The following is a 144,179-nucleotide window of genomic DNA, read 5'->3' on the forward strand; positions in this document are numbered from 1 at the left end:
ACAGAAACTGCACCAAATCAATGTGATCTTTAGACCTTAAATTTCAGGAGATGGACTGTGACGGACACTGTCCTTGTGTGTGTTACTACTAAATTGATAATGAATTAAGTATTTACAACGAAATCAACAATGCAGTACAGAGAAAACCTCCTTTCTGAAGTGTGTGAGCCTCATTGTTTGTGTAATAAATGGCAAATAATGTAAGACAGACTTGTGTATTAACAACAACTTGTGTAGAAAAACATCTCAAGGCGCTTCACAGGAGTGTAATCAGATAAAAATTAACACTGAGCCAAAGAAACATATATTAAGATGGTCGATTGGTGAAAGGTATATATTAAGGAGGGTCTTAAAGGAAGAGAGAGAGGTGGAGAGGTGGAGAGGTTTATGGAGGGAATTCCAGAGCTTAGGGCCTAGATAGCTGAAGGCATGGCTGCCAAACACAATGGCCCAGAAATTCGGGTCGGGGGTTTCCCGCGGGTGCAAGCCCCCGACCTGCACATACCTAGCGCGCCAGCCGTTGAGCTGTGGGCCTGCGTGGGATTCCGATCCTGGGCCTCCTCCAACTGCCGGCGCGCAGTGCTTGCGTATCCCAGGGGCGCAGTTAGTTCGATGCGTCCCCTGAGATCACGTGGGCCATGGAGAGCCAATGGTAGCAGGGAAATGCCCATTCATAAAATTGACAGGAAGAGCTGTCAAAACCATAAATACTACAAGCCCCAAAACATCACGAAAACTTCAAATAATTTTTTTTTTAAATCACATTTTTAAAATAACTATAAATTATATAAAATAACTATTTTAAACAATAATTTAAATTTCTGAAAAAATTAATTACATTTTCTAACGGGGCTAAAAATAAACTTACCTTTCTTTAAATAATAAACCTGTGGAAAAAATGTTTTAATTTTAATTAATTCACCACTTACCTTGTTAAAAGCAGGCCTTGTGACTGCTTTTTACATGTCTAACTTCTGGAGACTTACCTTCCCGGAGAAACCTGGAAAAAAAACGTAAGTTCGATGCGCGCGCGCTGCCTCTCCGGCGCACGCGTTCCACCTCTTAACCCCTTCTTTCAGGGGAACGGAAGTGCCGGTTTCCCGTGCATGCGCAATGCATGCACGAAACCGGCACTTTCGTTGGGCCTACATGTGAGTACCCAGCACGCACTCACACGTTGGGACCCGAATTTCTGGGCCAATGGCTTGAGCTCACCTGATGGCTGTGTGAGTGAATGTGCAGCCTGGTGTAAGACTGAGCCACACAGGTCACGAGAGTGCCAAACTCAAGGGGGGTCATTTCGACTTTGGGGTTTAGTGTAAAACGAGTGATATCGGATCAGCCGCCTGTTATACGCCTCTCCAATTTTCATTTCCAAATCTTTCAAGTATGTCTGTGTTCTGCAAAGTGAGGTACAGTAGCATTCACTTCATTGACTTACATATAACTTGTCCATTCCAGTGTAAGTAAATTTTAAATGTGGTAAGTCTTAATTACTGCCAAACAATCTCTCTGGTGCTGAAAATTAACTTTTACAAGTGTGGAGTCTCTTTCCTTCAGATTTTAATTATTGTTGGAGATTTTTTTTTAAATATTTTTTTTTAATGTTTACTTTTGTCTCTTTTATCTTTCTCTCTTAATCCCATCTTTATTTCCCTCTCTTTATTTTGCTTTTTCTACATAATTTGGCATTGAATTAAATATTCTAATTTACACTTCCTGGTTCAGACACTGCATGCCTCAGTAAGAATTCTTCAAGCTGATTGGTTAAGGAGATGCACAGTTGTTTGCCCTGTCCGCACAGGCCCCAGATCCCCTGTAGAGGGCGCTGTGCTGTTTCGGCTCTCGAATCACCACAAGTTCCAGTGCAAAAGTCCGTGGGAAATCTGTGGGCAAGTGTGAGTGCAATGAACGGCTGGCGCCATTGGTTCGATGCTGACCGCAAAATCTGGGCCATTATCCCCTGGTGGCTTCATTGCTAATGGAAACATGCTTGCTCTTTCCATTTGCTCTTTCAGTGCCCTTGAGAAAGAAGATGTGCCAGTGCCAAATGACGAGTATTTAACTGATGGCAAACATGTGGAAAGCCTCTTAATACACAATGTGTCATGCCAACTATTTATCCTTGGCTGCCTTTCAGTTGGCTTAAAGATCTCCATGCCTACGCATCAGCTCAGTTATAATCGACAGGAGCGTAAAGATACAGGAGGAGAGATGCCGCAGTTTCCTGTTTGTACGGTTCACTCTTTTTTATTTTCAACACAATAAGAACCATATGGCTGTTGGCAGTAGCTGTGTGTGATTTTTACACACAATATTGTTGCAATGTCGCACAAACTCTCCCACAAGGAGGTGAAAGTAACATTATGTGGGCTCGGGGCCATGTGAGCAAAAATGAAGAATAGGTTGTTGATTCCCCTGCACCTCGTGGCGAGAGGAAATCATCATCCTATGACTTTAATGCAACATATTGGTCCATCAATAAAAATAAACAAGTTAACACCTCTGTTAAAATATTGGCAAAGTAATTTGATGCAAGTGCATTAAAGTCACAGAAAGGGGCGATCTGCTACCGTCTGTTTTACGTCCGTTTTCCTCAGTTAGTGGATTATACCAATATATCATCTGTCTTACAAGAAGTGACCAATGGGAACTTTCATTGCTCCCTGTCTGTGATAGGTGTATCTGTTGACTCTCTCTCTCCTTCGCTCTGTCACTTCCCCTTCTCTCTCTCTCTCTCTCTCTCTCAGTTTATTCCAACCTGACTGAAATACCCATCATCCTTCAGTCTTCGGTTCGGGGTTACGCAGCTGAACGATCAACTTTGTCGTTTCTCTTTGCGGAAGCGGACTGTAGATTTCAGATATTTGCAGTATTTTTATTTCTATTAGTCCGATCTGGTCATCGATATTCCCGCCTGATCTACCACACTTCTACCTGCCTTGAAGCATTACCGTGCAGCTAGGGTGCCACTGTAACTAAGCTGAACCGTTTCCAGGCTGTGCCAATGGTTGGGCCAAATCTCCAAGACAAAAGGGCCTTTACGAGAACAGTGACAGCGTTCTAAAAAGGGTGAACAGCCCTTCTGTCCACTTGTGTGGTTAAGTCAATAGGGAACTTGCAAAGGGGAAGCTTCATGTCATGCCAAAACTATTCATGAATTTTATCTTTAACCTAACGGTCAGTGACGGCTGCAAGCCAGCAGTTTCACACAGATACAGGGATTGTGGCAGATTCCGTGCAAACCGACTTAGCGGTGTGTCAACTCATGAACACATATTCCCTGTGATAAACAGAGGACACCATGCGGTCCTCTGTGGTATTATATTGGTGCCTTTCTTCGCAAGTAGGCATCATATGGCAACAGTATATTTGACACTTTATCATATTGAGGGATATGAGAGTATTGTATGGCATTTTTTGAATGTTGTGGTAGGACAGCTGAAAGGCAATGGCCTTTTCCAATCCTGCGTCTTCTATAAGCCTCTAAAACATCTCCATCTACAGATTCTGCCACATACTACACTTGCAGCCTGCCATCAGGAATGGAGACGGACTGGTAGGATGTTGGACTCATCACCCACTGTAATTTCCATTTACCCATATCCAGTTCCCCCCAGCTTACTGCATGGTGCAAGAGGCAGGCACACAGGGCTTCTCAGCAATAGAAGTGGGGACCACAAGAACGATTCAGGCTGGTTCCACATGCTAGAACACTGATCAAAACCGGGATTTGCCACTGTGAAGCTGGCCTTCTTATTAAGGAGCTGATTTTCAGTTTCCACTAAAATCTTCATCCAGTTCTGTCCCCAAAGGACTGGTCATCGCCACAGTTTCTGGACACTCCCCCCACCCCCCCGCCACCCCTCGCCCTCCATCCACCTAAAAGCACCCTAGCTGCACCAATACTGTCACGGGCACCTGTCAACAATATGCAAGTTGCCTGATCGTGGAAAATCGATGGGACAGACACTTTGGTCTCATTGTACTTTGATCCATCATTGTACAGTACCAGAGCAGGTTTCGGTATCAACTTATCGGCAAGAAGAAACATTAAAGCGAGCCCAACCATGAAACAATGAAAATCTGAAATGTTGTCTTCTTACTGCACTCCCAATCCAGGACTTGAGCAGCCTGGGCTGACACTTCGGTGCAGTACTGAGGGAGTGCTGCACTGTCTAAGGTGCTGCCTTCTGATTGAGAGGTGAAACCGAGGATCTGTCTGATTGTGCCGGTGGTCAGGTGGACTTAAAATATCCCATGACACTGATCGAAGGTGGGGAGTTCTCCCGGACTCCTGGTCAACATTCCTCCCTCAACCAATACAAACACAAACAAAGAAACAATGAATTGGTCGTTCAATTCTTTCAACGTGAACATATTGAACGCTGCTTTTGCTTACGTAACAAAAATGATTACACTTCAAAGAAAGAAAGACTTGCATTTCTATAGCGCCTTTCACAACCACCAGACGTCCCAAAGCGCTTTACAGCCAATGAAGTGCTTTTTGAAGTGTAGCCACTGTTGTAATGTAGGAATCGCGGCAGCCAGCTCCTACAAACAGCAATGTGATAATGACCAGATAATCTGTTTTTTTTTAGTGATGCTGATTAAAATTTAGTGGCCCAAACGGGGCTATAATGAATCTCTCCCCCTATGATTCTAACTGTGGCTCAATAAGCAGCAAAGAAATTCGTTCCGGGGGGAATTTTGTTTAAGGCGTACGGTCTGCTTAATTTGGAATTTCTTCTTTAACACAAGTTGATTGTAGTAGGCCCTTGAGCTAGAATCTGAATGAAAATGTCACATTTCTTCCAGAGGGTCACATTAAAATGGCACAAAGAAAGAAAGGCTTGCATTTAATAAATGCCTAATCACATCTCTCAGAAACATCCCAATGCACTTCACACCAATTACAAGTTTTCACAGTGCAGTATTCTGTATAACCTTTCTTATGTACAATAAAGTGATTATCGGGAGATACAGTAAAATACGAATGATTCTGTTGCCTGTGATGATGTGTGCCATGTGCCCTCGCCCAATGCAGCTTTAGATTACAAATTATCATTTGTCCCTGCGACCCTCAGGGTTTCAGTCACATTGACCTGTAATTTCCGATAGGAGGCTTCCTGCGTGCGGCTGCCTCCTGTCGGAAAAAAATCTACGCCCTTATCTGAGGGCTCCCGAGGTCCGGACTCTTCCGATCCTGGGTCTCTCCTGGTGCGCGTGCACAAAGGCCCACGTATCCCAGGGGTGCAGGCGGTTCACAAGCGTCCCTGGGATCATGTGGGCCAGGCCAGCCAATAGGATTTCTAAGGGTTTTCTGCGGGCGGAGGTTCTGCAGAAAGTGGAACTCTCCACCCGCAGAGGCCCTTCTCCAGGGCAGGCGTCCGATCTGTCAAGAGGATTCTTGACAGATTGGAAATGCTGGTTTTCAGTTCATGCGCTTGGCATGCCTGAAGCCGACATTTCCGATGTCCCTACGGGTGTGTACACAGCTCGTACCCACCCGTAGGGATCGGAAAATATGGGCCAATAAATTCTCTCACACACACTGTTGTGTGTAATTTTTTCTCTTCCTCTTGTAAGACGTGTAAATTTTTACTCCAGTCTAACAGTACTTAGAGTTCGGACCCATATTGCAACAGACAGCTCGAGACAAAGATTTCAGGGTAACTATTCTTTACTTAAAATCAACAACGATTACAAGCAAGTATAAGCATACACACGTACTAACACCAGCGAGTGATCAGTTCGGCGGTGACTAGTAGATTCTCTTCTCTGTGCGACCGACCAAGTCGCCCGACTCACTACAGCAGCCCCGAGTGTTTTCCGACTGCACTTTTTATACCCCAAAACCTAGCAGCCCGCCCAATGCGTACGTGTCCCAGACCACGATAACAATGGCCAGCAGTTGTTTTTCTTTCTCCTCTCTTTATCTGTGGGCCTCAAGGCCGGTTACGCCATTGTCTGAAGAAGTTCCTGTTAACAATGGCTGGAAGGTTTGTTTTACAGAACTCTCAAGGCCCACTTCCTTATCTGTGATTTTTATGGAATTTGCCCAGTAACACGGCCCTCAGTCTCTCAAGGTATGCCGGTCCATTAAATTTGGTCAACTTTGAGTTTAGTCAAGTTGCGTTACAGCGATGATGCATTCTTACACTTTTCGGAGATACCCTATACTGCCAGGAGCAGCCAAACAGCTGGCAGCCAAGGGCAACACAATGAATCACTTGGCACTGGGTTGAATGCAGGCATACCACAACCTCATTGGGAGGCTTCGAGGGAGGAAATAAGTTGTTACTCTTAAAACTTTGCAGATGCAGTATCAACAAATTGCTGTTGTGTATTCTATTTTCTAATTCCTTTAAAAATGACTGCATCTGCTACAACCAAGTAAAAAACATGCAACATTACATAGGATATACGGCACAGAAACAGGCCATTCGGCCCAACCAGTCCATGCCAGTGTTAATGCTCCACTCGAGCCTCCTCCAGTCTTTCCTCATCTAACTCTATCAGCGTAACCCTCTATTCCCTTCTCCCTCATATGCTTGTCCAACCGCCCCTTAAATGCATCTATACTATTCGCTTCAGCCACTCCCTGTGGTAGCGAGTTCCACATTCTCACCACTCTTTGGGTAAAGAAGTTTCTTCTGAATTCCCTATTGGATTTCTTGGTGACTATCTTATATTGATGGCCTTTAGTTATACTCTGCCCCACAAGTGGAAACATTCTCTCTGTATCCACTCTATCAAAACCTTTCATGATTTTAAAGACCTCTATTAGGCCACCCCTCAGCCTTCTCTTTTCAAGAGAAAAGAGACCCAGCCTGTTCATCCTTTCCTGATATGTTTACCCTCGCATTTCTGGTATCATCCTTGTAAATCTTTTTGGAATGCTCTCCAGTGCCTCTATATCCTTTTTATAATATGGCGACCAGACTTGTACACAGTACTCTAAGTGTGGTCTAACCAAGGTTTGATACAGGTTTAGCATAACTTCCCTACTTTTCAATTCTATCCCTCTAGAAATAAACCCTAGTGCTTGGTTTGCTTTTTTATGGCCTTATTAACCTACTTTTAGTGATTTGTGTATCTGTACTCTGAGATCCCTTTGCTCTTCTACCTCATTTAGATTCTTATTTTCCAAGTAATATTTTTCATACTAAAAGGTAGCACCTCACATTTATCTGTGTTGAAATTAATTTGCCAATTATATGCCCATTCTGCAAGTTTATTAATGTCTTCTTGTAATTTGTTGCAGTCCTCCTCAGTATTGACTACCTCTCCCAATTTGGTGTTGTCTGCAATATAGATATGATGATTGTGTACACTCATTTCTAAACCTGGAAATGTTTCTCACAGTACTCCCCACAAATGTCCCGTTAAAATGAGGCCAGTCTGGCTAGCAGAGAGGACAGCTTTAGCCCCAGTGGTATTCTCTGGTGCTGCTACGTTCAATCCTCACAAATCTGCTGACACTCAAAAGGCAATTTCACCCTTTGTAGGGGTTCACGTTCCAGCAGAATACCCTCCATGTGATGCGTCTCATGTTTACGCAGTGAGCTTATTCTGGCCTCCGTGCAGGCTGTCTCAGAAGACGTTTCCATGCGCTGTTTCTGTACTGCACGTGTGTGAACGTTCATTGCGCCAACACCTGGCCCTGACCTGGTACTTTCATCATGACTCTATTTGGTGTCATGCTATGGGCGCACTGACATGTTGAGCGGAGCATGTTTGCAAGGGCTACCAGGGAGGTCAGAGTTCAGGCAGCAGATTGGAAGACCCACGATAAAGTGAATATCCACTGCTGTCTACTTTGTCGAGGACAATAAATTTATATTTGCTGCAGTTGTTGAACGTGCGAAAGCTGTGCGTCGGGATCGGTAGTTTACAGTAATGTAAAAACACTTAAAATTAACCCAGTCACAAACTCATACTTGCTTTCGGGAAAAATCTACTGTTTTTGCATTTTACAACTTCTGGTGTTTTTACACTCTTGAACCAGTTTACGGAGCAGTCCTGAAAAATCCATTACTTCAGCAGGAGCAGCTTATATAGCGCTGCCGGTATTTTCCTGTAAAATACGGGCAACTAAACTAGTAACGTAACGTTTTTATTTCAGATTTCCAGCCCCCCGCAGTATTTTGCTTTAGTTTTAGGAACATATTTTGCGTGGATTACTCATTATAAAACGTAAGTCTCAAATACTTTTCTAGATGAAAGGAGTAAAGAACATGGAAACTATTATTTGCCAAAGGCACAATGTTATATGTTACTGCTTAAAAAAAGAATCTATTCAGGTATCAGATTTTAATGATCTGGAAAGCTACACTGCAGTAGTGCCTGTGAGCACTTCCCAACTTGTGGAAAGTACAGATCTGCAGTAATTAAGTAAATGGCAATTCATCGCAGAAAAATACATTTCAGCTGACTGCCATAAGGTTTGCATAGAAGCCGGTCTCTTTCCGTCAGACTAACGCTATTTTTAACTTTTTTTCCCCTTATATCAGTTCTCCCCTGGGTGCCTACTTCTGCTTATACAGTTCTATGAGAACCAGATGCCCACTGGGATCGCTGCCCCGTCACCCTTAAAGGTGAATGGTGCTTGGCTGCTGAACTGCATGGGGCATCATAGCTGAGCCTGCATCTTATCCTCAGGTGACATCTACACGGAGGCAGGGATAGACCTCGGGGCAGGAACCCTGAACAATTTTCCCCTCTCTAACCCGAGGGGCATTGCAATTAAATGTAGCAACTGTGTGTTAGCCGTGGCTCAGTGGGTAGCACCCTCACCTCTGACTCAGCAGGTTGTGGGTTCAAGTCCCACTCCAGAGACTTGAGCACCAAAATCTAGGCTGACACTCCCAGTGCAGTGCTGAGGGAGTGCGGCACTGTCGGAGGTGCCGTCTTTCGGATGAGACGTTAAACCGAGGCCCCGTCTGCTCTCTCAGGTGGACGTAAAAGATCCTCAAGGCACTATTTCAAAGAAGAGCAGGGGATTTATCCCCGGTGTCCTGGCCAATATTTATCCCTCAACCAACATCACTAAAACAGATTATCTGGTCATTATCACATTGCTGTTTGTGGGAGCGTGCTGTGCGCAAATTGGCTGCTGTGGGTCCTACAGTGACTACACTTCAAAAAGTACTTCATTGGCTGTAAAGCGCGTTGGGACGTCCGGTGGCCGTGAAAGGCGCTATAGAAATTTCTTATCACCTTAGTTTAACTACTCACTGGACAGACACACTGAGCCATTAGGGTGGGTGGGCAACTTAAAAAAAACTGAATATATTTTATTATATTAAAATGTGAGTTTTTAATCAAAATCACTAAAGTTTTATCTTGCAGATCTTTTCATGAGATCCAATAGTATCTGAGGTAGTCCAGCTCATGCAATGCGCAGTTGACAAATTGTACAGAGTGATTCACAGCATATCACGAAAAATAAGCCTTTTAAGGCAGCACGGTGGCATAGTGGTTAGCACTGTTGCCTCACAGCGCCAGGGACCCGGGTTCGAATCCGGCCTCGGGCGACTGTCTGTGTGGAGTTTGCACATTCTCCCCGTGTTTGCGTGGGTTTCCTCCGGGTGCTCCGGTTTCCTCCCACAGTCCAAAGATGTGCGGGTTAGGTTGATTGGCTATGATAAAATTGACCCTTAGTGTTAGGGGGATTAAATACGTGGGGCTACAGGGATAGGGTGGGATATGTGTTGGTGTAGGGGTTACGGGGATCGGGTGGGATATGTGTCGGTGCAGGCTCGATGGGCCGAAATGGCCTCTATCTGCACTGTGGGGTTTCTGTGATTTCTGTGATTCTGTGATAAGGGACACCTTGCGGAAGCAGATGTGCCAATTCCACCAGCATGTGGCCACATTGCTAGCTGTGAGGCAAGGGATGCACTAATCCATGCCAGATTCGCGTAACTTTATGCATCAATCACATGGCTGGCACCTGGAAATGAATGTCTGGCCTACCTTCTTATTGCACCATACAGCATCTGTACAATAAACTGTGGTTTCCTATCACTCTCACCACCATCATTACAGATCAAAGGCACCCTGACCCTCTCTCTGCAACTTCCATTTCTGAGCACACCTAGGCCAACTCTTTGAATCTTTGCCATCGCATTTCTTTAATGCATTTAAAATCTCGATGACAAACGTTACTTTGTATGAGATCAAAACACCCAAGTGACTACCCGTGTGACTATTTCTGTGTTAACTTTCTCTTACGCGTGCTTCTACGTGGTGCTTCCCCTGTGGCTTCAGCAGATGTTGAGGCACCTTGCTCACTTTCATGCTGCTCCTGCTTAGACACCTTTGGCGGGCGTCCTCTGGGTTTGGGAGCCTGGGAGGGTTCATCAACGGTCTGCTCCTCCTGCGGCTGTGCAGGGGCTGAGACGGCCATCTCAGTTGGGTGAGGAATCTGGGGCTCTGACTAAGGGCTCCGCAGTGGCATGGGAGTGTGAGCGCTTGGAGAGGAGCCCACACTTCCTTGTTGTCGACCACCAACATCCCTCTCATGGGTCGCCTGCACTTCACTGCTAGCAAGTAGCTGGAGAGGACCTTGCTGCACATTAGTGGGGCCATGAGGACCCGTCTCTGTACTGACATTCCTCATAACGGGGACGTCCATGAACCTCTGATTCCTCACCTCAATAGATGCCCATCTATCCTCCATAGCAGACCATCTATTTAGAAGAGTCACTATGCTCTGTTGAGTCTGGCGATTTATGTCCTCCAAGGAGGTTGCCATCCTTTCTATGGCAGCACCTACATTTGCCATTGCGTGCACCACGGCATTGCTCATGTTTGAGATGGACTCCTCCATTCTCTGCACACTCGCAGTTACCGTGAATGCAAACCCTGTCAGAGCCTCCTGCACCTGTTCCTGAAGTTCCAGCACCGCTCTCTTTCTGGATGGCCCCAGAGGCACAGCGTCTACATGCAGCTGAGTAGAGCTAGGAGCATCTTGTGGCTTCCGATGAGGACTCTCCTCTGCTGTCCCTGTCTCCACCATCTGCTGATGCTCACTTGTGAGCTGTGATACACCAAGTAACAACACTACTCTATGTCGCGAAGGACCCACCGAGATGTGCGTCTCTGCGCTGCAGCTGTGTGTGCTGATTTCTGGTGACGCTGCTCCCTCAGAGGCTCCAGGTTCCGTTGAGGAGTCGTCCGGCTCTTCCTCCTGGACAGTGGGGAGGGGGGCTCTCGATGGTCCTGTGGGCGAAGGAAACTTCATAAAAGTTCCCGGCCTAGAAATTCGGTAGGCTTAGCGCCGCATTTGAGGCGCTAGAGGGCCTAGCGCCGGAGTTATGGCCAGTTGAGAAATTCCCTGGGGCCCTAAATCGGCGTTGCACCGGTAGCGCTGCGCCGGAACCGATGACGTCATCGGTGTGCGCAGCGTCCCGGTTGCCGTGGTAACCCGGCCCCAAGCCGAAATTCAGTTGCGCCCGCCTCGCCCGTGGCAGGCGCAACTAAGACTCTGGCAACAGAGTCTTCCCCCAGTGTGCGCCGGCGCATAAAGGTGGAGCGGCGGCCGGCCGCGTTCCCGGCAGCCGCCTGCCCGCACCTCCCTTCCCGGACTCCTGCATTCCCCCCCCGCGGCCCTGATCAGTGTCTCATGCGAGCCCGGCACTTCCCCGAGGTGCCGGGCTCAGATGTCGGGTCAATCCGCCGGACAGTTGTCGGCTGCAGGCAGCTCCTCCTTAACAGGAGGAGGAGGCCTGCAGTTCCCCCGCCTGCTGCACCGCATCGGGTGCCGCAGCGGGGGATTAGCGCCGGGAAACCCAAGTTCACGCCCGTTTTGAGGCGCTAAAGGAGGGTTTTAGCGCCCGCCGCCGTCTGGTCCCGGCGCACCCGAATTTTCGTCGGGCACTGCCGCATTACCGCTGGCGCAAACTTTCTGGCGCTACAGCCCTGGCAAGACCAGAACCCAATTTCTAGGCCCCCATGTTTTAAGGGGGAAAAGCCCTTGGGGGAGAAATTCGGTTGCTTTGCGCCTCCCGTTAGCACCCTAAGCAAAGCAACTAGCGCCCAGGCGCGGCGCTGCCAACGCCTCCCGCGAAATTTAGTGGGAGGTTAGCGGCGGTGGTAACCGTTAGCATCCCGTGGTGCTGCGCCATCAGCGATGACGTCATCGCCGTGCGCAGTGCCCCGCTTGCGCCCCGGCCGCGATCTTCGGTAGCGGCCCCTGAATTACCGGCGAACGCTATGTCCAACGGGGTCAGAGGGGGCCTACCTGTGGCCGGGGCGGTGCTAATTAAAGGCGAGGTGCCGGGTGGCCATTTTTGTTGCTGGCCGCCTGCCAGCGCCTGCCTCCTCTGCCGTCCCCGGCCTCCTGACCCACCCCCCCCGCGGAGTGCCGGCTGCGCTCCATGAGCCCAGCACTTCTCTTGAGTGCCGGGCTCTTTTGCCGGCAGTCCAATCCCTGGTGGCCCAGCTGGGCCACGTGGTGCTGCGGCACGCCGCGCCACGATATTCCCTCGCAGCGCCCCATGAGAGAGGCAGGGCGCTTCCAGTAACGCCCCACTTCCCTCGTGGGGCGATACCTCTCAATTTTGGCTGCGGGGAAGCTAATTCTTTCGGGGCGCTACTTTTAGCGCCCCGGCGAAGTTAGCGCCCCAAGGGGGGGGCGGCACTCAATTTGTCCCCCCTTATACCCAACAAGCCTGTTACTTTTTCATGAATCATCTCAGAACAGCGCATACACTTCTTAACAGTTCTAGACTGTGCAGCGGGAGAAGGAGATCACACTGATTGATAGTTTGTAATAAGAGAAAAAAACTACGGAATGAAGAAAGAGTTTACTTCTGGAGAACTTTGCGGTTTTAAGCGTACGGAGCCAAGTTGCTTTCTTCTGATGCGGTTATACTAGTCATTCAAGCAGATGTTGCAGCCAACCTGCAGCTCTCTGCAAGGGAACGAAATGCTTTCTCTTTTAAAGTCTCCCACAATACTAATATGTAACAGAGGCGATCTCAGAGTTGACCTGCTGAAAGAATGTAGCTTTCCAGCCAGAGCTCAGTGAGGCACAGTTGTATGGATCAAGACAGACAAATGGTGTGTGTAGTAACAGGGCAAGGAAAGATATGCTCTGGTCGCTGTGCAGAGGGACATTATAATTTCATGGGAAATAAAAACCGTTCGCAATTTCACTACATGTAGCAAGTCCAATTCTACCCCTCCCGCCACCCCATCAAAACTGGCTACACCAGTGCTGACTAAATGAATAACAATGAGGTTTACTTGGGAGTTTATTTGTGTCGCTATCATGTGATCTAAACCGAAAGTGCCAAGGTACCCTGCACGATCTTAATTACAGTGACATCAGACGTTATTTCATTGCTTGTCATCGGGAGTATCACATATTGGATAGAACATATACAGGGTGGAAAAGAGATGCTCAAATCACCATTATCAACACTTGCAACTCAGAGGCAAAGTTAAAGGAAAAAAAGAAAGACTTGCATTTATATAGCGCCTTTCACGACACCGGACGTCTCAAAGCGCTTTACAGTCAATGAAGTACTTTTTGGAGTGTAGTCGCTGTTGTAATGTAAGAAACACGGCAGCCAAATTGTGCACAGCAAGCTCCCATAAACAGCAATGTGATAATGACCAGATAATCTTGTTTTTGTTATGTTGATTGAGGGATGAATATTGGCCAGGACACTGGGGATAACTCCCCCGCTCTTCTTCGAAATAGTGCCTTGGGATCTTTTACGTCCACCTGAGAGAGCAGACCTATTTTATATATACTGTATGAGCAGTTACACTGTAGTTATTGATCTGCTGGTGCAGACTGGATGAGCTGAATGGCCTCCTTCTGTGCTGTACTCGTCTATGATTCAGTAGCTGCAGTTCGGGTTCCAGGTAGAACCCTGCTTACACGACTGGAACATTAACAGCGTTGTTTAGGAGAGAGCTCTGCACATTCCTGGATACGCCTGTGGGCAGATCTCCCTGCCAACCATTAGAAATGTCAATGTTTGGAGAGCAGGAACAAGAGAATCCCTGCTCGCTAAACACTTACATTAAGGTCAGGTAGGTTTTAAAAAAAAGTGTGCTCAAGGGGCCCAAACAAGAATCCTGAGAACTTTACAAACCAGGTTGGACTGGGTTTACACTCCGTGCAGAGATAAACCGAAGGGTGTGAGGCTGCTCCCTCCAAAATGTCTCGTTCCATCTTGCTTTGGAGTCAGGTGAAGCCCCGACTCCTAACTTACACTGCCCATTTAGTGTTGTGGCAAAGTTGAAATCACTTCACACCCACGTTAAACTTGTAGTGTAAGTACACCCAGGAAACTCTTGCAACTCATGGGATTCATGAATGGATTGCAAATGTTAAAGAATTATACAGTACAGAAGGAGGCCATTTGGCCCATCATGCCTGTGCCATCTCTTTGAAATATCTATCTCGTTAGTCCCATAGCCCTGCAATTTTTCATTTTTCAAGTATTTATCCAATTCGCTTTTGAAAGTTACATTTACATCTGCTTCCACCGTCCTTTCAGGCAGTGCATTCCAGAGCAAATCTCGCTACGCAAAAAGAATTCTTCTCAACTCCCCCCTGGCTCTATCAGCAATGTTAAGGTGTCCACCACTAACTCAGAAACAACAGGATTGTTTCAAGTCTCGCTGTTAGAGACAGGTGAAAGGAGGTTAGATGTTCAAGATATTTGCAAGCCTCACCTGCAGAGATATTTGGGGTATTTTGGAGCTAGCTGCACTGTTTGATTCCAAGTACAATTTGCATAAAATATCCACACAGTTTTCAAACTATCTCCAGCTGTAAGAAGAATGAAAGCTGTATTATAAAAATGGATTGATTTAAGAGGAAGCTAGATAATGGTGTGGAGCATAAACACCGGCATGGACCTATTGGGCCCAATGCCTGTTTCTGTGCTGTACATTCTATAATTCTATGTAATTCTATGCGATTTATAAAAATACACGTGGAACACTATAATGGGTATAAGTTTCAATAAATATAACAGATTAACATGGTTAACTGGTTAGCTACTAGTCAATGAATGAAGTGCTAATGGATTTGTTAGGATGAGAATTGAGGTAATTAATCACTTGCCCCATATACATAAACAGTCTGCAAAACTAGTGTTCAATAAAAATTACCCTTCCTATTCTATCTGCCATCATCACCTCCAGACTCAATTATTCCAATGCTCTCCTTACTGGGATCTCATTCTCCACCCATCATAAACTCCAACTTATCCAAAGCTCTGCTCCCTAAATCCTGTTCCATATTAAGTCCCACTGATCCAGAACTGGCCGGCTTTGGCTCCCTGCCCCCCCTCTTGTCCTTGTCTTTAAATGCCTCCATGGCCCCCCCCCCCCCCGCCCCCCCATTGTTAGCTCCTCCAGCACTATATTTCCCCAGCCCCTCAAGCATTCTGTTCAGCTGACTCTGTCCTTTTTTGCTCTCCCTTCCCTTCTGCCCACCATTGCTGGAAGTGCCTTCAGCCGCCTGGGTCTTCCTCGCTGGAATTTCCTCCATAAAGAGCTCCATCTCTTTGCATCTTTAATAACCTCAAAATCCAGGTCTTCAACCAAGGTTTTAAGGTGCTATATAAATGCATATTGGTTGTTGTAGTCGTGACTATACCTATCAGCAGACTTGCTGTTCCGTGTGTTTCTGCCAGCACCAACCAAGGTCATACTAAACCAGCTTCCATAGAGCAAGTGAAAAGGTTCTATTATAAACGAACAATTAGGCCTATAGATGAGCTTTGCTCTCCAGGTGGGTAAGAGCCTAAGAACATAAGAATTAGGAGCAGGAGTCGGCCATTCGGCCCCTCGAACCTGCGCCGCCATTCAATAAGATCATGGCTGACCTTCGACCTCAGCGCCACCTTCCCGCCCGATCTCCACATCCCTTGATTCCCCTAGAGTCCAAAAATCAATCTATCTCATCCTTGAAAATACTCAAAGACTCAGCATTCACAGCCCTCTGGGGCAGAGAATTCCGAAGATTCACAACCCTGTGAGTGAAGAAATTCCTCCTCATCTCGGTCTTAAATGGCCGACCCCTTATCCTGAGACTATGCCCCCTAGTTCTAGACTCTCCAGCCAGGGGAAACAACCGCTCAGCATCTACCCTGTCAATCCCCTTCGGAACCTTGTATGTTTCAATGAGATCACTCCTCATTCTTCTAAACTCCAGAGAGTATCGGCTGGTGTCCATTTGGTAATTGCTTACTGTTGTATGATTGAAATCAAGAGTTCACCGTGTGGACAATCCCAGACATAGAGCCACACCCAATCACTACATGGTGCAGCATTCCTGAAAGTAACCCCAAGCAAGATATCAGATGGGCTGTGATCTTGATTTTTTAAAAATAAATGAGTAACACTGTTGTATGGAGACCTGTAAATTGTGCTTGGGTCCTGAAATACATCTGGCACCTGTTTAATATGTCACCCAACGTTAGATAAAGTCTGTGTGAATGTACCTTGTAATGTCATCTGGAGCCCCACATGAATCGCATTCCTGTACCTCGTTTAATACAGAAAGCAGATGTTAGGTTGAGCTGACTTTTTATATGAATCAATGGTCTGTTTTCCCGCTGATACATGACACCGTGCATCAGACACCAGCAGTAGGAGGAGGCGTGGCCACTGCTATCGTGAGCGCTCCCACTTTTCCCGCAGTTGACTCAGCCACCCAACAAGGTAACTCCGCCTTTCTCCTGTTGTGAATCAGCAGGAAGGGGGAAAGGAAAATGTGGGTGGGGTTCTGCAGTAGAGCTGGGATTAGCTGTCCACGCCACACAAACCCCAAATTGTCCTCAATCTCAGGCCAAGTGCGGAGATGGATTTGAACCAAAGCAGAGGTTGGAGGTTGAAATGGGCGCCCGATCCATGCAAATTTGCATCCAAATCTGATGGCCTGCTTTGCATATCAAATACGGTAATTATGTCGATGCTGGTATCTCACTATTGAGGCATTCAGAAGAACAAGTTAATGAGCAGTTGGCTGGGCAGTCAATTCAGAGCAAGGGTTTCCAGGGAAAATAGGCAAAGTGTAGGATCTGAGTGGAGCTGAGAATTAGAGCATGCCCAGGGATGAATCATTACCACCCATTTCTTCTGAGTATGGTTATTGAATCTCTCCCAATCTAAACAGAAAGACATTTGGCTTGAAAAATTGAAATAGAACACACCATGGATTCATCTCCCAGACTGGGTGAGGTGAGGGTAATAAAGGATAACAAGCACAGATTGTTTCACCACTCCCAGGAGATCGTGTGGTTTTGGTTGGGGTGGGGTGTATGGGGTTAAATTGGAAAGCCCCCGAAAATGGGCGTGGGGATCGCAATGTGCGATTAACTGGCGCCCCTTCAGTGGAATGCACTCAGCATGCCAATTTTGTGCTGCCTGCCAATTATAATGATTTCTGCGTGTAGTCAGCACTACCCGCACTGTTCATTGGTTGCACACATCAGCAGTGGGCCCTATATGGTTACTTCCTAGCACTACTTGACTTCGATGGGCTAGGCTACAGAAGAGGTCTGATGGGTGTACACACCCAAATGCTTGGTACACTGGGAACCCTGCTGGAAAGCCTGCCCTCGATGTCAAGGAGCATTGAGGAGCACAGCGCCAATTTGGCACAGGGCTTTGTGCAGAGCTTGGAGCCTATCCTTTCCAACATGGAATGGGTGGGTATCTCCAGCAGCACACCTATGGAATCAACCATGATGCAGCCTCTGATCGCCGATGTTTTAGCTTCCATTGCAGCACAAGCAGCATCCACCCAACGTCTTGAGATCGCTGTCATGGAAGCTCAGACTGCTGCCATCATGGCTCTGGATACCAGTGTGCAAAGCAGCTTCTAGGGCATCACAGCACTCTAGCAATCCGTTCTCCAACAGATCGGCTCCCTAAAGACCCTTTGTAGATATGGCCTCCTGCTGAGAGCCCTTCTCCCCTTCCTCCTCCTCCCTCTTCTAATAGCTTGTCCTGCTCCGCGTGGCCTCTGCTCATTCTCCCAGTCATGCTCAATGTCAAGAGGAAGATCTACTGGTCCACCAATATCTGGGAGCAACTGGTCTGTGTACATCCTTTAAGTCAGCAAAAAAGTACTTCAGCACCTGCCACACCACCCCCTGTAGACTATTGAAACTTTAACCAGCTATAGAAAGCACCCAAAACTTGTAGAATTACATCAACAGCCATAAGAGATAAACCAGCAACTAACCTGTAAGTAGTTGATGGTCCCTTTAAATAGCACTGCTGGGGGTTCCTTCATGCTGTTGAATGCATGTTCAGCTGTGCGAGGTTAAGAGAGGGCAGAGGCTGGAGCGTGGAGCTCCAAAATGGCAGGACTGGTGTCAAACCAGCGTGGATGCCATGATCTGCCTGCTCTGCATACTTCCGGCGGATGTTAAGTGCGCGCGAGCTAACCCCTTTACCGTCTGCGCACATCACGTTAGAAGTGCGTGCGCGCGCCGCAGACACCAAATTGGAACCCAAAAAATGGGGGCTACCCAGCCCAATTTCACCTCCTATTTATTGTGATACACAAAGTATCGCAATTGTGTGGGACTGGCTGCATGGACCAGAGGGTCTTTCCCTGTTGTTCGCAATCCAGTCAAAATTTCCAGGAGATTTTTCTTTACAAAAACAAAAATTAAAAATACATTTCGGTTCTATCCAGTGGTTGAGTATCTGAGGCCAAGCAGACTGGGTTTGTTCCTAGCCTGTGTCGATTCAAGCTGGGGCAGAGGTAGGAGTGCTTTGGTAGGCCTTCCCGCTCCTGGATTAGGAAGAGGTAACTCAACCATGGCTTCTGCTCTTCATAGTCATCCAGCGACCCCTGGTGGAAGGTTTAGGTGTGAATATTGGGTCAGGACAGGATCGGGATCAGCTGTAACGCCCTTTGCAGTTCAATAGCCTGTCAACATCCACTGTCAAGGTTCACTCAAGAACAATAGTCACTTGGGCAAGGCACTGGACGCTGAATGATTCCAGGAATGAGTTAACACCTTCAGGAGATGGGATTGGGGGGGGGGGGGGTGGGAGGGGCACAAAACTGAATATAAAAGCATTAAAATGAGAAATGGATGAAGCATTTCTTTGCAATGCTTTGAAAGATGTTCCTCATTCAGACTGTTTAAAGAAACCTGAACATGTAAAGCCAAAAAATCATACTGGGGCTCAGGTGCAATTCACACTATGAAACATGTGATGGACAAATTATTCTCTGGTTAGACTAAACACCCTCATTGTGGACGCAGTCAACTTCAGGGGCAGCAGTTTATAAGGCAGCAAGAATGGGCCTAGATATAATGCCAATCTAGGCCTGGCCAGATGGACAAAGCAAAGACTTTGACCACTGCATAAAAGACACAAGGTCACAAAATAAACTGTGTTAGGTCTTTTAAAGTTGGTAAAAGATCTATTGGAGCTGCTCTTTTGAAAAATTGAGCTCTTTGTGGGTTTGGGAATTAGTAAACCTATTTGTCTTTAAGAACATAAGAATTAGCAGCAGGAGTAGGTCACATGACCCCTCGAGCCTGCTCCACCATTCAATAAGATCATGGCTGATCTTCGACCTCAACTCCTCTTTCCCGCCCGATCTCCATATCCTTTGATTTCCCTAGAGTCCAAAAATCTATCAATCTCAGCCTTGAATATACTCAACGACTGAGCATCCACAGCCCTCTGGGGTAGAGAATTCCAAAGTTTCACAACCCTATGAGTGAAGAAATTCCTCCTCATCTCAGTCTTAAAAGGCCGGCCCCTTATCCTGAGACTATGGCCGAGAAATTCGGTGGCGCCGCCTGGGCGCCGGAAGTTCCGCCCCGGAAGGAGCCGATTGCGCCAGCGCGATATTCAGTTTCAGCGCCCCAAACGGAAGCCGGGCGCTGCTCGAGGCGCCCCGTGTCCCTCTTGGGGCGCTGAAACTGAATATCGCAGCGCAACATGCCGCAGCGCCACACGCTGTACTGCAGGCCTTCCTCCGCTTCTTAAAGGGGAGGGGCCTGCACCAGCGCGATCAGAGATCGCGAGTGCCGGCAAAAGAGCCCGGCACCAAGGAGAGGTGCCGGGCTCTTGGGACACAGCCGGCACTGCCCGGGGGGGGGGGGCTCAGGAGGCTGGGGACGGCGGCGCGAGGAGGTGCTGGCAGGCGGCCAGCAAAAAAAATGGCCGCCCCACACCTCCCCTTTAATTAGCGCCACTACCGCTGCAGGTCGGCCCCCCTGAACCGGTCGCCGATTGCGACCGGCATTACAGCGGGGGGCGCGACCCAATATCGCGATCGGGGCGGTAGCGGGGTGCTGCGCACACCGATGACGTCATCGGTGGTGGCGCAGCGCTACAGGCTAACGCCGCCATTAGCGCCCTGCTAAATTTCACGGGAGGCGTGGCCAGTGGCGCTAAAGCCACTAAGTGCCCTCTTTGGGCGCTAACTGGTGGCGCAGCCCACCGAATTTCTAGGCCAGAGTCCCCTAGTTCTAGACTCTCCAGCCAGGGGAAACAACCTCTCAGCATCTACCCTGTGAATCCCCCTCAGAATCTTATATGTTTCAATGAGATCACCTCTCATTCTTCTAAACTCCAGAGAGTATCGGCCCAATCTACTCAATCTCTCCTCATGGGACAACCCTCTCATCCCAGGAATCAATCTAGTGAACCTTCGTTGCACCGCCTCTAAGGCAAGTATATCCTTCCTTAAACAAGGTGACCAAAACTGTGCACAGTACTCCAGGTGTGGTCTCACCAGAGCCCTGTATAATTGTAGCAAGACTTCCTTACTCTTGTACTTCAACCCTCCAGCAATAAAGGCCAACATACCATCTGCCTTCCTAATTGCTTGCTGTACATGCATGCTAGCTTTCTGTGTTTCTTGTACTAGGACACTTAAATCTCTCTGAACACCAACGTTTAATCGTTTTTCACCATTTAAAAAATATTCTGCTTTTCTATTCTTCCTACCAAAGGGAATAACCTCACATTTCCCCACATTATACTCCATCTGCCACCTTATTGCCCACTCACTTAACCTACCTATATCCCTTTTCAGGCTCTTTGCATCCTCCTCACATCTTACTTTTCCACCTAGCTTTGTATCGTCAGCAAACTTGGATGCATTGCACTCGGTCCCTTCATCTAAGTCATTAATATAGATTGTAAATAGCTGAGGCTCAATCTATCATTCTACACCTTCCAGCTGCCATTCCCCTCACTTAAGCATCCACCCAACGCCTGAGATTGCTGTCATGCAATCTCAGCTTGCTACCATGGAAGCTCGGACTGCTGCCATCGTGGCTCTGGATACCAGTGTGGACAGCACTCCAGCAAGTTTGGGCTCTCCCGCTCTACCTGACATGGTTCATGCTGACACCGGAGGCCCCCAAGTGGAAAAGTGTTCCGTGCCCAGTACTGACATCTCTCACCGCAGTGAAGACAAAAGGAAAAGTGATACATCACATGATGTGGAATACTCAACAGAATCGTGATGCCGCCTGTTCACTTGACACACCTTGGGCATGTTCTCAAGGCTGGCTACATCAGGCCACACTTTGGTAGAAGTGTCTTAATAGCTTATGCACAACTACATCCAATCCAATGGTGTGCTGGTGATCAATTGGAACTCATCATCATACCATCGTTACCAGTTCCATCCGCATTTGGTTACATACACCTGCGCCTCATGCTTGCCGATGCTCTTCTACCTTGGGAAAGATCCCCTACACAACCCCCCACAGGAACAGGAGCACGTCATTCAGCCCCTCGAGCCTGTTCTGCCATTCAATTCGACAATGGCTGGTCGATATCTTAACTCCATATATCCGCCAATGCTCCATATCCCTTGATACCCTTAGCCAACAAAAAAGCTACCTATCCCAGTCTTGAAAATTTCAACTGATCCAGCATCCGCAGCCTTTTGGAGGAGAGAGTTCCAGATTTCAGGCATCAAGGGGTATGGGGAAGAGAACGGGAATATGGTATTGAGATAGAGGATCAGCCATGATCATATTGAATGGCGGAGCAGGCTCCGAACGGCTGAATGGCCTACTCCTGCTCCTGTTTTTCTATGTTTTGTATTTCCACTAGCCTTTGTGTGAAAAAGTGCTTCCTGACTTCACTCCTAAACGGACTAGCTCTAATTTTGAGATTATTAACCCTTGTTCCGGATTCCCCCACCAGAGGAAATAGTTTCTTTCTAGCTACCCTATCGAATCCCTTTATCATCTTAAACGTCTCAATTAGAGCACTCCTCAACCCTCTAAACTCAAGGGATTACAAGCCGAGTTTATGCTACCTGTCCTCATAATTTAACGTTTGAAGCCCTGGTACCATCCCGGTGAATCTGCACTGCAACTACTAGGTTCACGGGGCCATATATGCAGCTCATATGTGAGCATCTCTTCATAACCAAATGGACAGGCCGTCATCTCTCACAGTGCTACCTCTCAACAGGTTGGTCAAAGCACTCTTTTCCTCTTACAAGGCACATAGAGAACCAATTAGCATTTCAAACACATCCCCTGCAGAAATAGCTCTGCACTCGCCGCCTTCTGTTACCTCCAAAGCTTCTCCCTTACTGTTCAGCCGTGGAGCACTGAGGGAGTGCTGCACAGTCAGAGGTGCTGTCTTTCAGATGAGATGTTAATCCGAGGCCCCGTCTGCCCCCTCAGGTGGATGTAAAAGATTCGAAGAAGAGCAGGACAGTTCTCCCGACGCCCTGGCCAATATTTATTCCTCAACCAACACCTATACAGATTATCTGGTCATTTATTTCATTGCTGTTTGTGGGATCTTGCTGCGCACAAATTGCCTGCTGCCTTCCCTACACTACAACAGTGACTTCACTTGAAAAAGTATTTAATTGGCTGTAAGGCATTTTGGGATGTCCTGAGGTCGTGAAAGGCGCTATAGAAATGCAAATTATTTTTCTTTCTTATCTTTCCTTCCTTCTCGTTTTTTCCTTTTCTTTCATGATTCATTTCAGTTGCTTCTGGGAAACCCTGTTCTCCTAAGAGTAACTCTGCCCCTCCGCAGCCGAGGTACAAGCTGGTCTTCCGATTGCACAGTGCCACCTACTGTTGGATATGAACAGGTGCAGTCTTTCTGTGCCTGATGTTCTTTTGCCCGGACTACTGGTTTACAGGGTCTGAATCGGTCAAGTCCTGTATTATTATTATTTGGGATTCCAGAATTATTATCAGTGTTTTGACGATCGCATTTTGCAATACTGTCAATATTTTCTGTGAAAGCTGTGGACCTCTAAGAACGAAAGATCACTACGCCCCACGAGTATTGACGCACATTGTATCCTCCTTAACTCAATGAGGGAGTTTAGAGTCAGTTCTTACTAGTCTGGAGTGGGATTTTGATCCTAACACGTTTTCCTGCTTATATTGAAATAAAGGAATGATTGATTGTGAATTTGCTTTAATACCTGATCTTTTCTCAGCATCAGTAATTCTTCTGAGAACTTTTCTACAGTAATTTTCCAGGTGTATTAACCCCAGTAATGTAATGAGATCAATGTGTGCACGATGACATTTCCACATTGGAAGGGGACGTATCACTTGCCTCATAAACTGCCTGTAGCGGGATGAACGATAACCTACATTCTAAACCCATTTGATTCTGGACTCCAGAGCTATTAAAATGTGGATCATAATTGTGTATTAACAAACCTTGTGCTGAATGTTACACCAAACGCTTTTCAGACATTTCAGGATTTTCATTTCTCTGTGAGAGATGATTAGCTCTTTGCATTCAATTCACGTTAGCGCAATTTTAGTGTTCCTATTTAATGATTGTGCTAAAGTAGTGCAGATAAGAAGTTAATGTAACTAATAATAACACACACAAGAATCATAGAATGGTTACAGCACAGAAGGAGGCCATTCAGCCCGTCGAGCCTGTGCCAGCTCTCTGCATGAGCACTTCAGCTAGTCCAACTACCCCGCCCTTTCCCCGTAGCGCCGCAAATTTAATTCCTTCAGCTATTTATCCAATTCCCTTTTGAAAGCCACGATTGAATCTGCCTCCACCACCCTTTCAGACAGTGCATTCCAGATCCTAACCACTCGCTGAGTAAAAAAGTTTTTCCTCATGTCGCCTTTGGTTCTTCTGCCAATCACCTTAAACCTGTGTCCTCTGGTTCGCCAATGGGAACAGTTCCTTGCTATCTACTCTGTCTAGACCCCTAAAGCCAACCTCTAAAGGTTGGCTTTTGGATTACGTTCTCCAAATCCTAAGGTTTATTCCAGCAGCACGAATCCACAGGACTGTAATAATCCATTTTTATTAATATAAGACAATACAAAGGACAGATTGATGGATTACAAAGAAAAGCAACAAGTGAACTGGGCTGTATAACACAAGCAGTGCTGTTCATGCAAGAGAATTCTGGCACTTATTGTTTTTTGTAATTCTCAATCCTTTAATTCCCCGTCGTACATTCCTTTTATTCACTGCCCTTCTCTGCAACATTGTCTAAGTTTCCACCACTTCAGATATGGAATCATACAGCACAGAAGGAGGCCATTCGGCCCATCGTGCCTGTGCCGGCTCTTTGAACGAGCTCTCCAATTAGTCCCACTCCATCCTGCTAAAAGAAAGTTTTGCATTTACGTAGCGCCTTTCATAACCTCAGGACGCCCCAAAGTGCTTTACAGGCAATGGTGTAGTTCTGAAGAGTAGAACTGTTCTAATGAAAGGTAATCGACCTGAAACGTTGGGCTGAATTTTGCCGGCACTCAGAGGGCGGGTTCAGAGGCGGGTCCGCTGTCAAAATCCAAAAGATTGACAGCGGGGCGGTATCCCGCTCTAAACCCGCCTCCTTGTCAGTTTCCCCAGTGCCGGCTCTGCCTGTGCTTTGCAGACACGACACTAAGCAGCGGGTCAGGCAATTGTGTTTAAAGCAATGTAATCACCATTTTACCAGGTACAAAGCATTTTCCAAGTTTTCCACGAAGTTCCTGTCGCTCGGGGATCACGCCAGGTAAGTATGTCGGGTTCTGAATAACTCTCCATTTCTTTCAACAGGTGACAGCTGCAAAAGTGGTTTAAAACCTGCCATTTTACAGCTGGTCACTTTCCAATCTCAGAGGCTTCAGCCTTCAGTATTTAGAACCCACTTTTGAGCTTTATGCACTTTTGAAGTGTTTGCAGTAATCTCTCTATCCACTGTCACCTCCTTGGAACAACCTATCTCAACATTGACAGATTACTTCTGTCGTCTCAACCTCACCTGCCATCTATTTCATCAGCATCGGTGCCCTTGAAAAAACCTCAACTTGGTCCTCAGAATCCCAACACAATCAGCCCCAACACCAGCATCACCGGGTACAGCAGTAGCACCAACACCCACACCAACCTTCTCCGCAATCAACTGATGCTGCCCTGGACACAGGGCATCATCACCCATGCACATTGTTGCCTGGGACACCAGCGATGGCCTCACCATGGCCAGATTTGCTTCACTTGACGCTGTACACCCTGGCTGCCACATGATGTACCAGGTTGGCACCACCCCACACCAGCACCATACAGCATCCCTACAATGTCCAAGTCATTCCTTTCACACTCATCACCATTGGTGGCGGTCCGGGGGGGACGTTGGCCTAGAAATTCAGTGCCCTTAGCACCGATTTTGCGGCGCTAGAGGGCCTAGCGCTGCAATTGGCGCCGGTTCCTAAATTGCCTGGGGCCCTTCCGCGGCGGTAGACCGGTAGCGCTGCGCCGGCACCGATGACGTCATCGGTGTGCGCAGCGTCCCGGTTGCCGTGGTAACCCGGCCCCAAGCCGAAATTCAGTTGCGGCCGCCTCGCCAGTGGCAGCCGCAACTAAGACTCCGGCAAACGAGTGTTGCCGGAGTCTGCGCCGGCGCTTTAAGGAGGCGCGGCGGCCGGCCGCTTTCCCGCCGGCCGCCTGCCCGCAGCTCCCTCCCCGGACTTCTCCCCCCCCCCCCCCCCGGAACAGATGCAAGCCCGGCACTTGTCCGAGGTGCCGGGCTCATTTTTGAAGAGATTTGCGCGGGCCGCGGCCGGGTGCAGGCAGCTCCTCCTTAATGGAAGGAGGAGGCCTGCACTTCCCGAGCCTGCCGCACCGCAGCAGGCGCCGCAGCGCCGGAATAGCGCCGCAATGCGGCACGTTGTGCCAGTTTTCAGGCGCTAAAACCCTTCAGTAGCGCCGGCAGCCATTTGGGCGCGGCGCTACTGAATTTTTGGTGCGCGCAAAGGGACTTAGCGCCGGTGCTAACTTCCGGCGCTAAAGCCCTGGCGCAGCGCAAACTCAATTTCTAGGCTGTTATGTCTCACCATTCACTGGAACTCACTAAGACACTTTCAAAGGTGCACACAAATCTGTCCAAGAAGGCAATGTGGTGACAATAAGGATTTCAATGCTTAACGACACATTAACAGAAAGTTTACACAAACATTGGCTAAAACATCCTTGTGTGTTGTTAGTTGGTATGATTGCACTAGGATGAGGGTGAGTGTGAGGGGTGGCTAGTGAGATGGGGAAGTGATAATGTAGATAGAGATAGATGGGTGGAGGTGCAAGGTAAGTTGGTGTGAGTAAAGCTGTGCAGGAGTAGGGTAGGGGAGGCAGGGTGATGGGGATGTGATGAGTGGCACAGGAGGATGAGGTTGAGTGTGGCTTTGCAGTAACGTTTCGTGATCTACTGAGATCATTGAAAGGTTTGTGCCACTGCAGCCTGGTCCTCCTGATGACATCCCTGCTTGTGCCCTCCTGTGCAATGTGCAACCAGGCTGCGTTGGTGTCCTGGGGAGGTCTCTTCTGCCCTTGGAAGGGAAGAGAACCTCCCTGCGTGCTGTGACTCCCTCCATAAGCATGTGGAGGGAGTCATAGGAGAGCCTGGGTGCAGCCGTGCACCTCTGTGCAGTGCTTGTCAGTGTTTGCAGCACCTCAGTGCTGTAGAACACTGACAACACAACTGTCAAAATCAATTTGGACATGGTCCCTTTAAGGAAACCGGCTGATGACGCGTCATCAAATGATGTCATCAGACCTGCTTCCTATTAATTGGCTGGGAACCTCGCAAGGCGGGGTTTAACAAGCCCCATCATCGTAAAATCTTGTTGGAGACTGGGATCGAGACAAATGCAGGGTCCCCACACGCCACGGACGTCGCCCGCCCCCAGACCAGCCCGTTAACTCTGTTTCTCCCTCCACAGATGCTCCTTGACCTGCCGAGTGTTTCCAGCATTTCCAGCTTAAAATTAAAGCTCTCTGGCCTAGAAATTGGATTAAGCCTGAAAACGGGCACAGAGATCTGCCCATGCCCGTTGCAAGTGGTGCAGGCAGTGCGCAAAATTCGTGCTTGCTGTTAATTCTAATGATTGGAGCGCTGAGTTCAGCACTAAACATTCTGCTGCTTGGCTCAGCGCTCAACAAGGGTGCCAATATGACAGGTGCACCCCTCCCTGTCACCTCACCAACTTCAAATAACTGTAGAAAGCTCCAAACAGTTGCACTAACTTACACAGAGCCTGTAGAAATCAAAAAGCAAGTCACCTGCAAGTTGTTGATGATCCCTTTTAATACCGCTGGTGGGGGGTCCTTCCTGCTGCTGAACACACAGACAACCTTGGAAGGTGTCATCGACAGTGCTATCAAGCGGCACTTACTCACCAATAACCTGCTCACTGATGCCCAGTTTGGGTTCCGCCAGGAACACTTGGCTCTCGAACTCATTACAGCCTTGGTCCAAACATGGACAAAGGAGCTGAATTCCAGAGGTGAGGTGAGAGTGACTGCCCTTGACATCAAGGCAACATTTGACCGAGTGTGGCATCAAGGAGCCCTAGTAAAACTGAAGTCAATGGGAATCAGGGGAAAATACTCCACTGGCTGGAGTCATACCTAGCACAAAGGAAGATGGTTGTGGTGGTTGAAGGTCAATCATCACAGCCCCAGGACATCGCTGCAGAAGTTCCTCCGGGCAGTGTTCTAGGCCCAACCATCTTCAGCTGCTTCATCAATGACCTTCCCTCCAACATAATGTCAGAAATGGGGATGTTCGCCAATGATTGCACAGTGTTCAGCGCTATTCACAACTCCTCAGATAATGAAGCAGTCCATGCCCACATGCAACAAGACCTGGACGATGTTCAGGCTTGGGCTGATAAGTGGCAGGTAACATTCGCGCCACAGAAGTGCCAGGCAATGACTATCTCCAACAAGCGAGCGTTTAACCATCTCCCCTTGACATTCAACGGCATTACCATTGCCGAATCCCCCACCATCAACATCCTGGGGGTTACCATTGACCAGAAACTTAACTGGACCAGCCACACACATACTGTGGCAACTAGAGCGGGCCAGAGGCTGGGTATTCTGCGGCGAGTGTCTCACCTCCTGACTCCCCAAAGCCTTTCCACCATCTACAAGGCACAAGTAAGGAGTGTGATGGAATACTCGCCACTTGCCTGGATGAGTGCAGCTCCAACAACACTTAAGAAGCTCGACACCATCCAGGACAAAGCAGCCCGTTTGACTGGCACCCCATCCACCACCTTAAACATTCACTCCCTCCACCACCGTGTGTACCGTGGCTGCAGTGTGTACCATCTACAAGATGCACTGCAGCAACTCACCAAGGCTTCTTTGGCAGCACCTCCCAAACCCGCAACCTCTTCTGCCTAGGACAAAGGCAGCAGGCGCATGGGAACACCACCACCTCCAAGTTCCCCTCCAAGTCACACACATCCTGACTTAGAAGTATATCGCCGATCCTTCATCGTCGCTGGGTCAAAATCCTGGAACTCCCTCCCTAACAGCACTGTGGGAGTACCTTCACTTTGCGGACTGCAGCGGTTCAAGAAGGCGGCTCACCACCACCTTCTCAAAGGCAACTAGGGATGGGCAATAAATGCTGGCCTTGCCAGCGACGCCCAGATCCCATTAACGAATAAAAAAAAGTTAAAATTCAGCCCTGTATTTTGGGATATAAATGCCTTTCACTGGAAAAAGAGAGGCACTTTATTACAAAATCACTGATCTTTGAAAATAGAGGTCAGAGTTTTTCCAAAAGAACTTTAATTTACTCCACCATTGGTGGCCGTGCCTTCAGCTGCCAAGGCCCTAAGCTCTGGAATTCCCTCCCTAAACCTCTCCGCCTCTCTACCTCTCTTTCGTCCTTTAAGAGGCTCCTTAAAGCCTACCTCTCATGTGTCCTAATGTCTCCTTATGTGGCTCGGTGTGAAATTTTGTCTGATAACGAACTTGTGAAGCACCTTGGGACATTTCATTAAATGCAAGTTGTTTACCTGTGGAAGCAGCTGTTTGTGGGAGCTTGCTGTGCGCAAATTGGCTGCCGCGTATCCCACATTACAACAGTGACTACACTCCAAAAAGTACTTCATTGGCTGTAAAGCGCTTTGAGACGTCTGGTGGTCGTGAAAGGCGCGACAGAAATGCAAGTCTTTCTTCTTTCTTAATGTGGCCACAGGATGGCGCCCTTGTTTCAGCAATGATGGACTTTAACAGAATCTGTTGCTGATTGAGATGTGTTGTTACAAAGGGGAGCTGTAGGTGGCGCATAGAATGAACGGCCAGTCTTGGGCTGAGTGTTTTACTTTATGGTCAGTTCCGAGCTAACTGAATAGTTTTTAAAGTGAATGCAGATGTTGGGTCCATTGTCAGCACCTGGGGGTTCAAACAGATTTTCAAAATCCTGCAAAAAATACACTTTCAATGAAACTGGACTGAAAACCTGTTGCAACCTAAACTCTGCAAATATTATGGTGCATCTTGGCATCAGGGTACAAAGTTTATTCCTAAATTTAAGATTAGAATGCTGCCTGCTCTGTTACTTCTGGTCTGGTAAGTGGGATGTTGAATGATTCAGTCTTTTCTCTGATGGCTGGGATGGAGGGGAGGGGAATTGCTGGTTGCCTAGTGACCCAGTTCTTTCCAGTGCCCCTGGCAAGCTGACCTTCCGGAGGCGGGTAATGTGTATCTGATCCGTGCAAATGTAGGGTAGAGATGGCCTCGAAATTATACTACGCAAACATTAGCGCGCAACTGCTTCAGTATAAAAGCAAAATACTGCGGATGCTGGAAATCTGAAATAGAAACAGAAAATGCTGGAAATACTCAGGTAGGTCAGGCAGCGTCTGTGGAGAGAGAAACAGAGTTAGTGGGGTCGATTTTCATTGACCCGTGGAGTCGGGATTGGAGGCGTGCGGAGGGTTAAAGTCCCGAATTTGGGCGTCCGGACCCCATCCCGCCTCCGTGTAAGTTTCAAAGGAGGCGGGTACCCGCCCCGCACTGGGACCCGCCTACCCGAGGCGGGAAGGGATTAGTGCCAATTAACTGCCTGTTAACAGGTAGTTAACAGGCAGTTTTTAGCCTAATCCCTATTTTAAAGCTTGAACTGTGGGATTCCTGACGGCTCCAAACCACGCCAAGTTAGAGGAGTCGGGCCGTCGGGTTGAAGGACTTGGAGGGATCGCGATGTCGGTGTTCAGGTGAGTGATGGGTGCATGAGTGCAAAGGTAAGTGTGTTTGGTGTGTCTAAAGTGATTAAAGAATTTTAAATGACCTTTTCTTACCTTTTCAGCCTTCCTTCCTCTAGGTTTCGAGAGTCCATCATCTAACCGGCACAGAAAGCAGAATGGCTGCGAACTGTCAAAAGTGACAGCCTGCAGCTTTCTGTGCCGGTGAGATTTCTAACTGAGTCTGTGTAGAAGGACTCAGGTTAGAAGTAAGACTGTCAGTGTTTGACAGCTTCAAACAGCTGTGAAACACTGATATTTCATCTGTCAAAACGTCTTGACAGATGAAATTTCAGTCTGTGACATCACCTGTTGCCGGGTGGCCCTTAATTGGCCTGCTGGGCGGGCTCAACAAGGTCAATCAAGTTAAAATCGCATGGATTGGCCGCATCTCGATGGAGGCGGGTCTACAACCCCGAAAGTTGTAGTCCTGCCTCCTTCCCGACTTCTGAATGAAAATCACCCCCAATATTTCAGGTAGATGACCCTTCGTCAGAACTGGAAAAAGTTGGAGATGGAACAGGTTTTTAAGCAAGTGTAGGGGCAGGGAGAGGGGGGAGGGGAGGAAAGAACAAAAGGGAAGGTCTGTGATAGGCTGGAAGGCAGGAGAGATTAAAAGACAAAGGGATGATGGAGCTGCTTAAGTATGCCTTTTTCATGCATTTAAACTGCAAAGTTTATTTTTGACAGGTTTTACCTCGGTGAAAGAGCAGGCAAAGGAATTTACACTGATATCCTCACAGTGTTATTTGAAGGCCATTGTTCCTGCAGTTGTACGTCCAGATTCCCTGACTTTCCAGGCAGGCTGTGTTAAGACTTCAGGATTACTCACATTTCGGACTGCACAAGCTGAATTGTAATTAAACCTACATGAAAAGCAAAGTCAAAGTTGCCTGCAGCCAAACATTTAATCAAAGGCTGAGTATAGCGGGAGCGCCCCCCCTCTCCCTTGCATTGACCCAGAGCCGGGAGCGTGCAGCTCCTGTGGGTGGGAGCTGCTCTTTCCACGCAGGGCTATGACGTCCCAGCGATGTCGGTAGCCGTTTAGCAGCTGGGTCCCACTTATAGTGATCTCCCGCTCAAAGGGATTACCTGTGAGGGCATCCAAATCTGGGATTCCAGTGACCTCTTGGTTGAAAATCTAACCCTAATCTCCAGACTGCAAAGTGTGTCCCACCATGTTTACAGGAGTTTCTCATTCGATTTCGGACACGTTGGTGTTGGGAAATACGCGGGCCTGTGCAACGGGATTTTAAAGTATTTTTTCCTCCCATGGAATGAGATATACGCCAGTGAGGGGAGCTTGACCCTTCTGCTGGAGTACTGCACAGTGCTGAATGGGGACTCGCGCTGTCAGCCCTGTGCATTTGAACCTGTAACTGGCTAACGGTGGACAAAAGCCAGAATTTAACCCTGATTTAGGTTAAAAAAAACAAAATGTAATGACAATCCGTCCTTATTAAAAAGGACTTTAATCTGAATCATTGACTCTGATTGTTAACTTCTGTGAGATTTGGATTTGGGGATTTGGATTCGCCATCGCCTGTTTTAGACTATCGCGCCAAAATCAAAATTGCATCCACTGGCTTCGAAATTCGCGGCCGCCACGAAAGCTGCCGGTGTCACTGCAGCCTCGGGTTAACGGCCGCTGAAAATGGTCGCGGCGGTAGGAGAGAAAAGTTTGCGCTAGGGACTAAGGGCTAGAAATTCAGTTAGGGGCGCCCAGCTCGCCTGGGCGCTGGAATTACCGCTGCGCGCGGAGCCACTTGCGCCAGCGGGAAATTCAGTTTCAGCGCCCCAAGTGGAAGCTGGCCGCTAAACAAGGGTTTCGGCGCCCCGCTTGGGGCGCTGAAACTGAATATCGGCGTGTAAAGTGCCGCAGCGCCACCCGCTGCGGCACGGCAGCCTGCGGTACTGCAGGCCTTCCTCTCATTCTTAAGGGGGAGGTGCCTGCAACAGCGCGATCCCCGCTCGCGAGTGCCGGCAAATGAGCCCGGCACCAAGGAGAAGTGCCGGGCTCTCTGGAAACAGCCGGCAATGCCACGGTGGGGGGGGTGTAGGAGGCCGGGGAAGGAGGTGCGGGCAGGCGGCCGCCGAAAAAGCGGCCGGCCGCACCTCCGCCTTAACTCGCCCCACTACCGGCACAGGTAGGCCCCGTGTACCGGTCGCTGTTTGCGGCCGGCGCGGGGGAGGCGGCAGCAACCAAATATGGCCAGCAGGGCGATAGCAGGGCGCTGCGCACACCGATGACGTCATCGGTGGCGGCGCAGCGCTAATGGCTAACGCCGCCATTAGCGCCCCGCTAAATATCGCGGTAGATTTGCACAGTGGTGCAAAAGCCCTCTTTGGGCGCAAACTGGTGGCGCAGGCCACTGAATTTCTAGGCCTAAAGATTTTTAGCCCAGCGCTAACTTAGCGTGTAACGCCCTCCTGGTGGTGTTAGTGCTGGCATCAGTCGCAAAGTTGGCGTCCAGAAGCGGCGTTCCATCTTCCAACAGCCTCTGGAAGCGAGGCAATGGGGGAAAATTCAGTATCACCCCATTTGGGGCGCCATTATCGGCGGTGTGCAAAGTTTAGCGCCTGATGCTAATTATCGCTTCCAAGGGCAAACTTGGCTTTTATCGCCCTTGGAGGTGATTGGAGCGCTAAATCAGGCGCTTCACACCTGTCTTAAGGCACAAAGTCCGAGCAGCGAGGCGCTACCTCAGAACGCTGGCGAAGCAAGGAAGGGCAAATCAAAATGAACCTGCAAAGTGCTGCTCAGTACCCAAAACTCCTTCACACAGCGTTGAATCTCTCCAGAAGTCTCTCTCTCTCTCTCTCAGAGTGCGTGGTGCAAAAATGTCACCGACAAAAAAAGGCAGGAAGCGGTCGCCTTTAAATAGCGCTCCCCCAGTCCCTTCCTGACTGCAAAACGCTCCCCTCAACCTAGAGGCAGGAGGTAAGGCAGGGGGCGCCACTCAATATCCGGCCTGGGGTGCTACCGGGGCGTTGCGCACTCGACTGACGTCACGATCTGCCAACGCAGGAGATCGTGGCGGTAGTGTTTAGCGCCACCGCAAAATGTCTAGTTAATTTCGCGAGCGGCACAAATATCGCCGCGCCCGGGCGCTAGTTGCTTTGCGCCCCATTAGCGCCCTCTTAAGGCGCTAACGGGAGGCGCAAACAACTGAATTTTTCCCCCAATGAGTTCGTTAGGCATTGTGGGACATTAAAAGGGCAATGCATTAAAAGGGAAATACCTTCTGAACTGATAAAAATAAAAATGAAGTAAAAAAATGCAGTTTTCAGCCTTACTGCATTAAAAAAAAAATGAACATTAAAAAGAATTCCCGAATGGGATTCTTCAATTCCCTTCCGCACCTCAAAAAATAGGAAAAGTGCTTCAGCACTAACACAAATGGCTCAGCAAACCAGGGAAGAGGCGCCCAGGGTCTCGCACAAAGCACTCCAGCTTTGTGCAGGGGGTCAACACTGCAAGAGAGGTCGTCTACTCACAGGGGCCAGGAGGCCCTCCAGAAAGAATGACATGGGACCACATCATCGAGGTCGTCACTGCTAGGAGTGTCGCCCCCACCATCTGGCTCCAGTGCCCAAAGAAGCTTCATGACCTCAGACCACCAGTCAAGGTCAGTGAATGCATCTTCAAAAGCCATCTCCTACCAACTGTATCACTACTCTCACACACTGCTCAAAGCACAACCCCCAATCACTCACCTACCAACAATCTGCACCAAACACAAGGCACAGCTCCCATTCCTAGCCTCACCTCACCCCCTTGGAGAAGACGGTGCAAGCCATTCTTGGCAGGGACATGGCTGAGCCATTGGCCAGCGGCAGGGCAGAAAGGACATAAGATGCTGGTATCCTCATATGTTATCCTCCTTCTGGCATGCAGCTCTTGCTTTCCCGCCCTCCCCTCACCACAACGCCACCCTTGTGTCTTCCTCATTTCACACACCAAAGAAATCCAGCCTGCCCAGCCAATGGTTGACCAAGAAGAGGGAGAGGAGAATGAAGAAGAAAAAGAAGAAACACCGTCACTCGATTTCACACTCCCAGCCACCAGCTCCTCAAGGTCGACCAGCAAGGCCATTTGCAGTGTCCCCCATTGAAAGTCAGCAGCCTTCCACCAGCCATGCTGCAGCCACTGGAGTAGCACTGTGTGACACCAATAGGATAGGCAAAGGCACACACAAAACAGTCACTAAGGGAATGGATAAGGGTGATGAGTTGATTTCTTGGGGCTGGATTTTCATTCAGAAGTCGGGAAGGGGGCGGGACTACAACTTTCGAGGTTGTAGTCCCGCCTCCATCGAGATGCGGCCAATCCACGCGATTTTAACTTGATTGACCTTGTTGAGCCCGCCCAGCGGGCTCAGCAGGCCAATTAAGGGCCACCCGGCAACAGGTGACGTCACAGATTCAAATTTCATCTGTCAAGACGTTTTGATAGATGAAATATCAGTGTTTCACAGCTGCTTGAAGCTGTCAAACACTGACAGTCTTACTTCTAACCTGTGTCCTTCTACACAGACTCAGTTAGAAATCTCGCCGGCACTGAAAGCTGTAGAATGTCACTTTTGACAGATCGCAGCCATTCTGCTTTCTGTGCCGGCTGAATGATGGACTCCCGAAGCCTAGAGGAAGGAAGGCTGTAAAGGTAAGTACAGGTAATTTAAACTTCTTTACACACTTTAGACACACCAAACACACTTACCTTTGCACTCATGCACCCATCACTCACCTGAACACCGACATCTCGACCCCTCCAAGTCCTTCAACCCGACGGCCCGACTTCCCTAACTTGGCATGGTTTGGAGCCGTCGGGAATCCCACACGACAACCTTCAAAATAGGGATTAGGCTAAAAACTGCCTGTTAACTACCTGTTAACAGGCAGTTAATTGGCACTAATCCCTTCCCGCCTTGGGTCGGCGGGTCCCAGTGCGGGGCGGGTACCCGCCTCCTTTGAAACTTACGTGGAGGCGGGTTTTGGGTGGGATGGTGTCGGGACCCCCGAATTCGGGATTTTAGCCCTCCACACGCCTAAAAGCCCGCCTCACAGCACACTGAAAATCAACCCCTTGGTCTCCTATTGGATGGATAGATGTATAAAGTTGGATTGGAAAGTTTGCTTTGTGGTGGCTTTTATTTCAGCATCGTGGCCAAGAGGACATTGTGATGGTCAGTAACAGAGGGAAGGTAAAGTGAGAGACAAATGTTGAAAGGGGAATTGGGGTTGTGGTCACTGGGCCTGCAGGCGGATGATTCCATCCTGGATATCCCAGCCAGAAAGGGGCTGTCTGGGTTGCATCCTTCCTTCTGCTTCCTCCTCTTCTGTGTCTTCCTCTTCTACGTCTTCCTCTTCCCTTTGCGAGTGGACGCTGTAAATCTGAAATAACAGCATGAAATACTCAGCAGGTCAGGCAGCATCTCGACCTGAGACGTGAACTCTGTTTCTCTCTCCACAGATGTTGCCTGTCCTGCTGAGTATTTGCAGCACTTTTTTTGTCTTCTCAGAGGCCTTCCTTTACCATCTGAGGCCTTGCAAGCATCCAGCAGCACTCCCTACACACCTAACAAACTTTAACATGTATTGCAGCAAGCCACTAATTCAAGTCAATAAATCCTCATGAGTCAAACTCCCATTGAACATGAACTGAAGGTTTGAAGATTCACGCTGTTTCTCACCAATGGAGGTTTCCTGAAAGCACATGAGCTGCTGCATCAGTGAGGCAAAGGGTTGTCCCAGTTGCCACTTAAGAGCACCCTCCGCAAACAAGCCATCCAATACACCTGGCAAGAGACAGCTGGCAGAATGCTTGCTCTGTACGACGCCCCTTTGGGCTTGGCTCTAAATGTGGAAGATAGCAGAGCCACCCAGCAGATTCCTATAGCAAGTATCTGCGGGAAGTATGTATGGCGCAAAATGTGCCTCCGATCCTGTGACTCACTTACCGCTCGTCCTTCCAAAACTGTCATGCAACCTTACAGTTCTTTGAATGTTTAGCAAGCAAGACCTTGGAGCAGCACGGCACATATACAAGATGCAATTTACAGCTGAAACAGTTGTTTCACTGAAACCCCCATGTGCATCGCACAGCAAATCTTTCTAAAACACTCGAGGTGTATGATGCTTTTCCAGTTACTGACACAGGCTGTAGGATGGCCTCATGGATGCCATCAATACCCCCCTTGCTCTTTGTTTCATGTGGAAGAGAGGTGAAATTGGGAAGCCATGTCATGCTGCTGTTGCTATTCAGAAACGAAGGAAATAAAAGTACTGGCCTTACGGAACAATGCATCAGGCACTTGCTTGATACATCAGTGTGCAGCAAATTGACTGATAATGAAGATGATCCCTATGCTAACTTGCAAGGAGGTGGTGGCAAAACAGTTGAGGGAAGAGGTAACATTGACTGGCGATGCTGTCTCTGGAGTGGAGTTTGACTTTAGGGACCCTTGCAGCAGATGGTACAGCTCTGCCACTGCGGTGACCCAGAGCCGATTGATTCAGTGCCCCTTTGGTCATTGCCAAGTTGATGCACCCATGAAAGCGTACACCAGCAAGAACAGTGAGACCAGAGGAGAAAAAGCACCAGTCTGAAAATGACTGCAACGGCTGCAATGAACAGCCGTGCATTTGTGTTAAAGAACAGTAACATCAGGAATGTAGAGCAGCGCCCAGTTAATGCATAGTTTCCAAACACTGCCAAATTGCTGACTGGAGGGAGTGGCTTGTCAGTGCGATCATGATGCAAATATGCACTAGGTTTTCTAAGGTAATTATTGCTGGCATCATTGAACTTTGAACCCAAATTGCCCCCATTTCCATGGCTCTCACTTTGCAGGTGCGGTGTGCCTTGGCCTCATCTGAAACTGGCCATACAGCAGAAGATCCAGATTACTTCACAGTACTGAAAGGTGAGCCGATATATAGGTGAGCTACTGGTCTTAGTATTTTGTGCACAATGGGTTTTGGAGTCAGTTTTCCACTAGCACTGCAATTGGCTGAGAAGGATCAACAAGAGAAGGAAACGGCCACACAAGGTGCACTGTGAGGTCCCGCTGGTACATAACAAAGCGCCTACTGCCCCAGGCACGGCTCTGAGAATGACTGATGAACAGTATCTTAGGAGGCTAAGACTAAGCAACAAGTCTGACGAGCAAAGCCACCTCACTAATGAAGAACACAAGACACAATTAGATGGCTCAGTGGTAGCACTCTCACCTCTGGCTCAAAGTCATGCGTTCAAGCCCCATTCCCAAGAGACTAGGGCACATCATCTAGGCTGTCTCTTCAGTGCAGTATTGAATGAGTGCTCCCTGTGTCCTGGTCAATGTTTATCCCTCAACCAACATCACTAAAACAGATTATCATAGAATTATAGAAACTTACAGCACAGAAGGAGGCCCATCGGCCATTTGGTCATTTATCTCATTGGTGAACATGGGATCTTGCTGTGTGCAGATTAGCTGCAGCATTTCTCTACATTACAACAGTGACTACACTTCAAAAGTAATTGATCGGCTGTGAAGCGCTTTGGAACGTCCTGAGATGGTGAAATGCGCTATATAAATGAAAGTTCTTCCTTTAAGCCTTCATTGCCCTGGTCCTCATGCCAAGCTCCTCTTATTGCTTCAAATCATGCAGCAGGAAAGGATTGGACTTTTCTCAGGGTGGACTTCCTTGCGTGTGTGCTCGTGCCAGGCTCGCGCCATGCAGACTAAGATCTGTTGGTTCACCTTCAGAGCCTGACATCTTCCGCACCTGCTGCCAGGTGCCGTGAGGCTGAGAGACGGCGCTGACTCTTCCGGTGAGTGCTTCCCTTGCCCACCGCACCGGGTGCTTCTAGGAGTGGATTGGCCAGTGGGCCATGAACTCGTTCCTTCCTGTCGCTCGCTCCCTCAAGAAGCACTTGCAGCAGCTTGTCATCAAGCCTGCATTTGCTCTGCCTCGGCACCTCTGCTGACAGCTCATGTTTTTTTTATTCGTTTATGGGATCAGGGCATCGCTGGCAAGGCCAGCATTTATTGCCCATCCCTAGTTGCCCTTGAGAAGGTGGTGGTGAGCCACCATCTTGAACCGCTGCAGTCCGTGTGGCGATGGTACTCCCACAGTGCTGTTAAGGAGGGAGTTCCAGGATTTTGACCCAGCGACGATGAAGGATCGGCGATATACTTCTAAGTCAGGATGGTATGTGACTTGGAGGGGAACTTGGAGGTGGTGGTGTTTCCATGCGCCTGCTGCCCTTGTCCTTCTAGGTGCAAGAGGTCGCGGGTTTGGGAGGTGCTGCCGAAGAAGCCTTGGCAAGTTGCTGCAGTGCATCTTGTAGATGGGACACACTGCAGCTACGGCACACCAGTGGTGGAGGGAGTGAATGTTTAAGGTGGTGGATGGGGTGCCAATCAAGCGGGCTACTTTGTCCTGGATGGTGTCGAGCTTCTTATGTGTTGTTGGAGCTGCACTCATCCAGGCAAGTGGAGAGTATTCCATCACACTCCTTACTTGTGCCTTGTAGATGGTGGAAAGGCTTTGGGGAGTCAGGAGGTGAGACATTCACTGCAGAATTCCCAGCCTCTGACCTGCTCTTGTTGCCACAGTGTTTATGTGGCTGGTCCAGTTAAGTTTCTGGTCAATGGTGACCCCCAGGATGTTGATAGTGGGGAATTCGGTGATGGTAATGCCATTGAATGTCAAGGGGTAGTGGCTAGACTCTTGCTTGTTGGAGAGTCTAACCACAGAGTAAACATGCAGATTAAACGCGGCCCTGGACTCCAGTGCACTACCACTGGGGCTTAACTGGCTGCCGAAATGCAGTTAATGGGTGTTGGCCATGCCGACTGATCCCGTCACCGTGAAAAAATACTTTTTCTCACAGCTCTTGAAACTTAGGATGTCAGCCATGGCTCAGTGGGTAGCACTCTCTCACCTCTGAGTCAGAAGGATTGTGGGTTCACAGTCCCACTCCAGAAACTTGAGCAGAAACTCTAGGCTGACACCCCAGTGCAGTGCTGATTGAGCGCTGCACTGTCGGAGGTGCCATCTTCCAGATGAGACATTAAACCAAGGCCCCATCTGCCCTCTCAGGCGAATGTAAAAAATCCTGTGGCACTATTGAAAGAAAGAAAGACTTGCAGTTATATAGCGCCTTTCACGACCACCGGACGTCCCAAAGTGCTTTACAGCCAATGAAGTACTTTTTTTGAAGTGTAGTCACTTTTGTAATGTAGGAAGAAGAGCGGGGGAGTTCTCCCCGGTGTCCTGGCCAATATTTATCCCTCAACCAGCATCACTAAAACAGATTATCCGGTCATTATCACATTACTGTTTGTGGGAGCTTGCTGTGCTCAAATTGGCTGCCGCATTTCCTACATTACAGCAGTGACTACACTCCCAAAAGTGCTTCATTGGCTGTAAAGCGCTTTGGGATATCCTGAGGTTGTGAAAGGCGCTGTGGAAAGTCTTTCTTTTTTTCTTTTTAGGGGCGCCATGCATGCTTGAGAAGCTTAAAGATGCTCAGTTAACCATTTCATAGCTCAGATTGCAATTTTAGGCTACAGTTACAATTCAATAGTGGTAAGGGGTCAGGACCAGTCAGCCTGCCATTAAACTCATGGGGTGGAGCTCGAATGCATGCATAGGGATTACACAGGATATACAGCACAGAAACAGGCCATTCGGCCCAACCAGTCCATGCCGGCGTTTATGCTCCACTCGAGCCTCCTCCCGTCTTTCCTCATCTAAATCTATCAGCATAACCCTCTATTCCCTGCTCCCTCATATGCCTATCTAGCCTCCCCTTAAATGCATCGATACTATGAGGAGACTTCACTCAGAGGGTGGTGAATCTTTGGAATTCTCTACCCCAGAGGGCTGTGGAGGCTCAGTCATTGAGTATATTCAAGACAGAGATCGATAGATTTTTGAATATTAAGGGAATCAAGGGGTATGGGGATAGTGCAGGAAAGTGGAGATGAGGTAGAAGATCAGCCATGATCTTATTGAATGGCGGAGCAGGCTCGAAGGGCCGAATGGCCAACTCCAGCTCCTATTTGTTATGTTCTTATTTGCTTCAACCACTCCCTGTGGGAGCGAGTTTCACATTCTCACCACTCTCTGAATTCCCCATTTGATTTCTTGGTGACTGACGTAAGAAAACTACTAGGCACTTGGTCTAAGCATTAAACAAAGCTTTAATCAACTGTTTTACAACATGGAGGTCTAGTTGTGTCCTTCACTAGTTCCTGTTAAGAATGTCCTGCACAAGCTGGGCCCATGCCTGAGTATTTATACTCTCCCTGGACAGCGCCACCCGCAGGCTGCTCAGTATTATTTCATAAGTCTTTCATGAATGACTGATTCATGTCAGTGACTATCTGATATTGATAGCCTCTAGTTTTACTCTTCCCCACAAGTGAAAATAGTCTCTCTGTATCTACTCTACCAAAACATTGCATAATTTTAAAGACCTCTATCAGGTCACCCCTTCAGCCACCTAGCCTGTTCATCCTTTCCTGATAGGCATGCGATGTAATCGTTTCAAGCCACACAGTAAACTTTCTCCTTTTCCCCTGTTCCCAGTCCAGCTTTGTTCCAGCTCCATGGCTTCTTCAAACCAAGTGATCCCGATCGACGACACATCCCACTGCCTTCCCGCTCAAGTGTCCGTGACACCCACACACCCCCTCCCCTCCCCCGCGACTTGAAAATCAAAGTCTGAATATTTACATTAAAACAGATTCGCTGGCCCCTCTGAAACGAAAGGAGAATAAACTTGCCGGGAAGCAGCCTGTTGCTTTGACAGCTGGAGTGCACGCGACCTGTGGGTGAGGAGAGTTGTAAGGGTCGCCTGCCTGCTTTTTTTTGATAAAAAAACCAAAACATTTCATGGTTCAACTGTTGTTGAGAACTTTATCAGGAAATCAACAAAAAATCCTCAGCAAATGCGGTATCCTGAGAACTTCATTTCCACCCCCAGCTAGGGTCCCCCGGGGACACTAACGTAAGGCGCAAAGGCATCCAATTTCATCCCCATAGATTGTAACTGGCTGAAAACCAGCTTTAAAGACTGATTCTTTCCCCCTCTATGTTATTTGTTCCTGTGGGCAATGCTGGTAAGACCATGTTTATTGCCCATCCTCAGTTGCCCTGAGAGGATGGCACTGGTCTGCCTTCTTATCCATCGCAAGTTTTTAGCAACCTTCATCGTCGCTGGGTCAAAATCCTGGTACTCCTTACCTACCAGCACTGTGGGAGTACCTTCACCACACGGACTGCAGCGGTTCAAGAGGGCGGCCCACCACCACCTTCTATGGGAAATTAGTGATGGGCAATAAATACAGGCCTTGCCAGCGACGCCCACATCCCAAAAATGAATAATAAAAGTGTTTTAAGTCTTTTTACGATTGCGTGACTTACTACTTCAGCGGTATTAGAGTTAATTCTGTAAAGTGAGACGACAGTCACATGTAGACCAGACCAGATAGGAATGGTGGGTTCCCATCCTAAACAACATTAGTGAAAAAGTGTAACATCCCCACCGACACCTGGGAATCCCTGGCCCAAGACCGCACAAAGTGCAGGAGAAGCATCCGGGAAGGCGCTGAACACCTCGAGTCTCTTCGCCGGGAGCAAGCGGAAGCCAAGCGCAGGCAGCGCAAGGAGTGCATGGCGCATTTCACACTTCATCTAGAGCCATCCTTTGTCTCTTTACTTGTCCTATTACCATCTCGTCTCGCCTTGAATATCTCTTAATGTCTCCTCACCCCTCCCAGACCTTCCCTTTTGTTCTTTCATTCCCCTCCCCCACTTCCCAGCCCCCTACTTGCTTCTTAATCTGTTTCATTTCCTGCTTTTTTTTCTCTGTCCTGGCGAAGGGTCTTCGACCTGAAACGTTGACTCCGTTTCTCTCTCCATGGATGTTGCCTGGCCTGCTGAGTTTTTCCAACATTTTCTGTTGTTATTTCGGATTTCCAGCATCCGCAGTATTTGGCTATCGTATTAGTGAACTCGTTGGAGTTTTAATCCAACAGTTTTAATGCTCATTTCTCTGATGTTAAACCTAAAATTACCAGATTTATTAAACTCAATTTCACAACATGGTGGGCTTTCAACTCGTAACCACTAGACTACCACACCCAACCTTGATGAAAAGCCTAGAGTGTGAAAATTGTCATAATCTCCATAACCAGACAACACCTGGGTAAGCCAACTGATCTGTGTGGCTCAGAGGTTAAACTGAGTGGAAGTTAAACACTTGTAATATATGTAATGGGTCATTTCCCTCTAATCTGATGATTCATTCCTGATGTCACAAGAATAACCCTTCACCAAGGTGCCATAAATAATGTGGAAATGTTATTACTAACACTGCTTTTTGTCATAATCAAATAATAACGGGCAAGTGGGAATAATTAAAGTGAAAATAATCTTGTCCCAGGGTCCAATGACTTGCAATGAAATATTTTTACAGATGCATTGAAAATATGGAACAGACCTAGTTAATGATCGGGGGGAATTGGGAATTATTATCACGTATGGATAATACAATAGTTCTTCTTTTCTTTCTCTATCATTCATAATGTGTGTTCCACACTTTCAATGCATCTGTAAAAATATTTTATTCGAAGTCAAGACTCATTCCTTCTGATTAATCTTCATTCGTGTCTCATTCCTAACTCTCAGTTTGGATGTTTTGCAGTTCCTGCAAAAAAAAAACTCTCTTGTATTTTCATCTTGAGGTTCAGATGACAAAATGCAAAATCTTCCGATGTTACGTGAATCCCTCCGAGAGTATTTCCTATAATCACTCCCACCATCCACTGCTCTCTGTGCAACGCTAAGGTTTCTGGAGGTGACAGGCAGCTGGGCAGTGGTCCCAGGTCTGAATCTAGCAAGTGTAGGTGTGGAAGGCATAGCATGTGCACAATGGTTGGCTGCACTGCATCTGGAACGCGCTGCCTGAAAGGGCGGTGGAAGCAGATTCGACAGTAACTTTCAAAAGGGAATTAGCTAAATACTTGGGGAAAGATCAGAGGAGCGAGAATAATTGGTTAGCTCTTTCAAAGAGCTGGCACAGGCACAATGGGCTGAATGGCCTCCTTTCTGCGCTGCATGATTCTATTATTGTAACCTGGCCTGGGAATGGAAAGCATGCCGAATAAGAGGGGAGCTTTGACTATAGAAGTTCCACAGGGGCTATTCTCTGTTCCTTGCTCTTCCCACCATTGATAAAAGATATAGAGGAGGGTACTGCCGATCTAATACTACAAAATTTACTGAAGGCACCAAGTTATTTGACGGTTCAATGAATATAAAGACGCTTTTCCACCATGCGTACCCCCCACAAAAGGAAAGCTAAATTCAGTCACTGCTTTCCTTGTATTGTATCATTCATCTTCTACCCTCCATAAACTTCAGCTCGTCCAAAACTCTGCTGCCTGTATCCTGTCTCTCACCAAGTTCTGCTCACATATCACTCCCACCCTCATTGGCTTACATTGGCTCCCAGTCACCCAACTCCTCAAATCTAGAATGTTTAAATTCCTCTATGCCCTTGCCTCTTCTCTATCTCTGTAATCTCCTCCAGTGCTACAATCTGCCCCCCGTGCTCTCCGTTCCTCCGACTCCGGCCTCTTGCGCATCCACCCCCTTCCATTTGCCCCACTATTGGCGGCCATGCCTTCAGCCACTGAGGTCCCACACTCTGACATTCCCTCCCCAAATCACTCTGCCTCTCCAGCTCCCTCACCTTCTTTAAGGCCCTCCTCAAGCCCATCTCTTTTTGACAAAGCTTTTGGTCACTCCTCCTTTGACTCAGCACTTCTTCCTCTGTGAAATGCCTTGGGTTTGTTTTTTCCACATTAAAGCCACTATTGAAATGCAGGTTACTGGTTCCTTTTGTATGCTACTTACGGTGATGTTAATCAAGTTGATTATGTGTCCATGAGCCAAAGTCATACATTTGTGCATTTATTGTTGTGTTGCAGGGATTCGATGTGGATGGGGGCGGGGGCATTAAAAAAAGACAGACATGCATTTATATAGAACCTTTCATGACCTCAGGATGTCCCAAAGCACTTTACAGACAATGAAGTACTTTTGAAGTGTAGTCACTGTTGTAATGTAGGAAACGCGGCAGCTACTTTGGACACAGCGAGCTCCCACAAACAGCAATGTGATAATAACCAGATAATCTGTTTTAATGATGTTAGTTGAGGGATAAATATTGGCCAGGATACCGGGGAGAACTCCCCTGCTCTTCTTCGAAATAGTGCCATGGGATCATAATAGTCCACCTGAGAGGGCAGACGGGGCCTCTAATTTTAATTTCTCATCCGACCAACGGCGCTTCTGACAGTGCAGCACTCCCTCAGTCCCGCACTGGAGTGTCAGCCTAGATTATGTGCACAAGTGGAGTGGGGCTTGAACCTATGACCTGCTGACTCAGAGGTGAGAGGGGGAACTCGTGTGCAATGTCCCAGTGTTATGGAGATCCAATGGCTGTTTGCCATGCAAGTCGATGGGGAAAACGCTGAGTGTGATATGCTGGACTAACGTGATCATTGGCACGCACGCCTGACAGGTGATTCATTCCGTGAACACCTCCCCTTGTTTAGGATTGAACTATTGCTGACAAAAATCATAGGCCGTGATCCCTAAACTCAGTGATATTTGTTACGTGTGTGCTGAATGTGGCTCTGGTGTCTGATGATAGTCTGATAGTGTCACAGGTATAGAGGCAGCCGGCTGACTAAACCACAAGTCAAACACTGCGGGCGTGAATCATCTTACGGTCCCCTATTCTGTGACTTACACCTGCATGCCCAGGCTCCACGGCCCTTATCAGACAAGCCAGAACGCAGGGGTGGTCTCTTTGAATTTGTAATGAGTTCCCAAAACCTGTGCTGGCTGCCACCTCCAGTGATAAACATTCTGACAGACATTCCTGGGAACTGGTGCCTGATGGCTTCCCATTGAGATAATTGGGTTGTGATAAAGAGTATCTGTGCATCTGTCGTATCACAAATCAAGAAGAAACTATTTTAGACCTTATTTCAAAGCCTTGCCTACCCCATGTAGGTAACTGTAGTGAGGAATGTCACTGTAGGAACCGTGTCTAATGTACACAGTGACGGTGACGCTTCCCGTGCTAGCAGCAAGGTAGTTACTCTTATCAGTGGCCCTTTGTGTCATGTGACATAGACCTGCGAACCGCGATCATAAGTGTTGTTGTACTCCCATCCTGTCATGTGACACAACAGGCGCCATTGCTCCTCTAAAGACCACCATGACGGACTTTAATGGACGATGGAGGACCCTGAAACATAGAAGATAGGAGCAGAAGTAGGCCATTTGGCTCCTCGAGCCTGCTCATAGTATCATAGTGTCAGCTGTGGCTCAATGGGCAGCACCCTTGCCTCTGAGTCATGAAGGTTGTGGGTTCAAGTCCCACTCCAGAGACTTCAGCACAAAAATCTAGGCTGACACGTCCAGTGCAGTGCTGAGGGAGTGCTGCACTGTCGGAGGTGCTGTCTTTCAGATGAGACGTTAAACCGAGACCCTGTCTGCTCTCTCAGGTGGACGTAAAAGATCCCACGACACTATTTTGAAGAAGGGCAGGGGAGTTATCCCCGGTGTCTTGGCCAATATTTATCCCTCAACCAACATCACTAAAACAGATTATCTGGTCATTATCACATTGCTGTTTGTGGGAGCTTGCTGTGCACAAATTGGCTGCCGTGTTTCCTACATTACAACAGTGACTACACTCCAAAAAGTACTTCATTGGCTGTAGAGCGCTTTGGGACGTCTGGTGGTCATGAAAGGTGCTATATAAATGCAAGTCCGTCTTATAGTTATTAGGTGAAAAAGCAAGATGCAGGTGTTACAGTGTATCAGGTCGGACAACCACTGGATTGGAGTGAGTTACTAAACCTACATAACGTCAGGGTTCAAATGGCACAAACATCTCCTGCTTTGCTGCCATGTCATCATTAATTGTGTCACAATCCCAAAGGGACTGCCATTCCAGGTAAACCAGCACAGTGTGCACATGTATTTGCCATTTTAATTTTTGTGGGCCCATAAGGGGCAGAAACGGTGCCCGCAACTGGCTGGCAGCGTGCGAATGAAGCCTGGGCCTCAACATGGGCAGGCGATGACACACTGCACCTGCCCTGCCTGCTGTTCACCGGACATTAAAATCCACCCCATTGAGTCTAATCTTAACAGATCAGCCAGCTCGGCACAGAACAAGTGTTGATTCTGGGATCCTGCCGGTCAGTGCGACTCAGTACCTTCTCACGCAGTGCACTCGCTCACTGAGCTGTCTGGGGAGGTACGAACAGCTTCAGCACATAGTATTCTCACCAGGGTCTTCACTTATTCTTGAGGACAATCGATGGATGAGTGCCTCAGTCTTGAATAAAACGCTTCCCTGCAACACCACTCACGTCCATTCGGTGTCACTGCTGCACTGATTTTCTGCCGAGCTCGCACTCACCCGATTCTTACAGTAAATAGTGGAATATGTAACAAAACGTGCGTCTAAAAAAATCACAGCCTAATGTTCACCAAAGTTGAGCACTTGACAATCAATGAAGTTCTTTAAAGGGGCTTTGTCTTCAAGGTAAATTGTCTTGACAAGAGTTTTAAGAAGGTACCAGGCTGGAGTAGCAGCAAAACTCAGCAGGCTAGGCAACATCCGTGGAGAGAGAAATAGAGTCAACGTTTCGGGTCGAAACCTTCCTTCCTTCCTTCCTTCCCTTTCCTTTCCTTTCCTTCCCTTCCCTTTCCCCTTTCCCCTTCCTTACAGAACTGTCCAAAGTATGATAGCAAAATACTGCAGATGTTGGAAATCTGAAATAGCAACAGAAAATGCTGGAAAAACTCAGCAGGTCAGGCAACATCCGTGGAGAGAAATTTGAGTTGACGTTTTGGGTCGAACCCTTCTTCAAAACTGGAAAGAAAAGAAAATAGATCGAGGGCAGGGCTGCGATCGGACAAAAGAAGTAAAAGAAACAAAAGCAGTAAAAGAGACAATAAAAGGTATTCGAAGCTAGACGAGATGGTAATAGGCTGAGATTAGGTGTGAAGTGTACTGGCAGGGCAAGAGATAGCTGCCAGGTGTGAGAGAGAAACAAAAGGAAAGTGGGGGGGGGGAAAGGAGTGGAAAAATTACAAGTAAAAATGTAATAGGGGCCGAGGTTATGATCTGAAATTGTTAAACTCGATATTGAGTCCGGAAGGCTGCAGAGTGCCTAATCGGAAGATGAGGTGCTGTAATGGGGATCACCTAAAAAATACACCAACACATTAAATACATTTTTTTAAAACATTACATATTTAAAATTAATTAAAATGCCAGTTAATTAAATATTTTTAAACAAAAATTAAATGTTTTGAAAAAAAAAATTTAGAGGGAAAAATTGAGTCGCGCCCCCTTTGGGGCGCTAACTTCACCTTTAGCGCCCCGAAAAAATTAGCACCACCGTGGCCGAAACTGAGTGGTAGCGCCCCGCCTCCCTCTTGGGCCGCTGCGAGGGAATATCGCAGCGCTACGTGCCGCAGTACTGTAGGCCTTCTTTCCCCTTCTTAAAGGGGAGGGGCCTTGCGCAGTGCGACCCGGGGCCCAGCTGGGCCACAGGTATCGGAGTGCCGGCAAAAGAGCCCGGCACTCAAGAGAAGTGCCGGGCTCATGGAGCGCAGCCGGCACTCTGCAGGGGGGCTTCATAGGAGGCCGGGGACAGGAGAGGAGGCAGGTGCTGGCAGGCGGCCCCGCACCTCGCCTTTAATTAGCGCCGCCCTGGCCACAGGTAGGCCTCCCTGACCCCGTCAGACATAGCGTCCGGCGGTAAGTCAGGGGGCCGAAGATCGCGGCCGGGGCGCAAGTGGGGCGCTGCGCACGGCGATGACGTCATCGCCAGCGGTGCAGAGCCACGGGGCGCTAACGGTTACCGCCGCCGCTAACCCCCCGCTGAATTTCACGGGAGGCGTTGGCGGCGCCGCGCCCGGGCGCTAGTTGTTCTTAGGGCGCTAACGGGAGGCGCAAAGCAACCAAATTTTTCCCCCTAAATGTTTTTACGGGGTTAAAAATAAACTTACCTTTTTGAAGAGTATTTTAAATTTATAAATGAGTTATCAAATTTCATTTATCTATCTTTTAAAACTCTTAAGCTGGTAAGAGCAGGCCTTACGGTCATTCAGCGGGCGGAAGTTGTGCAAAAAGTGCAACTCTCCATCCGCGGAGGTACTTTTCCCGGCATACGGAGGATCTGTTAGGAGAATTCTTGACAGGTCACAAGTGCCGGTTTTCAGCACAGCACTTGCGCGGCCCCTACGGGTGCGTACGCACCTCGTATGCACCCATAGGGGTCGCAAAATCCGGCCCACTATATTTAATGGTCCGGAATTTGCGGTGGGCAATGTTGGCAAACTGACAGCGTTTGCTGTCATTACAACTCTGACACTGTCCGCAACTTCAAGATTTAGCACGTGCGCATCTAAACGCGGAAATCCTGAAGTTGCGGACAGTCATTCACTGCTCCGACACTGGCTGCGCTGTGACACCCCCCCACCCCCCCGCCCCGTATAACCGGTAATCAGTGTAATCAGTGAAATCAGTGAAACTGATGAAAACTTGGGGGGAAATTCAGTGATGCCCCCTTTAGGCGACCCGAAGAGTTAGCGCCCCTGCGCCATATATTCAGTGGTGCGCGCCAAGCAGGAGGCTACTGGAAGTGCACCCTCTCCCTCTTGGGGTGCTACCAGTCAATTTCACAGTGCTACGTGCAACAGTGCCACGCGCGCTGGCACGTAGCATCACGGTACTACAGGTCCCCTTCCACTGATTAAAGGGGAGGGGCCTCACACTGCGCGCACCGGGGCCCTGCTGGACCACCGGGGAGCAGGGTGCCCAGAAAACAGCCCATCACTCAAGAGGAGTCCCGGGCCGAGCGATCGCAGCCGGCACCCCGAAGAAAAAGGGGGAAGGGGGCAGCTACTGGCAGTCGCTCACAACAGTGTCCGGGAGATGAATATTTAATTCCTGGAGAATCCAGGACAATCCTGGGGGGCGGGGGGTCAGCAACCCTAGATCAGCTCCATCTCAAATGATGTGATTTTCACTTCTCGATTCTGAATGAGCTGCAGGAAGAAGTTTAATTGACACTTGTGCACAGAGCGCGAGACTTGCTTGCTGTTCGAGAGTTTCAGAGCGCTGCATCTGAATCCTGAGTTCAGAGGACAAGTTACCAACTGGTCTTTCTCACAGTTGGGTCCAATAATAACAAGATATTTCCCAGTTTCCCATCCAGCTCAGAAAAGTTCAGGGCCCTTCCCCTTCTTTTCCGTGTGTGTGTTCTTCTTATACATATCTCACTCCCCAAACCTCCCAAGCCCATCGCCATCACTAGTTTTTGAAATGAAGCAGGGATGAGGCTGCTGTCTCTCAGGGTGATGACATGTCTGACCCTTTCGGCTCCCTTCTCGCCCGCCCTCAAATGACAGAACACGCGGCAGAAAGCGGCAGCAGACACGGCTCAGGGACATTTTACGAGCCAGCACAGAGAGGTACTGAGCCACTTCAAGCTGAAGAGGTTCCCACTCAGACCCGGGAGCCAGCCACCTCACTAAATCCCAAGTGCTGGAAGAGCGCCTAGAAGGAGCACCAGATTAGGAACTCGAACACATAAAGACATACACTGGCATCAAGGGGAAGCACTGGGTTAAAACACACTGGGGGCTATTTTGACTTTGGTTGATGATGTAAAATGGACACTATCGGATCCACCGCCTGTTAGACATAGAAGATAGAAACATAGAAGATAGGAGCAGGAGTGGGCTATTCGTCCCCTCAAGCCTGTTCTGCCATTCAATGAGATCATGGCTGATCATCCAAACTCAGTACACTGTCCCTGCTTTCTCCCCATATCCCTTGATCCCCTTAGCCTTAAGAAATATATCTAACTCCTTCTTGAATATATTTAATGAATTGGCCTCAACGGCCTTCTGTGGTAGAGAATTCCACAGGTTCACCACTCTCTGGGTGAAGAAATTCCTCCTCATCTCAGTCCTAAATGGCTTACCCCTTATCCTTAGACTGTGACCTCTGGTTCTGGACTCCCCCGCCATCAGGAACAGCCTTCCTGCATCTAGTCTGTCCAGTCCTGTTAGAATTTTATAAGTTTCAATGAGATCCCCTCTCATTCTTCTAAACTCTAGCGAATATAAGCCTAATCGACCCAATCTCTCCTCATAGGTCATTCCTGCCATGAAGCATTCTCTTCATACGTCATTCTTTCCATTGAAGTCAATGGAAATAAAAGTCAGAAGAAATGCCAATTTAGATTATCACCAACGTTCCCTCTAAGCCGCCTGGCTGCGTGGTCCTCTGCTGGTTCCGCGCAGCCCGGGACAGGCTTTGCCAATGTTAAATTTCACGTGACCACACGCAAAACTGTGAATGGGCTAAACAGCGCCTTAAAGGGACCGTGCACACCCCCCCCACAAAAAAAAATTAGCGGGGACGTTGATTATCACCTGAAGTCAAAATTACCCCCAACATGCACTGAACATTTGGAAGGGAATAAATTTGGTTGCAACTTATCACAACAGTTTGTGGAGATGTTCTTAGGATGGTCATGTAGAAAGGTTTAGCAGATGAAAGGATCGAGATTTGCGTAATTGAGTTAGTGCAGGGGCCAATGTTATGTCCAGAACTGTACAGAGTGCTCCAGGTACAGTCTAACCAGGGCTTTGTATAGCTGCAGCAAAACCTCCTCCCATTTATATTCTAGCCCTCTAGATGTAAAGGCTAACATTCCATTAGCCTTTTTGATTATTTTTTCTACCTGGCCGCTACATCTTAGCGATCTGTGTACACGGACCCCTAAATCTCTTTGGGCCCCCACTGTTCCCAGCTTATCGCCATTTTATAAAATACTCGGATCGGCCCTTTTCTGGTCCAAAATGGATGACCTCACACTTAACCTGTGTTGAAATCGATCTGCCATAGGTTTGCCGAGCAGCCAACTCGAATAATCCTAGCACCATGGGCATCCTTTAAAATAAAGGAATTGTGACTGCGGCCTAGGAATCGGTCATTCACTTATATGATCCATAGCATCAAAGAAGCTTACAGCACAGGAGGAGGCCATTCAGCCCATTCTAATGCTGACAGACAACCTGCATGTCAAAGTTTATCAAGACAAAAATAACTGGCCATACAGCCACTGCAGCAAAGGACATGGCACAGCTAGTTACAACGCAGAGAGGTCAAGATCTATGTCATTCTGAAGGGGCTCCTACTTAGACCCAGCAGCCAGCCACTTCACCCAAGTGATTCTGCAAGAGCCTGTAGGGTCACTTGGACGTGATCGATGACATCTGTATTTTGAGGGAATCCTGATATCTGGAATGGCAATGCCACTCCCAGTCTGCTGCAGGTTGTCCATGGGAAAAGTACTGAAATTACACAACATGAAGGGCAACACATCAGTCAACGACTTGATACATTTATGAAGCTCAGATTGAGCGATGTTGCTGATGTCTCCAGTGTCCGAACCATTAAGACTTAAGGGCTGTGTTGATCTTGAGAGCTACTGTTAATGCTGTCCCTGTGATGGAGGTCAATTGGAGTTCTCTCACTGGAAATTCTTTGGAAATTCTTTGGCCCATTATTTTAACCAGTCCATTAATTGGTCTAGCAAAAGCCCGTTAATGCCATCATTAAAATAGCGGACAAAGGAATTTCCTACTAAAGCATTAACATGTGCTTTACTAATAGCAGCTAGCATAATCCCCAAGCCCTGCTGTAACCAGAACACTGCCCACTTGATGCTTCCAGCCCCTGCGCCATTATTACCTTCATTAGTGTCAGCCAGTGGGTAGCACCCTCGCCTCTAAGTCATTAGAAGGTTGGGGGTTCAAGTCCCACTCCAGAGACTCAAGCACAAAAATCTAGGCTGACACTCCAGTGCAGTACTGAGGGAGCGCTGCATTGTCGGAGGTGCCGTCTTTTGTTAAACTGAGGGCTTGTCTGCTCTCTCGGGTGGACGTAAAAGGTCCCATGACACGATTGCGAAGAAGAGCTGGGGAGTTATCCCCGGTGTCCTGGGGCCAATATTTATCCCTCAATCAACATCACTAAAAAAAAAACAGATTATCTGGTCATTATCACATTGCTGTTTGTGGGAGCTTGCTGTGCGCAAATTGGATGCTGCGTTTCCTACATTACAGCAGTGACAACACTTCAAAAAGTACTCAATTGGCTGTAAAGCTTCAGGACATCAGGCGGTCGTGAAAGATGCTTCATAAATGTAAAAGTCTTTCTTTTGTTAATTATTTGTTTGTGCCATGTGACTCCCAGTCAGATCAGGCCTCTTACCGTGCAGTATGTTGAAAGGGTAGAACTCGAGACAATGCTTGGGTTCTCTACGCATCTCAAACTGTCCAATTTTGCTGGCTCGGCACTTCACGGATGTTTTTCCTTAGCAAAGCCGCTTAAAATCAGATGCCCAATTAAAACAGGACAGCTGAGAGGAATGCTGCGGATAGCAGTGTAAAACAAAACCTTAAACATTTTAAAGATACTTTGGAAAAATAAACTATGGGGTGGGTGAATTATGAAGAATAATCAGTAAATGTCCAGCCAATCTCTTTATGGCAGGAATTCAATCTCTGGGCGGGGGGAGGGGTAAATCTCGTTGAGGTTCGTGAACCATGAGACTGAGCTGCTCGATTGAATTACAGCCTCGTAACTTGCTGCCATTTGTCCGTTATCCTATATATCTCAATTCTGTTCATAAACCTTGATGTAAACATGTCTGTTATCTGCACTGGTCCCCACAGGGTCTTCATTAGAAGCTCTTTTTTTGCAAATTCATGCCAAAGAATTCTTCTCAGAGTGGGAGCTGGTTCCAAATCCTGGCTTCTGCCGAGGTTCACTGTTCATATTGCTAAATATTTATAGAAACATTAATATCTGTGTGTCTTGGCACCGGCCTGTACTATCAGTACTTTCAATTTCATCTGCACTTACAATTTGTAACTTGATGTGAAAGCGGCCCTGTCTCTGTCCCACATTAATAAAAATGCCTTCCTCAGCTCCTTGTCTCCCTGGCTGTAATCACTGTGGTGCTTGATCTCATTTCTTTCCCACTCACACAAGACAGCTGGGACCACTGACTAGGGTAGGGGGTGGGGTGGGGGATAACCTCCTCTCTTCTGACTTTGGTCCGCAATGTACCTGACCCCGCTACAGCACTGACCGGGTCACTCAAGGTCAAGACAGTCCCGAAGTCTTATGGCTCTGACTCTGGCGATGTCAGCAACATCAGTCCATCTGAGGTACATACATGCATCAAGTCGTTGACTGATGTGTTTTCTTTCAGGACAAACAATTTTAGTACTTTCCCTGTGGACAATGGCACCAAACTGGAAGGGCATGGGCATTTCAGATAGCAGGATTCCTCGCTACCCAGGACTTCTGTGATGCTAAATTTAGCCATCGCGTCCCTGTGCTATGTAATTTCCTTCCTACGCCTCACCACCTCTCTCCCCATCTTCTTCAAAAACCTTGGCAAAACCTACCTCTTTGACCGTGCCTTTGGTCACTTCCCATAACCTCTTTCTCCCTTCCTGCTTGGTGTCCTCCAATCTCCTTTGTTGGTTATATGAAAGGTGCTATATAAGTGCGAGTTATTGGCACTGAGCCACGTAGACTAGGGAGGTCCCAGACTCAATCTAGAGGCTGTGCTGAGTTCCCAATCTCAGTCATGCAACAGTGGAGGTCCTAGAAACATAGAACCATAGAAGATAGGAGCAGGAGTAGGCCATTCGGCCCCTCGAGCCCATGGCTGATCATCCAGATTCAATACCCTGTCCTATAGTTGGCCTTGGCCTGGGGATGGGAAAAATCTGGCATGGTTTTCTTTCTATGGACGAGGAATCCCTAACCAGCGACCCCTACTGGAAGGTATATATGTGTGTAAATCAGAGAGGGACAGACCAAGCTCAGCTATGATGTCCCACAGCTAAATAGCCTTCCAATATTCACTGTCTAGGCTCACACATGAAGAACAGTGCTTGAGTAAAGTACCAGAGGGGAACCATTGTTGTTTTTATATATATTAATGATCTGTAGGAAGGGTAGGTCGCAAAGCGCTCCAAATATGCCAATGATACATAGAAACATAGAAGATAGGAGCAGGAGTAGGCCATTCGGCCCCTCGAGCCTGCTCCGCCATTCAATGAGATCATGGCTGATCATCCAAACTCAGTTCCCTGTCCCAGCCTTCTCCCCATATCCCTTGATCCCTTTAGCCTTAAGAAATATATCTAACTCCTTCTTGAATATGTTTAATGAATTGGCCTCAACTGCCTTCTGTGGTAGAGAATTCCACAGGTCACCACTCTCTGGGTGAAGAAATTCCTCCTCATCTCTGTCCTAAATGGCTTACCCCTTATCCTTAGACTGTGACCCCTGGTTCTGGACTCCCCGGTCATCGGGATCATCCTTCCTGCATCTAGTCTGTCTAGTCCTACAAAATTGTGAGGGGTTATAACTAGTAGGGGTCAAGCAGTCCAGTTGCCGAAGATTCTAGGTAAGCCGGGGATTGATTCAAAAAGTGAAAGATGTTATTTACTGTAGAGAAATGTTCTGGGGGTTTTAGTGGAAAACAGCCTTAAACTGTCCACACAATGTGCAACGGTGGTGAAAAAGGCAAATAACGGCCCAGTAATTCGGGTCCGGGGCTTGCCGCGCGTGCAAGCCCCGTATATGCACTTACCCGACGCGCTGACATTTCACCTCCAGGGACGCCTGCAATTCGAGTTTGAAAAAGAAGAATCCCGGGCAGCGTCTGACGTCACGCCGCCCAGGAGTGCAGCCAGCCCGAAGCCTGGAGCGCGCTGTGCAAGTGAGACACGCCCCTTGAGGTCTCAGTTTAATAGGACACGCCCCCAATGTTTCTCACAAGCTGCTAAGCATTTGTACATGCAAAGCAGCATTTTAAATAGGTTTTTGGTATTTTTATGAAGCTTTTGGTAACTTTTATAAACTTTTAAAAACGTTTACATTATTTTGAAGAATCTGAAGTAGTTTTAAACAGATTTAAAGCAAATTAAAGACTTTTAAAAGCCATAAAATAATGTTTTTTATTCCATTTATTTATTTACCAATGTCGTCGTCATACGTGTCTTCACACTGTTCCCTTTGGCGAACTGTATGAAGTGGTGGAAGGATTTATGGCCGTGATTAACACTCATTCCGTGACCGTAACCATCTTTGAACCAGCCATTGGGGTGGTTAGTCCTATGGCGGGAGGGTTTTACGGGCTCCCACAAGCTATACAAGGAGGGGGGGCCACCCACACCCACGGACGCAAATATCCCACTGGATGTCAACCCAGAATTTAGAGCCGGAGCTCCGACTCCACTTGCCGGGACTGTCTGGAGCGGGGTTCGAAACTCTACCCCGTCTGGCCCAGCGGCGGGGATCCTACCGCTACGCCAAAGGCCCAATCCGATTAGCAACATGAAATGGCTGGAATGAGCACAATTCACGGCATTAAAAGAACTCACAATTGAACTGATGATGACCTCAGCAATCTCCTCAACGAGGTGGAGGCGCAGTGCCTGCTCATCATTGGTAATGAGAAGTCAAAGGCGCCGCAAAAAGGACAGATGATAGCTTGGTCTTTCAAGTGGCAGCATAGGGCTCCAGTCACGGGGGAGGGAAAAGGCGCAGGAAACGTATGGGTGTCACCTTTTGCGCGGAGTGGGCCTTTTGCGTAGCAGTAAGCATCCCCGCCGCTGGGCCAGAAGGAGTAGGGTTTCGAACCCCGCTCCAGACAGTCCCGGCAAGTGGAGTCGGAGCTCCAACTATAAATTCTGGGTGGACATCCAGCGGGATACTTGCGTCCGCGGGTGTGGGTGGCCCCCCCCCTCAGATGGGTTGTGGGAGCCCGTAAAACCCTCACGCCATAGGACTAACCACCCTAATGGCTGGTATGAAGATGGTTATGGTCACGGAAGGAGTGTTAACGTGGCCAGAAATCCTTCCACCACTTCATACAGTTCCCGAAAGGGAACAGTGTGATGATACGCACGACGATGACCTGTTGCGCAATGCACCTCCTTGGACCCTCAGTCGCAGATGCGAGGGGGCAAATCGTGCAATTGTTAAATTTTTCATTTTATTGACATGTAAAATGTTGGCCCAGTAATTCCCTTCCAAACGCGCGAGTACGGTCGGGGTACCTACGTGTCTGTCCGGAGGAAATGCCGGTTTTCAGCATGCACAGCGCATGCGGGGAAAACCGGCATTTCCTGTCCTCTGAACGAAGGGGTTCAGAGGCAGAACGCGTGCAACTGTACAGGCAGCGCGTGCGCAGTAAAATTCGCCGCTTTCATTCATGCTTTCAGTGAGGTCAAGTCCTTACAACTTACACATGAAAAAAGCATGAGTACAGTTGCTCCAGAGGCTGCGGTTGTTTGGGAAAGGGATGAAAGTTATTTTAAGAAATGCTGAGGTAAGTTTTAAAGTTTATTTTTGTTTTTTAAAACGGGTTTTCAGTACTGTAGGTAGAAGGATCAATTGTGGCTATGTGAATTGAATTTGCTGTGTTTGTTAAATGTGAAAATGACTCCAACATTTTTAAGAAAGAAACTTTTCATCAGTAATATATTCTTTTAAGTAATTATGTATGTATGTCTGTATATATTCCTTTGTGTATATGTATATATTCCTTTACTTATGTGTATGAATGTATGTATTTAATTATGACTTTCAGAGAAAGTAACTTATTGGAAAATCATAATTAAAAACATACATTCATACACATAAGTAAAGGAATATAAAACATACATACATATACGTAAAGGAATATATGCGGACATACATACATAATTACTTATTACTGATGAAAAGTTTCTTTCTTAAAAGTGTTGGAAATGTTACATTACTCATTTTAGAACACTCATTCTCACATTCAATTCACACAGCCACAATTGCTCCTTCTACCTACCGTACTGAAAACCCATTTAAAAAAAAAATTTAAACTTTAAAACTAACCTCAGCATTTCTTAAAATAACCTTCCTCACTTTCCCAAACAAAAATATTGCCTTTCAAAAGCTCCACGATAAAATATATCTTCCTCTGCAGCCTTGAAACAACTTTACACATGCTTTTTTCAAGTGTAACTTTTAAGGACTTACCCTCACTGAATCCATGAATGAAATCGACGAAGTTCACTGCGCACGCGCTGCCTGTGCAGTCGCACGCGCTGTGCCTCTGAACCCCTTCGTTCAGAGGACCGGAAATGCCGGCGTTCTCCGCATGCACGGTGTTTCCTGAACGCCGGCATTTCATCCGGCCAGATGCGTGAGTACCCAGACCGTACTCACGCATTTGGACCCGAATTACTGGGCCAACATCTTGGAATGTATAGCTCAAAAGAAAAAATACAAGTCCTAGGAAATAATAATAATAACCCGCCCTCCCACCCCCAAATTACACACTTGGTGCATGATGGTTGGAGATCCGGTAGTTGGGTCTTCAACCCAATTCCCAACTCACTCATTTCCACATCACTGCCATCAACCTTATCAGACAAGGTTTCACTCCTGTAGTGTGTGGGGATTACTATCATTTGAAGATTTCAAAAGCTCCTACAAGAAAGCCAACCTGTTCATTCTTCCAGGATAACTTAATTCGTAAGTGTTGTGTCGGTACCTTTCTACCTAGGCACAATTTAGGACTCAGAACTCAGAGATTCAAACATGAAGTGCTTTATTGGAAGGAAAGGAAGTTCTGGAAAGTTCCGAACAAAGAGAGCTAAACTTAACCGAGAGAATACCCAACCATTTATCTCCTGTGACAGCGCCACCACAGGTGGGAGGAGAACACACAATAGAACACACAATACATAACATTTCCTCCCCTCTTAAATGGAAGGTCCACATTATTCCTCAACAGGTAAGTTACTTTCAATACACTCAACTAACCTAGGGTAGAGGTAGACTGCCTCAAACCCTGACTTTACCCTGGGGTTTATTCTGCCCCAGTCTTGTGGGTAAGTCACTAAGCCTACAGATCCAAGCGTCTTAGAGGCCGCCGCTCTCTGACAGGATACCGGCGGTCATCGCTGGCTTCCACAGCAGTAGGCATTGACACAGGCCTAGATAGAGAAGGTGCCTGTGTCAGTTGAAAGTCAGGAGTTTGCACAGTTGGAACAGTCTCTTTGACTTCCTGTGTTGGAGAAGAGCACTGTGGCGAAGGATGCTGGTTTGCGGTATCATTCGGAAACAGTTCAGGGCAACCAGCCGTTGGAGCCTCTGTGGCTGTCTCTGCTCCTAGCAACAGTTGATCTGTGTGTCTACTCCAGACGACGTCCTCAGCAGTCTCAACCGTGTAAGACACAGGGCCCGTCTGCACGATCACCGTAGCAGGAACCCATTTCGGTCCAGTGTTGTAGTTTCGAGCTAGGACGTGCTCTCCCGGATGAAACCGTCTCTCCTTGGCTCTTTTCTCTCTCTTTTCAACTTGAGCTTGTTGTTGACGATGGACAACCTGCTCTGCCCTTGGAGGTTTGAGTAAGTCAAAACTTGTCCGCAACTGCCTCTTCATCATGAGCGAAGCGGGGGAAGTTTTGGTTGTGGCATGCGGCTCGTTCCTGTAGGACAACAGGAAGCTGTTCAGACGTTGGTGGATTGAGCCCTGACCTTGCGATACCTTCAAGGTGTGCTTCAAAGTTTGCACGAACCTTTCTGCCTGGCCGTTAGTAGAGGAATGATAGGGCGCAGACCTGATGTGTTGGACACCATTCACATGCAGGAAGGTTGCAAACTCCTGTGATACAAATTGTGGACCATTGTCACTTACGAGTTGTTCCGGTGAGCCATAACGGCTGAACATCTCACCAAGTTTCTCAATTGTTTTCTCTGCCGTGGTAGACCTCATCACAGCGACCTCTGGCCACTTGCTACGAGCGTCTACAACCACCATAAACATCTTCTCTTCGAAAGGACCGACGAAGTCCACATGTACTCACTGCCACACTTCTGCAGGCCAATCCCAGGGGTGTAGGGTTGCCAGCTGTGGAACATTCCGGACCCTTTGACATGGGGAACATGTTTTGGCTTTCTCCTCAATATTCCCATCGAGACCTGGCCACCAGAAGTAGCTTCTTGCCATTTCCTTCATCCGAACCATCCCACTGTGGCCTGTATGAAGTTGTTGCAGTATAGGTTCCCTCAGAGGTGGCGGAATGATGACACGGCGTCCCCAAAGAAGACAACATGCCTGGACGGAGAGCTCATTTCTTTTTGAAACGTAAGGTTTCAAACTAGGAGAATCTCCTATAGCTCTCCCTCGAATGACATTGTCCATTACCTCAGACAGGACTGGATCGTTGCGGGTGTACCTTCGCACCTGAACTGCCATGACAGGTGCTCCCTCCACTTGTCTAAAGTAGAAGATGTCTATCTGACGAGGCTCTGGGGGAGTAACAGGCAAGGGTAGCCTCAAGAGACCGTCTGCGTTGCCGTGCAAGTCTGATTTGCGATATTTGATGTCGTATGTGTGTCCTGACAACAGTAAAGCCCACCTTTGCATCCTGCTTGCAGCGAGAGATGGAATTCCGGTGTGGGGCCCGAAGATTGAAGTCAATGGACGGTGGTCCGTCAGGAGTGTGAACCTTCTCCCATACAGGTACTGATGAAATTTTCGAATTCCAAAAACGATTCCCAAGGCCTCGCGCTCGATCTGCGCATAGTTACTCTCGGCCTTGTTCAAGGTGCGTGATGCGAAGGCGATAGGTTTCTCTTCACCCGAAGGCATGATGTGGGATATGACTGCTCCCACACCATATGGCGATGCATCACATGCTAGCTGCACGGGTAGCTTTGGGTCGAAGTGTGTCAGGACCTCCGATTTCAGCAATGCTTTCTTTGCTTGGGCGAAAGCTTCGTTGCACAGTTCAGTCCATTTCCATGTTTTGCCTTGACATAGCAACTGATGTATCGGCTTCAGCAATGTTGCTAAGTCTGGAATAAACTTCCCATAGTAGTTAAGTAGCCCCAGAAATGAACGTAACTGGCTCACATTCTGGGGTGCTGGGGCCTCCACGATCGCCTTGACCTTTGACGGCGCCTTATGCAGGCCAGTAGCGTCAATCACATGCCCCAGGTACTCAACTGAAGACTGAAAGAATTCACATTTGTCTTTACGAACTCTGAGTCCGTACTCTTTCAGTCGTTGTAGTGTCGCATCCAAGTTCAGAAGATGATCCTCCTCATTTGTCCCAGTGACAAGGATGTCGTCCAGGTAGCACTGGACTCCTGGCAGTCCACTCAAAATCTGATCCATTGCCCTTTGGAATAGAGCAGGGGTCGACGTAATTCCAAACGGAAGGCGGCAGTACCTGTATAGCCCCTTGTGTGTCACAATTGTCAGCAGCTCCTTTGATTTGTCATCGACATGCATTTGTAGATAAGCCTGGCATAAGTCTATTTTGCTGAACTTTTGCCCTCCGGCCAGGCCCGTAAAAAAAGATCATCAATGAGGGGAAGAGGGTACTGTTCCACAGACAGCACCGGGTTAATAGTCACTTTAAAATCCCCGCAGATTCGAACAGATCCATCCTTTTTCAGGACAGGAACAATGGGTGTGGCCCATTTGCTCACGCTCACAGGCTCCAGGACTCCATTCTCGACTAAGGCCTCCAAGTTAGCCTCAACTTTTGGCCTAATTGCATAGGGTACAGGTCGGGCTTTGTGAAACTTCGGCTTGCTGTCAGGTTTAATGTCCAGTCTCACGCTGATCTTTTTCATGCTCCCAAGTTCCCCATTGAAGAGTTATGCATGTTTGTTTAACACTGCAGTCAGACCTGACTCTCCTTTTGACATCATGCGGACTGCAGGCCAGTCCAGCGTGATTTTCTCTAGCCACACACGTCCCAGTAGCGATGGGTAATTTCCCTTTACCACATATAGTGGCAGTTTTGCAGTCTGTCCGTTCGATTTAACTGTCACCTCAATGACGCCTCTCATGGCCACAGGTTCGCCGGTATACATCTTTAGCAGAATGTTTGTTGGCTGAAGGGTAAGATGCTTTAGCATTTTGTTATAGACAGTGTCTGAAACAAGGGACACAGCCGCGCCTGTGTCCACCTCCATCCGCACTGATTGTCCCTCCACCAGTGGTGACACCCAGTAGCCATTTGAATCACCTGCAACCGTCAGTATGTGCACCTCTTCCTCCTCAGAGGTGTCGCTCCCCTCTTTTTTGCTTGTTCCATCATACTGCACTGAATGAACACTCTTTTTCCTCTCTTTTTCCTCTCTTGTCCAAATACAGACATTTTGCTTCCATGCTTCCCAGCTCTGTCTGTTCTTTTTTTACCTCTACAGGCGCGTTCAATGTGACCCTTTTTGCCACAATTTCGGCATTCCAGCTCCGTACACCAGCAGTCATTAGTGTGATGGCCCGTTTTCCCACAACGGTAACATGTGCCGTTCCACGCACCTTTAGGCTCAGACGACACCTTGTGAACTCTCCCTGTTGAACTCAACTGGTGAGCCTCCTTTTCCGCCATCTCCATGGGGACACTAACTTCAATGGCCTTTTCAAGAGTAAGGTTGTCCTTAGTAAGAAGGCGCTTCTGTGTGGCTGCATTTTGCAGACCACACACAAGTCTGTCTCTAATGGTGTCATTCAGCACCTCCTTGAACTGGCAGTGTTCCGACAACCTTTTTAAAGCAGCAATAAACATCGTCACTGATTCCCCCTCCTCTTGATTCCATTTATGAAATCTAAATCTCTCAGCAATAACCAGAGGTTTTGGTGAAAAATGTGCTCCAAGAATTTCCACTAGTTGCTTATATGTTTTAGTTCCTGGCTTATCTGGTTGCACGAGGCTGCGAAGTAAATTGAATGTCTTCGGCCGGATTACACTCAAAAAGGTAGGCATGACTTTTTCATTTGCCATCGCATTCGCCAATACAAAATAGTCAAAACGTTCTGTATAAGCGCTCCATTGCTCCACATTTTCATCAAAATCACCGATGTTTCCTAATATAGTAGCCATCTCATGTTTCAAATTAAATTTTCTGTTTACTCACTGCACCCGTAACGTACGCAGATTCATCCGCTCCTCGTCACCACTTGTTGTGTCGGTACCTTTCTACCTAGACACAATTTAGGACTCAGAACTCAGAGATTCAAACATGAAGTGCTTTATTGGAAGGAAAGGAAGTTCTGGAAAGTTCCGAACAAAGAGAGCTAAACTTAACCGAGAGAATACCCAACCATTTATCTCCTGTGACAGCACCACCACAGGTGGGAGGAGAACACACAATACATAACAGTAAGTGTTCAGAGAATCAGGAAATCCCGTTCCAAGCTGACAAAACTTCAATTTTCCTCAAAACCCCTTCCTTTAAGGCAATAAATTCATTTCCACAATTGGTATAATCATAATTATCCAGCAAAAACTCGACAGCTAGGATATGTTTCTAGAGGTAAGGGAATGACTGGGTAATACAGTGCAGTCAATGTTACTGTAGGTTTGTCTTGGGTTAAGTAGGAAACACAGTCACAATATTTTGTTGCCAAGATCTAATGTTACTGGTCTTTAAAGACTACCTGAATAGCGATAACAGACAGTGTACGAGCTACTGATTTTAAAAATGTGTAAAAAAAAATTCAAAAGAGCCTTTTATTTAAAACTCAGTGCAGCATGTAAACGTGGTCAACAGACTACTCTGTCGGCCTAGTTCCTCAAAGCCCATCTTTGTCCTAAAACAGGTACTTGGCTCAAGTCTCACTATACAAAAAGGTCCATTTTTCTTTCTGTGGGATTCCTTTTTGAGGTTCAGTGAATTGTTTGCACAGAATAATATTCCCTTTGTTCACTGAACAAACAGACCAGAAGAAAGTGAAAACTGCTTGTTGGCTGAAGGATCATAAATTGTTGGCTCTAGTTCTCAGCCCAGGGCTCAGGATACCCAATGAATGTCCTCACTCTATTATGAAAGTTCGTTGCAATCTAAGTAATTAAATGGACCTATCTCAAAGCACAATCTTCTTTGTCTTATAAAAATTTCCTTTTAATACAGTGATAAAAACAGAAGACAGATTTCCATTCAACAATTCCTTTCTTCTCCAGCTTGTTTAATTGCCCTGCACTTCGAAGCTGTCAGCATTTTGAAATCACAGGCAAACCCTCCGGTAGCCCAGCCAAGTGTAGGGCAGTCACATTGTCACTCTTGACCTGAAAGTGTGAAAAAGTTTTTTTTTTGCAGCCGGTAGCTCCTTCTTCTTAGGCAGTCCCTCGGAACCGAGGATGACTTGCTTCCACACTAAAAATGAGTTCACAGGTGACTGATGAGTCCAATGCGGGACGACCTACAGTCTCTGTCGCTGTTGGGGTTGTCCATGAGGGCCCTGACGTTCCAGGTCCCGAACTTCATTTTAAAGGGTGGAAGATGCCTGTGCGTGAATTCTTTTAACGTGGGGTGGCCGTTGCACACCAGCTACCACACGGGCTTGACAGAGCAAGGTCTTGGTCCAATGGTAAGGGGATCCAAGACGATTGGAGACCAGGCTCTGCTACATCGGCCTAGCACACACAAACATACTCCTACTGTCCTCATCCCTCCTTTTTTACCAACAATCTAGCTGAACTGATACTAACTGCACATCGAAAAGCTGCTGCTATGAATTGACTATTATGCCGTAATTAGATGATTGCCTCTTCTAATGAGCCCCATTCCACTTTGGGTTCGTTCCAGGGGCTGGTTGGGTTCATGCCTGCCAGATAGGGCAAGGATGCCACATTCGAGCAACTAATTCTACTGAATTAGATTAGCATTCTTTTCAGAAACTGCGCTGCTACTGGAAACGTGGGCTGCAGCAAGCTGCACGGTGTTGCTTGTTACCGAGTTACAGAGCTCCAGGTGTTGCTCAGCCCGTTCGCTCCTCTGAACACTATTTTGGGGGGGAATATGTAACTTTGGATTCTCACCCAGGATTCAGCAGCCCATGTTTGATGTTACTCTTTTTGACCTATAGTCTCTGCCCGCGCCTGTTATGTGGACTAACTCCTCACCCCGATGGAAAGTGTTTGTGTAGACATCAGCTGACGGTAGGATTAGGTTCAGCTGCGATGCCCTCTGTGGTAAACCACTGTTAACCTGTACATGCCTGTGTGGTAAACCACTGTTAACCCTGTACAAGTCCAGGCATGTCTCAGCCCCTGGCTCCACCCCTAAGCCCGGGTATAAAGGTGACTCACCACCCTTCCCCCGGGAGCTCTTAGGATGGATTCACTAGCAGAGGCATGCTCTAGTTCTTAGTCATATAAGTCCATTTCGTAGTCTTTGGTATTGTTGATAGCGCATCAATTTTATTGACTAATTTTCAACATGGAGCAAATCTTGAAGCCGGAACGTTTAGACCTGGATCCTCAAGCAGCAGATGCAGCCAATAACTTTGAACACTGGCTGAGCTGTTTCGAAGCCTTCCTGGAGGCCTCCAGCACTACTGTCACTACAGATGACGCGAAACGGCTTGTCTTGAACTCACGGGTGAGCCACCGAGTCTACTCGATCATCCGAGATGCCACTACTTACGCGGCCGCTATCGCGACGCTAAAGGAACAATACGTGAGGCCTGTTAACGAGGTCTACGCCAGACACCTCCTGGCTACCCGAAAACAGCGCCCCGGGGAATCGGGTGCTGAATATTTACTGGCACTGAGAGTCCTCGGCCGGGACTGTAATTGCAAAGCGGTGACGGCCAAGGAATGCACGGAAGACCTGATCCGAGACGCCTACGTAGCCGGCATCAGGTCCAACTATACTCGGCAGAGGCTGCTGGAACAGAGGGGGCTCGACCTGCAGAAGACGGTGGCCCTCGCTAACTCGTTAGACGTGGCCCTCCAGAACATGGACACCTACCCCCCTGACCGGATGGCCACGTGGATGCCACGGGAGCAGCCATCTTGGGACCCGGTAAGGCCACAAGCCGCCAGCAGCCCAAATACAGCTGCAATGACCAGAGGCCAGAAATGCTACTTCTGCGGCCAGGCCAAGCACCCCAGACAGCAATGCCCAGCAAAGGACGCGCCCTGCTCCAAATGCGGCAAGAAAGGCCACTACACGAGAGTGTGCAAGGCGAAATCGACCCCCAATTCCAGCAGCGCCATGTGTGAACCGTACAGGCCGCCATTTTGGACCCCACCAACCACGTGTGAGCCGTGCGGGCCGCCATTTTGGACACCACCAGCCAAGGGGGAGCCGCCATCTTGGACACCATCTCGGGACCAGGCCCTCGGCGCGGGCGAATACTACAGCGACCCACCGACCTCGACGATGGCCTCCATCACCCTGGACCAATCTAGGCCCCATCAACTAGCCAGGTCCATGATGAACGTAAAGGTAAATGGCCATGCCACAAATTGCCTTTTCGACTGCGGAAGCATGGAGAGCTTCATCCACCCCGACACGGTGCGACGCTACTCCCTATCGGTTATGCGCACACGCCACCAGGTCTTTATGGCCTCAAAGTCCCATACGGCGGACGTCGGCGGCTACTGTGTAGCGACTCTGACAGTGAACGGCGTGGAGTACAGAGAGTTTAAATTCCTCGTCCTGCCACAGCTCTGCGCTCCCGTACTGCTAGGATTAGACTTCCAGTGCCATCTGGAGAGCATCACGATGGCATATGGCGGGCCCCTGCCCCCACTTACAGTCTGCAGCCAGCAGAATTTAAACACGGCGCCGCGCAAAGTATGCAGCCTGTCCACCCTGAAGGTCAAACCTCCCCCGTTGTTCGCTAACCTCGCCAAAGACTGCAAGCTAATTGCTACTAAAAGCAGGCGGTACAGTGCCGGGGATAGGAGCTTTATTAAATCAAAAGTACAAAGAATCCTGAGGGAAGGGATTATCGAGGGCAGCACCAGCCCATGGCGAGCCCAAGTGGTGGTAGTAAAGACCGGCGAAAAACAGCGCCTGGTTATTGATTACAGCCAGACGATCAATCGATACACGCAATTAGACGCATACCCACTTCCCCACATATCTGACATGGTCAACCAGATAGCACAATACTGGGTATTCTCGATGATTGATCTGAAGTCGGCATACCACCAGCTCCCCATCAGGCCTGAGGACCGCCAGTACACGGCCTTCGAGGCTGACGGTCGCCTCTACCACTTCCTCCGAGTCCCCTTCGGCGTCACCAACGGGGTCTCGGTCTTCCAAAGGGAGATGGACCGGATGGTTGACCAGAACGCGCTGCAGGCCACCTTCCCCTATCTAGACAACGTCACCATCTGCGGCCATGACCGGCAGGACCACGATGCCAACCTAGAAAAATTCCTCCGTACGGCCCAACGGCTGAATCTGACATACAACAGAGAAAAATGTATGTTCCGCACCGCGCGCCTCGCTATTCTTGGCTGCGTGGTGGAAAACGGAGTCATCGGCCCCGACCCCGACCGAATGCGCCCCCTCCTGGAACTACCCCCCCCCACTGCCTAAAAGCCCTGAAGAGATGCCTAGGGTTCTTCTCTTACTACGCCCAGTGGGTGCCCAACTATGCGGACAAAGCCCGGCCCCTCATCAAGTCAACCTCCTTCCCCCTGACGGCGGAGGCCCGTGCGGCCTTCACCCTCATAAAAGAGGACATTGCGAAGGCCACAATGCACGCAGTGGATGAGTCCATCCCTTTCCAAGTGGAGAGCGATGCATCCGACTTCGCCCTAGCCGCAACCCTTAACCAGGCGGGGAGACCCGTGGCCTTCTTTTCACGGACCCTCCAGGGCCCCGAAATTTGACACTCCTCAGTCGAGAAGGAGGCCCAGGCGATAGTGGAGGCTGTACGGCACCAGAGGCATTACCTGGCCGGTAAACGTTTCACCCTGCTCACTGACCAACGGTCAGTAGCATTTATGTTTAACAACAGACAAAGGGGGAAAATCAAAAATGATAAGATATTGCGGTGGAGGATCGAGTTATCCACCTACAACTACGATATCTTATACCAGCCCGGGAAACTTAATGAGCCCCCAGACGCCCTATCCCGTGGGACATGTGCCAACGCACAAGTCGATAGGCTACGGACCCTCCACAATGATCTCTGCCACCCGGGGGTCACCAGGTTCTTCCACTTTATTAAAGCTCGCAACCTGCCTTACTCCATCGAGGAGGTCAGGACCATGACCAGGAACTGCCAGGTCTGCGCCGAATGCAAACCGCATTTTTATAGGCCAGACAGGGCACACCTGATTAAAGCCACCCGCCCCTTCGAACGTCTCAGCGTCGATTTCAAGGGGCCCCTTCCCTCCTCTGACCGCAACACGTACTTCCTCAATATTATTGACGAGTACTCCCGTTTCCCCTTCGCCATCCCCTGCCCGGACATGACCAGCGCCACAGTCATCAGGTGCCTCCACGACCTGTTCGCCATATTTGGCTTCCCCAATTACATCCACAGCGACAGGGGCTCGTCGTTCATGAGCGACGAGCTGTGCCAGTACCTGTTCGAGAAGGGCATAGCCACGAGCAGGACTACCAGCTACAACCCCCGGGGTAACGGACAGGTAGAGAGGGAGAACGCAACGGTGTGGAAGACCGCCATGCTCGCCCTAAAATCCAAGGGCCTCCCAATCTCCCGCTGGCAAGATGTCCTCCCCGATGCGCTCCACTCCATACGATCACTGCTCTGTACTGCCACAAACGCCACCCCTCACGAGAAGATGTTCGTCTTCCCCAGGAAATCCACCTCGGGGACATCACTACCGCCATGGCTGACGTCTCCGGGACCCGTCCTGCTCAGGAAACACGTGAGGAGCCATAAGACGGACCCCCTGGTCGAAAAGGTTCACCTCCTCCACGCCAACCCACAGTACGCCTACGTGGCGTATCCTGACGGGCGGGAGGACACAGTCTCAATTCGAGACCTCGCACCCTCAGGTACCACCCGAAACACCATCGATCACCATCCACTACCTCCACCCACCACCACTACCCACGACGCACCACCGGGGTGTCTACCACGAACTGACGACATGCCGGTGCCATCCCTACCCCGAGAGGACGACACGCCAGTGCTCCGTCCCACGCGAGAAGCGGCCGCGGGCAAAGAACCGCCGCAACCGGCACCACGAAGATCATTACGGCAGACAAGACCCCCGGAGAGACTTTCGTATACGAACTTTTGAAACACTTCACCCCGCCGGACTCTTTTTTAAACGAGGGGTGAATGTGGTAAACCACTGTTAACCTGTACATGCCTGTGTGGTAAACCACTGTTAACCCTGTACAAGTCCAGGCATGTCTCAGCCCCTGGCTCCACCCCTAAGCCCGGGTATAAAGGTGACTCACCACCCTTCCCCCGGGAGCTCTTAGGATGGATTCACTAGCAGAGGCATGCTCTAGTTCTTAGTCAATAAAAGCCTACTTCATATAAGTCCATTTCGTAGTCTTTGGTATTGTTGATAGCGCATCACCCTCCACAGTCGAATAACCGGCCAGTACTACAGTACTAGCTGTCCAGGCTCACTTAGGTGAAGTATCTATGGAGCCATACCTCAGGAAAAGGCAGTGCCTTCAGGAGGGTGGAAGAGAAGGGGCCAAAAGATTAATCCCTGATGTGCGTGAGTTTTCCCAATTCACAATTCACAATTCAAGTCGCTTTATTGGCATGATAAGGTACATCTTATGTTGCCAAAGCATCAAAATACATTTATGGTTGAACACATAAACGCGGTTCTATTCATACAGTTTATAAATATACATTCGCCTTGTTTGTATATATTCTTGTCTTAGTTTACTGGTTGTCCCTCTGTTCATGGCAAGCTGTAACATAGTGTGCCGCCAGTGTTACACAGCTTCTCCCCTCCCCCAGTAGGAATGGGAGTTTTTGGTTGTCATTCAGATTTCTGAATTCAGGGCATATTTGGGAGAATTTTTGGTAGAAATTCTCCCTGATGCCCTGATATTTTCCACAGGCTGTGAGGAAGTGCATCTCTGTCTCAACTACACCCAGACTGCAGTGAGAGCATATCCTGTCTTCTCTTGGCAGCCTGGTTTGCCTGTGTCTGCCTTTTTCGATCGCTAGGCTATGTTCGCTAAGTCTGTACCTTGTCAAGGTACCTGTTAACAGGCAGTTAATTGGCACTAATCCCTTCCCGCCTCGGGTCGGCGGGTCCCAGTGCGGGGCGGGTACCCACCTCCCCTGAAACTTACGTGGAGGCGGGTTTTCAGCGGGATGGTGTCGGGACCCCCGAATTCAGGATTTCCCCCCCCCACCACACACCTGAAACCCCGCCTGACACTCCAGGAAAATCTACCCCTAGTGTGAGGACCTGACCTACTGACTGACATGATTCTATTGTTAACACCCAAATTTCGACCTTTCCAACCTATGGAGAGGGAGTCGGTCATAAACAAGGGTTTCATACAACAGCGAAACTGATCCTCTCGCGAGAAACCAAAGATTTTGCTTAATCTTCATTTCCAATTTGTTGGTCCTCTTAGCGGCTTTAGTTTTATTTGTTCTTCAGCGGTAGGCAATGCTGGCGAGGCAGTATTTATTGCCCATCTCTGGTCGCCCTGAGAGCATTAAGCACAGAGCCACATAGTGTGGAACTGAACTCCTTTCCAGAACGGGTAGGGGTGGCAGGTTTCCCTGAAGGACATTAGTGGAACTAGTTGGGATTTTACGACAATCCAGCAGCCTTCGTACTAATTTCCTGGGTGCGAGCTCACAAATTACCAGATTTAGGGGGAGAAATTCAGTGGCACCCCCTTTGGGGTGCTAACTTCGCCAGGGCGCTACTTTTAGTGCCCTGAAAAAGTTAGCGCCCCCGCGCTGTAAATTCAGTTGTAGCGCCCCAAGCAGGAGGCAGGGCACTACTGGAAGCGCGCCCCCTCCTTCCTGGGTCACTACAACTGAATATCGCGGTGCTACGTGCAACAGCGCCACGCACGTCGGCACCTAGCGCCGCGGTATTGCAGGCCTCCCTCCCCTGATTAAAGGGGAGGGGCCTAGCGCTGCGCACACCGGGGCCCCGCTGGATCACCGGGGAGCGGGGTGCTGGGAAAACAGCCCCGCACTCAAGAGGAGCGCCGGGCTGAGCGATGGCAGCCGGCACCCCGCATAAAAAAGGGGAAGGGGGCAGGTGCTGGCAGTCAGCCAAAAAAAAAGGCCGCCCGACACCTGCCCTTTAACTAGCGCTGCCGCGGCTGCAGAAACGCCCCCCCGACTCTGTCGGACATATCGTCTGGTGATAGGTCAGGGGGCCCAACCCAAGTTTGCGGCTGGGGCGCGAGCGGGGTGCTGCGCACAGCGATGACATCATCACCGGAGGTGCAGCGCCGGGTCATCACCGGGTGCTACCGGCTACCGCCGGCACTAACCTCCTGCTGAATTTCGCGGGAGGTGTTAACAGTGCCGCGTCCGGGCGCTAGGGGATTTGCGCCCCGTTAGCGCCCCCCGGGGGCACTAACGGGAGGTGCAAAGCAATCCAATTTTTCCCCCTTAGTGACTTCAATTTCACAACTTGCTGTGGTAGGATTTGAACTCACAACCTCAGGCTTGCTGGTCCAGTGCTATAACTATTAGCTACTGTGCCCCATTTGAATCTATTAATATTCCATTCTATTGCATTACTACCAATAGACACAACACAGTCTCTTACCAATGTCACCCATTAGTTTGTAATAGTTAACTACTTTATTCAAAAATCATGGCCCGGAATTTGTGGTCAGGATGACGGCGAACTGGCAGCGTCCGCCATCATTCCGCCTTTGAAACTGACTGCAGAGGATTTGGCGCATGTGCAGGCGCATGTGGAAATTCTGAAGTTGCGGGGCAGAAGGAGAGGTTAAAAAATAAGATACTTACAAAGTTGCCTGATGGAGTCAACGAGGCGTGGGCCTGACAATGTTTGGCAGGAACAGTCTGAGAACCAGCTGGCAGTTTCGCAGGCACCCATCTGATGATAGGGCCACATAGATTGGACAAGACAATGCACTGTCGCATCGCCAGGCACTACATCAAGGCTCGATATAATCTGACAGCACAATGCTGCTTTACTGACAATACCAGATCTGTGCCATGTTAATAATATCATAGAACAGTACAGCAAGTGCCAACAAATCTCAAATTAAACCAGTGTCAATGCATTTCCTGTCTGAAAAATAGAATTTCTAGAATTACCACATCAGTGGGGAGCGGTTGGAATAAGTTGACAGATAATAAGTCACTGCACGCCAAAGTAATTTATTGTATGAAGCACTTTGAGATTTTTTAATGATACAGCATTATAAGGCACTAACAGACAGGCTGACAGACCCAGGGGCCTGTATGATTGCATCAACTGCTCCAATCACTTGCCTAAATGATGGTGCTGGCAAAGTACTGGCAACAATAGCAGAGCCACCTGCCTTCCCGTGTTTCAGCATGCGTGCTACTAATGGCGACCGCGCCTTGGTTTGGCTCACTGATCCTTGCGTGCATAGACACATGCACTGCAATAAGCTTTGTGAACACTCCACTCATGGTTGTCTGTCTTCTGTGTCCAAGCTCAGCAAGGCTAGCAGTTATCATTTCACGGAGTGTGCGCCTCAACAGTTGGCCAATATTAGCGAGGCAGGAATGTCCAACCTATGGCCCTGAGTTATAGGGTTAGATGAAGAAGGGTGGGAGGAGGCTCGTGTGAAACATAAACACCAGCACAGGCCAGTTGGACGAATGGCCTGTTTCTGTGCAGTAGACTCATATAATTCTATGTAATTCTATGAATCTGGCAGTCCAGCTTCAAAGCCCAGGCCAACTCAGTCCTGTTTGCAATCATTTTTGTTATCTGCTGGTTTGTCATGTTTGAATTCTGTAGGCCTGGAGATTTAAAAAGGGCTATTTTAAGTTCCTCATTGGGGAATAAATCTTACATAAGACTTAAGAACATAAGAAATAGGAGCAGGAATAGGCCACTTGGCCCCTCGAGCCTGCTCCGCCATTCAATAAAATCATGGCTGATCTTGGGCTCAAAGCCACTTCCCTGCCCACTCCCCATAACCCTTCACTCCCTTATCTTGCAAAAACCTGTCTATCTCCACCTTAAATGTATTTAATGACCCAGTCTCCACGGCTCTCTGGGGCAGAGAATTCCACAGATTTACGACCCTCTGAGAGAAGAAATTCCTCCTCATCTCAGTTCTAAAAGGGCGACCCTTTATTCTGAAACTATGCCCTCGAGTTCTAGATTCCCCCATAAGGGGAAACATCCTCTCTGCATCTACCTTGCCGAGCCCCCTCAGTATCTTATATGTTTCAATAAGATCACCTCTCATTCTTCTAAATTCCAATGAGTATAGACCCAGCCTGCTCAATCTTTCTTCATAAGTCAACCTCTTCATCTCAGGAATCAACCGTGTGAATCGTCTCTGAACTGCCTCCAATGCAAGTATATCCTTCCTTAAATAAGGAGACCAAAACTGTACGCAGTACTCAAGGTGTGGTCTCACCAATACCCTGTACGGTTGTAGCAGGACTTCCCTGCTTTTATACTCCAACCCCCTTTAAATAAAGGCCAACATTCCATTTGCCTTTTTGATTACTTGATGTACCTGCATGCTAACTTTTTGTGTTTCATGCACAAGGACCCCCAGGTCCCTCTGAACTGTAGCATTTTGTAATCTCTCTCCATTTAAATAATAATTTGCGTTTTTATTTTTCCTGCCATCTACACCAAGGCACTTAAATTTAGACATCCAAGTTTGGAAAAAAGCAAAAAATAAAGAAATACTCACCAACCAATCACTTACCTGCTTTCTGGTGACGTCAAACTTCGATTACTTTTTTACTTCTTTACACTCACCGGTCTGTTGTATCGACTCCCAGCTCAGGTCCCGCTCAGGTCCGCAGCCTCTGCTCTCGGATCTCCTCTGTCACGCTCTCTATCTCTCTCTCGCTCCCAGCTCGGGTCCCGCTCAGGTCCGCAGCCTCTGCTCTCGGCTCTCCTCTGTCACGCTCTTTATCTCTCTCTCGCTCCCAGCTCGGGTCCCGCTCAGGTCCGCAGCCTCTAACATCAAGATCAGCAGCATGAGATTTTTGTAAATTAATAGGAATATGGATTTAAAGTTTATATGGGGCTCCCGAGACTCCATGGTTTGCAGCCAATAAAGATAAAACTCTTGGGCACTCTTGCAATAAGGGCATTCCTGAGATATGCTGCTACTGTGTTCTCATCCTGCACACCTGATGTCCCCTCTGCAGAAGTCATCAATGGTCAATGGCAGTCCATACAACAGACATTTTTTTTCTAGAATGAAGTGATCGAATCTCACAAGTCTTCCCACAGTGTATCTTCTCATGCACTGAAGCAAGACTGGTTGCTTATGCAGTGACCCAGATGTGGTGGCCTCTGAAGATGAAATCAGCATGGTCTTTAGCCATGCTTAACTCCTACTCAGCAGCAACAGGCCTTTTGGCACCCATTACCGCTGCCCTTTCCTCACCTGTGATCAGTGACTCACCCTGTGTAGCCTCACTAGAATGGTGGCTGCTTTGAGTGATGCAGATTGTGCAGTGTGTTGTGCGGTTTACAATCCTGAAGGACTGGTTGACATTGCGGACCTTCTTGCCTTTCCGTAAGGAAAAAAAACAAACATGATTCACATTTATGGAATTTAAAGCATTTGTTGTTGCAATGGCAATACTCCATGCATTTGTATGAGGGGCTGAAACCTTGCTTTTAAGATAATTCAAAGGACAATCATTGGCACAATAAATATATGTGATTAACATAGTACAAACACTGAATGTTAGGATTGGCACAAAGTTCAACATCAAACGTTAGGATTTGTACAAAGTTCAGGCCGTATACTGCCTTTCAGTGACCTGCATTATGGTGTTTTGTCAGAGGTGAAGGGTTTGATGTTCTATGACCCTCCACCAATTAATACCTTTTGCCACCTGCTGCCCTTTTCTGTAAAGGAAGGAACTGCATTGCATGAGAAGAAATCTTAGAGAGATGGGATGGCTATATGTGTGGGGGCTATATGTATTGCTAGGCACAGATGGCCATAAAAGATCCCATTGCACTATTCACAGGAAAGCAAGGATTTCTCCTGACGTCTTGGCCAACATTCATCCCTCAACCAATGCTGTGTTAGTGGATAAGGTTAGATTTGCAAAGCTGTTTAATGAAGCCAGTCTTTAATCATGACTGACACCTATTACCTCATCAGCCAGCCATTGACCTCAATGTAAGGAAAATATATGCAATAGCCCTCTATGGCCATGTAAGATAATTGCACATCAGACCTATATATTGCCAGGTAAAGTCACTGTGACATTGACCCATATAAAGTAATGTGAGATAATTGATAGTAATCGTTCTTACTTAGGCATTTTTCTTTAAATCAGATACCACCTTTCTTATCTCTTCCCACATACAGCAGGTATCGGACCCAGCATTGACCCTGGTGGTGGTTGATTCTCATGCCTACTGGATCTGCTGCTTATTTGTTGGATGCCCTTCAGACCCGTCAAGGGTATTACTTTTCTCCCTCACACTGTTGACTGTAATCTGCAGGGCCTCACTTCAAATGTGCCTCGTCCACTGCTGTATTCACTTATTGTGCACGACTTGTAACCCTTATGTGAGTACTGTGGCAGTTAAACAGTGATTAAAGGAGAGCACCAAGCAGAACATCTCCCAACAAACAACTTTACAGCGGGTCTGATCAGGCTGCCTGACTTGTACTTGACGCATCAGAGTTCAAAAATGAGTCACTAGTAAAATTGCGCAGAACTGGCAGTGGGTTAAAAAAGTGGGATTTACAATTAAATCTTATTTAATGAACCCTCCAGGCACCAAGTAAATGAAATCCTTATGTAAATAATAATAATTATGTGTTTTGCACAGTGAATGACTTTTAAAATGCAGTAGTTGCAGGTTAAGTCATGTTGTGTCATGCAATAACATGTCAAGTCATGCGTCGTGTCATGTTGTGCGTATGTTTGGGATCAGTTTGCAGCAGTGGAAATAAATTGTTGGAAAACTGCCCTTGCTCTGAAGAGGGATAGCTGTGATCGGGGTGAATGAAGAAGCCCCGTTCTGAATTGTCTATTTAGTCTGACCAATGGAACAAACTCATTAAATGTGCGCCTAGCTCGGAAGCCCTGTGTCAGTACAAACATGGCCCAGCTCTGAGCTGCTTGTCAATTTGGGTGGAAACCATAATTCACCCATTTCATATGAAATGCAAATCTAAACTCAGCAAAGGCAAATCGGTCAAGTTTGGGTGAGTCTTCTATCCTCACAGCACCATTGCCAAGGACAAACCTCGGCCAAAAGCGGGCAAGCAGTGTAACCGCAAATTCATTGAAATCAATGCGCTCTCAACTATCTTCACATCAGGCACAAATTTTCACAAGTTCAATGAGTCTCCCCGAATATTAGTGAGACAGTCTATCATAAGTGCGAAGCATTACTGACACAGGTAAAGAGGAGATTTCATATGATTTCTGCACAGCCGATACTGTTCATAGCTCAGTGGCAACTCCTGTACATGGAGTGTGCTGTGAACTGAATGTGTTCAGAAGGGCAGGACAAAATAGCAATAGGGAATTCAGGAGAAACTTCTTTACCCAGAGAGGGGTTAGAATGTGGAACTCGCCACCACAGGGAGTGGTTGAGGCGAATCGCATAGATGCATTTAAGGGGAAGCTGGATAAACACATGAGGGAGAAAGGAATAGAAGGTTACGCTGATAGTGTTAAATGAAGAGAGGTGGGAGGAGGCTCGTGTGAAGCATAAAATCCGGGATGGACCAGATGGGCCGAATGGCCTGTTTCTGTGTTGTACATTTTATGTAATTCTACGTGAATACTGCATTGCTACAGAAGGGGCTAAGGTTCATTTTCCTACTTGTCAGATAGAAATGTCATCTCTCCTGTTTGAATTGGTTTGTCTCTTGTACATAAAGGACAGTTGGATGATGCAACAACATAGTGATCCACTGGCCAGCATGGCCACGGAGGGAGGCTATGTTCAAAAGTGATCTGGAGTGGTATCACAATCAGTTTTCTTCTACACAAGGGGCCTGTGATTTTCAACACCACACTAACTTCCATTTCTCCCACTAATTCTATGATAGTATACATAATTGCACATAATCACTGTAATGAAATCTGTTTGTCTTGCCTGTATTCGTTCTTGCCTGTATTCATTTTGCACTCATGTATATTACCCTCCCCCACACGGTGTATAGTTTCACTTCCTCTTTCCTGACTAACCTGGAAGGTTCCAGGTCTTGGCTCTTGGCTCCGCCCCTGACTTCTCTTACATAAAGATCCCGGGATCTGTATGACTCATTCCTGCGAGCCAGTCAGTGTGTTGAGATGTTAGCTCTGATCTTAGTGATTAAAAGCCAACTTGTTAAAGTCTATCTGCTGAAAATTCAGTAGCCTTAGCGCCTCATTTGAGGCGCTAGAGGGCCTTGCGCCGGAGTTATGGCCAGTAGTGAAATTCCCTGGGGCCCTAAATCGGTGTTGCTCCGGTTGCGCTGCGCCGGCACCGATGACGTCATCGGTGTGCGCAGCATCCCGGTTGCCGTGGTAACCCGCCCGAACTCCGAAATTGAGTTGCGGCCGCCTCGCCCGTGGCAGCCGCAACCAGCGTTTTGTCAGAGGTGCCTTACTGCAGTTAGCGCCGGCGCATTAAAGGCCCCGCGGTGGCTGGCCGCTTTCCCGCCGGCCGCCTGCCCGCAGCTCCCTCCCCGGACTTCTCTCCCCCCCCCCCCTGGAACAGATGCAAGCCCGGCACTTGTCCGAGGTGCCGGGCTCATTTTTAAGCAGATTTGCGCGGGCCGCGGCCGGGTGCAGGCAGCTCCTCCTTAACGGAAGGAGGAGGCCTGCACTTCCCCAGCCTGCCGCACCGCATCGGGTGCCGCAGCGCCGGAATTGTGGCGCGAAACGGCAGTTAGCGCCCTTTTCCAGGCACTAAGACCCTTCAGTAGCGCCGGCAGCCGTTTGAGCGCGGCGCCACTGAATTTTTGGCGCGCGCAGGGGACTTAGCGCCGGCACTAATTTCCGGCGCTAAAGCCCTGGCTAAGCCAAAACCCAATTTCTAGGCCTATAACTTCTACTTTTGTGGTTATTGAAGGCACATCAATTTTAATCACTAAAGAATACGAGGATGGATCGACTCCTAAAACCAGAGCGTCTGGACTTGGATCCACATTCTGCTGAAGCATCAAATCAATTTGGACACTGGCTCAAATGCTTCGAACTCTTCGCGAGGGCCTCATCCGCTAGCGAGGTAGATAAACTGACTACTGGCTACTCGCGTTAATCATCGGATTTATTCGTTCATCCGGGACGCCACCTCTTACACAGAGGCCATCACTATCCTGAAGGCCCAATACCAGAGGCCAGTAAACGAAGTGTACGCCAGACATCTGCTGGCTACACGCAGGCAGCGACCTGAGGAATCAATGGACGATTTCTTACAGGGCCTAAAGGACTTGGTCCGGGACTGTAACTGCAAGGCCGCGACGGCCAACGCGTACTCTGACGAATTGGTCCGCGATTCCTTCATCACGGGCCTCAAATCGAATTATATCTGGCAGAGACTGCTGGAGAAGGAGGTCCTGGACTTAAAAAAGGCAGTGGCCACTGCGCGATCGCTGGACGTGGCCCAGAAAAACTCTGACTCTTATTCTTCCGGCCATGCAGCCCTCACCGCCTCGTGCGCGCCGAGCGGGCCGCCATCTTGGAATCAGCCATCTTCCCCATCCAGGTCTCAGACCAGCTTTACACCGCCGGAGTCCCCACACAGAAGTTCACCCAGGAGTCCTACTACAGCGGCAATGTCTCGAGGCCCGAAATGCTACTTCTGCGGCCAGGCCAAGCACCCCAGACAACGATGCCCAGCGAAGGACGCTACATGCTTCAAATGTAAGAAAAAGGGGCATTTTAGCAAAGTCTGCAGGGGGAATCCGATTTCCAACTCCGTCACCGCCTCGTGCGTGCCGTGCGGGCCGCCATCTTGGGATCCGCCATCTTTTCCTGACTCAACGGCCGCCCAGGGCCCAACAGTGGCTTCGATCACGGTGGATCAATCCAGGCCACACCCGTTGACAAAATCCATGATGGACATACAGGTAAACGGGAATTTAACGAAATGTTTAATTGACTGTGGGAGTACCGAGAGTTTTATCCACCCTAGCCTGGTATGGCAGCACTCATTAACGGTAACCCCTACACGGAGCAGAATTGCTATGGCTGCTAAGCCCCACACTTCGGACATTTTGGGCTACTGTGTGGTAACACTGACTGTAAAAGGCACGGACTACAAGGATTTTAAACTCCTCGTGATGCCAGAACTCTGTGTTAATGTAATCTTGGGCCTGGACTTCCAGTGCCACCACGAAAGTGTCACGCTAGCAAATGGCAGGTCCCAGCCGCCACTCACAGTCTGTGGCCTATCAACCTTAAAAATCAGCCTGCCCTCTTTATTCGCTAATCTCGCTCCGAACTGTAGGCCCATAGCGACCAAAAGTAGACGGTACAGTCTGGAAGACAGACACTTTATCAAGGCGGAAGTGGACAGACTCCTGCGGGAAGGCATTATTGAATGCAGTACCAGTCCGTGGCGTGCCCAAATAGTCATAGTTAAAAATAGCAAAAAGAAACGGATGGTAATTGACTACAGCCAGACTGTTAATATTTATACCCAGCTGGACGCCTACCCTTTACCCCGCATATCAGAAATGGTCAACCAGATCGCGCAATACCGAGTCTTCTCGACTATCGACCTCAAATCCGCGTATCACCAGCTCCCCATTAGAACGGAGGACCGCCCATACACCGCCTTTGAGGCGAACGGACGCCTCTACCATTTTCTCAGAGTGCCCTTCGGGGTAACAAATGGGGTCTCAGTCTTCCAACGTGAGATGGACCGCATGGTTGACGAGAATAAACTACAAGCTACCTACCCCTATCTGGACAATGTCACTATCTGCGGGCACAACCAGCAAGACCACGATCTAAATCTTGCGAGATTTTTAAAAACTGCCCTAAAGCTGAATCTAACCTACAACGAAGACAAATGTGTCTTCAACACAACCCGTCTCTGTATCCTCGGCTGTGTGGTGGAAGATGGGGTAATTGGACCGGACCCTGACCAATTACGCCCCCTAAAGGAACTGCCCCTGCCACACAATCCCAAAGCTTTAAAAAGGTGCCTGGGATTTTTTTCGTATTATGCCCAATGGGTGCCCAATTACTCTGATAAGGCCCGACCCCTCATTAAATCGACGTCCTTCCCACTATCAGCTGAAGCTCGGGAGGCTTTCACCAGTATCAAACAGGACATTGAAAGGGCTGCACTGTGTGCAGTGGACGAAAGCATTCCTTTTCAAGTCGAAAGCGATGCGTCAGACTTTGCTTTAGCTGCGACCCTCAATCAGGCTGGGAGACCTGTGGCCTTCTTCTCCCGAACCCTTCAGGGAGCTGAAATCAGGCACTCTTCTGTCGAGAAGGAGGCACAGGCTATAGTGGAGGCAGTGCGGCACTGGAGACACTACCTAGCCGGCAAACGTTTCACCCTGCTCACCGACCAGCGGTCGGTGGCTTTCATGTTTAATAACAAACAAAGGGGGAAAATCAAGAATGACAAAATACTCAGGTGGAGGATTGAACTATCCACGTTCGACTATGATATTATGTACAGGCCGGGAGCCCTTAATGAACCCCCAGACGCCCTATCGCGGGGAATGTGTGCCAGCATTCATACGGACAAATTACAGGGTCTCCACAACGACCTCTGTCACCCAGGCGTCACCCGACTATACCATTTTATAAAGTCCCGCAATCTGCCCCACTCCATCGAGGAGGTCAGGGCAATGACCAGAGCCTGCCGCATCTGTGCGGAATGCAAGCCTCGTTTCTACAGGCCTGACCGCGCACACCTTATCAAAGCCACACGGCCATTCGAGCGCCTAAGTCTGGACTTCAAGGGACCCCTTCCCTCTGCCAACCGTAACGTATACTTCCTCAATATCATCGATGAATATTCCCGCTTCCCCTTCGCCATTCCCTGCCCAGACATGACCAGTGCCACGGTCATCAAGTGTCTCGGTAATCTATTCTGCATGTTTGGCATGCCGAACTACATACACAACGATAGGGGGACGTCATTTATGAGTGACGAACTGCACCAGTTCTTGCTCTCAAAGGGGATAGCCACTAGCAGAACCACTAGCTACAACCCCCGGGGTAATGGGCAAGTGGAAAGGGAGAATGCTACTGTTTGGAAGGCTGTCACGTTAGCCTTAAAGTCAAAAGGCCTTCCGACCTCCCGCTGGCAGGAAGTCCTCCCAGACGTGCTCCACTCCATAAGGTCTCTGTTATGTACAGCCACTAACGCTACCCCTCACGAAAAGATGTTCGTTTTCCCCCGGAAATCGACCTCGGGCATATCTCTACCCGCGTGGCTGACGTCTCCGGGGACAGTACTATTGCGGAAGCACGTGAGAGGCCATAAAACGGACCCCCTTGTGGAAAAGGTACAGCTCCTCCATGCAAACCCTCAGTACGCCTATATCGAATACTCTGACGGGCGAGAGGACACTGTTTCCATAAAAGACCTCGCTCCCTCGGGGAGCGGAGAGGACGATGAGAGACTACCCGAGGAAGACCTACACCAAAAAGAGACAGGACGCCCAGAGGTATCAATACCCAACTTTAACCTGGAGGACACTGCAGATAACCTGGAAGACACTGCGGAGGCCCGGACAGCGGAGGAACCAGAATCCACTCCCCTAGAGGCACCCCAACCGGCTTTGCGCCGATCACTGAGAACCGCAAAACCTCCTGACAGACTCACTTATACCAACTTTTAAGAAACATCACCCCGATGGACTAAATCTAAAGAAGGGGTGAATGTAATGAAATCTGTTTGTCTTGCCTGTATTCATTCTTGCCTGTATTCGTTTTGCACTCATGTATATTACCCTCCCCCACACGGTGTATAGTTTCACTTCCTCTTTCCTGACTAACCTGGAAGGTTCCAGGTCTTGGCTCTTGGCTCCGCCCCTGACTTCTCTTACATAAAGATCCCGGGATCTGTATGACTCATTCCTGCGAGCCAGTCAGTGTATTGAGATGTTAGCTCTGATCTTAGTGATTAAAAGCCAACTTGTTAAAGTCTATAACTTCTAGTTTTGTGGTTATTGAAGGCACATCAATCACACACTCCTTTATCCATCGGTACAGCCCTCCAACTCGATGTCAGCTTAACATTGTGCAGTCCCCTGTAGCCTACCATGATATAATGCAAGGAGGTGGTTAGCTGACTGAAGAATATCATAACATCGGAACATAGGAACAGGAGTAGGCCATTCAGGCCCTCGAGCCTGTTCCACCATTCAATGAGATCATGGCTGATCTGCGATCTAACTCCATATACCTGCCTTTGGCCCATATCCTTTAATACCTTTGATTAACAAAAAGCTATCAATCTCAGATTTAAAATTAACAATTGATCTAGCATTAATTGCTGTTTGCAGAAGAGAGTTCCAAACTTATTCCACCCTTTGTGTGTAGAAGTGTTTCCTAATTTCACTCCTGAAAGGTCTGGTTCTAATTTTTAGACTATGCCCCCTAGTCCTAGAATCCCCAAGCAGCGGAAATAGTTTCTCTCTATCTCCCCTATCTGTTCCCCCTGATATCCTGAAAACTTCGATCAGATCACCCCTTCTAAATTCTGAGGAATACAACCCTAATTTGTGTAATCTCTCCTCGTAACTTAACCCTTGAAGCCCGGGTATCATTCTGGTAAACCTACGCTGCACTCCCTCCAAGGCCAATATATCCTTCCCAAGGTGTGGTGCCCAGAACTGCTCCCAGTGCTCCAGGTGTGGTCTAACCAGGGCTTTGTACAGCTGCAGCATAACTTCTGCCCCCTTGTATTCTAGTCCTCTAGATATAAAGGTCAGCATCCCATTAGCCTTTTTGATTATTTTCTGTACCTGTTCATGACATTTTAATGATCTATGTACCTGAACCCCCAAATCTCTTTGGACATCCACTGTTTTCAGCTTTTTACCATTTAGAAAGTATCATGTTCTATCCTTTTTAGGTTCAAAGTGGATGATGTCACATTTATCCACATTGAAATCCATTTGCCACAGTTTTGCCCATTCACTTAATCTGTCGCTATCCCTTTGTAATTTTATGCTTTCATCTACACTGCCTACAATGCCGCCTATCTTTGTGTCATCGGCAATTTTGGATATATGACTTTCTATGCCATCATCTAAGTTGTTAATAAATACTGTGAAAAGTTGAGGCCCCAACACAGCTCCCTGCGGGACACCTCTAGTCACATCCTGCCAGTTTGAGTACCTACCCATTATCCCTATTCTCTGTCTCCTGCCGCTCAGCCAATTTCCGAACCAGGTCAATAATTTGCCCTCAACTCCGTGGGCTTCTACCTTAGTTAACAATCTCTTATGTGGGACATTATCAAATGCCTTCTGCAAGTTGATATAAATAACATCCATAGACATTCCCCTGTCCATTACTTTAGTCACCGCTTCAAAAAATTCAATCAGGTTTGTCAGGCATGACCTACCTTTCACAAATCCATGCTGGCTCTCTCTGATCACCTGAAAATGTCCGAGGTGTTCAGTCACTCTGGCCTAGAAATTGAGTTGGCGCCGCGCCAGGGCTTTAGCGCCGGAAATTTAGCGCCGGCGCTAAGTCCCCCTGCGCGCGCCAAAAATTCAGTAGTGCCGCGCCCAGACGGCTGCCGGCGCTACTGGAGGGTGTCAGCGCCTCGCAATGGGCGCTGACTGCCGCATTGCGGCGCTAATTCGCCGCTGCGGCACCCGATGCGGTGCGGCAGGCTGGGGAAGTGCAGGCCTCCTCCTTCCGTTAAGGAGGAGCTGCCTGCACCCGACCGCTGGCCATTGATCTGTGGAGAAAAATGAGCCCGGCACCTCGGAGAAGTGCCGGGCTCGCGGCCCACACGCATCTGTGCCGCGGGGGGGTGTTGGAGGAGTCCGGGGAGGGAGGTGCGGGCAGGCGGCCGCCGGGAAAGCGGCCGGCCGCCGCGCGACCTTAATGCGCCGGCGCTAAGACCCGTAGCGAACTTTTGAAAAACCGTTGGTTGCGGCTGCCACGGGCGAGGCGGCCGCAACTCAATTTCGGCGTTCGGGCGCGTTGCCACGGCAACCGGGACGCTGCGCACACCGATGACGTCATCGGTGCCGGCGCAGCGCAACCGGCTAACGCCGATGGCAGCGCCCAAGTGAATTTCTCAATCGGCTGTACTTGCGGCGCTAGGCCCTCTAGCGCCTCAAAATGGGCGCTAACCCCACTCAATTTCTAGGCCTCTATCTTTAATTATAGACTCAAGCAATTTCCCGACAACAGATGTTATGCTAACTGATCTATAATTCCCTGGTTTTCCTTTCTCGCCATTCTTAAAAAGCGGAGTGACATGTGCAATTTTCCAATCTAAAGGGACGGTTCCTGAATCGAGAGAACTTTGGAAGATTATAGTTAGGGCACCTGCAATGTACTCACCTACTTCCTTTAAAACTCTGGGATGGAAACCACCTGGCCCTGGGGATTTGTCACTCTTTAGTGCCATTATTTTCTTCATTACTGTTATTTTACTTATGTTAAGCTTACTGTGGACAGTCTCTGCCTCATCCCATTGGAGTCGGCCTTAACTAAATCTAGAATCTTAGTAGTTATTTCACGTTTCTCCCTTTCAAACGCTACGTTGAACTCGATCATGTTATGATCGCTATTGGATAAATGTTCACGCACAGTTAGGCTGTCAACTAAATCTGGCCCATTACTCATTACTAAATCTAATATGGCTTGCCCCCTTGTTGCCTCTAGGACATATTGTTGTGGAAAACTATCCCAGACACACTCAAGAAATTCACTACATTTCTGACAGGTGCTAGTCTGCTTATCCCAATCAATATGAAAGTTAAAGTCCCCCATTAAAACCACTCTGCCTTTGCTACACGCTTGTCTAATCTCTGCATTTATACAATCTAGCACTCCAGAGCTGCTACCAGGGGGCCTATACACAACTCCCACTACAGTCTTAGATCCTTTCCTATTTCTTAATTCAACCCATAAGGTCTCCACTGGCTGCTTACCTCTCTTTAAATCCTCTCTTATCATTGAAGTGATTTCATCCCTAATCACTAAGGCTACTCCTCCCCCTCTGCCATTTTCCCTCGTTGTCCTGTAGACCTTATAATCTGGGATATTTAGTTCCCAGTCCTGACTGTCTTGCAGCCATGTCTCAGTAATGGCTACCATGTCATACCCTCCAATTTGAATTTGTGCCTGCAGTTCATTCAATTTATTCCTTATACTCTGTGTGTTTTATAAAGAACGCTTATTTGGGCCATACACCCTAGCCCGTCCTTCAGTGCTAATGTTTTACTCACATTTTTCTTATTTCTCTCTCCTGGTTTAATCGCTTTACATCTTTTAGTTTTCCCTTTACCTGAAGTGCCTAAAGCACAATTTCTGACTGTTACTCTACTCTTTTCCCTTTTGTTTGTTTTTGAACTACTATTTGTATTGTAATTTTCCCCTGAGCCCTCCACCCCTATTTACTAGTTTAAAGCCCATGTGACCGCCCTATTTATCCTTTCTGCTTGGACCCTGTTCCCAGTCTGGTTCAGGTGGAGCCCGTCCCAATGGTACAGTTCCTTCCTGTCCCAATACTGGTGCCAGTGCCCCATGAAATGGAACCCCTCTTTCCCACACCACCCCTTTAGCCATGTGTTTACTTCCCTAATCAGCTTATCTCTACGCCAATTTGCATGTGACTCAGGTAATAATCCAGAGATTATAACCCTTGAGGTCCTATTCTTTAATTTACCTCCTAGTTCCTGGTACTCCCCAAGCAGGACCTCTTGCCTACTCTTCCCTATGTTATTGGTCCCAACATGGACCACAACGACTAGATCCTCCTCCTCCCTCTCCAATATCCTTTCAAGCCGGTTCGAGATGTCCCTTACCCTGGCACCAGGTAGGCAACATATCATGTGGGACTCTCGATCTTGCTTACAAAGGATGCAATCTGTCCCCCTAATTATAGAATCCCCTACAACTACCACATTACACTTCCTGTCCTCCTCCTCCCCCCTTAGGACAGCCTCCTGCTTCAAGGTGCCATGGCCCGCATTCTGGCTTTCCTTCCGACAGTCTTTATCCTTATCCTCACAGGTAGCAAGTCCATTGTACCTGTTGGATAGGATCGGTTTCTGTGGATCCTCGTTTCCTTTCTTACCTGGGTTCCCCTTACTCTGCACACTATTGGTCACACCAACCCCATTCTGATCCTGCACCTCTCTACGAGGTGTGACCGAAGTCTGGAGCAAACTGTCCAGATACTCCTCCCCCTCCCTTATGTGTCAGAGTGTCTCCAACTCGCACTCCAGCTCAATGACTCTGAGCGGGAGAGATTTGAGACGGAGACATCTACTGCAGAGGTGTTCACTTGGGACAGTCTCACTGTCCACAAATTCCCACATACTGCAGTCCAGACACACAATCTGCGCTGCCATATCTTAGTCTAACCTTATTTTATTTATTAAGTTAGTTAAAATCTTTATTCAATTACTGTTTATAGTTATATTAATTAGTTTAATTAGTTAACTTATAAATTTAATAGAGTATGTTATAGTTTCCTGCTCCTAGTTTAAGCCACTGTCCTAGCTTAGAGAGAAAAACGCTAATACTCATCCACCAATCACCTATCCACTGTCCTGTGACGTCACTCCTTGTTTTTTGTTGCTGTTGAAATTGGCGGACGTGCCGCCTCCTCACTGCTGCCGCTGCTCAGGTCCGCGCTGTCCCCTCCTCTGCTGTTTTATATCGTGTCGCCTCCTCGCTGCTGCCGCTGCTCAGGTCCGCGCTGTCCCCTCCTCTGCTGTTTTATATCGTGTCGCCTCCTCGCTGCTGCCGCTGCTCAGGTCCGCGCTGTCCCCTCCTCTGCTGTTTTATATCGTGTCGCCTCCTCACTGCTGCCGCTGCTCAGGTCCGCGCTGTCCCCTCCTCTGCTGTTTTATATCTTGTCGCCTCCTCACTGCTGCCGCTGCTCAGGTCCGCGCTGTCCCCTCCTCTGCTGTTTTATATCTTGTCGCCTCCTCACTGCTGCCGCTGCTCAGGTCCGCGCTGTCCTCTCCTCTGCTGTTTTATATCATGTCGCCTCCTCACTGCTGCTGCTGCCCAGGTCCGCGCTGGCCCCTCCTCTGCTGTTTTATATCGTGTCGCCTCCTCACTGCTGCCGCTGCTCAGGTCCGCGCTGTCCCCTCCTCTGCTGTTTTATATCATGTCACCTCCTCGCTGCTGCCGCTGCTCAGGTCCGCGCTGTCCTCTCCTCTGCTGTTTTATATCTTGTCACCTCTTCGTAGCTGCCACTGCTCAGGTCCGCGCTGTCCCCTCCTCTGCTGTTTTATATCATGTCGCCTCCTCGCTGCTGCCGCTGCTCAGGTCCGCGCTGTCCCCTCCTCTGCTGTTTTATATCATGTCGCCTCCTCGCTGCTGCCGCTGCTCAGGTCCGCGCTGTCCCCTCCTCTGCTGTTTTATATCGTGTCGCCTCCTCACTGCTGCCGCTGCTCAGGTCCGCGCTGTCCCCTCCTCTGCTGTTTTATATCATGTCACCTCCTCGCTGCTGCCGCTGCTCAGGTCCGCGCTGTCCTCTCCTCTGCTGTTTTATATCTTGTCACCTCTTCGTAGCTGCCACTGCTCAGGTCCGCGCTGTCCCCTCCTCTGCTGTTTTATATCTTGTCACCTCTTCGTAGCTGCCACTGCTCAGGTCCGCGCTGTCCCCTCCTCTGCTGTTTTATATCATGTCGCCTCCTCGCTGCTGCCGCTGCTCAGGTCCGCGCTGTCCCCTCCTCTGCTGTTTTATATCTTGTCGCCTCCTCACTGCTGCCGCTGCTCAGGTCCGCGCTGTCCTCTCCTCTGCTGTTTTATATCGTGTCGCCTCCTCACTGCTGCCGCTGCTCAGGTCCGCACTGTCCCCTCTTCTGCTGTTTTATATCTTATCGCCTCCTCGCTGCTGCCGCTGCTCAGGTCCGCGCTGTCCCCTCCTCTGCTGTTTTATATCTTGTCGCCTCCTCACTGCTGCCACTGCTCAGGCCCGCGCTGTCCCCTCCTCTGCTGTTTTATATCATGTCGCCTCCTCGCTGCTGCCGCCACTCAGAGTCGTTCTACTGGATGAACTGCCTGTCACTGCGACTTTTCCCTCTTCTGTAGTCTTCCTCTTTTCCTGCTCTGTTCCAGCCTATATTTTGCACAATAGTTCCCTTGGACTGTCCGATCACTGGAGTCTCCAAATGATTGAGTCAGATGAGAGGGAACCCTGTGCTGTTTTGTCCTTGAAAAACCCACAGAAAGGCATATCCTATTTCAGCAAGGGAGGAGTCCGTTTTTATGGGTGTTTCTGGGGAGGGGAGGGTTATAGAAGATGCCCTGCTAACCTTCTCCGCATGACTTCTAGTTCCAATTGGATTGGCATAAAAACGCTTGACTCCCAATCTTGAGGCAGCATTCTCTCTAATTTTAGTTAAGGGCCTAGGAGGTTTGGTGAAAATCTAGCAGGCCTTGCATAGCTTCTTATGGGAGTGATTTCCAGTTTAGCAACTGAGATTTTTGAGACCATCCTCCAATTGTCTGGGAGGACATCCCAGCAGCCACAATGCAGAAAAGGGACTGGTATTAGGGCCGAAGTTACTGTACCAGCATCTGACCACTACCAGTTAATAGCAGGAGCAGTAGACCCCGATGGAGACCTGCAATTCCCAGTCCCCACAATTCGATTGTGAATAAGATAGCATGTGGACTCGCCATCGGCCCTCAGAGAGTCATAACAATGTTAGCGTGATGACCGTATGATGTGTGAGCAACAGCCTCGCTCAATGTCTCCTGCAACCACATCCCAGATCCAACCTTCTGCTTACGTCCAGCTCGAAGTACACCAATAATGACCTTTGTTTTAACGTAAGATTTTTCCTGCAAAAAGTGAATCGGTTATGTAAACCTGTAACAAAGGTATTCCCAATCTCACATTGAGCCTGCCTTAGTGCTGAAAGGGTGGATATATTGGCTGGGAATTTCCTCAGACCCGCTGCCGTAACTTCACCGGAAGTGCGACTGAAACCCCGTGGGCACTGCTTCCAGGAAATGCCAGACCATTATTATGTTTTAAGAAAATCCAATTGTGAGGACGAGTTAGTGCAGAGGGTTAGAACAACATGCTTTGAATGCTGGGTCCCGAGTTTGAATCTAGCCCAGGCTGCTGAGATGAAAGCCCTCTCTCTGAACCACCTGTGACAATCCAAAGTGAAATGAGTTTGAGAAATGCCAATAGAGTTATTGCCAGTCCACAGTGGAATGGCGCCTGTAATCGGTCATTGATTGGGACTGAAACTAGCTGCCTCAGGGGGGCAACAAAGATGGCTGATGTGGAGAATGGGAATGCGTCACTGGTGCAGTAAATGCTACTCTTCTGATTTTGGTGCTAAAACGTGGAGGAAACGATTTCCTACACTTGCCAATCATAGACACGAGCTTAAAGAGCAAACTTACCATTTGACCTACAGATCTTACACCATAGCTGAAGCAGACTGGAGGGAGCTCTACTCTGCATAGTTCCACTCTATCTCAAAGCTGTCCGGGTCCACAGTTCCATTTCTACTCTGCATAGGCTCAAGCTTTCGGATGAGTCGTTAAACCGAGGCCCCGTCTGCCCTCCCAGGTGGACATAAAAGATCCCACGGCACTATTTCGAAGACACAAAAGGCATCAAGGGGTATGGGGAGAGAGCGGAAATATGGTATTGAGATAGAGGATCAGCCATGATCATATTGAATGGTGGAGTAGGCTCGAAGGGCTGAATGGCCTACTCCTGCTCCTATTTTTCTGTTTCTATGTTTCTAAGAGCAGGGGAGTTATCCCCGGTGTCCTGGCCAATATCTAACATCACTAAAAACAGATTATCTGGTCATTATCACATCGCTGTTTGTGGGAGCTTGCTGTGCGCAGATTGGCTGCCCAGTTTCCTACATTACAACAGTGACTACACTTCAAAAGTACTTCATTGTCTGTAAATCGCTTTGGGACATCCTGAGGTCGTGAAAGGCGCTATAGAAATGCAAATCTTTCTTTTACCTCTCCAGGAGGTGTTTCGTACCAAAACGAACAAAAAAGAAAATCTATAGGAACGTGGTGTAACAAATATTATATAACAGTTAATGGAATACTAAGTAGTTCTACTAAAATTTGTTACAAGTAATTTTATGATGCATTTACAAGAAATCAAACTTTTAATAAAAATATGTGAAGCATAAGATATTTATAAAGGAGAACTGGCCTCAAAGATTTGAATTTTGTTTTATTACTGTGTCCTTTCTAAGACCTTGAATTGGTCACTAATAATTCTTGGCTTATGTGACAGGTTCTCACACCCGTTTCAGTTACTGAGGAAACTTGCCATTAACCCAACGGCCTGGGAATCACTTACTCAACGGGGAAAGGCTCAAACCTTTGAATGAATTGGCATGGAAGGGCCACTTGGGAGAAAAAAAACGTGCTGCACAAAACCTTTTATCGTCAGTGTAAAAGGGGATGAGCTATGAAAAAAAATTAATCTCTGAAGTTATAGACAGTAGATGGTTAAGGGGGGACCGTATTGCAGGATTCAAAATATTAAATAGTGTAGACTAGATAAACCTGGATTATTACTTTAAATTCAGCCAGGAAAATATCATCAGAAGATATAAATTTCAATTACTGAGAAATAGTTTTAAAACAGATATTAGAATTTCTTTATTTAGAGAGTGATAAATGAATAGTAATAAATCTACAGGACAGGGTATAGAGGCTAACATTTTAAGAGCCATTCAAGACAAGGCTGGATGCTAATAACAGCAGAGTTAGCAGACAAAAATTTTGATGAGCTGAATGGCGCTTTCTTTGTCTTTGAATTTTTTTAATGTTCTTATTAAAAGCTAGCAGATCTCCAGTGGCATTGCTCATATATGTAAGTGATTGATATTTGTACAAAGAAATGAGTTGAATAAATATGAACTCCGGAGTTTTGCCTACCTGGGCTGGTCTGGTGCGCGCGGTGGCCATGGTGGGTCACGGCCCCGCTGCTGGCCCCATCCCGCTGCTGAAAATGACTTTCCCTTAATAGGGCCTATTAAGCCGGCCCAGCGCATTACCCGACCCAATTAAATGGTGCGGGTCTGGTGACGTCATTCATGATGCGTTTTCAGCTGGGATCTTTAAAGGGACCATGGCCACAATAGATTTGGGCCTAGAAATTCAGTGGGCTGTGCCACCCGTTAGCACCCAAAGAGGGCACTTAGTGGGTTTTACACCACTGGCCACGCCTCCCGCTAAATTTAGCGGGACGCTAATGGCGGCACTAGCCGTTAGCGCTGCGCCGCTACCGATGACGTCATCGGTGTGCGCAGCGCCCCGCTACCACCCCGATCGCGAAATTTGGTAGCGCCCCCTGCTTTAACGCTGGTCGCAATTTGCGACCGGTTCAGGGGGGCCTACCTGCGGCGATAGAGGCGCTGAGGTGCGGGGCGGACATTTTTTTTGCTGGCCGCCTGCCAGCACCTCTCCGCGCTGCCATCCCCGGCCTCCTGAGCACCACCCCCCCACGTTGTGCCAGCTGTGTCCCAAGAGCCCGGCACTTCTCCTCGGTGCCGGGCTCTTTTGCTGGCACTTGTGCTTTTCGAGTGCGCTGCAGCAGGCCCCTCCCCTTTAAGAAGGGGAGGAAGGCCTGCAGTACCGCAGCACGCCATGCCGCAGCGTGTGGCGCTGTGACACGTTGCGCTGCAATTTTCAGTTGCAGCGCCCCAAGAGGGATGCGGGGCGCCTCGAGTAGCGCCACGCTTCCGTCTGGGGCGCTGAAATTGAATTTGCGGCGGGCGGCCGCGACTCCTTCTGGGGCGGTACTTCCGGCGCCCTGGCGAGACTGGCACCCCATTAATTTCTAGGCCTTGATGTTTAATCTAACATAGTGCTGTCAGCGTACTACAGCATTGGAGTGCTGCAAACACTGACAATGACTGTACAGAGGCAGAGGACTGCACCCAGATTCTCCGATGACTCCCTACATATGCTTATGGAGGGAGTCACAGCATGCAGGTAGGTCCCCTTCCCTTCCCATGGGCAGAAGAGACCTCCCCAGGAGACCAAAGCAGCCTGGTTACAGATTGCAGAGAAGGTCAACATTAGGGATGTGGTCAGGAGGACCTGGGTGCAGTGCCGCAAATGTTTCAATGATTTCATTAGATCACGAAACGTTAGTACAAAGCCACACTCAACTGCATCCTGCTGTGCCTCTCATCACATCCCCATCACTCTGCCTTCCCTACCCTACTCCTGCACATTCTTACTCACACCAACATACCTTGCACCTCCACCTATCCCTATCTCTCTATCTACATTATCACATCCCCATCTCCCTAACCATCCCTCACACTCACCCTCATCCTAGTGCAATCATACCAACTAACAACACACAAGGGTAGCCACTTGGGTGTTTTATCAAATGTTTACCTAAACTTTTTGTTAATGTGGTGTCAAACATAAAAATCTTTATTTTCAACAGTTTCCGGTCTTGGACAGATTTGTGTGCACCTTTGGAAGTGGCTTAGTGAGTTGTAGTGAATGGTGGGACATAACGGTACCTGCTGCAATGGTGATGAGTGTGAAAGGAATGGCTTGGGCATTGTACGGATGCTTTATGGTGTTGGTGTGGGGTGGTGCCAACCTGGTGCATCATGTGGCAGCCATATGGGTGTACGGCGCAAAGTTAACTAAATCTGGCTGATGTAAAAAGACTACTGAGCACTTGGTTTGAGTGTAAAACAAGGCTTTAATCAACTGTTTCACAACCATGAGATTCTAGTTACATCACTAGTTCCTGGTTACAAAAACGTCCTGAGCAAGCTGGGCCCACGCCAGAGTATTTATACTCCTTGGACGGCGCCACCAGCTGGCCGCCCAGTGTTACTTCATGAGTCATTTCTTCATGAATGATAAGATTCATGACACTGGCCATGATGCGGCCATCCTTGGCCTCCCGGGCAGCAATGTGCTCGGGTGCTGATGCCCTGTGTCCTGTGCTGCATCAGGTGATTGCGGAGAAGGTTGGTGTTGTTGTTGGTGCTGCTGGTGCGCCTGGTGCTGCTGGTGTTGGGGTTCATTGTGGTCCAATTCTGAAGACCAAGGTGAGACGGTATAAACGGCACCCATGTTGAGGGAATAGATGGCAGATGAAGTAGAGATGACAGAAGCATTCTGCCAATGGTGAGAGAGTTCTTCCAATGAGATGACACTGGCTGGAATCTTTGCTGGAAAGGCTTGCAGCCTGCAGAATCTGTGCTGGAAATGGAATGAGCAACAGCTTCTGCCTCAGGAAAGTGATCATCAGTCAGGAGGGAGCTTTTATTGTACATTTCATGCTGTCAAGTAATCAGCTGGAGCAATGGCCACAGAACTCCCGCCTCAGGTTGACAGACGTGCTTCCCGAGCAGTGTGTTTCCTGTGACCATACAGTTAAATTTAAAAAGTAAGTTAAAAAAGCCTGTTAAGTGTCTGACAACGAGCTGTTAATCGTCTCAATTTGGTCGCGCGCCGCCGCTGGTCGGGTCGGCTTGGCGATGACAGACGCGCCTTGGGGGGGGGGGAAAGGCAAGTGGGGCGGGATGACAGCGGGATTCCGACCCGCTGTCAAAAATAACAACTTTCCCACCCAACCTGCCACCGATCACGCCCGCTATCACCCTGGAAAATTCTGGCCGAAGTCATTAAAAAAAAATCAGATGAAGATATCAAAAAAGCAGCCAATAGCACTTAATATTTGTATACAAGAATAGAAGGATCAGAGACTTAGATAAGGAAAGTCAGATACATATATGGGGACAGAAATGTCTTCGAATTCCAATAACAGAGAGGCTGGAGAACCAGAAGGGAGTATTGCACGGAATACAAAACCTACATCATTCTGTGCAATTCTCATTTTTTTAAAATATATTGCATTTCATACATTGTTTTCCTCCCTTGGCCCAGATCTATGATGGCGTATGTATGCCGTCGTAAGTGCCCCGCAAGATCTGGATTTCCGCTGCGCGAAAACCTGGAACTTGCGATGTCAAGTTTCTGCTGGACAGATCACCCGCATCCCCGGGAAATTCACTTTCACTGGCGTCGAGCTGCGCTATTTGCCCAACTACTGCCCAGCGAACACTTACGCCTGGTAAGAGCAGGCGTAGGGCCTTCTTTTACCAGCATAGGGTTAAAATAAATGTTAAAATAACATTTTTTAAATGACTTAAACATTCACTTACATTTAAAATTAGTTTAGGTTAGTTTTGTCCCGTTTAAAAATGTTTACATTTATTTTTTTTTTAATTTAATTTTTATTTTAAATATTTAATTAAAGGGTATTTTAATTGATTTTGAATCTGTGACTTTTATTTTAATTTCAGTGTTGTGAAATTGTATTTTTTGGGTGATTACTAAATATGTTTATGGGGATTCCGTACATAAATGGAATCCCCATAATCATAAACAGGAATCCCTCTTTGTCATTGGTTGGGCTGGCCCACGTGATCCCAGGGACGCTTGCGAACCATGTGCGCCCCTGGGATACGTGGGCCTTTATGCAGGCCTACGCCTGCAGGCCCAGGAGGGCGAGAGTCCGAAGGTCCGGAGGCAGCACGTAGGTGCGGAGTTTTCTCGTGGTTTGGAGGTTTTTGCCCGCGGCAAGCCTCCGACTGCAATTTCCAGGCCAATATAGATAAAGCTCAGAAAAGCACAAGTTATGTTCAATAGACACATCCATTGTGTCAGTCAGCACATAATAGGCCCATACAGAACATTTAAAAAAAATCCTTTGCCTTATTAGCCTGGCAATGACTGTGTATGTAATCGCTTTACTGGCACGTTTAAAATAGTGGGAAAAGTAAGGTCATACGAACATGTTGAGCATCCTCACGCTGCCAAATGATAATCCTAGGACCTGTCCATAGAGTTAGTGCCAATCTGCAAATGGCAGATTTTCCAATACTACCCATTTGTGGTGCTAATGAAACATCACATTTTCTGATATGGGTTTACTCAGTAAATGCTTATTGCCAGTGTAGTAAACACACCATGACAACAGATATAAAAATGTTCTACAAGGGCCTATTCTGACTACTTCCTTTTTGTCTTCTCACGGAAGCAACGGATCCCAATCTGTTCCACTCGGACCCTTGAAGTCAGCGGAGAGAGGAGTCTTTAATCATTGTCTGGCTTGGATTGAAACCAAAACACCAAAGGTAGAAAGACAATGTTCTAACCCATTGCAGCATCCAGTCTTCCAAAAGAATACAATGCTTATTGTGTGTGAGGAGCTTAATTTCAGTTATATTAAAGTATTGTTGTAATATATTAGAGAGGGGAATAAATGAGCAATATTTAAGAGCTTGTTTCTTTTACTGGCTAATTGCTCAGGCACTTAGGCGCTGCCACAGTCTGTAAGACTAAGAGAATTTCCGCCTGCAATGTTAACAAGAATTGTTACAGGAGAATATGTGTTTGTGTGAGATTATTTATAGAATTTATTGGGCACTGATGATTTAATAAATAGCCATTAGGATATAATGCATCTTGCACAAACTCTTTTAAATGATGTTCCCGCTTTAGTCACGCCATCATCCTAAGACATGGGGAAGAGAACAAGAGGCCGTTCCAAGACATCTGCTAATATTACTCAGTGACTAGTTACTATGAAGTCCAGATGCAAAACCTGGATGCATTGGCCTATTGATTTTCTCTATAATAAAAACACTTTTGTTTTATTCGTTCCTGGGATGTGGGCGTCACTGGCAACCCAGCATTTATTGCCCATCCCTAGTTGCCCTTGAGAAGGTGGTGGTGAACTGTCTTCTTGAACCGCTGCAGTCCGTGTGGTGAAGGTACTCCCACAGTGCTGTTAGGGAGGGAGTTCCAGGATTTTGACCCAGTGACGATGAAGGAACGGCAATATATTTCCAAGTCAGGATGGTTTGTGACTTGGAGGGAAACTTGGAGGTGGTGGTGTTCCCATGTACCTGCTGCCCTTGTCCTTCTAGGTGGTAGAGGTCGTGGATTTGGGAGGTGCTGTCGAATAACATTTATATTGAGCTTTATCATGTTAAAGCATCTCATTATCCCCTCAGAGAATGAATCATTATAGGAGTGCAGCATCATCCCAGAAACCGGAATGATGAATATTGATATTGATTGAGGGATAATTGTTGGCCAGGACACTTGCTTGCTTTTTTAAATAGTCCCGTGATATCTATGGCATCAACCCCAAATCAGCAGAACTGTTTAATCTCTCATACAGAGGACACCATCTCGATAATGCTGCACTCCCTCAGTACTGCACTGAAGTGTCAGCCTAGATTATGTGAAACAAAGTGAACTGTTTCTTCTTGTCAGCTGGTCCTGGTTGAAACTTTGATTGGCACTGTAATGCCCTAACACACCTCTTCTTCCCCTGACGTAAGGACAAAACTACCAAAGGTAGGGTTAGCATCTCTGGTTGGACATAGCTCTGGAGTTTTGATCACATGACCTGCTGCCTCCAACTTCCCCGCCCAGTCAAACAACCTTTTTGCCCCATCTCCAATAATTTCATAACTAATAAAACCACAATTATGTTTTAATGCCCCGGTGATTTTTCTCCTGGGTTGCTCACAGCAGTGTCCAGGGGATTAATCTTTAATTCCCGGAGACTCTCCCGGACAATCCTGGCGACCCTACCCAAAGACTCAGCAGCAGTAACGGGAGACACACGTTCCGACAAAACTCAACCGGATCAACTCAGGGATGGTTTAAAAATTAGAAAACACTTTGTAATTTGATTGGCACAACCTTATAAACATTCACTCCCTCCACCACCGGCGCACCGTGGCTGCAGTGTGTACCATCCACAAGATGCACTGCAGCAACTCGCCAAGGCTTCTTCGACAGCACCTCCAAAAATTGGCGACCTCCACCGCCTAGAAGGATGGGCAATAAATGATGGCCTTGCCAGCGACACCCACATCCCATGAATGAATTTTTTAAAAAACTCCCTGATACCTCAGCAAGGTTATACAGTCAGCCACTGAGTCATACAGACCAGGAAGGTTCCATTTCCTGCGCGATTCCTACATTACAACAGTGACTACACTTCAAAAGTACTTCATTGGCTGTAAAGCACTTTGACACGTCCTGAGGTCGTGAAAGGCGCTGTATAAATGCAAGTCTTTTTTTTCTTTTATGTGTTATATCCCCAGTCCGTGCTGAGTTAGCTGACCTCAGGCGAGTCAGTGGTAGGGGAGTTCCAATTGCCCTCCGCATGACCCCGTTAGGAGGGAGCGTCGGGCAGGTTTCTTGCTGCTGGTTATTACCCAGCGAGCCCTGCTGGAAGTGGGTAGGTATGAACATTCACTGAGGATGAGATTGGGTTCCGTTGTGAGATCCCACATGACCAAGGATACACTGTCAAGGCTCGCCCATGAATAATGGGTACTTGGGCTAGATAACAGAGGTTGACCAGCATGTGTAGAACTGTACCTAGGGTTGACAACGCCCCAAGATTGTTCCGGAGTGCCGAAGAATTGAAGATAAATCTCCGGGACACTGCTGGGAGCAACCCAGGAGAAAAACCATAGGGGGATTTTAAAAAATCTTGTTTATTAGTTGTAAAAATGTTGGAGTTAGGAATGAAAAGACGGTTTGACTGACAGTCAAGAATCATCCATTCAGGTAACGAAGAGTCTGTTCGCTTTCCAATTGGCACAGGAAGGCATTGCACGATGAGACTGGACACATTGGATAACAGCAAAATACTGCGGATGCTGGAAATCCGAAACAACAACAGAAAATGCTGGAAAAACTCAGCAGGCCAGGCAACATCTGTGGAGAGAGAAATAGAGTCAACGTTTCAGGTCGAAACCCTTTGTCAGTTCTGATGAAGGGTTTCGACCTGAAACGTTGACTCTATTTCTCTCTCCATGGATGTTGCCTGGCCTGCTGAGTTTTTCCAGCATTTTCTGTTGTTATTACGTTGGATGACCATTGGAGCATGCGGACGGGACATTTGGAGGGATTAAACCTCCGGGAATATATCTGGCCAGAGTTGGCAAGCCTAACTCGACCCCGGTAAAATTTAGAAGAGGTGGTGAGGAAAACTGGTGAGAAAGAAAAAGTAAAAGGAAACGTATCTGGGAAGCGGCCTTGGGGTTATTGCACACCCTCAGAGTGGAAATATCTGCTCAGCATTGTCCACACTCCCTTTACAGCCATCCTGCAAGACCTGTTACATTTAGTTTTTGCAGCACATAGGCCTCACACTTTGCTTCTGGCTCTTGTTTTAGTGGCAGGCAATTGGAAGCACTTTGAATGATTGAGGCTCATTTTTAAACTGGATTGCCTATTTTCTCCTTCAGACAGATGGCTTGTAGCATTTTTCCCTCTTTGTGCAAACATTGATGGCTTATTCAGCGATAACGGGCCTGCAGCACAATAAACATTTCCCCCAAAACGACACAGTTCAAGGTACGCACTATTCAAGCTTCAAGCAATTCTGTTTTTTTTTCCAATTCTCTGCTTGTACTACACACAGTACCTTATTGCCTTTTATCTTTAACTGTCTTGCTTAGCCTGCGGGTTAACTATCTATATATCTATCTGCATTGAAGAATTCAGTGCTTTTGAAATTCCAGCTCTGTCGTCATTCCTTTTCATTACTGTCTTATCATTCAAAGTGCCTCGGGGTGGGGGGTGGATAAGAAACAGTAACATTAAACCTCAACTAATTATCCCTACATATTGGCTCATGGAAACATCCCAGCTAACATTCCACACAGAACAATATTCTGCACTAGTGCCTGCTGCATTTCATCTATTAAAAAGAGAACTGGGAAGATGCACGGCTCCTCGTACCTCGAGGGCTGAGATTTCCCTTCCAGCGAAGACCGAGAGCATACCTGTCTCTCTGTCCGCAATTAAAGACCCGCTAATGAAATCGTGGCAACCATTTGGAATGGGCCCTTTCTGACAATGCGGTTTTGTTAGCGGGCCGTTAATTCTGTAGAAAGTAGAAAGAGCTTGCATTTACATAGCGCCTTGCACGACCTCAGGACGTCCCAAAGCGCTTCACAGCCAAGGAAGTACTTTTTGAAGTGTGGTCACTGTTGTAATGCAGGGAAACGTGGCAGCCAATTTGAGCACAGCAAGCTCCCACAAACTGGAATGACCAGATGTCGTCTTTTTAGTGACATTGGTTGATATGGAGAAGAAATGGGTGCTCTCCCAGTTTTCATCATTTCTACCCCAGCACTAGTGCCGGTTTGCAGTTTTTCTCAGCAGCCCCATTTATCTTATTCAGATTAAAAGCTGGCCGACAATCGTGAATGCTTTAGATGCTATCTTTTCAGCGGGACATGAAGACATGTTTTATGCTTGTTCTTACTTTAGTTCCCATGTACATGAGGAGAATCATTTGATCTCCGGGGCAGAGAGTTAAAGGATAGGATGACAGTCATGATTAATGGGATTTTGACTGAATGTTGTAAAGTACAAAGTAAAACATGGATATTAAAACCATACGCTGAGTATATTTTACTGTGTGTGTAAAGCTAAAGAAAAGACTTAAGTGTCACTTTAAACCTCCCCCATTTAGTTAAACAAAAACTTTTCTTTAACTTTATAATCACAACAAAAAATACCCATGTTCTGTGTTGCTATTGGTCATGTCTCCTTGGCATTCTCTAGTATTGTTTTCCTCACAATTGGTTGCCAGTATTTTTCTGTTACCACTCTGGCTTTTTTTCTCCCGAGTCCATTAGTGCATAAAAATCTAGGCTGACACTCCAGTGTAGTACTAGGGGAGTGCTGCACTGTCGGAGGTGCTGTCTTTCGGATGAGAGACATTAAACCGAGGCCCCGTCTGCTCTCTCAGGTGGACGTAAAAGATCCCACGGCACTATTTCAAAGAAGAGCAGGGGAGTTATCCCCAGTGTCCTGGCCAATATTTATCCCTCAATCAACAGATTGTTTGGTCATTATCACATTGCTGTTTGTGGGAGCTTGCTGAGTGTAATTGGTTGCCGTGTTTCCTACATTACAACAGTGACTACACTTCTAAAGTACTTCATTTCTGGCACAGGTTCGATGGGCCAAATCCTTCTGTGCTGTAAATTTCTATGATTCTATGATTGGCTGTAAAGTTCTTTGGGATGTCCTGAAGTCATGGACGGCGGTATATAAATGCAAGTCTTTCTATCTTTCTTTTCTATAGCCTCACCCAAGTGGCTCGTCGTCTCCCCATGCAATGCTCGATCGTGATTGTGGGCAAGCTATTTACCGATGGACCACAAAGAGATATTGAGCCCAATTCCACCCTCACTCAATGCCCATTTTCCCAGCAGGACTCATTGGATAGTGTCAGGAGCAGGAGCCCTGTTTGGATTTTTCCCTTCCCTAGCCCACCATACTGAGGCCCTTGGGAGCACCACTGGTGTCTACCCTGACAGAGATCAGATAGCTTGGAACAGAGAGCCTTGAACCTGGGACCTTCCTGCTCTGTATGGCTGAGCAGACTGAGCTTGGATGTATTTTTTCACATTTCTACACAAATGCCCACAGGTACTTTGCTACTACAGTAGGGCACACGCTCAAACTAGGATTCTGGACTCCCTTGTCCAATTTTCAGGAACACAGTAGTGGATTCAAGGGGGGTAATTTTGATTTTGTGCGATCGTATAATACGGGTGATAGTTGTAAAGTCTGTGGGTTGTGCAGTTAATAAATACACAGACTTCAGAAGTAACAAACAAACAGGTCTTTACTATTCGAAGGTCCGGGCGAATCTGCCCCAGCAATCCTGCCACAACACTTATATACTGGTGTGGTCACTATCGGTATTACAGTATACAGAAGCCAAACAAATAGTGCCACACCTAAAGTAGTTCTCTTAAAGGTGAACGGTTACATTCAATAGTTCCCTTAAAGGTAGACGGGTACATACACTACAATCCTCCCTTTTTAGCTTATTACTTACAGAGTCTCCGTTAAACATACATATCTTCAACTTCCTATAAACAAATTACAGATATAATCTCAGTGGAGTCAATGTCATATAAAACAATTTACAGATATAATCTCGGTGGGAACAGTTCACAGGTTCAGTCTCTGCGGAAACAGTTCATAGATTCAGTCTCTGATCTTGACTCGTTCTGAACAACATTTCTTTGGTGTAGCCGGTTCACCTGGCTAGCGTGACTCCGCCATAGCCTTTTTCTTGATGTAACAGCTTGAAATTTCGTCCTGTTGAACCAGCAGTGCGGACTTTTACAACCAACTGGCTGTCTTGACATTTTCTAGTTTTTCAACTAATTTAGCTCCTTTCGTAGTGTTCCGCCTGAGATGGTAGCAGTGCTAATATTTTAGACAGTTATTATCTTCTGCTTCTTCTTTTTCTTTTCTGCCTTTTTGAAACTCTCGGAGCTCCTTTCTCGGCTGCCAGCTGTAGCGCCACCAACTCTCTATGTTCCTTAGACCTTAAGTGCTTCCTCCGGATTTCAGCACTTTGGGAGTTTTCATCACAAGCTGGGCAGACCACATCCTCGTAATATTCAGTGTCACTCAACAGGTCATGGTAATATTCGGGTTCGTCCTGAGTTAGGCCAGCGAGAGAGCCTTCTTCTTCCTCCTCACCCGTCTGGACGTTAGCTGACGGTGGTTCCTTCCCTAGACATCTTTCTTGAAAAGACTTCTTCATGCATTCATATTCATCCCGCTCTTCCTGGGTTGTCTGCCATTCCTTCACTACTGACCTCATTTGTGAGTTCAATACCTTCCCTTCCACCGGGGATTGCGGTATCAGGCTATTTAATCCTTCTACTGAAGCAGCTGTTTCAACATTCTTCTGTTCACATTGACGTGATTCAACGAACTCTTCATAGAGTAAACTGTAACACAAAATCTGTGTTGCCACCTCAGTTATTTCTGTAACTTTTGGGAGCTCCGAATTCCTTCCCTTTGCAGATTGAAGCTCGTGTTCCCATTGTGGAGTCTTGTCTCTCAGCATGTGAAGGAGTTGGCTGACCGTTAACTCTTCCGCGGGGACTCTGTGGATCAGAGTCTTCACCATTTCATCCACCTTTCCCTCCAATGCTTTCACCTTCCTTTCCTCTTGTACTTTGGTTTCAAGCGCTCGAAGAAGTTGCGCCTTGATGCTCCCAAGCTCATGTTCAGAGCCCATTCTTACAGTCTCTGTGTTTCTTACAGTTTCCTTCCCTGCCCCTGAAAGGATTCCCAGTTGATTCTGCTCTTCAAGTCGTTGAACCTCGGTCATTGCCGCCTCATATTTGTCTTGGGTTTCCTCCAATATTTTTATGAGTTCTTGGACATCTTGTCTTTCATGTTCTGCCATGTCTTTCACCGCTAAATTCTCATCTATGGATGGAACTTCTACCGATGAGTCTGTCTTGGCCTTGAGCTCATCAAGAATTTCCTGCAGCCTTTGGACTTCTTGCTCATGTTCAACCTTTAGTTGTTCATATGCTTCTACTGAAACTAGCTTTTCGGAGGTTGCCGAGTTAATCCCCTCCAGAATTGTAGCCTGGGCCTGTTCATACTGTTCTTTCCACTTCTCACACTCTGCTTGTAAGGAGTCGTAGAGAAGAACTGGAATAAAATCCCGGCTTCCTGAAGATTCCTCTTCATTTGCTTCTTTCGCAATTTCCTGTTGGAGTTCAGCCAAGGCTGCTATGCTATCTGCCTCTTGAAGTCTCACTGCCATCAAATCTTCTTTATTCTTGCAGTCTATCTCAGTCATTTTCCCTTTATTTTCATTTAACTGAGTGATAAGCTCCTCTTGCAACATGGCCACATTATTCACATCAGGTAAAGAAGCGTTTCTCTTTTCCATGTCCAAGATTTTTTTCTGCATCTCTTTAAGTGCACACTGCGATTCAGCTTCTCTTAACCTTGCCTGCACTAGCTCCGTCTCCAATTGCAGAACAAAATCCTCAGTGTAGCGTGGTTTGCCTTTATGCTGTATCTCTAGATCATGCAAATATTCTAACTCCTGAACATCATAAGGGAGGTGTGATCGGTAATTGGTCACGATGGCTCTATGGTCGCTCTCTGCTTGAGCCAGCAGGTTCTGTTGTCTTTCCAGACTCTCCCATTCGGTGTCATAGAACTTTTTCATTGTTTTCATCTCTTGTACGAGACGGTAACTTAATTGTTCGAATTGTTGTCGTACTTTGAAATAACGTTGAGTTCGAGCTCGGTGTTCCTCCGTAATGCATACGTCTGTGACTTGAACAGACTCAGAATTCTCTGTCTTTATGCACGCCATCGTTTTTCCAACCTTAGTCAGTGAGTTCATGTTAACCTTGTTTTTCATACGTGGGCTGGACTTATCGTCTTCCGGCTCAGAGTCTGAGCTGCTTGTCTGCACCGAGTCCTCACTCGTCATTGCTTGTAGGTAGTGCCATTCCATGTCTATTTTCTTGATCCACTCCCATCCTAGAAGTGGTGGTCCTCCCTCATGTAGTACATACAAGTTCATTCTTGGGTGTTCTTTACCCCTATCTCTCACCTTGACTCTTATTTTTCCCATGGGGTATACTTTATGCCCCGTGTATGTCTGCAATACGAACTTGGTATCTCTTAAGGGTATGTGTGAGAATAGCCGGTGGTAATCCCCTCGATTTATGACTGATACAGCTGATCCAGTGTCCAACTCCATTTTCACTTGGACTCCAGCTATTTTTAGCATGACCCAGATAGTTTGTAGGTCAGCTTCCTTACTCACATGGTGGATACTCAGACTACCCAGCTCCTGGCCGTTTGGATCTGAGTCTGGATTCTGTTCGTCTGAACTCTTCTCAGCCCCCTTGTATACCTTGTTGTACTTTTCTTGTGATGGCTTCCTTTGGTTGTTGGTCTTCTTCCCTGACCGGCATACCTTAGCGATGTGACCCAGTTTGCCACATTTCCTACATTCTTGGTTCTTAAACCAGCATTGATTCTGGTCGTGTGTTGTCTTCCCACAACGATAGCATTTTGTTGTACTCGAGGTAATTTGGTCCACCCCGAGCGCCGCCGCCTTTAGTTGCATTTCCGCCGTTCCTTTCGCTGCGGCTTCGTGTGATGCGGCTATAAGGACAGCCCTGTCAAGTGTAAGGTCGTTCTCTTCTAGTAGGCGCTTTTGCGTCCCTTCCTTGGACAATCCACCTACGAACTTGTCTCGCAGTGCCTCTGTCAGATTCCCTCCGAACTGGCAGTATTTCGCTAGCCTACGCAGTTCGACCAAGTATTCTGCGTTGTTTTCGTCTTTCCGTTGCGTTCTTGCATAGAATTTGAATCGTTCAGCCAACATCAACGGTGTGGGGTTCAAGTGGTCCTTCAGAACAACCACAATCTCTTCGAAAGACTGATCCGCCGGTTTAGCTGGTGCTAGTAAATCCTTCAAGAGCCCGTATGTCTTTGCGCCCATTGAGTTTAACAATGTTATCGCCTTGTCGTCTTCCTCTATTTTGTTGGCTTCACAATAGATCTCGATGCGTTCCACGTACGTGGCCCAGTCTTCTATCTCAGAATTAAAATCATTAATATTCCCTCGCTTAGGCATCTTTCTTCCCTTGGGAGCAGCACCAGTATTTCTTTAAGTATTCTTATTTATTTGTTTATTTCTAAGATGGCGGTTTTCCCGCGAATATGGCGGTTTCCCACTCTTCCTTTCTCTCCCCGCCCACTTCAATGGCGGTATGTCAATCAAGATGGCGGTTTTCCCGCGAAAATGGCGGTTTCCCGCTCTTCCTTTCTCGCCCCGCCCACTTCAATGGCGGTTTCCCGCTTCTGGCGTCTTCTCCGCCTAATGGCGGCTTCCCACGTTTCTTCCCGGTGGAAGGGGTACGCTTCCCCCACAGCGGACCGGTTCAGCCGCTGGCTGGCTTCCGCACAGCTCCCCTTACTCGGCTATGTCTTTTCCTCCCGCCCGCACGGCTCTACCGGCGCTGGGTACACCCCGTTAACGGAGGACAGTTCAGCCACTGGACTGGCTCTCGCGCAGTCTCTCTCTCCGTCCCCGGCTCTGTCGCTCTCTCACCCGCACGTTCGGTGCTACCGGCCCTGGGTACCCCATTGGTGGAGAACAGTTCAGCCGCTGGACTGGCTCTCGCGCAGTCTCTCACCCCGTTTTCGGCTGTGTCTCTCACCCACTCCCGCACGTTCGGTTTTGCCGGCTCTGAGTACCCCGTTGGTGGAGAACAGCTCAGCCGCTGGACTGGCTCCTCGCAGTCTCTCTCTCCGCACCCGGCTCTCACCCGCACGGTTCCCGTTCGCCTCCCCAGCCCTCTCGCAGACCGGTGTTTCCCTCCCCGGCTGCGGCTGGGTTTCTCTTCCCGCGCCTACTCGCAGGCTCAGCGCTTCGTGGCTGCGGTCGCTGCCCGGATTTTTCCCGCCGATCGCGATCCGGCTGTTACCCGACGCCGTTGGACCCGACTTTTGGCCGGCACAGCTCCCCCTCGACCGAGGTCGAGTGCTCTGCCCTTATCCTCCGGATAATTCTACACCTTCCCCTACTCACAGTCTCTTCGGCCACCTTGTTCCCTGCTGATCGGCTCACTCCGCACCGTGGTAGAAGGGTAGTCAGTGCCTGTTGCTAATGGAAGCTTTTGTTGCTAAAGTCTTCCACCTTTCTCCTGCTGCAGCCTCGTGTTTTCTTCCAGCAGCACGACGAGGGCGGTTGCCTCTCTTCGACGCTCTTCTTGCTTTGGTAATCTTGCCGCAGGGTACGATCGGACTCGTCGCCACTGTAAAGTCTGTGGGTTGTGCAGTTAATAAATACACAGACTTCAGAAGTAACAAACAAACAGGTCTTTACTATTCGAAGGTCCGGGCGAATCTGCCCCAGCAATCCTGCCACAACACTTATATACTGGTGTGGTCACTATCGGTATTACAGTATACAGAAGCCAAACAAATAGTGCCACACCTAAAGTAGTTCTCTTAAAGGTGAACGGTTACATTCAATAGTTCCCTTAAAGGTAGACGGGTACATGCACTACAATAGTGAATTGGCAGCCCGTTTCTTATTTCCACTGACTTTAATGGAGTCAAAGAAGGATAAAAATCTGTTGCAAAGAATGATGTTGCGTCTCTAATTGTTTTTATCTTCTGTATATCCCAGTTAATAAATGTGCTGGTGATGTCGCGTGATAGAATAGCTATAAGAAGGAAATAAAAGACTTGCTTTTATAACATTATATGGAAGCATCTCAATATAGATTTCTTAAGAAAAAAAGAAAAATACGTAGTTTAGAATGGTGCCCAGCCGATTTAGCCAAAGGTAGGTAGCTATCGTAAGGTACTTTACCTTGTGAAGCACAAGCACCTGATCGGCTGATAGGTGACAATGTTCTGAAGCCACTGCGAGGTGAATGTGGAATCAACACTGGAAAACCTGCATATCAAAACGAGGCCTGCTGCCAGGCCTCACTGTAATACGAACAGAGTACTAGTCTTCAGTTAGACTCCCACTATCGATTTGTTGAATCTAAGTGAAAGGCTATGCCACACTGTTAGTTTATGGCAACATTCTGCTTTTGTAGTAAAACAAATATGGAACTGAAGCGCCATTGGCTGACGAGCATGAAAAATATTTTAGTGAAAAAATTCTTCGTCTTGAAACGTATAAAATTCTGACAGGGCTAGACAGACTGGATGCAGCGAGGATGTTTCCCCTGGCTGGGGGGTTCGAGAACGAGGGGTCACAGTCTCAGGATACGGGGTAGGACATTTAGGACTGAGATAAGGAGAAATTTCTTCACCCAGAGGGTGGTGAACCTCTGGAATTCTCTACCACAGAACGCTGTGGAGGCCAAGTCACTGAATATATTTAAGAAGGAGATAGATAGATTGCTAGACACAAAAGGCATCAAGGGGTATGGGGAGGGAGCGGGAATATGGTATTGAGATAGAGGATCAGCCATGATCATATTGAATGGCGGAGCAGGCTAGAAGGGCCGAATGGCCTACTCCTGCTCCTATTTTTCTATGTCTTCCAGTATTTGTTATTTTACCTATAAAACCAGCTCATCTCTCTCAGTGTGCCAACTGGAAGTGCCAACACAGGGGTAAGCTTAAATTCTTGCTGTGAACATTGGGACGATTCTAAGAGCCACAGAACTAAGAAGTCTAACCCCGTCCTTTCCCCATGCCTCTGCTCTCCTAGAGGTGGTGGCTTAAGCTAGGGTGGAGTTACACGTGCGCCTGCTTTTCTCTGATCCGTGCACAATTGGCTATTCATCACGTGAGTCTAGACAGCAAACATCAGCAGTCTGTTTGATTGTTGCGGGCCGCACAACTGTCTCTGACCCTGTCCTCAGCTGATGCCCCCATGCACACACCTTCCAGCAGGATCACTGGATACTTAAACCAGGAGTAGCATTTTGTTTCTGCCGTTCAATTTTTTTTGTACAACTTACCATGTAACCATTTCCAATTGAAAGAATTGCGACAAAGAGCCGTATAAAATACACAGTGGCTGAATTCTGCACCGAGAAAAGTGGGAAGCACAGAATTCTTCCCAGGGTCACTGGGTGCTCTCTCACACCTCCTAGCAGGCACTTATAAAATAGCACTAGCGGGGAACTGGAAGGTGTTCACCAATGGCAGCCTCAGAAAGCACTCTGTACTTTTGACGCGCTTTTGCTCTGATAGATAACAATGATGGAGGAACTAAAACAGAAGATGAAGTTCTGAGCTGGGCGCACTAGACAGACAGTATGATTAAAGGCTTTACGAATCTAGATCAAAAGGCCCAGGCAGCAACGTAACTTTGACGTAAATTAGACAGGACTACACCATGAATTATTCAGCAGACCCACAAACCACAATGTCCCCCTATGCCCGAAAGCGATATTAACTATTTAAATAACAACAGAAAGTGCTGGAAACGCTCAGCAGGTCAGGCAGCATCGAGGAGAGGAGAAACAGGGTCATTGGGCTGGATTTTGATGCTGGAGGTGTGATGGAGGCGGGACTACAACTTTTGGGGTTGTAGTCCTGCCTCCATCGAGTTGTGGCCAACCCACACGCTTTTCACTTGATTGACCTTGTTGAGCCCACCCAGCGGGCTCAGCAGGCCAATTAAGGGCCACCCAGCAACAGGTGACATCACAGATTGACATTTCATCTGTCAAGACCTTTTGACAGATGAAATATCAGCGTTTGCCAGCTCTTTGAAACTGTCAAACACTGACAATCTGTACTCCAAGTTAATTCCTTCCTCTCAGGCTGATTTAGAGATCTCTCCAGAACAGAAAGCTGAATGCTGCAACTTTTGACAGCTCACGGCCATTCTGCTTTCTGTGCCGGTGAGATGAGGGACTCCTGAGACCTGAAGGAAGGAAGGCTGTAAAGGTAAGTAAAGGTAAGTAAAACTTCTTTAAACACTTTACACACATCAAACACACTTACCTTTGCACTCATGTACCCATCACTCACCTGAACACTGACATCTCGAACCTTCCAAGCCCTTCAGCCCGACGGTCCGCCTCGCTAACTTGGCGTGGTTTGGAGCCGTCAGGAATCCCACACTTCAGCAATAAAAATAGGGATTAGGCTAAAAACTGCCTGTTAACTACCTGTTAACAGGCAGTTAATTGGCACTAATCCCCTTCCCGCCTCAGTGAGGTGGGTCCCAGCACAGGCCGGGTACCCGCCTCCTTTGAAACTGGTATGGAGGCGGGTTGGGGGCGGGATGGGTTCGTGCCCCCCGATTTCGAGTTTTTATCCTCCCACACGCCTCCAATCCCGCCTCCACAGCCCAATGAAAATCCTGCCCAACGATTCGGGTCGAACCCTTCGTCAGAACTGGAAAAGGTATGGGAAGAAAGATTTTTAAGCAGGGGCAGGGAGGAGGGGAGGAAAGAACAAAGGGAAGGTCTGTGATAGGATGGAAGGCAGGAGAGATTGACTGACAAAAGGGATGATGGTGCAAGGCAAAAAGAGAGGTAATGGGACAAGTTAAGAAACAAAAGATGGCTCTAGATGATGTGTGAATGATGATCGCAGCAACATTAATAGCTACCATGTGAGGAAACAAGAGAGGAAAAAAATATAAAGAAATACTGGGGTCAATTAAATGCTGCTTATAAGCTCTTCAGATATTTTGGGGGTGATTTTGCCAATGGGGGCGCGTTGCAGGTGGGACTGCTGGTTGTCGGGTTTTAGTCCCACCTCAATCGACTTGCGGCCAACCCATGCTATTTTCCCTTGATTGACCTTGTTAAGCCCGCCCAGCGAGCTCTGTGAAGCTGTCAAACACTGACATTCTCTGTTGTTTGATGAGTCCTTGTATTCAAGACTCATCAAACCTCTTTTGTGAGCAGAAATTAGATGGTTGTTGCATCGGAGAATGCAGCAGCCATCTGTCATCTCTGCCGGTGAGATGCGAGACTCTCCGCATCCCCAACTGTTGAAGCCTGCAGGAAGAAACAAAGGTAAGTAAACATTTTCTATCACTTTTCACTCACCTCATACTTACCTCTCCACACTTGCACCCATCACTTACCTCCACAGCGCACTTTTGCACCCCTCCGACCCCCACAGACCCACTGCTCATCTCGGTGACCCTGGCGGGGTTTCCCGACATCGGGAAGCCCGCGCCTCTGGTGGAAAAATGGGGATAATCCTCTTAACTGCCTGTTAACTAGCTGTTAACAGGCAGTTAAGTGGCTGTAATCCCCTTCCCGCCTCCAGGAGAAGGGACCCAGTGAGGGTCGGGTACCCGCCTCCTGGGAAGATGGCACGGAGGCGGGTTGGGGGCGGGATGGGCACCCGCCCCCAGATTCTGCCATTTTCCCGGCAGTCCCGCCTCCAATCCCACCTCCCCAGGGCTGGCAAGATCGCGCCCATAGTATAAGATTGTCCAGCATGCATTGTTTCTTTCGAAGCATTAAATCACTCAATTGGCTTCAGCTGTATTGTTGCTTTATGCCATGGTATAAATATAAGGCAGTTAAATGGGCTTGTGTTTCCCTGTGGTGTCACTGCCTTGAAATTTTATATGGGCGGAACTAACTTTGTGATGTATTAAAACACGTGCAAGCATGGAAACACCCAGTGAAGCTCGGTGCTTACATAGTTAATGGCCCAGAAATTCGGGTCTCCACAGGTGAGTACGCACGGGGTACTCACTCGTAGGTCCAATGGAAGTGTCGGTTTCCTGCATGCACTGCGCATGCGCGGGAAACCGGCACTTCCGTTCCCCTCAACAAAGGGGTTCAGAGGTCGAACGCGTGTGCGGGAGAGGCTGCGCGTGCGCATCAAACTTCGTTTTTTTTGCAAGTTTTCCTGGGAGGGTAAGTCTGCAGAAGTTAGACATGTAAAAAGCAGGCGTAAGGCCTGCTTTTTACAAGGTAAGTGGTGAATTAATTTAAATTAAAACATTTTTTCCACAGGTTTATTATTTTTAAATACTTTAAAGCAAGGTAAGTTTATTTTTAGCCCCGTTAGAAAATAAAATTATTTTTTGCAAAAATTTAAATTATTGTTTAAAATAGTTATTTCATGTAATTTATAGTTTCTTTAAAAAATGTGATTTAAAAAAAAATTATTTGAAGAGTTAGTGCTGTTATGGGGCCGTAGTATTTATAAGTTTTGACAGCTCTTCCTGTCAATCTTATGAATGGAGCATTCCCTGCTCCGATTGGCTCCCCATGGCCCACGTGATCCCAGGGGACGCTTCGAACTAACTGCGACCCTGGGATACGCAAGCACTGCGTGCCGGCAGCTGGACCAGGCCCCGGATCGGAATTCCACGGGGGCCCACAGCACAATGGCCGGCACGCTAGGTAAGTGCAGGTCGGGGGCTTGCACCCGCGGGAAGCCACCGACCTGAATTTCTGGGCCAATGACTCTGTCAGAGAGATTAACTGGCTCTGAATAATGAGAAGTGTTGCTTTTGTTTCACATTTGATCTGAGTACCTTATCTTAGACAGGGCACAGGGAGTGTTACGATCAATGTTCCCCTTAAGCTGCGCAGCCACGCAGAAGTCTAGAGGTCCCGCGCAGCCGGTGGGCCGGCTTTTAACTAGATAAACCGCGCATGCGTGGAGTTGTGAATGGCCCGTGCAGCCAGTTAAAGGGGCCACGCAAGCCAAAAAAAATTAGAGGGAACACTGGTTACAATTGATCTGAGTCGGTGGGCTAGGAAAGGAACATCAGCAAGGGCTCTCATTCCTGATCACTATGCCTGTCACTGCTCCACAATGCCTGTGTGTATGGATGTTGATGGAACATAGGCTTGGCTTTGGCTGTGGTGTCCCCGTTGGTGAAATTGTATTAATTTGCATTCTGCAATAATCTTAACTTACTCCATTTCAGAAACTCAGCACCATGCACTCCACAGTGCAGCATTGGCGTTCTGTGTGGTGGGGTTTTATCTGATAAAAGAATTGTCAATGCTGGCTGCAACGCAAGCTAATAGTCCAGCGGATTGGCTCATCCCATCAGGACAAGCAGTGGCAAGCTTACCAGTGATCAATGCACCGTCTTATCTGAGCAAATACCAATTTTACCCCTGCACCCACTTGCGGGAGTCCCAAAGCCTTGGATCTTGCTGATGTTTACCTATGTTCTATCAGCGTAGGCAAGTGGGATGTGGCCCTACGGGGTGAGAGTGCATCAGGAACATGGAAACTCTGCTTTCGTTTGGTTTGGAGACTCTGGAACACAGCGATAAGTTTCCCCAATTGTCTGACGCCCGGCTGGCCTAAAAAAAGATTATGAGATAAGGTTAAGTCCTTACCCTTTAGCTTCTTCTTACCTTGGTGAAACAAACCCTATTTAGCCCATTCGCCTTCTTGGGCAGATTAATCCAAGCTTGCTCCTACATGATCGATGCAGCAGTGCACATAGGGTTAAACTCCTGCTTTGAGCGATGGGTTTAAAGATGTTCTGCAGCAGAATTGGTTTTCTGGAAAGAAATATTGAGGAAGATGTCTTAACATTTGTTTACAGCCTGCAGGAAGTTTCACTTACCCACAAGTGATTCCCAAACTGAAGGGAATGTCAAAGCAACTTTTGGCAGACTGGCTCTGTTTAGCAAGTATTACTAAGTCACAATATTTATACATCGGAAAATAATTATCTCCATGATTGGCAGAGTGGGTGCAGTTGAATTTTCTTCATGTTGGAAAATCTGAAGTGGAAGGTTCCAATTGATGTAAGACATTTTCAAGGTGATTTTTGTCACATAAATATCAACGGACAAACAATGATGAAATCTGATAACATTCATGCGTCTGTTGTGACTGTTGACTTTACTTCTTCCTTATTGGCTAAGTCCCTGTTTTTCTCTCCTTTCTAATTGGTTATTTTGGTAATTTTTTGACTTTCATTATTCACCAATCATATTGCACAAAAACCTTTCTCCCCCAATCTCAAGTTTGTTCCCAATCACATTCCACCAAAAAAATCTACCAGTCACATTGCACCAAAAAAATCTACCAATCACATTGCACCAAAAAAATCTACCAATCACATTGCACCAAAAAAATCTACCAATCACATTCCACCAAAAAAATCTACCAATCACATTGCACCAAAAAAATCTACCAATCACATTCCACCAAAAAAATCTACCAATCACATTGCACCAAAAAAATCTACCAATCACATTGCACCAAAATGGCTACCAACCCAGAAATGTCTGAGATACAGCCATTATGACAATTCCCATCCTAGTCCACTTTCTCTAATAATAACATGCAGCTTATATCAAACTTTTAAAACAAATTCACAAAAATATATAAACAACTTCTGCCCTTCCACAAAAAGTCCAATGCACGTCAGTATACCTCTGAACATCTTGGGCTCCAGGCACACCATCCTCACCCCCATATTTCAGGACCTCCAAGCTGCCAACTCACTCCCCACCGTTTCTGGATGTGCAGCTCCCAACAGGACTACCGTTCCAGAAGCCATTACATGGCCAGAGCTCCAACGCATGCACAAAGCTACAAACTGAGTCTCGATGTTTGGAGGCCTCTCGGAACCTGCCACACATGTAAGTCAGCCAACTGATTCCTGACCAGACCACCACTCCCAGGAGACGCAACACAGTGGGAGCATGAATGCGTAAAGAAATGCCTAAGCTGAACCCTGGCATTTGGAGACCTCTTGATGCCATTAATGCGCGGACAAATTGGCCAACTAAATCCCTAAGTTTATTTGATTATTTTTTGAACTATGTAGTTGAGAAAAAGAGAAAGCAGTTATCTACCTACCTATCTGTTCAAATAGGCTGCAAGACTGAAGCTGGAATAGAAATATGTTTAATGCTCTCAGATAGTTTGACACTAGAAGGAAATGCTGTGGAAGCACGGAGAAAATGGCAAGAATGTTTGCAGTTATATGCAACAATAAAAGCCTTCAGCGAAAAAAACAAATGGCAGGCTAATATTCTATTGTATGTGATTGGGGAGGAAGCACTGGAGTTGCAGAATCTCTTTACATATGCTGAAGGAGAGGTTAAATAGATATCAATGGAAATACAGAAGAATATTATATGCAAAAGACGTGTTTAATACCAGGTATTATGATAAAGGTGAAAACATTGATCAATATGCAATAGATTTACAAACAAAGGCCAAGACCCGTGTATGGATCACACGTAGACAACCTCAGTAGGGACAAAGGCTGGAATTTTGCCGGCACTCAGGGGACGGGTTTGGAGGCGGGACATCTGGCAAAATCGCAAAGATTGACAGCGGGTCGGAAACCCGCTCTCATCCCGCTTCCAAACAATCTTCCCAGGTGTCGGGTCCCCGATTTGCACATGGACCCGACACCTAGCAGTAGGAAGAGGATTATAGGCACTTAACTGCTTGTTAACAGGTTGTTAACAGGCAATTAAGGGGCTTTTTGCTATTTTGACAGGTCTAATGCAGGCTTCCCGACATCTGGACACTACGCCAGGTAAATGTGGCGTGCTGTGGGTCTGCTGTAATGTTTCTGCACTGATGACAGCTGCAGAAGTGGTGTGAAGGTTCCAATGGTACACTGGTGAGTTTCAGAGGTAAGAAAATGTTGGGAAAATCATTTTTAATGTATTTAGACTTTTCTGTAGGTGACAAGTTTGGAATTATTGGTGTAGTCCCAACTCATTGGGAGAACCTCTCTTACCAGTGACAGATCATTTCTGTAACCTCACCTGCAGCTGCCATCTGTTCTAGCCTAAGGAGGGAGTCACTGCAGAGCCTGGGTGCAAGGGCTCAATGCTGTCAAACACTGAAAAATCAGCTGTCAAAAAAAAATTGTGCATGGCCCCTTTAAGAAAGCCGGCAAATGACACGTCATCGACTGACGTTGTCTGACACCGGCTTGCTCTTAATTGGTCAGCAAGCCTGCAGGGCGGGCTTAACAAGGCCAATTGACACAAAATCGCGTCTGTGCGTCGGACGTCGTTGGGGGCGGGATTAGAACCTGGAAGGCAGCTGTCCCGCCGCCAAGTCTCAGCAAGAGGTAAAATCGCGGCCAGAATGTTAGTTGATATAACAGATGATCAAGCCAGAGCCAGATTGCAAACAACAACAACAAAAACTTGTATTTGTATGGCGCCTTTAATGTAGTAAAACATCTCAAGGCGCTGCACAGGGGTATTATAAGACAACAAATTTGACACCGATCCACATAAGGATAAATTAGGGCAGGTGACCAAAAGCTTAGTCAAAGAGGTAGGCTTCAAGGAGCGTTTTAAAGGAGGAAAGAGAGGTAGCGAGGCGGAGAGGTTTAGGCAGGGAATTCCAGAGCTTAGGGCCTAGGCAACAGAAGGCACGGCCACCAATGGTGGAGCGATTATAATCAGGGATGCTCAAGAGGGCAGAATTAGAGGAGCACATAGATATCGGGGGGTTGTGGGGCTGAAGGAGATTACAGAGATAGGGAGGGGCGAGGCCATGGAGAGATTTGAAAACAAGGATGAGAATTTTGAAAATGAGGCTCTGCTTAACCGAGAGCCAATGTAGGTCAGCGAGCACAGGGGAAATGGGCGAACGGGACTTGGTGCGAGTTAGGACACGGGCAGCCGAGTTCTGGATGACCTCAAGTTTACGTAGGGTAGAACGTGGGAGGCCAGGGAAAATCTCAATCTATAGAAAGCAGTTGATCCTTGCAGAGCAGCAGAAGCCAGTAAAACACTACAAGAACATCTATGGAACACCAACAGTGACATCCCTTCATACATGAAATTAAAAAAAAATCAGGTCAAGCAGTTCAACAACAGATCGTGGATTGTCACAACTGTGCAAAATCATGTGAGGAAAAAATATCCAGCCAGTGACCAAAAACGGACGAAGTGTAAAACTTGCTAAAGTTTGCAAAGCCAAAGAAGAACCATCCTCTCCAGACAGGTAAATAATGATTAATAATAATAACTTCTATGGATGCGATTCGGACAGGAGATGATGTTGAATGGACAGTCAATTTTAAGATAAATGACAACATTGTTTGTTTTAAGCTAGATGTAGAAGGTCAATGTAATGCATGCCAATGTCATTTTACAAGAAGCAAAATACAAAATTGAGCAAGACCATGCGCAATTGGTGATGTACTCCGGCCAAAACCTCAAATAATTAGGAATTTATAACATGGTGTACAAACATAAAGACAAATACCGAAGCCTAGAATTTCAAATTCTGTAACAACAAGCACAGCCAGTCCTTGAACTATGAGCATGGTAACAGTTAGAATTCTGAATAGAATTGAAGTAGTCAGTAACGATAAATGACAAAAGGTGGCAGAGATGTATGCTGGTGTATTTAAAGGCTTAGGATGCCTAGCAAGGAAGCAGTGCGCACGACTGAAGCTGGATGCTGAACTAATTGTACATCCACAAAGGAAAATGGCCCTCGTACTTTGTGATAAAGTTTGTGATGAGCTAGATAGAATGGAGACAGTCGAAGAATCAAGTCAGTGGGTCAGGAGTAAGGTGGGAGTAGTCAAGCCAAATAGTGATGAGCGAGACTATGCCTTGGCATTGAAGGTTTAAATAAAACCACAGAAGGAAAAAAAGAAAGACTTGCATTTATATAGCGCCTTTCACGACCACCGGACGTCTCAAAGTACTTTACAGCCCATTTTGAAGTGGAGTCACTGTTGTAGTGTGGGAAACGCGCCAGCCAATTTGCGCACAGCAAGCTCCCAAAAACAGCAATGTGATAATGACCAGATAATCTGTTTTTGTTATGTTGGTTGAGGGATAAATATTGGCCAAGGCACCGGGGATAACTCCCCTGCTCTTCGAAATAGTGCCGTGGGATCTTTTACGCCTACCTGAGAGAGCAGACGGGACCTGGCAAGGATAGTTGGATGAAGACTCCTAAAAGTAGTGAACATTTAATCCTCCTTTTGGCAGATATGCCCTCTGGGTTCAGAAAGTTTCCAATGCAGTGTCACAGTTGCTAGATGACATTGAAGGGATGGATTGTAGATGATATCCTGATTTGAAGAAAGAGCAAATAGAAACATGACCACAACTTGAACAGAGCTCTGCAATGAACATGGGAGCACAATGTAAAGTTGAATATGAACAATGTTCAAAATACAAGTATATAAGAACATAAGAAATAAGAGCAGGGGTAGGCTATACGGCCCCTCGAGCCTGCTCCGCCATTCAATAAGATCATGGCTGAACTTTTACATCAACTCCACTTTCCCGCCCGATCCCCATATACCTTGATTATTCACTTACTGCCTAAAAGTCTATCGATCTCAGCCTTGAATATACACAAAGACTCAGCATCCACAACCCTCTGGGGTGGAGAATCCCAAAGATTCACAACCCTCTGCGTAAAGACATTTCTCCTCATTTCAATCCTAAATGTCCGACCCCTTATCCTGAGACTATGGCCGCGAAATTCGGCTCCTTTGCGCCTGCCGTTAGCGCCGCCGGGGATCGCTAACGGGGTGCAAAGGGCTTATCGCCCAGGGGGGGATAGCGCCCTCCGAGAAATTCGGCAGGGTATTGCTGAGGCGCTACCCGATAGCGGCGCGCCCGCACCGGTAGTGGCCCCGGGCCATTGTGCCACCGGCGATGACATCATCGCCGTGCGACATGACCCCTTAGCAGCCTGCTGCAGAAATTCGGCTGTGCCTCGCGAGGCTGCCGCGGGCGATGTCAGCGCCAGCCTTGCGGGTCGCGAACCGGGTCGCACCCCGCTGGCAGGACGGTATTTAAAGGTGAGGTGCGGCTGCCACCCGAGCCGTCATTTTCATCTTTTGATCGACCTCCAGGTTGGCCCTCCGTGGCATCCCTTGGCGTGGTCCGTGGCCTCTCCAGGACGGTAAGCCAAATTTAGTGGCCGAGGCGGTTGTTCCACGCCAGGCGCTAAATCTCCAGCGCTAATTCAGATACCGCCCCCAAACGGGGCGTAACCAAATTTCGCGCCCTATGTCCCCTAGTTCTAGACTCTCCAGCTAGGGGTAACAGCCTTTCAGCATCTACCCTATTAAGCCCTCTAAGAATTTTATACGTTTCAATGAGATCACTTCTCATTCTTCTGAACTCCAGAGATTATAGGCCCATTCTACACAGTCTCTCATCATAGGACAGCTCTCTCATCCCAGGAATCAATCTAGTGAACCTTCATTGCACCGCCTCTAAGGCAAGTATATCTATCGCTGGGTAAGAAGACCAAAACGGTACACAGTACTCCAGGTGTGGTCACACACTTATAGCAGAAGGATTTAAAACCAATGGAAAATGAAGGTGGAAACAATCAAACACGTAGGATAAAATACAAGTGATAAAGAATAATATACCACAGCCATTGCTCCGTACCTGGCCTGATCCCCAGCCTTTGCCACTCCCAATTGTCAGGTGACAGAAAACCAATTCTTCCCTCACTTGATTGTTGTCTGCACTATACACCATTGACTGACTATCACACTCAAGGGCCCTGACATTGACAGGGGCCTGCTTTCCATGCGGGGGGAGGAATTTCGGTCAGGAAACCTGGAAGTCTGGGTTTCCCTGCATGCTGTGGAGTTTCGACTCCAGAGGGTGTCTATTAAACTAACAGATAATCTTGTTGAATGCAGGAAAACCCCTGTAATCTCTGTTTCCCTAACACATCCCAGGCAGCTGCTGGTGCAGACACTTCAATTTCCAAAGTGTCAGATAAATTAGAAGTTTCTTTGAATATTTTCAGGTGTGAGCACCTTTGTTCTGTGGTGCCAGTGCCTCAGGTGCAGTGGTTCAGACAATCTAATGTGTGGTGTGCTCTGAGGATTACATGAGACAGTGGGTCATTGCTGCACTCTTTAACATTGTGGACAGGTATATTCGACTTCACTGATTCTGTCAGTAATGATTCATTTTACAATTATTTTCCTTTAATTTGGATTAAGATTCTGTTTAAAATTTCCGATTCTCTCACCTTAGTCCTGTCTGCTTCCGTTTTACACATTGCAGCACGTTAACTGTTGCAGCACAGAATTTGAAGCTCCAAAATTAACCCTTAAACTGCTGACAGGTGTGCGGAGATTCTGCTCCACCTGGAGTGACTGGTGTTCTTTGTTTTCAGCTCATTTACTCTGCCACTGAAAATAACACAAATATTACTGTATTATAGGCACTTCACCTTCAGGAATAATGTTATTACTTTAATACTAACATTTTAGAAATAAAATATATACTTAACACAATGTTAATGACATTTCTTTAAACTTAATTCTCATTTCACTATTATATTTCCTTTCCTCCCATTTCTTTCCTCTTTCCCATTTTCTTAGCTGTCCTACTTTTATATTTTATTTTAATTGGACCTTTTTACACTAATCTATCAGCGACTTGTGATTGTAAAAATTGTGCTTGTCCTTCTGGTTAAATTAAAGAAGGCTCACTTCACTGTATGTTAAATATTGGTCGTGGAGAAAAGGAGCCGGGGAATTATCTTTACTCTTCAGGAAGTTCCTGGAGCAGTGGAAGAAATTACGGCTGATCCAAGATTTGGCCGGACCTGCAGTGTGACAACTCCGAGGCAGTGGAGGGATCGAGAGAGTTTTTGGAGTGGCAGAGCTGGGTGTCAACAGTGTGTGTGGGGAACCTGACCCTGTCTCTGGGAATTAAATGCGTGAAGGTATACGGCTCAACATTCTGTAGCATACTAAAGGGGTGAACTTTGATAAAACGAATGTACTTCTGACTTTCTGTACGTTCTTAGTATAATGTTTTATTTATGAAATATCTCACAGCACTATCACATGCCACCAGTTCTATGAGTAGGGTTGGTTTTAATTATTGGTAGTCATACGGTTGTGTCATTTTTAATCTCCAAGATTTATATTTCACTATGGTCAATTGAATGTTTATTAGCAAAATGCTGAATCAGATCTACACTGATGATAGACAGGTCTACCACTCTACCATCTCACTCGATCCCTCCACTGCCTCTGTCTTCTCAGGCTGCTTCTTTGACATTCAGTCTTCAATGAGCCAGAATTGCTCCCACTACTCCAGGATCATCATGCAGAGTAAAAATAATTCCCAGCTTCCTTTCTCCACTGCCAGCCTTCGCCTTAAACCCCTCTCCCCTGTGTTGTGTATGTACCTTTAAGAGAATAACTGGTCTCAGACTGCAGTACCGGCAGTGACCACCCCTGTATAAAAGGCGCTAGTGAACCTCTGTTGTTTTCAGTTTCACTATTGACTTCCATCAGTAAAGACTTGTTTTGTTCCACTCCTGCTGTCCGTGTCGCAATCATTCACGGACGTAATACTGGCGACGAGCAGATACGAACCTACCTACAGTCTGCACCACCTCCTGGGATCCATTCCTACAGCGAAGTGAGCAGAGGTCGAGGCCAGAAAGAAAAGAAAGTAAGAGGCAGTAGAAACGGGCGTCGACCGTGGGCATCCGCCCCTGTGTTTGCGGAGTTGAAGATTGCTGGAGAAGCTGTCGGAAGCGGGGCCTGGTTCCTGTCGACGGTGCTTCAGTTAATCGGGCTGGTGGCAGGTAGTGCACTGATCCTTCCTGGGCTGCGGCGGTCGCGAACTCGAGCGGGTGGTTTGCAACGGGGCCGAGCAGTGTTGTCGGGAAGAAGAGAGAGAGAGGGTGGAGCACACAGGGCGCGGCCGGTGCTACGAAGCCGGGCAGCGTATAGACCCGCGAAGAGGGAGGCAAGAGTCCCACAGGGTTGTTCCACGATGGGAAAATAAAAAAAAAAAGAAATATTAAACGCGCAAGAAACCGCGAGGAGCTGCAGGTTGCAACGGGAACCGCGGAAAGCAGCGATAACAACAGCGGGGAAGAAGGCCAAGCGCGGGAGGTGCCATCTTAATCAGCGGGGAAGAAGGCAAAGTGCGGGAGGCGCCATTTTGTTAAATCGGGGAAGAAGGCAAAGCGCGGGAGGCGCCATTTTAGATTTGCAAGATGCCGAAGGCTGGCTGTATCACTGCTTTTGATAATACAATAAAGGACTGGACCATGTATGTGGAAAGAGTCGAGGTATATTTCGAGGCAAACGAAATAGCGGAGGGGAAAAAGGCATCAATATTGCTAAACTTAATGGGCGCTAGAATGTACGGCCTATTGCGGGACCTGATTACTCCAGCCAAACCGAAGGCGAAGAGTTTTAACGAAATTGTTGCTGTCCTACAGGAACACCTAAACCCTGCACCGCTGTTGATAGCAGAAAGATTTAAATTCCACAGGAGAACTCAGCATAAAGATGAGAGCAATGCTGAGTACCTTACGGAACTACGCAAGCTATCAAAGCACTGCCAGTTCGGAGCAGGACTGGCAGATACTCTACGGGACAAATTTGTCTGTGGACTCCTGAGTGAAGGAACACAGAAGAAGTTACTCTCAGAGAAAGAGCTGACGCTAGATAAGGCTTTCAGCGTGGCAGTATCGTATGAAGCAGCAGCCAGGGGAGCTGCAGAAATTCAACAAAAACCACAGGAATATGGCACCCATGAAATGACACGGGGATTTGCAAAATGTTATCGCTGCGGCAGAACTAACCATGACCAGAAGGACTGCTGGTCCAAAGACAAAATATGCAGGCAATGCGGGAAGATGGGACACATTGCACGAGTTTGCAGGTCTGGGAAGAAGACCAGCGACAACAAAAAGGCTACTAAGGAACCGTACAAGAAAGTACAAAAGATGACGGACAGTAGTTCCGAAGACCAGATGAGCGATAGTGAATCCGGGAACAGGAGACTAAGCTGTCTCAAACTTCACAATGTAATCGCAAAAGAGGATCACCGAACCATTTGGGTCACCCTCACGATAGCAGGGTCCCAAGTTAAAATGGGATTGGATACAGATCAGCGCTAACCGTCATGAATCGACGAGACTACGAGCGGCTATTTTCACACATACCCTTGAGAGAGACATCCATCGTCTTGACGACGTATACGGGGCAAAAAGTATACCCCAGAGGAAAAATAAGGGTGCCTGTCGAATACAACGGCAAGAAAATACGGAAATTGTATCTCTACATACTGCCAAATGGTGGACCACCGTTATTGGGACGGGAATGGATCAGGAAGATAAACTTAGATTGGCACTCCATTCATGCAATGACGGTGGACGGTAAAAAAGATGAAGACGTCACTCCTGGACGATTGTCAACAATCTTAGCTAACGCCAAAGAGGTATTTCAACAAGAACTGGGCACGCTTAAAGGCGTAACCGCCTCGATAAAAATAGAAAAGAATGCAGTTCCCAAGTTTTTCAAAGCAAGACCGGTACCATATGCAATTTGCCCAGCCGTCGAGGCAGAGCTGGAGAATCTGGAGAAGGCAGGCGTGCTGTCTAAGGTCGACTGGAGCGAGTGGGCGACACCCATCGTTCCTGTCATGATGAAAACGTTAAGCAATAAGTCCGGGGAGCCAAGGAAGATTCGCATCTGTGGGGATTTCAAGGTGACGGTGAACCCAGTCCTTCACACTGTACAATATCCTCTTCCAAGGATAGAAGACATCTTCGCCTCACTGTCTGGAGGGAAGCGTTTTACAAAAATTGACCTAGCACAAGCATATTTGCAGATGGAGGTTGAAGAGTCCTCTAGGAAGTATCTCACGATAAACACTCACAAAGGTCTTTACCAGTATCATCGATTGGTATTCGGAGTAGCATCGGCTCCGGCGATATGGCAAAGAGTGATGGAACAAGTCCTGCAAGGGATTCCGGGGACTCAGTGTTACTTGGACGACATCCTTGTGACAGGTGAAGATGACAGTGAACACCTTAACAACCTAGAACAGGTGCTCACTAGACTACGGGAACATGGGCTGCGAGCCAACCGCCCCAAGTGCGAATTTTTTAAGAAACAGATATCGTATTGTGGCCACGTGATTGATGAAGAGGGGTTACATAAGTCCCCTGACAAAATTGAAGTGGTTGTTAAGGCCCCAGCGCCTGAAAATGTGTCGCAACTGAGGTCATTCCTCGGATTGGTGAATTACTACCATAAGTTTTTGCCGAATTTGTCGACAATTCTGCACCCACTGAACGCCCTGCTACGAACGGGGTTAGCATGGAAATGGAGCGATGATTGTAAGCGGGCCTTTCAGAAGAGTAAGGACTTAATCACTTCAAGGGAAGTATTGGCTCACTACAACCCAGCACTGCCGATCAGACTGGCGTGTGATGCATCTCCCTACGGCATTGGGGCGGTACTGTCACACAAATTCCTTGATGGTTTAGAGAGGCCGATAGCTTTTGCGTCACGCTCGTTAACTTCAGCCGAGCGTAACTACGCCCAGATTGACAGAGAGGCCCTCAGCCTACTGTGGGGGGTGAAGAAGTTCAGTCACTACCTGCACGGTCAAAAATTTACTCTACTAACCGATCATCAACCTCTTGTCTCCATTTTCAACCCTCAGAAGGGCGTACCGATAATGACAGCACAACGGCTGCAGAGGTGGTCCCTTTTCCTAGGGGCACACCAATATGACATCGAGTACAAAGGAACTAAACAGCATGGAAATGCTGATGGATTGTCACACCTACCGTTGCCGACGGTGGAAGAAGAAGACCTTGCAGTGGATCCAATGGAGTTATTCCACTCGACCATAGTCGAATGTCTCCCTGTGACGAATGCAAACATAGAAAAGGAAACACGGAATGACCCAACACTATCATGGGTCTATGATTTAACGGTGAAGGGATGGCCAGCACATGGCGAACCACTGCTGCCAGCATTCTCGCCGAGAAGAGAACAGCTGTCAGTGTGCAGAGGAACCTTGATGTGTGGATCCAGAGTAGTAATTCCACCTAAGTTGATGGATAGAGTGCTCAATGAGCTTCATGAGGGTCATCTGGGTGGGGTAAAAATGAAGAACTTAGCCAGAGCGTTTGTGTGGTGGCCGGGAATCGATAGAGAAATCGAAGAGATGACCAAGAGCTGTGCAGGATGCCAGAAGGTCCAAAACGCCCCACCACAAGCTCCTCTGCATCCATGGGAGTGGCCCTCATCTCCATGGCAAAGGGTGCACATTGATTTTGCTGGTCCCTTCATGGGCTCGATGTTTTTAATTGCGGTGGATGCACATCCAAAGTGGCCAGAGGTAATAAAAATGTCCTCAACCACCACGGAAAAAACTATCACAGTTTTACGAACCATATTCGCCAGGAATGGGCTACCTGAACAGATTTGCTCTGACAATGGACCACAGTTTGTGTCTGAAGAGTTCCGGAGGTTCTTAAAGAACAATGGTGTTAAGCATTACACATCTGCCCCATATCATCCAGCCACTAATGGATTGGCCGAGAGGTTTGTCCAAACATTCAAGAAGGCTATCAAGGCAATGTGTAATGAAGATATACCCCTACAACACAAGGTGGACAACTTCTTGTTTGCCTACCAGAATGCGACACATGCGGTTACCAACCAAACTCCAGCCATGATGTTCTTCAATCGAAGACTACGATGCCGCTTGGATTTGGTTAAGCCAAACGTCCGAAGAGATGTGGCGAACAGGCAGTTTCAGAATATGAATGAAAGGCCGACCAGGAGTTTTAAGATAGGTCAACCAGTTTTGGCCCGGGACTACCGCACTGAGAAATGGCAGCCAGGAACGATTTGTACACGACAAGGACCTCTCATGTATACCGTGGACGTTGGGGAGAGCATTGTAAGACGCCATGCTGACCAGATTCTAGAGTCACTGGAAAACGTCAACTCCACACCATGATCTGATACACCTGGTAATGAAATCGACGTTCCAATTGCAGCTACCGCAGAACCGGTAATATTGGAAGCAGATGAACCAAACAACGACATTGATCCCGACTCAACATTACCAGAAGAGCCTGATACCCCAAAGAGGCGTTATCCAGACAGAATCAGGAAGCCTCCTCAAAGACTGAACTTATAATTGCTTAAACTTAACCAATGTATCTAGCAACCGTAATTGTGATTGTAATTAATTATCATTTAGTTGTTAAATGAATGTTATGTACTGTTTATCTAAAAGGGGAGGAATTGTTGTGTATGTACCTTTAAGAGAATAACTGGTCTCAGACTGCAGTACCGGCAGTGACCACCCCTGTATAAAAGGCGCTAGTGAGCCTCTGTTGTTTTCAGTTTCACTATTGACTTCCATCAGTAAAGACTTGTTTTGTTCAACTCCTGCTGTCCGTGTCTCAATCATTCACGGACGTAATACCCTGCCTCTTCCACTCTCAGCTCCAACGAGCGCGAGGAGCTCATGGACTTCTTGGTCACTAAGATTGTGCCCATTCATTCAGCTGCCTCTGCTGCTCCACCCACCCGCGCCCCCGCCATTCCCCATGCCCTCCAATACAAACCTGTCACTGGCTCCCCCCTGCCTTAGCCCTGAACCCATGTCTTTCTCTAATTGCTCTTCTATCTCCCTTTATGACCTCTCCCAAGTTTATCTTGTCCATGAGACCCACCTCCTGGTCCCTTCTTCCCATTCCCACTAAACTGCTGATCACCCAACTTCCCTTCCTAGCCCCCAGCCTAGCTTCCATTGTCATAGTTCCCTCTGCTCAGGCACTGTCCTCCTGCGAAGGTACCACCATCGTGTGTTTGAAAAGATTAAGAAGGATAATATAAGAGAGCATGTTGAGGGTTATGAGCTAATTCAAGACAGTCAGCAATGTTTTAGAAGTGGGAGGTCATGCTTTCCTAATTTACTGGATTTCTTTGAGGAGATGACAGATCTAGAAGATAGAGGACAGTGGATGTTGTCTACCTGGATTTCAAGAAAGCACTTGACACTGTCCCACATAATAAACTACTACATAACATCAAAGCCTATGGGATAGATGGGAATGTACTGAACTGTTTGGTTGGCAGACAGCGAGTAGGGTTATAGTTAATACAGAGGAGGACTGTGACAAAATACAGGAAGACGTTAATAAACCTGCAGAATTGGCGTGTAATTGGCAAATGAAAAACCTCAAATGTGGGCGCTAATTCTATCCTTTCAACACATTGCAGGTTGAGGGATAATGCCCTGTGGGACTAAAGTCCTGTGTTCCTCTGTAATACTCTTCTCTTAGGCAGTCCCTCGGAACCGAGGATGACTTGCTTCCACATTAAAAATGAGTTCTCAGGTGACTGATGAGTCCAATGCGGGACCTACAGTCTCTGTCACAGGTGGGGCAGACAGTGGTTGAAGGGGCAGGTGGGTGGGGTGCCTGGGTTGATGTGCGCTCCTTGCGCTGCCTGCGCTTGGCTTCCGCTTGCTCCCGGCGAAGAGACTTGAGGTGTTCGGCGCCTTCCCGGATGCTTCTCCTCCGCTTTGTGCGGTCTTGGGCCAGGGATTCCCAGGTGTCGGTGGGGATGTTACACTTTTTCAAGGAGGTTTTGAGGGTGTTCTTGAATAACTTGATTATCCGCTGTCCGATTTTCATTTTAGAAATCAAGGGTGTTTGTACACTACTTGTGATACCCATTTATTCAGCTGTCTGGATAAACATTCCAGAGGGTGTCTATTAAACTAACAGATAATCTTGTTGAATGCAGGAAAACCCCTGTAATCTCTGTTTCCCTAACACATCCCAGGCAGCTGCTGGTGCAGACACTTCAATTTCCAATGTGTCAGATAAATTAGAAGTTTCTTTGAATATTTTCAGGTGTGAGCACCTTTGTTCTGTGGTGCCAGTGCCTCAGGTGCAGTGGTTCAGACAATCTAATGTGTGGTGTGCTCTGAGGATTACATGAGACAGTGGGTCATTGCTACACTCTTTAACATTGTGGACAGGTATATTCGACTTCACTGATTCTGTCAGAAATGATTCATTTTACAATTATTTTCCTTTAATTTGGATTAAGATTCTTTTTTAAAATTTCCGATTCTCTCACCTTAGTCCTGTCTGCTTCTGTTTCACATATTGCAGCAAGTTAACTGTTTCAGCACAGAATGTGAAGCTCCAAAATTAACCCTTAAACTGCTGACAGCTGCGGGGAGATTCTGCTCCACCTGGAGTGACTTTTTTGTTGTTGTTTTCAGCTCATTTAACTCTGCCACTGAAAAAAGCACAAATATTACTGTATTATAGGCACTTAACCTTCAGGATTAATGTTATTACTTTAATGCTAACATTTCAGAACTAAAATATATACTTAACACAATGTTAATGACATTTTTTTTAAAAGCGTAATTCTGTTTTCACTATTATATTTCCTTTCCTCCCATTTCTTTCTTCGTTTCCATTTCCTTAGCTGTCCTATTTTTAATTTTTTAAATTTTATTTGGACATTTTTATACTAATCTATCAGCGACTTGTGATTGTAAAAATTGTGGTTGTATTCCTTCTGGTTCAATTAAAGGAGGCTAAAGTATGTTAAATGTTGGTTGTGGCGAAGAGAAGCCTGGGGTTCTCTTTACTCTCTCGTTACTTCAATAAACTTGCAGAATGGGCGCGTGATTGGCAAATGAACTTCAATATGGATAAGTGTGAGGTACAGGTTGAGCGTCCAAAATCCGGAGTTCCGGAGCCCAGACTCCGGGGTGATTGGTGGCAGGGTTGTCCGGAATCCGTAAAATGTTCTGGAATCCGGACACCCTGTCAAACTGTTTCCACCGCCAGCCAGGTGACGTCCAAAAACCGTAAGTATCGCAACTTGGGCCCGGGCATTTCCGGACTCGGAACGGGTTTCTGATGTCCAAAGTCCGGAAACGCCCGAGCCCAAGTTGCGATATTTCCGGACTTCGGACATCAGAAACACGTTCCGAAGTCCGGAAAAACACGAAAACCGGCTCGGCCTCGGTCCTGAGGTTGCCGGATTCAGGACGTTCAACCTGTCGTACATTTTGGTAGGAAGAATAAGGAGGCCACACACTCCTTGGAAAATAAGTGGGGTAGAGAAGCAGAGGGATCTGAGGGTACAGAGACACAAACCACTAAAAGTAGCGACGCAGGTTAATAAGCCCCTAAAAAAGCAAACAAAGCACTGGGGCTGATTTCTAGAGGGATAGAATTGAAAAGCAGAGAAGTTATATTAAACTTGCATAGAACCTTGATGAGACCACCTTTGGAGTACTGTGAACAGTGAACAGTGCTGGTCTCCATATTATAAAAAGAATAGAGAGCCACTGGAGAAAGTGCAAAAAAGATTTACTAGAATGATACCAAACCTATCAGGAAAGATTGAACAGGCTGGGGCTCTTTTCTCTAGAAAAGAGAAGGCCGAGGAGTGACTTGATAGAGGCCTTTAAGATTGTGAAAGGGGTTGTTAGGGTAGACGTAGAGAAGGTGTTTCCACTTGCAAGGGAGACCAGAATTAGGGGCCATAAATATAAGGTAGTCACTGAAAAGTCCAATAGGGAATTCAGGAGAAATTTCTTTACCTAGAGAGTGGTTAGAATGTGGAACTCGCTACCACAGGGAGTAGTTGAGGCAAATAGCATCGATGCATTTAAGGGGAAGCTCGATAAACACATAAGGGTGAAAGGAATGTTGATGGGATCAGAGGAAGAAGGATGGGAGGAGGCTATTGTGGAGCTTAAACACCGGCATGGATCCGTTGTGCCGAATAACCTGTTTCGGTGCTGTAAATACGGTGTAATAATATGTAAGCGTGGGCAGGTATCTGGTTGGCAGCTAGTTACTAATGGAGCAGCGCAAGAGTCAGTGTTGCGGCTCTGTTTATAGTTTCTATAAATGATTTAAAGGATGGAATTGTGTCCAAATTTGCAGACAATGTCACATTTGGATCAGTGGCAAATGCTGAATATCAATGTGCACAAGTTCTTGCTTGAAAGTTGGCGGGGGGTGAGCACCATGGATGCCCAAAGCCCAGCTGATGCAATTTTCAGGTGGGTCTTGTAAATGCTGCTTTAATATGAAAATTAGGGTTCTATGAAATTGGAAGGACCCTATTTGCATTGCTCAGGTACAAATGACACAGCATACACTCGGACCAGTTTACCAGGCATTGAGCAGCCTAAGCAATGGTCCTCAAAACGAACCGCTGGTAGCCGCTCAAGAAAACGTCCAAAAATGCCTTTGCGAGAATTTCTGTGGGGCTAGGAGCAGCAGAAATCTTCCACAAGATACTGCGGACCATTGGTGGCCTGTGTTTGACTGGGATTAGCTTCAGCTCCCCTTCCACCAACCAACCGACTTGTCCTGCCGGCCAGCTCGGGATGGCAGCTGGCCGTTTTCACTGGTGAGCTACAGTAGGGTTGCCTGCAGGGCGTTAGCTTAGGGCGGGACGTGTGGCCGCTCTTCTGAGTTTGCGCCCGTTTCAGGCGGAAGTCGAAATTCGCCCCCCAGAGACGTCAGACGTGCACTTCTGAATTTGGTGTTCGGACAGAGTAGAAGGAGTTTTACTCTACATCAGACCTTGCTGCACCTGATTTGGGAGTGCATGATGCTAGCACTGGGTGCTTGCAATAGCAAATGGAGCTGTCTAAAGTTCCTGAGGAGATAAGTCAGATCTAGAGGAACCGGCCAGATACAGTGTGGCTCCCCAACAGGTGATGGAAGCTGCAGACTGCTAGGCACTGACTCAGTTGAAAGGACATAGGATGTAATTTAGATCTGAAATTTAAATGGGAATAGAAATGAATTATCACATTGGACATAGCTAAGTAGCCAACCTGATTAATTATTTAAATTGCAATTTAAATTTAACAAGCTAAAGGAGCATTGTCATCCCTTTGAGGAGGATAGTAATGTGAGGACTATTGTAATAGCTTAGAACAACAGAATCTGTTACCAGTAGCAACTGGTCACTGATAGTATAGTCACAAACTGTACCCTGCTAACTCTTTCCTAAGAAGCCCATTAAATATCACAGTTTAATATCAGAATATGAGAGAACATCCTTTAAAACTTAAGAGTAGGAGAGTCTGTATGTGCCACGTGTAATGAAGTCACAGCCTATTTATAAAGAAAGGGTTTACAATTGTTCGATGCACAGGTTAAGAGTGTTAAAGAACTTGTGACTATCCATTTCCAAAATACACAATTTCTGCAGAAGCAGAAAGTGACATTCGTAATGTGTTTGAGTACATGTACTCACTGCATGAAGTGCACGTCATTTTAATAGATTGCAAGCCATTTGCTCTGTGATCAATGTGAAGGCTGTCAGGTTTATCTAATTTTCTTTCCAGTTACCACAAACAGACAGCTTCTGCCCGGCACTTGTCCCATGGATTCCGGCTTTCACGCCCTTGCTGATTATTGTTGACCTCACTGATCACTCGTGACGGTTTCTAACTATTAATCCCTTTGCTGGTCACTCTTGTCATCTACTTTTACTACCAGTTGTCAAACCATGGGGGAAAAGAACACACCCATTGCAAGAAACATCAGCATTAGCTGAGGGCAAATGGTGAAAATGTTATTGTAGACCAGTAGCATGAAACCACAGAAGAGGGAGATATTTAAGGGCAACAGCGGTCAGCATGGGACAATATAAAGTGTCCTGAATTGAGATAAACCTGAGAGAACTTATAAATCATGGAGCAAATAGTTTAAATGCGAGTGAAATTATCTGACCATTGTATGTGCCACAAGGGCATTTGGTCACTGTGACTTTCCAGGTCTAATTGATATTCTGCATAGTGTTTCAGCATTCATTACCTTCCTTCCTTTAAGATCTCTCTCTCCCTCTACCTCAACGAGGCACAGCAATCATTGATTTAAAATCTATGATTATTTTCATTGAATTGATCACAAGGAGTGTGAGGGAATACTCTCCACTTGCCTGGATGAGTGCAGCTCCAACAACACTCAAGAAGCTCGACACCATCCAGAACAAAGCAGCCCGCTTCATTGGCACCTTAAACATTCACTCCCTCCACCACTGGCGCACCGTGGCTGCAGTGTGTACCATCTACAAGATGCACTACAACAACTCGCCAAGGCTTCTACGGCAGCACCTCCCAAACCCGCGACCTCTTCCACCTAGGAGGACAAGGGCAGCAGACGCATGGGAACACCACCACCTCCAGGTTCCCCTCCAAGTCACACACCATCCTGACTTAGAGGTATATCGTTGATCCTTCATCGTCGCTGGGTCAAAATCCTGGAACTCCCTCCCTAACAGCACTGTGGGAGGACCTTCACCACACGGACTGCAGCGATTCAAGAAGGCGGCTCACCACCACCTTCTCAAGGGCAGTTAGTGTTGTGTCGGTACCTTTCTACCTAGACACAATTTAGGACTCAGAGATTCAAACATGAAGTGCTTTATTCAGGAAGGAAAGGAAGTTCTGGAAAGTTCCAAACAAAGAGAGCTAAACTTAACCAAGAGAACACCCAACCATTTATCTGCTGTGACAGCGCCACCACAGGTGGGAGGAGAACACCCAATACATAACATATTCCTCCCCTCTTAAATGAAAGGTCCACTTTATTCCTCAACAGGTAAGTTACTTTCAATGCACCCACTAACCAAGGGTAGAGGTAGACTGCCTCAAACCCTGACTTTACCTGGGGTTTATTCTGCCCCAGTCTTGTGGGTAAGTCACTAAGCCTACAGATCCAAGCGTCTTGGAGGCCGCCGCTCCCTGACAGGATACCGGCGGTCATCGCTGGCTTCCACAGCAGTAGGCATTGACACAGGCCTGGATGGAGAAGGTGCCTGTGTCAGTCGAAAGTCAGGAGTTTGCACAGGTGGAACAGTCTCTATGACTTCCTGTGTTGGAGATGAGCACTGTGGCAAAGGATGCTGGTTTGCGGTATCATCCGTAAACAGTTCAGGCCAACCAGCCGTTGGAGCCACTGTGGCTGCCTCTGCTCCTAGCAACAGTTGATCTGTGTGTCTTCTCCAGACGACGTCCTCGGCAGTCTCAACCATGTAAGACACAGGGCCTGTCTGCGCGATCACCGCAGCAGGAACCCATTTCGGTCCAGTGTTGTAGTTTCAAGCTAGGACGTGTTCTCCAGGGTGAAACTGTCTCTCCTTGGCTCTTTTCTCTCTCTTTTCAACTTGAGCTTGTTGTTGACAATGGATAACCTGTTCTGCCCTTGGAGGTTTGAGTAAGTCAAAACTTGTCCGCAACTACCTCTTCATCATGAGCGAAGTGGGGGAAGTTTTGGTTGTGGCATGCGGCTTGTTCCTGTAGGACAACAGGAAGCTGTTCAGGCGTTGGTGGATGGAGCCCTGACCTTGCGATGCCTTCAAGGCGTGCTTCAAAGTTTGCACAAAACTTTCTGCCAGGCCGTTAGTAGAGGGATGATAGGGCGCAGACCTGATGTGTTGGACACCATTCACATGCAGGAAGGTTGCAAACTCCTGTGATACAAATTGTGGACCGTTGTCACTTACGAGTTGTTCCGGTGAGCCATAACGGCTGAACATCTCACCAAGTTTCTCAATTGTTTTCTCTGCCGTGGTAGACCTCATCACAGCGACCTCTGGCCACTTGCTACGAGCGTCCACAACCACCATAAACATCTTCTCTTCGAAAGGACCGGCGAAGTCCACATGTACTCGCTGCCACACTTCTGCAGGCCAATCCCAGGGGTGTAGGGTTGCCAGCTGTGGAACATTCCGGACCCTTTGACATGGGGAACATGTTTTGGCTTTCTCCTCAATATTTCCATCAAGACCTGGCCACCAGAAGTAGCTTCTTGCCATTTCCTTCATCCGAACCATCCCACTGTGGCCTGTATGAAGTTGTTGCAGTATAGGTTCCCTCAGAGGTGGCGGAATGATGACACGGCGTCCCCAAAGAAGACAACCTGCCTGGACGGAGAGCTCATTTCTTTTTGAAACGTAAGGTTTCAAACGAGGAGAATCTCCTATAGCTCTCCCTTGAATGACATTGTCCATTACCTCAGACAGGACTGGATCGTTGCGGGTGTACCTTCGTACCTGAACTGCAGTGACAGGTGCTCCCTCCACTTGTCTAAAGTAGAAGATGTCTATCTGACGAGGCTCTGGGGGAGTAACAGGCAAGGGTAGCCTCGAGAGACCATCTGCGTTGCCGTGTGATATACCTATCAATTCATCCAATGAAAAGCGACGAGTTAAGATAGTAACTATAGGTTTTTATTGGCTAAATAACAGAGCCCACCCTCGTGGGCGATCGGGTCCAACAAGGAGGAATACCAGCCAGTCGACCACCTTTATACCTGGGCAAGCAGGCGGAGCCATGGGCGGAGTCAGCTGTGGTCAGCCCAGGTATAACAGCGTGACAAGAGGTGACCTTGTGTAGTGACACAACAGTGTAAACAGTGATAAGCATAGTGTAACGATATAAACAGTGATAACCATAGTGTAACGATAGTGAACGATAAAAGTGGTTTACCACATTCACCCCTTGTTTAGATTTGAGTCCGGTGGGGTGAAGTGTACTACCAGTTCGGGTATGTCAGTCTGTCCGGAGGCCTCATAAGTCTTTCTGATCGGCGCAGCAGCGGCGGCGGTGATGCAGTATCCGATGTTAATGCTGGTGTCTGCGTGGTCGGCGAAGGCTCGTGGGGTTCCGGCATGCCGTCTACCTGGGCTGGATTTGGGGGGGTGGGGGGTAATGGTGGTGTCTCAGGGGTGCCCGAGGGTGCAAGGTCTCGTAAGGAGACTGTGTACTCCCGCCCGTCTGGGTATGCCACATAGGCGTACTGGGGGTTGGCGTGCAGGAGGTCCACCCTCTCGATCAGGGGGTCCGTTTTATGGGCCCTCACGTGCTTTCGCAGCAAGACGGGCCCCGGAGAAGTCAGCCATGTTGGTAGCGAGGTTCCCGTAGTCGACTTCCTGGGGAAAACAAACATTCGTTCATGGGGGGTGGCGTTAATGGCCGTGCAAAGCAGTGACCGGATGGAATGCAGCGCTGCCGGGAGGACTTCCTGCCAGCGAGAGGTTGGGAGGCCCTTAGACTTTAAGGCTAAGAGAACGGCCTTCCAGACAGTCGCGTTCTCTCTTTCCACCTGGCCGTTCCCTCGGGGGTTGTAGCTGGTGGTCCTGCTTGCAGCAATGCCTCTCGCTAGTAGGAACTGGTGAAGTTCCTCGCTCATGAAGGATGAGCCCCGGTCGCTATGTATATAGTTCGGGAACCCGAACAAGGCGAAGAGGTCGTTCAGGCATTTGATGACCGTGGTACTGGTCATGTCTGGGCAGGGGAAGGCAAAGGGGAAACGGGAGTACTCATCAATGATGTTGAGGAAGTACACATTACGGTCAGAGGACGGGAGGGGCCCCTTAAAATCGATGCTCAAGCGCTCGAAGGGGCGGGTGGCCTTGATCAGGCTTGCTCTGTCCGGCCTAAAGAAATGCGGTTTGCATTCGGCACAGGTTTGGCAGTTCCTGGTCATGGTCCTGACCTCCTCGATGGAGTAGGGCAGGTTGCGGGCCTTAATGAAGTGGTAAAGTCTGGTGACCCCGGGGTGGCAGAGGTCGTTGTGGAGGGTCTGCAGTCTATCAATTTGCGCGTTGGCGCATGTACTTCGTGATAGAGCATCTGGGGGTTCGTTCAGTTTACCCGGCCGGTACAAGATATCATAATCATAGGTGGAGAGCTCGATTCTCCACCTCAAGATCTTGTCGTTCTTGATTTTGCCCCTCAGCTTGTTATTAAACATAAAAGCGACCGAACGCTGGTCGGTGAGGAGGGTAAATCGTTTGCCTGCCAGGTAATGCCTCCAGCGTCTTACTGCCTCCACGATCGCCTGGGCCTCCTTCTCGACCGAAGAGTGTCGGATCTCAGGGCCCTGGAGGGTCCTTGAGAAGAAGGCCACAGGTCTCCCCGCCTGGTTAAGGGTTGCTGCTAGGGCGAAGTCGGATGCATCGCTCTCCACTTGGAAAGGGATGGACTCATCCACCGCGTGCATTGTGGCCTTAGCAATGTCTCCCTTTATGAGGGAGAAGGCTGCGCACGCTTCTGCCGTCAGGGGGAAGGAGGTTGACTTCATGAGGGGTCTGGCTTTGTCCGCATAATTCGGCACCCATTGGGCATAGTAGGCGAAGAGCCCCAGGGTTCTCTTCAGTGCCTTTGGACAGTGGGGGAGGGGAAGCTCCATGAGGGGGCGCATTCTTTCGGGGTCGGGGCCGATGACTCCGTTCTCTACTACGCAGCCGAGGATGGCGAGACGCGAGGTGTTAAACACGCGTTTCTCCTTATTGTAAGTGAGGTTCAGCCGTTCGGCCGTACGGAGGAATTTCTCCAGATTAACATCATGGTCCTGCCGGTCGCGGCCGCAGATGGTGACGTTATCTAGATAAGGGAACGTGGCCTGCAGCCAGTTCTGGTCAACCATCCGGTCCATCTCCCTTTGGAAGACCGAAACCCCGTTGGTGACGCCGAAGGGAACCCTAAGGAAGTGGTAGAGGCGGCCATTCGCCTCTAAGGTGGTATACTGGCGGTCCTCTGGTCGGATAGGGAGTTGGTGATAGGCCGACTTAAGGTCGACGGTGGAGAATACCCGGTACTGTGCAATCTGATTGACCATATCAGATATGCGGGGAAGGGGGTATGCGTCCAGCTGGGTGTACCGGTTTATGGTTTGGCTGTAGTCGATGACCAGGCGGTTTTTATTGCCGGTCTTAACGACTACGACCTGGGCACGCCAGGGGCTGGTGCTCCCCTCGATGATGCCCTCCTTCAGGAGACGCTGCACCTCAGAGCTAATAAAAGCTCTGTCCCCGGCGCTGTACCGCCTGCTCTTGGTAGCGACGGGTTTACAGTCGCGGGTGAGGTTAGCGAACAGGGAGGGGGCGGGACCTTGAGGGTGGATAGGCCGCAGGTGGTACGCGGTGGGCGGTTTAAAGGCTGCTGGTTGTCGACTGTGAGTGGAGGGAGGGGTCCACCGTATGCCAAAGTGACACTTTGAAGGTGGGATTGGAAGTCCAGCCCTAGTAGGATGGCAGCGCAGAGCTGGGGCAGGACGAGGAGTTTAAAATTTTTATACTCCGTGCCCCTAACCGACAGGGTCACAGCACAGTATCCGCTGATGTCTGTAGAATGGGACCTCGACGCCATCGAGATCCGGTTGCGCGTTGGCCGGACAGTGAGGGAGTAGTGGCTCACCGTGTCTGGATGGATGAAACTCTCCGTGCTTCCGCTGTCGAACAGGCAGGTCGTGGCGTGGCCGTTTACTTTGATGTCCATCATGGACTTGGACAGGTGATGCGGGCGAGCTTGGTCCAGTGTGACGGAGGCTAGTGTATGGCTGAGCGAGCTGCTGTAGTCTGCGGGTGAGGCGGTGGTCGGGTCTGGAGACAAGGTGGCGGTCGAGTGTGGTAGGCAAAATGGCGGCGCCCACGACGTTGAATAAAATGGCGGAGAAGATGGCCGCCCCCACAATTCACGTGAGGCATTGCTGGCGTCGGTGGCCTTGATCAAAGATGGCCGCCCCCACGACTCACACGAGGGGATACTGGCATCTGTGGCCTTGATGAAAGATGGCCGCCCCCACAACTCGCATGAGGCACTGCTGGCGTCTGTGGCTCTCCCCCTGCAGGTCTTCGCGAAGTGGCCTTTCTTGTGGCAATCGGAGCAAGTCGCGTTTCTTGCAGGGCAGCGTGTCCTCGGGTGTTTCGCCTGGCCACAGAAGAAGCAGCCGGCGGCCCGATCGCGGGGCTCCGATGTCGCAGCCGGTACCGGGGGTGGTGGTCCCGATCGGTTCTGGGACGCCGACGCTGAGGTAGGTCCCAGAGGCGGCGGTGCAAGGGGTATTGCGGCCGGGGTCGGGCCGGAGTCCCAGGGTCGCGCAGCACAGTACCTGGAGTACGCCTCGAGGTCCCGATGGGCCACTTCCAGAGAGCGAGCGAGGGCTACAGTTGTATTCAGGTCGAGGTCCTTTGATTCGAGCAGTCTTTGCCGTGAGTAGTCGGACCGAAGGCCTTTCACGAAGGCATCGCGGATATTCCCTTCAGTATTTTCTGCAGCCGTTACAGCTTTAAAGTCACAGTCCCTGCCGAGTGTTTGTAGCGCCCGTAAAAATTCATCTACAGACTCTCCTGGCTGTTGCGAGCGGGATCTTAGGAGATGTCTGGCATACATAGAGTTTACCGGGCTCCGGTACTGCTCTTTCAGCAGGTTGAGGGCGTCCTCATATGTAGTAAGGTCCTGGATGAATGCAAATACTTTAGGGCTCAGTTGGGCGGTCAGAACTCTTAGTTTGGATCCCGGAGGCACGCCGGAGTCTCCCAGGTAGGATTCGAAACAGCTCAGCCAGTGTTTGAAGTCGAGGGCTGAGTTCGCTGCCTGTGGGTTTAGATCCAGGTACGGCGGTCGGAGGGCTCGCAGCCAGGCCGGCTGCTGTGGCTGTTGTAGCTGGCCGTTTGGCTGGTCATTTTGCTGCTCCGATCCACTCATTTCAAAATTTAGCCAATAAAATTGATATACCTATCAATTCATCCAATGAAAAGTGACGAGTTAAGATAGTAACTATAGGTTTTTATTGGCTAAATAACAGAGCCCACCCTCGTGGGCGATCGGGTCCAACAAGGAGGAATACCAGCCAGTCGACCACCTTTATACTTGGGCAAGCAGGCGGAGCCATGGGCGGAGTCAGCTGTGGTCAGCCCAGGTATAACAGCGTGACAAGAGGTGACCTTGTGTAGTGACACAACAGTGTAAACAGTGATAACCATAGTGTAACGATATAAACAGTGATAACCATAGTGTAACGATAGTGAACGATAAAAGTGGTTTACCACACCGTGCAAGTCTGATTTGCGGTATTTGATGTCTTATGTGTGTCCTGACAACAGTAAAGCCCACCTTTGCATCCTGCTTGCAGCAAGAGATGGAATTCCGGTGTGGGGCCCGAAGATTGAAGTCAATGGACGGTGGTCCATCAGGAGTGTGAACCTTCTCCCAAACAGGTACTGATGAAATTTTCGAATTCCAAAAACGATTCCCAAGGCCTCGCGCTCAATCTGTGCATAGTTACTCTCGGCCTTGTTCAAGGTGCGTGATGCGAAGGCGATAGGTTTCTCTTCACCAGAAGGCATGATGTGGGATATGACTGCTCCCACACCATATGGTGACGCATCACATGCTAGCTGCACGGGTAGCTTTGGGTCGAAGTGTGTCAGGACCTCCGATTTCAGCAATGCTTTCTTTACTTGGGCGAAAGCTTCGTTGCACAGTTCAGTCCATTTCCATGTTTTGCCTTGACATAGCAACTGATGTAACGGCTTCAGCAATGTTGCTAAGTCTGGAATAAACTTCCCATAGTAGTTAAGTAGCCCCAGAAATTAACGTAACTGGCTCACATTCTGGGGTGCTGGGGACTCCACGATCGCCTTGACCTTTGACGGCGCCTTATGCAGGCCAGTAGCGTCAATCACATGTCCCAGGTACTCAACTGAAAACTGAAAGAATTCACATTTGTCCTTACGAACTCTGAGTCCGTACTTTTTCAGTCATTGTATTTCGCATCCAAGTTCAGAAGATGATCCTTCTCATTTGTCCCAGTGACAAGGATGTCATCCAGGTAGCACTGGACTCCTGGCAGTCCACTCAAAATCTGATCCATTGCCCTTTGGAATAGAACAGGGGCCGACGTAATTCCAAACGGAAGGCGGCAGTACCTGTATAGCCCCTTGTGTGTCACAATTGTCAGCAGCTCCTTTGATTTGTCATCGACATGCATTTGTAGATAAGCCTGGCATAAGTCTATTTTGCTGAACTTTTGCCCTCCGGCCAGGCCCGTAAAAAGATCATCAATGAGGGGAAGAGGGTACTGTTCCGCAGACAGCACCGGGTTAATAGTCACTTTAAAATCCCCGCAGATTTGAACAGATCCATCCTTTTTCAGGACAGGAACAATGGGTGTGGCCCACTTGCTCACGCTCACAGGCTCCAGGACTCCATTCTCGACTAAGGCCTCCAAGTTAGCCTCAACTTTTGGCCTAATTGCATAGGGTACAGGTCGGGCTTTGTGAAACTTTGGCTTGCTGTCAGGTTTAATGTCCAGTCTCACGCTGATCTTTTTCATGCTCCCAAGTTCCCCATTGAAGAGTTCTGCATGTTTGTTTAACACTGCAGTCAGACCTGACTCTCCTTTTGACATCATGCGGACTACAGGCCAGTCCAGCGTGATTTTCTCTAGCCACGCACGTCCCAGTAGCGATGGGTAATTTCCCTTTACCACATATAGTGGCAGTTTCGCAGTCTGTCCGTTCAATTTAACTGTCACCTCAATGGTGCCTCTCATGGCCACAGGTTCGCCGGTATACGTCTTTAGCACAATGTTTGTTGGCTGAAGGGTAAGATGCATTTTGTTGTAGACAGTGTATGAAACAAGGGACACAGCCGCGCCTGTGTCCACCTCCATCCGCACTGATTGTCCCTCCACCAGTGGTGATACCCAGTAGCCATTTGAACCACCTGCAACCGTCAGTATGTGCACCTCTTCCTCCTCAGAGGTGTCGCTCCCCTCTGTTTTGCTTGTTCCATCATACTGCACTGAATGAACACTCCTTTTCCTCTCTTGTCCAAATACAGACATTTTGCTTTCATGCTTCCCAGCTCTGTCTGTTCTTTTTTTACCTCTACAGGCGTGATCAATGTGACCTTTTTTGCCACAATTTCGGCATTCCAGCTCCGTACACCAGCAGTCATTAGCGTGATGGCCCGTTTTCCCACAACGGTAACATGTGCCGTTCCGCGCACCTTTAGGCTCAGACGACACCTTGTGAACTCTCCCTGTTGAACTCAACTGGTGAGCCTCCTTTTCCGCCATCTCCATGGAGACACTAACTTCAATGGCCTTTTCAAGAGTAAGGTTGTCCTCAGTAAGAAAGCGCTTCTGTGTGGCTGCATTTTGCAGACCACACACGAGTCTGTCTCTAATGGTGTCCTTCAGCACCTCCTTGAACTCGCAGTGTTCTGACAACCTTTTTAAAGCAGCAATAAACATCGTCACTGATTCCCCCTCCTCTTGATTCCGTTTGTGAAATCTAAATCGCTCAGCAATAACCAGAGGTTTTGGTGAAAAATGTGCTCCAAGAATTTCCACTAGTTGCTTATATGTTTTAGTTCCTGGCTTATCTGGCTGCACGAGGCTGCGAAGTAAATTGAATGTCTTCGGCCCCATTACACTCAAAAAGGTAGGCACGACCTTTTCATTTGCCACCGCATTCGCCAATACAAAATAGTCAAAACGTTCCGTATATGCGCTCCATTGCTCCACATTTTCATCAGAATCACCAATGTTTCCTAATATAGTAGCCATCTCACGTTTCAAATTAAAATTTCTGTTTACTCACTGCCGTAATGTTAATGTGATGCTGCAATCTCTGTTCCGAGTGTTTTGTAGTCAAAAACAAGAGAGTTCCCACAACGCAGATTCATCCGATCCTTGTCGCCACTTGTTGTGTCGGTACCTTTCTACCTAGACACAATTTAGGACTCAGAACGCAGAGATTCAAACATGAAGTGCTTTATTCAGGAAGGAAAGGAAGTTCTGGAAAGTTCCGAACAAAGAGAGCTAAACTTAACCAAGAGAACACCCAACCATTTATCTGCTGTGACAGCGCCACCACAGGTGGGAGGAGAACACCCAATACATAACAGTTAGGGATGGGCAATAAATGCTGGCCTTGCCAGCGACACCCAGATCCCATAAGCGAATTTTTAACAACTACAAAAATTGGACAAAAAGAATCATAGAAAATTATTATTTTCTCAGCATATCAAAAGTCTTAGAAAGATGTCCATGATTGTCACACGTTTAGAATAGCCAAATATAATCGCTGGGAATTTCCTTGAAGGGTCTCCCGATCAGCTGCCATAACTTTGGCGGAAGACCGGCTGAAGTCTTGGATACACCGCGTAAAAGGGGTTTGTGCCGATTTTTGCTGGAATTACAGAGGCCGGTCGGCAGAACCGCCAGGAAAATTCCTGGCAAATGATCTGAACAAATTAAAGCAAATTCTTGTACACTTCAGAGGGAGAATCATCAAACTTGTGCGTAGTTACAAAAATCAAACAAAAGAACGGATTCATAATTAAGGACAGAGTGACTGAGCAATTTAGAGTCAATCTGACATCCCTGATGTCCACAACCCAACCATGTTTATCATCAAAGTAACAAAGTCCCTTAAAGGAATAGGTCATTAAAAGGACAGGTGAATGACTCACTGTGTAATTTTCCTCAAACTAAAATATTTAAATAACTTACCACAAAATGTGGAATTCAGATATAAAATAGTACAAATGTGCATTAAAATGTATAGAACCCTTAACCTTAACTCTGATGCCTTTTTGGAGATTTTCGAATTCTTCTAAATGGTCCTAGTTAAGTGGTGATAAGCCCCTCATTAATCGTATCTGTGGAGCTCAAGCTCAGACAGGCAGGACTGTTTCATTTTTGATCTGGGCTCCACTAAAAAGTTCCCATGTTCCCTCAACCCCTCCAGTCATGGAGTCCTGGGACTGGTAAATCCGCAACATAATGGGGTAGAAATTAATCTCCACTCCCCTCCCTCTCCCACTCCCCTCCCTCTCCCACTCCCGCTCCCCTCCCCACCTCCCTCTCCCACTCCCCTCCCTCTCCCACTCCCCTCCCTCTCCCACTCCCCTCCCACTCCCCTCCCTCTCCCACCTCCCTCTCCCACTCCCCTCCCTCTCCCACTCCCACCTCCCTCTCCCCTCCCTCTCCCCTCCCTCTCCCACTCCCGCTCCCCTCCCCACCTCCCTCTCCCACTCCCCTCCCTCTCCCACTCCCCTCCCTCTCCCACTCCCCTCCCTCTCCCACTCCCCTCCCACTCCCCTCCCTCTCCCACTCCCACCTCCCTCTCCCCTCCCTCTCCCACTCCCACCTCCCTCTCCCACTCCCACCTCCCTCTCCCCTCCCTCTCCCACTCCCCTCCCTCTCCCACTCCCCTCCCTCTCCCACTCCCCTCCCTCTCCCACTCCCACCTCCCTCTCCCCTCCCTCTCCCACTCCCCTCCCTCTCCCACTCCCCTCCCTCTCCCACTCCCCTCCCACTCCCCTCCCTCTCCCACTCCCACCTCCCTCTCCCCTCCCCTCCCTCTCCCACTCCCCTCCCTCTCCCACTCCCCTCCCTCTCCCGCTCCCCACTCTCCTCCCTCTCCCACTCCCCTCCCTCACTCCCCTCCCTCTCCCACCTCCCTCTCCCACTCCCCTCCCTCTCCCACTCCCCACTCCCCTCCCTCTCCCCTCCCTCTCCCACTCCCCACTCCCCTCCCTCTCCCCTCCCTCTCCCACTCCCCTCCCTCTCTCATTCCCCTCCCTCTCCCACTCCCACCTTCCACTCCCGGGTTCAGAGGTCAGTCTCTTGATATTACATGCAAATAGCGGGTGCCCGCACCACTAGGGGCACACCTATGGTGCTCACCCACTGAAGAGTCTGCGAATTGTAACAGAAATGTGCCAGCTGGGGAAGATGGTTGTCGTAACACTCCAGGAAATAACAGGCAACTGCCACAGTGTAAGGGGACCACATTTAATCAATTGAATTTTCTGAAGAAGTCCAGGCCACGATCTGGCTTGCACCGCAGTTGGGCCAAGTACAGCTACTCAGCGGGTTGGTGTACCTGGTCTCACGAGATGGCCCGCCACCGATCCTACAACGGGTCCATGTGAGGCCCAGAGATGCATGAACTCCTGTCATTGGGTGTCCGCAAACCCCAGGCCCTGCCCCTTCTATGTCAATGGCCTGGTTTGGGGCAGGTGGACCTTCTGCGCCACTTGCAACTTTGGACTTCAAAGATGCGAAAGTAATTTTTTAAAATTCGTTCCTGGGATGTGGGCGTCACTGGCAAGGCCAGCATTTATTGCCCATCCCTAATTGCCCTTACGAAGGTGGTGGTGAGCTGCCATCTTGAACCGCTGCAGTCCGTGTGGTGAAGGTACTCCCACAGTACTGTTAGGGAGGGAGTTCCAGGATTTTGACCCAGCGACAATGAAGGATCGCCGATATATTTCTAAGTCAGGATGGTGTGTAACTTGGAGGTGAACTTGCAGGTCATAGTGTTCCCATGCGCCAACTACCCTTGTCCTTCTAGGTGGTAGAGATCGTGGGTTTGGGAGGTTCTGTCGAAGAAGCCTTGGTGAGTTGCTGCAGTGCATCGTGTAGATGGTACACACTGCAGCCACGGTGCGCCGGTGCTGGAGGGAGTGAATGTTTAAAGTGGTGGATGGGGTGCCAAACATGCGGGCTGCTTTGTCCTGGATGGTGTCGAGCTTCTTGAGTGTTGTTGGAGCTGCACTCATCCAGGTAAGTGGAAAATATTTCATCACACTCCTGACTTGTGCCTTTTAGATGGTGGAAAGGCTTTGGGGAGTCAGGAAGTGAGACACTCGCCACAAAATACCTAGCCTCTGACCTACTCTTGTGGCCACAGTATTTATGTGGCTGGTCCAGTTAAGTTTCTGGTCAATGGTGACCCCCAGGATGTTGATGGTGGGGGATTCGCCGATGGTAATGCCGTTGAATGTAAAGGGGCAGTGGTTAGACTCTCGCTTGTTGGAGATAATCATTGCCTGGCACTTCTGTGACACGAATGTTACCTGCCACTTATCAGCCCAAGCCTGAATGTTGTCCAAGTCTTGCGGGCATGGACTGCTTCATTGGCCCGTAATTTCCGATAGGAGGCTTTCTGCGTGCAGATGCCTCCTATCGGAAACAAATCTACGAACTTACCTGAGGGCTCCCGAGGTCCGGACACTTCCACTCCTGGGCCTCTCCAAAGTCTAACTGCGCAGGGCCCATGTATCCCAGGGGCGCGTGCGGTTCACAAGCATCCCTGAGATCACGTGGGCCAGGCCAGCCAATAGGAGAAGGGAATCTCCCTTGGGGAGGAGCGATCATAATATGATCGAATTCTCCATTAAGATGGAGAGTGAAGTAGTTGACTCAGAGACTAGGGTCCTGAATTTAAATAAAGGAAACTATGATGGTATCAGGTGCGAGTTGGCTAGGATGGATTGGGGAATGTTACTTAAAGAGTTGACGGTGGATAGGCAATGGCAAACATTTAAAGATCGCATGGATGAACTACAGAATTTGTTCATCCCTGTCTGGCATAAAAATAAAACAAAAAAGGTGGTTCAACCGTGGCTAACAAGGGAAATTAGGGATAGCATAAGATCCAAGCAGAGGACATTTAAATTGGCCAGAAAAAGCAGCAAACCTGAGGATTGGGAGCAGTTCAGGATTCAGCAAAGGAGGACAAAGGGATTAATTAAGACACGGAAAATAGAGTATGAGAGTAAGCTTGCAGGGAACATAAAAACTGACTGTAAAGCATAGGTCCCTTGCAGTCAGAATCAGAGGAATTTATAATGGGGAACAAAGAAATGGCAGACCAATTAAATACATACTTTGGTACTGTCTTCACAAAGGAGGACACAAATAACCTCCCAGAGATGTCGGGGAACATAGGGCTGGATTTTGATACTGGAGGCGTGTAGGAGGCGGGACTACAACTTTTGGGGTTGTAGACCCGCCTCCATCGAGTTGTGGCCAACCCACTCGATTTTCACTTGATTGACCTTGTTGAGCCCACCCAGTATGTTCAGCAGGCCAATTAAGGGCCACCCGGCAACAGGTGACGTCACAGGTTGACATTTCAACTGTTAAGAGCTTTTGACAGATGAAATATCAGCGTTTGACAGCTCTTTGAAGCTGTCAAACACTGACAATCTGTACACTAAGTTAATTCCTTCCTTGCAGGCTGATTTAGAGATCTCTCCAGAACAGAAAGCTGAATGCTGCAACGTTTGACAGCTCGCGGCCATTCTGCTTTCTGTGCCGGTGAGATGAGGGACTCCCAAGACCTGAAGGAAGGAAGGCTGTAAAGGTAAGTAAAGGTAATTAAACCTCTTTAAACACTTTACACATACCAAACACACTTACTTCTGCACTCATGTACCCATCACTCACCTGAACACTGACATCTCGAACCCTCCAAGCCCTTCAGCCCGACGGTCCGCCTCGCTAACTTGGCGTGGTTTGGAGCCATTGGGAATCTCACACTTCAGGAATAAAAATAGGGATTAGGCTAAAAACTGCCTGTTAACTACCTGTTAACAGGCAGTTAATTGGCACTAATCCCCTTCTCGCCTCGGGGAGGCAGCTCCCAGCACAG

This window comes from Somniosus microcephalus, chromosome 24, assembly GCF_052327205.1.
Source record: "Somniosus microcephalus isolate GS21.2 chromosome 24, FLI_Smic_1.0, whole genome shotgun sequence".
In the NCBI taxonomy this organism is placed as follows: domain Eukaryota; kingdom Metazoa; phylum Chordata; class Chondrichthyes; order Squaliformes; family Somniosidae; genus Somniosus; species Somniosus microcephalus.